Here is a 122426-nt window from a genome sequence, read left to right as displayed (position 1 = left end):
GCAGCTTAGGTGTGTTTTAAACTTCCTGTTTTTATTTCCTGTTTATGGGCTAACACGTCCTCTTAAAGGGTTAGTTCACCCAAAAATGTAAATTCTGTCATTTATTACTCACCCTCATGTCGTTCCACACCTGTAAGACCTTCGTTCATCTTCAGAACACAAATTAAGATATTTTTGATGAAATTCGATGGCCTGCATTGACAGCAAGATCATTAACACTTTCAGATGCCCAGAAAGCTACTAAAGACATATTTAAAACAGTTCATGTGACTACAGTGGTTCAACCTTAAAGTTACGAAGCAACGAGAATACTTTTTGTGCACCAAAAAAACAAAATAGCGACTTTATTCAACAATATCTAGTGATGGGCAATTTGAAAACACTGCTTCATGAAGCTTTACGAATCTTTTGTTTCGAATCAGTGGTTCAGAGCGTGTATCAAACTGCCAAAGTCATGTGATTTCAGTAAACTAGTCTTAGTTACATCATAAGTGTTTCGAAATTTCAATAGTTCATGTGACTTTGGCAGTGCTCCGAACCACTGATTCGAAACAAAAGATTCGTAAAGCTTCGAAGCTTCATGAAGCAGTGTTTTGAAATCGCCCATCACTAGATATTGTTGAATAAAGTCGTTTTTTTTTTTTTTCTTTTTTGGCACACAAAAAGTATTCTCGTCGCTTTATAATATTAAGATTAAACCACTGTAGTCACATGAACTGTTTTAAATATGTCTTTAGTAGCTTTCTGGGCGTTTGAAAGTCTGCTCTCAATGCTGGCCTCACTGAGCCATCGGATTTCCTCAAAAAATATCTTAATTTGTGTTCCGAAGATGAATGAAGGTCTTACGGGTGTGGAACGACATGAGTAATAAATGACAGAATTTTCATTTTTGGGTGAACTAACCCTTTAAAATATGACTAAGGTCACCAGTATTCCTTCCATGTTTTGGACAAAACTAGTTTAATGACACACCGCTGGTCTTCATCTACTATATACCTTTCAAAATATGAATATTCAGCTGCAAAACTTTACCAATTTAAGAGTAATTGCTTTTCTTTCTTTCTTTTTATCTCTTCCACTGTGTTCACAAGCTTATTCAATAAGAATGACATTTTGAAAAAGACAAAAGTGATAAATTAATGAATCCTTGATAAAACATCAGTGTTAAACAATATGATGCAGAAAGGAAATACAAGAAAAATATGCATTTTGTGTATGAATTTTATTGCACGTTTGATATGTTTTACCAATGCAGTTAAATGAATATATTGGCAGCCAGTGAGTGTTTTCAGATATGAAAGGTGGGTGGCAATGCAGCACAGCAATACAAAGACATGATCTGCGTTTTATAAAAGCTCCCGTAGTGAGCACAGGATACTCTCAGATTCCAAGCGCTGTCAGGGAACCTGAACTTCCGATCTTCTTAAACCTATTGGCTGCAGCAATGGCTATGTAGTTTTTCTGTACAAAGGAGAGAGGTGGAAAAGGAAGGAGAAATGGAGAGAGAAAGTATTTAGTACCTTAAAACAGTGGTAAAGTGGTAAATCATCATGTGTCCTCAGCATTTCACCTTCCACATTCTTCTGGCCATATACTTCTTGAGGAGAACCTGTGACTTGAGCACGATGTTGCTGCTCTTGGCTTTCTCACTGATGTTGTTGAGCCATGGGTGTTTGAGACACTGAGTAGCACTCATACGACCACTGTAAAAAAAAAAAAAAAAAAAAAAAAGGGGAGACGTCTTCAGAAGACTTGGAATATATAACACAAGTTGTCTTTTATTGTGTTTTTATTGGTTCTTTTGCATCCCTTTTGCAGCTTGACTGCCATTAGTCACTGTATGCTTTCATTGTATGGAAAAGAGTGGCTGTGACATTCTGTAAAGCATTCTGTAAGTCACACTGAACACAATTATATGTTTTTGGAGTAAGTTGACTTGTAAATGTATTTTCAATTTCACCTTCTTTCTCTGATAAGCAGGTTGGTGACGAAGTCCCGAGCCTCAGCAGACACATGCTCAAACGCATCCTCATCGAAGTACCTACACACATCCAAAAGGGGGCGTTGTTTTACAACAATTTGTATTTATTTTCATTTTTAAAAGGTCTTTAGAGCTGTTTGTTACGGTCGGAGGCCTACGGAGCTCTGCATATGACACGCGGATAAATATATATCGTGGACACGAATTAAGAATTCGTTCCCTCATTTTAGTTAAATCAAAGTCCCTTTAAGATAAGTCATTTCACTCGGCGGCCATCTTTGAAACGCCTCTCGGGCATCCAAGTGCAGCTCCTGTCTTTTTGAATGGGGAATCATCAAATTGTCCAAAGCTGTTTGCCAAGCTTTCGATTAAATTTCATATTTGTAATCAACAATGAATTCTGACAACAACTGTCTCATAATTTGTTTTCTAAACGCTCGAATCATGACAAAAAACGGTATTTTAGGCTGGATGAAGCTAATGCGCATGCGCAGACCTAAATGCGCGTCTCTTGCGCCTAATTTCGGAGGCGCGAGTCTGACTGTTTCTATAGAAACCGGAGCTGCAGTGACGCGATGACTTTACCAGTCGGCGATTGGCTCTTATTTAGAAGGCGGGACTTATTCCGCCATATTGCGCGTTGCACTTTCTTCCTTTCAAAACAATACGAGTGACACGTCTTCTGTTATTCTAGTCTTTGGTTAAATAGACCCTTTTCACAGACGCATTTTAACGGTCATCAATATAGTAAATCCTGCAAAGTTTTTTACATTTTTATTTTTTTTTTTTAAATGTACATTTATAACACTATACTTAGTATTATATTACCGTTGCATCAAATAACAGAAAACTAGTAAATGCTGCTGTGAGGGTGTTTCTAATACAGCTATGGAAGTGACGGTAAAAATGACATAGCATTTTCTTTAACTATTTGTGCAAATGGAAACACAAAAAGTATATTTAACGAAGAAGTCTCTCATTCTCCGCTATAAAAGTTCACCCAACTATGACGACTTCCGCTTCTGAGAAACCTGGATATGTGAAAAGGGTCTATTGTGGCCACAAATTAAGAATTCATTCCCACTACTTAAGTTGTTCACTCGTTTTAGTAAATCGTGGCCAGTTGTAGGCCTACTAATTCTTTTCCTCATTTTGATTTAACGTAAATGAGGAGTTAATTACAACGTGGCCACAATTTAGTAAAACGAAGTAACGAATTAGTAAGACATGCTGACATATTAGTACTGCAAGTCGTGGGAATGAATTCTTAATTCGTGGACACGATATACATATTTTTTCCCGCATATCATGTTCGGGGCTCCATAGTACGTAGACTTTATGATTTCAAAATATATTTTTCTGCATTTGTGATTAGCTCATGTTGTGTTTTGTATAGAATTAATATAATAGTGGCCTACCAGTTGCCCATAAGCACGTTGTTGAGGGTCTGGCCGTCATCATCACCCAGAAAAGGAGATAGGCCACTTAAGCTACAACAACATAAATTGATTGTGATTTTTATTGTTTCTCCAGTTCAACAGTTCAGCTAACATGAAGCTAACAGGGTTGCACAAGTTCCTCTTTCTGTTTTGGAGACTACCCATTATACACCATAACTCTGCTTATTGCTTTAATTAGACTAAGCAGTTGACTGAGTGACCCTTGATGCTATTTTACTGCCTTGTTTGATGTTTTTGGAATCACTCCCAGTCCCTTCAATGGACGTCACCACTGTTAGCCAATCTTTGTAATTAATGTTATTTAATCATTCCTTTTTAATGTGTTTGTAATAGCTTAATGTGATTTACAGCATGTATGTGACGACTCCCAATGTCCACATATCTGTAGGGAAGGAGACAAAATCGAAGTTCACCACCTCCGGAGCCAAAAATTCAGGCGTTCCGAATGAAACTTTGAGCTTCTCTCGTGGTTTATATCTGAAGAGGGACAAGGAGAAAAGAACCATAAAAGTAAGCCTTGGCTATAATATTTGAACTCTCAGAGGATCAACACATTCAGAAATACACAGTGGTCACTGGAAAAGTATGTAAGGCAAATGTCATGCCAGCCAAAATGGCTGATGACAACAGTAATCTTGATTTGAACATGGGTAAGCACAATACAATAGCAGTGTAGAAGTATAAATCTTACCTCCTGGCAAGTCCAAAGTCAATAATTTTCACCTGATGGCTAGAATGATTAACAAGAAGGATGTTCTCCGGCTGAAAAAAAGTGATAAACTGTTTTCAGGACGTCAAAGAAAATAAACTATCTATGAAAGTTGGCCTGTAAGTATGAGGCCAGTTGTCATGTGAAATATTTATACATCAGTTAAAAAAAAAAAAAAGAGCCATGAATCATTTTAATACATAAAAGCAAATAAAAGAGGCTGCAGTTTGATAATCCAAATAAAACAATAAAAAAACTTTATAAAAGAACTAAATAAAGGACTTTTAAAAAATGGGTATTATAAAAATGATGATAAAATTGAAAGTTATTTTAAATATGCCTTTTTAATTCTAATTTCACATTAATTCTAATTTATGTCTGTTATTTTAATTGTCATTTTATATTATATTTAAAAGTATGCATTGCATTGCTATATTATCAATATCCCAATTTATTACTTTCCAGGTGAACCAGGAGGCGGCACCCAATCTGCTGTCAATCAATGTTACAAAAGCTGTCATTGGTCATGGCAGTTTAAGTAACTTTATTGACTGTACCAATGATTAAATTGTTGTTTTACTTTTAATATATTTATTCAAACATTTCATAATTATGATGATAATGGTTTCTCAATTTATTGGTTTATTAAATTTATTAATTAAATTTAGTATCACAAATGTAGAAAATTGGTCAAAAATCCTGAAATTTCAATTAAATTAATTATTTTTGTAAACTTTTTTTAATTACAATTTTATTGTAATGCATTACAATTACTTCTTTTTATTACATGCCAAAGGGAATTAAAAAGTTTTAACAAAAATAACAACAAAAAGACCATAAGAGCAACAGTTGACTTCTCCGTGACGCAGAAAAGATGAGTCTCGTCTTAAATTTATCTGTGGTGCAGACAAGCGAAGTCTATTTATGACTCACATTTCCCTTTGACCTTCATCTCTACAATAGCAGTTACCATAAAGGCTTACGCTATAATCCCATTGGACGCTTTTAGAAAAAAACAAAACAACACGACTCCTTTTTGCTTCCTCTGTTACCTTAAGGTCCAGATGAAGTACATACATCTGGTGCATGTACTGGACTCCCTCACAGATCTGTTTCACAAACACCATGGCATCCACCTCAGTCAGCGGACAGCTCTCATCCACGATTCTCTCAAACAACTCACCTCCCTCCACACTGAATAAAAAAAGAGGCAGAACAATCTCTATGGTTTCATCCTCCATATGTTGCGCTTTAGCCTCTTGTATATTATCGCTTAATAAGTTGGGATCTGGGTCTACTTACTACTCCAAAATCAGCACAACTTGATTCTTGACCTCAAAGGCTTCATAAAGTTGGAGGATGTTGGGGTGACAGAGCTGGTTCATGACCTGCAACTCATTCAGTGCCATGTCCTGCAAAACAACAGAAACAACCTTTAGATATTTCCTATCAAGTTCTTTTCTAATTCCATGCTTTGTGAGCATTTCTATTCCTTATTATCTGTATTATCTATGTAGGCATCTAGTGTCAGGTAAATAAATCATAATTAATAATACAGATCCAGAATATTAACATTTCAAGACAGCAAGACTAGAAAATATATTTTCAAGCAACAGAATATGTTTGCTCATTTGGAATAGCTGAAAATATGTGCTTTTGCTGATCTAAACTCAGTGTATATAAATGGAAATCTGTTGATACATGTAGAGACAATACATTATGTACATTATACCACTCAAAAGTTTAAGGTCAGTATGATTTTTTTTTAAAGAATTTAATACTTTTATTCATCAAAGATGCATTAAATTGATCAAAATTGACAGTAAAGACTTTCTGAACTTTTAAACTTCACAAAAATATTAAGCAACTGTTTTCAACATTTATAATAATAATAAATGTTTCTTGAGCAGTAAATCAGCATATTAGAATGATTTCTGAAGGATCATGTGACACTGAAGACTGGAGTAATGATGCTGAAAACTCAGCTTTGTCAGCACAGGAATAAATTACATTTATAAAATACAACCTGAGTTCCAGAAATGTTGAGACATTTTTTAAATTTGAATAAAATGAAAACTAAAAGACTTTCAAATCACATGAGCCAATATTTTATTCACAATAGAACACAGATAACATAACAAATGTTTAAACAGAGAAATTTTACACTTTTATCCACTAAATGAGCTCATTTCAAATTTGATGCCTGCTACAGGTCTCAAAAAAGTTGGAACGGGGGCAACAAATGGCTGAAAAAGCAAGAAATTTTGAAAAGATTCAGCTGGGAGAACATCTAGCAACTAATTAAGTTAATTGATATCAGGTCTGTAACATGATTAGCTATAAAAGGGATGTCTTAGAGAGGCAGAGTAAAGATGGGCAGAGCTGTGAAAGAGTGTGTAAAAAGATTGTTTTGATGTTGATTCCTCAACGTCAAATTGCAAAGGCTTTGCAAATCTCATCATCTACAGTGCATAACAGCATCAAAAGATTCAGAGGAACTGGAGAAATCTCTGTGCGTAAGGGACAAGGCCGAAGACCTTTATTGGATGCCCGTGGTCTTCAGGCCCTCAGACGACACTGCGTCACTCATCAGCATGATTGTGTCAATGACATTACTAAATAGGCCCGGGAATACTTCCAGAAACCACTGTCGGTAAACACAATCCGCCGTGCCATCTGCAGATGCCAACTAAAGCTCTATCATGCAGAAAGGAAGCCATATGTGAACATGGTCAAGAAGCGTCGTCGTGTCCTGTGGGCCAAGGCTCATTTAAAATGGACTGTTTCAAAGTGGAAAAGTGTTCTATGGTCAGACGAGTCCAAATTTGACATTCTTGTTGGAAATCACGGACGCCGTGTCCTCCGGGCTAAAGAGGAGGGAGACCTTCCAGCGTGTCATCAGCGTTCATTTCAAAAGCCAGCATCTCTGATGGTATGGGGGTGCATAAGTGCATACGGTATGGGCAGCTTGCGTGTTTTGGAAGGCACTATGAATGCTGAAAGGTATATAAAGGTTTTGGAGCAACATATGCTCCCCTCCAGACGACTTTTATTTTTTGTATTTTTTGTTTATTATTTTTTTCTTTTTGTATTTCAGCAGGACGATGCAAAACCACATACTGCAGCTATTACAACAGCATGGCTTCGTCGTAGAAGAGTCCGGGTGCTGAATTGACCTGCCTGCAGTCCAGATCTTTCACCTATAGAGAAAAATGCGTCAAGGACGACCACGAACTCTTCAGCAGCTGGAAACCTATATCAGGCAAGAATGGGACCAAATTCCAACACCAAAACTCCAGAAACTCATAACCTCGATGCCCAGACGTCTTCAAACTGTTTTGAAAAGAAGAGGAGATGCTACACCATGGTAAACATGCCCCCATCCCCACTATTTTGAGACCTGTAGCAGGCAACAAATTTGAAATGAGCTCATTTTGTGCATAAAATTGTAAAATTTCTCAGTTTAAACATTTGTTATGTTATCTATGTTCTATTGTGAATAAAATATTGGCTCTGATTTGAAAGTCTTTTAGTTTTCATTTTATTCAAATTTAAAAACGTCCCAACTTTTCCAGAATTTGGGTTGTATATTGGAATAGAAACAGGTACTTTAAATTGCTATAATATTTCACAGTATTGCTGTATTTTTGTTAAAATGAATGCAGCCTTGGTGAGCATAAAAAATGTCTTTCAAAACACAAAAAAAATCTACCAACCACAAACTTTTGAATGTTAGTGTAACTATCAACATGCTTAAACTATAATTTCTGAAGGAAAAATGACACAGAGGCAAAGTAAGTGAATAATGATAGGAAAGAATTTTCCACTGTGTCCTATTGCATCTATAAAGTTCTGTTGCAGTTGTAAATCTCTAAGTCATTTTGTTTGTTCCTCAAATAACCTCTAATTTATTATAGTACTCTTATGTTGGTAAAAACTGAAATTTTGGTAGTGACTGACAAAATACTAATTTAAAAAAAAACTATTTTTAATGTACTAATAATGTGCAAATGCTGTCAAGTTATATTTGTGAAGCATTAAAAAAATACACACAGATCTGGTCTACTTACCCTTTCTCTGGCATTTCTTGTGTTGATGATTTTAGCAGCAAGCCTCATCCCTGTCTTAATCTCGGTACATTTGTGCACCTTGCCAAAACGACCACTGATGATTTGATATGATGATTAAAACATTTCAAAGATAAGGTTGACTGATTACTACGACATTTTGCTCATAAAATAAACGTAGAATAACCCAGAAGCAGTTACTGTAGCAGAAATGCTAGCTTTCAGCTCACCCTCCCAGCACTTCTCTGGAGTGGATACTGAAGGTATCACAGGGTGGAGGGTTAGACTTCAGCGACACAAACCGGTGAGCGAAAGGGGCAGGCTGAGGTGAAACATCATCTGAAAAGAGCCAGAAAGACACTATTATAAGTGTTTATTCAGACAACAATCTTTCAGTCTGTCTGCTTCATTGGGAATCTTGGGTCAGAGATCACTATGAGACGTTAATGGTGTTGATATCTGATCTATAATGCTCGTCATGTTGGGTTGCAGTAGGAACAGCTGCAGGAGAGTAGATGTGCCAGGGACAAAGGATTATCGTATTCTAGATACTTCAGATTTCTAAGGTCAGGCTATACTAGAGGACTTGCTGTCACCGCTTTAACCTTTGAAAACAAATTTACACAACTGGAAACTGTCATTCTGTGGTTGTTATTCTGTTCTCTTCTGAAAACCGCTAACTGACATTGTCAATTACAAATATCCTTTAACTTCAATTTCTCACAGAACAAATGTTAAAAACAGATATATAAACAAATGTTACCTACCTATAACTTTAAAACAAGTTTTATAAGGAATATTGCTCTTCATCTGTACTGGATTCTTGTCTGTAGCTGGACTTATTTTAATCTGGATTCCACCTGATACGTGGTTTGCTGCTCCGACTGCTTCAGTCGCTTTCTTAGCCAGTGGTGCCGTTACCACATGGACCAAATCTGCCTTTCCTCCAGTGTCCTGTAATCTGTATAAGAACAACTTTTAAAATAAATGGTTTTATGTCACTTTCTGCTCCGATCAGCTCAACAACTGCTGCAAAAGTGATAAATTGCACTTTTAATTGTTGGACAAGTAATGCATCCATTGCTCGTTTTACCTCTGTAAAGAGTTAGGGCAGCTGTGCACTTGTCTAAGGGAGGAAGCCTCTTTTGTTGCTGTGGTAACATTCAAACCCGCTGGTTTTGGTGGTTTGTGGCTTGGCGGAAACAATGTTGCATCTTGTGACGTTGTCATTTTTGTTGTAGGTGTATTTACTGATGATTTTCCAGAACTCTGCGCAGTTGCTGCAGGAAGAGCCAGACTTGTTTTGGGAAATTTTTGGGTTTGTGTTGAATCTGTAGGGACTTCTGTTAAAGTCAGCTTGGGAGGATTGTTGGGTACCAGTGAAGGAGGCATTGCTGGAGCAGCCAGTCCAGTTGTTTTTGGTATGGTATGATTTGGTAGGGTTACATTCACTGTTTCAGTATGCTTCGGCCCGATTGTGCTGGGCAAAACAGCCGTCGTCACAGGAACAGATGCTGATGTCATCTTTGGTGTTTTAGTTTTTGTCAGTGACACTTTCCTGTCATCTTGGGCTTCTGTTTTTGGTGGAGCAATACCAGAAATCCTCTGGGTCACCGTTGAAGCAGCGATGACGGGTATCAGGATATCACTCTGGTTCTTATTTTCAGGCTTATTCATTTTCTGTGCTTGCTCATGACGTTGAGATAGGTCAGAACTTGAGGTTACATTGGATGTGGATTCTCTTGCTCTTTTGATTTGCATTTGAGGTTCATGCTGAACTTTGACCTCTGTTGAATCTTTTTTAGCTTGATTATCCTCTCTTCTCGTCCCGTTGTTTTCAATGACTTCTAGCAAAGTACCTGCGCAAGCACACAGAATAAACAATATAAAGACACGTTCACACCAAGGACGATAACAATATATTGTATAGTATAAAAGATAGAAGAACTATAACAGCATACTATTACAATAACGATTTAGAGGATCTATATCATTGGAATCACTTTCAGAAAAAAAAAGAAAAAAAGAATTCACCTGATGAAAGATAAAAACATTTACAGCCAATCAGAATCCATCCTGCTTTAAAGAGACAACAAAACTGCAGCATGCACATATAATAAACAGAAAGTTATTGACTGCTGATGTGGATGCTAATATAGTTATTGTTATAGTTCTCTTTATAGTTATCATTCTTGGTGTGAAAAGTAAGGCCTAAAGTCAAACCCACTTTTTTTATTTATTTATTTTTTATTAAAAATATCCACAATAAATATATAAACAACATGTAATTCAAAGGAAATTATTTAAAATAGTAAATCTAACATTCAAAGCAAATATTTGACAATATTTTTACCTTATAACCCCATCGTCATTTTCTTTTTTGTATAACCTTTTAATTGGGATCATGCGCAACAAACTTCCATATTCTGTAAAACAGGTCGCACCGCTTCCGGTTCAGGTCTTCTGTATGTACCTCGTTAAATATCAAGCTATTTTACTCAAGTTACTGCCAAGTCCGCGGTTTTCCCGTGGAATTGGGCTACTTTTACACTGTTGCCGCGGGTGGTTCTTCATGTCCGCAGGTTGAATCGACCCAAAATAACGTGATATTTAGTCCCTGGAATGCAAATTTTACCCCCCGGAACGCGATTTCTACCGTGGGACCCCCTTGAAATGCGATTGGGCTAGTTTTGGGGAGCAATTGGGCTGGTTTTGTTGTGAAAACCTGGCAACCCGACGCTATAGTCAAAGAAGCGAGCAAAGATGAGCATAACCGACGTCTATCGCATATTGATATCTAAAAGTTTTTTCTTGTATTCTTCTTCTCAGTAACATTTAGCTATAATAAAATGGCAACAATAAAAAGAACTGGCTAGCTTAGCTGATTACCTTCAAATACGCCATCAGTTCATACCGCTCTTAACACTTTCTCTGACCAGTTTTCCCATTTGTTTACGTGACGTTCGGCATTAAGCCCATTACTGTTTGTTCTTTAGTCAGGTGATTTGTGGGTCTCCTTGTCATTCTGTAGTTCATAATAGTTAACATGCTAACAAGCCCGTCATTCAGATTTATGTCCATCTCATGGCCCCGCTTCACCTTTTCAAACAACTGCTGTCCAGCATATATAGTGTAATAACATAGTTTATTGTAGTACCTTTCTCTGAGGGTATATTAAAGGCATGGGGCACCATTTTGTGGTTTCTGTCTAAGCGAACATAGACTTCCTCCTGTCAAAAGAGAAATAAAAGGTTTACAAACAGACATAAAGTACATGGTAAATGTCATTTAGGCCATGTTGATTAATGCAAGAGTAAGAGTTAATGGAACAGTTTATAAGCAGTTCTGGCTCTTGTCCTTCTTTCCACTGACCGCAGAGGTTCGAACAGGCAGGGATTTCCGTCTCTGTAGAGCCACTAAAGGCACAGACACTCTCTCACACTGTCTGTCCTCCAGACCTTTCATATTTAAGGGACAGAACAGAAAACTGTTTTTTAAAAAAAGGTGTTTAAACACCTAAGATGCACTTATAAATCTGAATGTCATTGCATTCTGGTTCCCATACCACGTGCCAGGTCCTCCAGGGCTGTTCTCATCTCCAAGACTTTCCTTTCAAGAGAATCCAGGAGTCTGGTCTGAGCTGACAGCTGGCTGGTCACAGTCTCCTGCAGCTTGTGGTGCTGGACGCAGGTCGCACACATGGGGCAACTTCTCCCTGAGCTCAGGAGGAGCTGCTCCACTTTAGACCGCAGGTCATCAACCTTCGCCTCCAGGGTTGTGGGATTGGAAGGAGGCACAGGGCATTTCATAGAGCCCTTGACAGACATGGAATAAAGGTTGTGCTAGAGGGAGAGAAAAATATACAGGTATTAAAGACAAAAAGTTCTTTTGAGGTCAAAATTGCAATTAGGCCTGCATATTTTACTCCAAGATTTTAATAGAAACCCTGCTGAAATAGGTCCTCTTAAACCAGACTAATTTGGTCCTAGCTGGTCTCCCAGCTAGAGAGCACAACCCCTTTAAAAACAGCCAAGACCAGACTGAGGCTAAGAGACCAAGGCCCGGTTTCACAGACAGGGCTTAGCCTAAGCCAGAATTAGGCCGTAGTTCAATAAAGATATTTAAGAAACGTTTATAAACGTACACTAGAAAAAAAACAAAAAAACATTGCTGGTGTGGATCTTGAGGCAAAACAATGGCACTGACATTTTAAGATATGTCAGTACAAGTTGCTTACAGTTAAAACAGCTCAAACATGCATTTTAGTCTGGGACTAGCTTAAGCCTTGTCTGTGAAACCAGGGGTAGAAATATTCCATGTAGTTACAAAAATGATACAAAGATAAAAAAAAAAATTAAAAAAAACACTGCATAAAAAAGTATAGCTTTTCAACTGACTGAAATTACAATCATCATAACATCTTCACAATAATATCTTTTACACCCACCTGCTAAGATGTTTGTTCAGAATGAGAAGCCCAGCGTAAAGTATATGTGCTTTCCGCCAAAGGTTTGGACAGATTGATCTCTGGTGTGTACCAGCCTGTCAAGATTCCTTTTATCTCCACTCCATGGCCACCTCACCAGAAATAGGCAGACCAGAGAAGGGGGGCTTGCAAACAGTAAACTGATAATAGAGGCATGCAGAGTTGGCCCAGGGGAGGGGGCACAAAGTCTTTCCAAGACAAAGGGTACAGACAGCAATGCATGAGTTGAACTAATGTGAGGCATGTACCTCTAACATTCAACCATGCAATGCTGGCAGTCATGTAACTTTAATGCAATAAAAAGCTGTGCCCTTTATGAAATTAACATTTAAATTACATATCACAAGATTAAAACTTTGTATGAGAAGTAATTAGTAAAGTGACTCAACTATTCATGAATTAAAGGGTTAGTTCACCCAAAAATGAAAATAATGTCATTTATTACTCACCCTCATGTCCCGTAAGACCTTCGTTCATCTTCAGAACACAAATTAGGATATTTTTGATGAAATCAGATGGCTCAGTGAGGCCTCTGTTGAAAGCAAAGCCACCGAACCTCTCAAGATCCATAAAAGTACTAAAAACATATTTAAAACAGTTCATGTGACTACAGTGGTTCAACCTTAATGTTATAAAGCGACGAGAATACTTTTTGTGCACAAAAAAAAAACAAAATAAAGACTTTATTCAATATCTAGTGATGGCCGATTTCAAAACACTGCTTCGGAGCTTTATATTGCTCTCAATATAGGAGTCCTCACTGAGACATCAGATTTCATCTAAATTATCTTAATTTGTGTTCTGAAGATGAACGAAGGTCTTGGGGTGTAGAACGACATGAGGGTGAGTAATAAATGACATTTTCCATTTTTGGGTGAACTATCCCTTTAACCCCTTATGTATGCAATTTGTATTTTACCAAATTAAGTAAAATTTATCTAGAAGAATCGTATGTTCATTTACCTTCAGTTAGTTAGGACCAAGAACAGATTTACGATTGACTCTTGATAATCTGCTATTGAGCAGGTGACTTGAATTGAGCAAAGACTGCTTCTGTAGACATTTCCCCATCTGTGGCCATTTTCAAATGTCTACCATTTCATTGAATTCAGCTACTACAGTCATTGACGACACATTTGTACACTAAAGTCTCTTTATTGTGAGATAGAAGAAAACAGCTAAACAGGACAGGAAAAATGAATCTGCATATACAGGAAGGGTTAAGAAATTTAGCTGGGGCAAGCATCAATCCCAACTGTGAAATTGTTTTAATTGACCACAAAGGCTTAATGCATCAGCCACAGACAGATAAAAACTACTCTAAATATCCATAAAGACATCAAAGAGTGATATAAAACAAGAAATATCAAAACATATCAAGAGAAATATGTACAATTAAGTCAATGTAACGGTGTGTTACGCATTTACATGCGGAAACGATCCGAAAAGTTTGGAGACTGGGGCACCGTGAGGGACACGTCACTCTTTTTCAGCTCTACTGGCTTGTAGCGTCTGATTGGCTGAGCCTTTCGCACCTTTTGAGAAAAAAAAATAAATAAATAAATTTGCAGTGTCAAACAATAGAAACTGACCTACTCATTGTACATAAAGAAAACTAAGAGCAAATAATTTATATGACTTATCAACTTTCTTTAAAATCTTGTGTTCAACAGAAGAAAGAAATTCATACAGGTTTGGAACAACTTGAGGGTGAGTAAATGACAATTTAAATTTTGGGGTGAACCATCTCTTTAAGATTTGAATTTCCAGCTTCTGTTTTAGGACAATTCATTCTGAAATCTCTTACCTGTTCCTGCCGTAGCCTTGCAATCTCCTCCTTTTCCTGCTCCTCTCGTGCTCTAGCCTGCTCCTCCTCCATGCGAGCCCTCAGTGCCTCCTTCTCGCTCAACTCCTTTTCGAACTCTAGCCGTTCCTTGGCTCTCCTCTCCGTCGCCAACTGGAAGCCCTCCGGAACTGCAGAATTAGTAGTATTGGCTTGAGAAAGTGCCAAAGATGAACAAAGAGGACCAGGTGAAGTAGTCAGGTAGAGGTGAGAGCAGTGATGGCAGCGGTGAAAGTTGGAAGGAAGCAAGAGTTGTTTTTGGAGTTAGCAGTGCACTTCAACATCAAAAATCACACAGAGCCAACAAGCCCAAGGGAAGCTTAGACTGGAGACAGTACAACACTGAGTGGAAAGATCACAAAAACCATTCACTACATAACACACAGCATACCCAAGATGGAACGATTCTCTTTCTTCGGAACAAATGGCTCTTTGTGCGCTACACTGTTTGGCCGTGCCTTAAAACATGCTGCTTCAGCCTGACGTTTCAACTCCTCTTTCATCTGGGAAAACATTTTAAGTGGAATGAACCAGTTAAAATACACTATAAAACAATGTCACTTAAAAGCAGAGACAAATTTAAATGATCTTCCACTGGCTAACTAGTTGCAAATATGCAAACACAAATGCTAAGCCAACACATCGGATGTGTGTGGTCCAGTAGAACGTAACATTCAACCATGGAAGATGAAGAGAAATGGTTCAAAAGGAGATCTAACCATCTGTTCCCAGCGTTCTCCCTTTGCCGCTCCTCGTTCGTCAACCATCAGCTTGAAAGGAGCAGGTTTGGTGGGCTCTGCTACCTTTTTCTCCGGGAGGTGCACTTCATCGAATTTAGGAAGGGGTTGGGCCTTGAAATGTGGCACCTGAAAGATTTGGTGAGGCAGTGCATTTAGGCTCGATTCAAATTATGAAGGTCTTTGGTGTCAATAAGACACTTTTAGCTCCAGAAAGAAAATACCTCTTCATTTCTCAGTTCTTCCATTTTCTTCTCCTTCATGACCCTTCGTTCACGCTCACGTTCCTCAAATGAGAAAGGGCACATTTCTACCTGGCTCTTGACTGGTGGTTTGGGCTGGAAGGGCAGGAAGTGGGGCACTGCAAGTGCCTTAATAGGAGCAGGAGGCTTTTCCTGGAGGTGCAAAGAAATTAGTTGATGAGACTCAAATATCAATTTCATCATTTATAAAACACACTTAATTAAATTTTATTGATACTTGATTAAAATTTACCTCTTCTTTTTTCTTTTCAATTCTCACACGGTTTTTAAGAGCAAACGCAGGTGATTCTGGAACGGTTGGATTTAGAACTTTCTTCTCTGGGACACCCTTTAAGAATTAAAACAAACAGGAACAACGGAATTTTAAAAAACAATTTGGCAAATCATGCACAAATGAGTTTTGAAGGGATTGTTACCAACCACAACTTCCTCCAGAATTCGGGTTGGTAATGGTCTGGGATGGAATGTGTGATCCTCTTTTTCCTCAGGCTTCTTACAGGCCTGCCTCTCCTGAAGTCGCTTCTCAATCTCCAGCTGGAAGCCTTCAGGCTTGGTAACTTCTTTAGTAGCAGGCTTTTTTGGAACCAGAGCTCCTTCTAGAATCTTTCTGTTAAGTTCTAGAGCTTTGAACTTAAACCTGAAGTGACAGAAGTAAAATTTGAAAAGGTTTACTTATGCCACTTAAAAATTAAGCATTATTGAATAAAAGTTTGTGCAAAATATGAGCAAAGCTTACTGCTGCAGTTTTTCTGCTTCCTCAGCCTCAATCTCTGCAGTGCTTTTCACCATCGTGGGACGATGTCTCTGGCGAGTCAATAGCTGTGGTGTTTTGGGGTGTGTGATTTTTGGTTTGTCTGTCTTTACTGGTGATGGTCCTGCAAAGTAAACAGACAAAATTAGTCAAAAAAAAAAAAAAAAAATGATTTAGTGAACAAAATATAACAGTATAATAAAATGATGATAATTATGTATCTATTTCATGGCAGAAAGTCATAGGAGTTTGGAACCACATGAGGACAAACAATGGTTTAGCATCAAATCAGAATGCAATACTAAAAACATTCAAAGCCACCAGAAACAGAGTCTGAGAGCAGACACACCTCTCTCTTGGCTCTGCCGACTGCGCAGGTGATAGCGGGTGGGTGTGCGTTTCTGGAACTGCTCAATCTGCTGGGCCATTGGTACGTAGGCTCCTGCCTCATCATGCTTCCTCTTGCCTCTGGAGAGGTTGAAGGGTTTGGGAATGGTTGTTCCCTTTGGAGCCTTCAACTACAGAGTGACGACAGCATTCATCAAGCAGCATTAAAAAAAAAACAAAAAAACAAAACAACATCCAACATATCATTCAGACCCATCCTAGTGATGGAACTCACAGGGGAAGATGGGTGCTTGCGGAGCTGAGAGGTGAAGTTTATCTCCTTGTACAAGTGATCGTCTGCAGAGCCTACATCCGTGTGGCTCTTCATCCTGCTATCAGAGCGGAAGTTGAACTCTTTGGGAATGGTCGTGGACAGCACTTGCTTCTTAGGAAGATGACCTTTGAAAAGATACAAAATTATAAAAGGCAGTATTTCAATACATATAGTAGATCTATTAAGTTTTGCCAGTGACTCACTTCCTGCCAGTGCAGCCCTGTAGCTGGCCTCGTTCTTACGGCGCTGTTCTGCCACCTCTTTCTGCAGAGCCTCGATGCGCTCCAGCTCTTGCTGCTCTGTGCTTTTCTGTCTGAAGTTCAAAGGCAACATACACAGTTTAAGTATTTAATAAAAAAAATAAAATAAATAATAATAATAATAATAATAATAATAATATGTAAATAACTTAAGATTTTTAAAATCATCTGACAAGACAACTAAGGCGAGCTCCAGTTCCTAACCAATACAAAACAGTTGTGCTGCTTAATTTAAATTTTGTGGAAACCGCAATACTCTTTCTTCAGGATTTTTGATGAATAGAAAGTTGAAAAGAACAGCATTCATTTGAAATAGTAATCTTTTTTAAATGTCTTTCACTTTCGAACAATTTAATAAATCCTTGCTAAATAAAAGTATTCACTTCTTTGAAGAAAAAAAACCTTTTGAACTGTAATGTAGTTTGAATTTGCTAACTGTACACTAATAAGATTCCCACTCACTGTGTAGTGTTGGAGGCAGAAGCAGTATCTGAGGTCTTGGAGGTAATGGCTGGTTTGCTCCTCAGTCGGACACTGCTCCTTGCACCACTGCGTCGCACAGTTCTGGATGTTGAGCTTCTATAAAAGATGAAAACAAAACAACTGTAAAATGACATTATCATCACTTTCGAGTAACACCCCACATTCCCAGGCGATTCACCAGTGAAGTCTACTAAATCCCCACAGTAGGTGCCTTTCACATCTTAGCAAACATTTCTCAGTTTAGTTTTACCTTCGCCGCTGATCAAAAACTCTCCTTGCAGTGGCAGTTGGTACAACTCTATGCAGCGAGACAAAGCGACTAATTGAGCACTCTGTAAAATATTAAAACAGGATCCAAATATTAGGAACACGTACCTTCTTTTCTTAACGACAGGGGGTGTTGTTATAGCTGTAGGCTTTTCATTTCTTGGCACAGGCCGTTTGGACACTCTGCAGGAAGAAGGAAAGTCAACCAATAGTGTTAGAAGAAAAATTATTGCAGTGCAGTTCCTGCACAAGTCTGAAAGAGACATAATAAAAACGTCCAGGTGCAAAAAAACGTCCAGTTCTGATTTATGGCTGGTCAAATGATGCATCTCTTTACCTGCGTGGCTGAGCAGGGACAGACTTCTGGCCCTGGCCAGGAGCTGCTGTAGTTTTGCCATTCCCCCATGATGTGACTATGTTAGATGGGACCTCTGTAGGGGTGTTTTCTGTGACATCTGAAGCAGAGCGGATGTTAAGAATAGACAAGCAAAATGAACATTTTTTTTTTTTTTAAATGGTTTCTAAAGGCCTGTTCACACCAAGGACAATAACTATAAAGTATTAATGATGGTTCTAATTCTATGAAAGTAGGGAAGTGCACACCACAAATATAACAATAGATGGAATCACTTTCAGAATTATTTTTCCCAGCTGATAAACATGGACAGCCAATCAGAATCCACCTGATTTTAAAGAGCTTGAGCATTTAGGACAGGCAACAAAACTTCAGTTCACACTTATAAACAGAACACCATCATGCATTGGTGTGGATGATAATTTAATCATAGTTATTCTTGGAGTAAACAAACAGGCCTCAAGTATGTAAGCTTGATTCTGCCATGGAATAAAATAAATAAATAAATAAATGGGGGAATTGCTACTCTCACAATTCCAAGTTTTTTGAATTTCTTTCTTCAGTTGAACACAAAAAGATAACCAAACAGTTGATGGACCCCAATTGACTTCCATAGTATTTTCCCCACATACTATGGAAGTCAATGGAGCGACATTCAAAATATCTTCTTTTGTGTTCAGATGAAGAAAGAAATTCATACAGGTTTGGAACAATACAAGGGTGAGTAAATGACAGAATTTTGAGTTTTCTAAGTGAACAAAGCATTTTTTCCCCAACCTGAGCTTGTCGTCTCTACTTGTTTGACCATGGGTGATACCAAAGCTTTGGGCCTGTCAGTATCATGGGCTTCATCAAAAGGATTTGCAGTCCGTAAAGGGGTTGTGAGCTGTTCCACAGTGCCGCTTGTAGGAGCCGCCTTCAATTCTAAAATTAAAACACAAAGACAGTTTTACCAGTTTACTCAGCTTTTGATTTCATGAGGTCCTTCCAGTGGACCTGTGGTGTAACAAATTGATAAGTACAATATATTTCTGAGATGCCAAACCAGCATTCGCAATAATACAAAATATAATAATATAGTGAAAAATATTGCTGAATATGTTCAGCAGTTCGCACCACACGACATCAAGGTTTTTTTTGACAAATTTCTATGTTTCTGTATATCACAATTCATGATGGGAACAAGAAAATTATGTATGTTATATACATATAAAGAATGAAAAGCCTTACCAAACCACTGGTCAGCATTATCCTGAGGGTCCAGGGCAAAATCATCTATAGACTCTATAACATGAGAAGGGGCATCCCATGTGTATGCATCAGCAAAGCCCCCTTCCATATTCACACTGGGAATCTCCTGCAAAATCGTGTATTTACACAGTTAAACTGCATCTATAATAATATTGTGCGTAAAATAAAGCATAAAGGGCATGAAGAAGAACAGCGGAACGGCATTTCCTGCAGAGTGGCGCAAAATGGCAGTTAATGGCTAATCTCAGACCCAAGGCCCAGCACTCACTGTATCGAGCAGTTTTGAATATAATATGTATATACATTGTATGAATATTATAAGTCATCTTAAAATGACAGACTGGCACTTCACACTATAATCTGAGAATCCGTTCTTACGGAAGTTAAGTAATGAGAGATACAGACTTATAAGCACGAACAAAGGGTAAATGAAAACAAATACAGTCTAAATAATACTCACATATGTTAAGATCACAATAATCAACTGAATAGATAAAATTTGGATTAATTTGTTCTATTAAGTTACATCAAACATTTAAAAGCTTGGCTTTCTACGATTACGGCCCAATACAACCGCATCAACTTAATCTTCACAAACGCAGCAATCGTGTCAAAGAAAATATCATACTGTATAAAAACCTTTAAACACTTACAGTTCAAATGAGTGCCTCCTATCGCAACCTGAAAGGCTGAAAAAATATATAATAAAAAGTTTAAACAACAGACGACTCGTATCCTCCAGCCACAAACAACCCGACGCGAATGCTAGTTTGAATGTTGGTGCCGTTAGAACTGAGTTTACGAATCAGCCAATCAGAGTGCTTAACGCGGCGCGTCTCATTTTCTATTAGCTCCGCGTTTGTGACGTTTTACAACGTAATAACCACGTGACTAGCTGAGGCGCACTCTCACTAGAAAAAACAGCATAAAGGGACATTTAAAAACTGATTGAAGTGTTTTTACACCAGTAATTGTTTTTATATATAGATTATTAGTTATACACTAGCAGTTGTCTAGTAGCAAAGTCTTTTACTATTCTACAAAGCGATCTTTTTGTGATGATGTGCTATTAAACAACATCGGTAACACTTGCACGAACTAACAATATTTTTACACTATTTATTAACTTTTGTTAATGTTAGTCCACGTTGCATTATTAATGTTAACACATTTGACCTTTTAAATTTTAATTATGTTGAGATTAACATTAACTAAGATTAATAAATGCTGTGATTGTTCATTGTTAGCTCATATTAACTGTTATGTTACCAAATGAAACCTTACTGTAAAGTGTAACCCCAAAAAAACATCAAACAAAAAAATGATTTTTTCCTCACATTTAATCTTAATTCCCAATATTCATTCATTTCCAAAAACAAAGCACAAACACGTACAAGGATTCCAGCTTTAATGCTATCAGTGCAAATTAATCTTCAAAACAAAGTGAATGTGTAAAGAGAATAATGAGTGTCAAAAAACACTACCAAAATACAGTACAATAAGGCTTGACCATACATGCCAAAACACTTTTAATGCCAGTAGTTGTCAAGTTACTGCAAATAAAAAATAATCATAGTGTCATTAGCAATACAATGGACAAGGCAATAAAAAAATGACAAGGCAATAAAACAGATGCACGTGTTATGAGCAATACACTCCTTTGTAGTGAATCAAATCTTCTGGATCATCACCTGGAATTTACCTAAGAACAAACAAGGTGCAGAGGATGGATGGATGGATGGATAGAGGGAAACAAGAAAGAAACAATTAGTTGATGTTACAATTAATTAGAACTTATAATTTGATAAGTATGGAAGCCCGTTTCCACCACTAAATTAAAAAATAAAAACAGTAAATGCGACTTTTATCTCAGAATTCTGACTTTTTTTCTCACAATTGCGGAATTCTGAGATATAAACTTGCAATTGCGAGAAAAAAAGTTTGAATTGTCTCAGAATTCTGACTTTTCTTCTCGCAATTAACTGACGGACAGTTTTTCTGTCTGTAACAATTCCGGACATCCAACATTTCTGTTGCATCCAACGATAGCCGTGCTGCCGTCCTGATGTCTGAAGCTGTTGGTGTATAAAATGTGCCACTTCAGCTTCGTCTGTTTTATTGCGCCTCCACCACAGCTTATTCTTATTATTATTACTATTACTGTTATATTGTTATTATTGTGTAATCACAACACATTTGCTCAAAACTTGTCAAATTCATTAGTGTATCCATTCCGTTAAAAACAACTTTTATTCACCAAATACTTCCACTGTAATTTGCAGATCTGCATGATTCTACCCTTGAATGCCCCCTTTTATGGAGCCACCAGACTTGAGTTGCAAAGTTACAAAGTTGATGAAACATGATAGGTATTGGTGTTTTAGTATTAAGCCCACTAGATGGCAGTAAAAGCTGTTTTTTTTCTCCTTGAAATGCTGTACTCATGTACAAAGATAGTCTGTGGATGCATATTCAATCAGAAGGCTCTGGCTTATGAATTCTGCATAATGTTCTCTCTAATGTCCGGAGATTAATCTTTATGTTATGTGTCTCCTCCAGTAAAAATCAAAATTTCTTTATTGGTAAATCCGTGCTGAAAATAACCCTTTATGATGTCTTCCATTTTATGTAGAATAATAACGAAGCAGCAATTCTGATGGTCAGTCACAATGAAAGGACACGCAAGCAAAGTAAGAACTGCGAGAAATAAAGTTTCACACAATTGTGAGTTTATATCTCGCAATTCTGACTTTATATCACGCAATTGCGATTTTATGTCTCAGAATTGTGACTTTTTAACTCGCAATTGTGAGAAAAAAAGTCAGAATTCTGAGATAAAAAGTCGCAATTACTATTTTTTTATTTAGTGGCGGAAACAAGCTTCCATAGATAAGTACTTATTAGAACTTATTATAGAATATATAATTTGTTCCTTACAGGCAGGCATGACCGACACTTCCGCTGTGACTATACTTTTCACACCAAGGTTTGAAAGTGCTCCTCGGACGAGTCCACAGGTGAAAGCTAAAAACTGCAGACATAAAAGAATGAGAATCACCAAACACAGATTAGCCTATATATATATATATATTCTGTAGATATAATGATCTGAAATGTTAAAGATATGGATTCTGGAGTTTCGATTTAAAATATCAAGTCAGGTTATTAAGTTTATCGAGGTTGTTTATGTTTGTACCTTCGGCGCATGTTCCAGATACTGTTTGCCAGCAGACAGTTGTGTCAGCAGACGGAACTTGTTATCTTGTAACACATAAATACCCTACAAACAATTTTTCATGTCATGTTATTCAATAAATATATTCACGGAGCTTTATGAATCAACATAACAATGGTGTTTTGGTAACAAAAAACAGCTGGACTTCCATTATATTGTGCCCACCTGGTGGTTTGTTCTCAGGTTGTCAATCTGCTTCTTAAAAACACTGGTCCAAAAATCTTTGCAGATGAACTTCATGACATCAAGCTCATCTTTGAAACGTGGTGTGTCTTTGGTAAACCTGCAAACACAAATGATGTCTGTTTAAACAGTTTTCAAGAAAAAATGGCTATTTTATTCTACTACTAATTAATCTATTACATTTCTACGAACTGATTGAAAATAACCCATTTAGTTGTTCAGAGTTAAATTCTGGATATTCCACTGACAATCTGCGTTAGTAACTGCATAAACATAACATCAGATAGGATGTCATCAGATGATCTGCTTGACTTATGAATAGGATTTATGGATGTAAACATCTGTTATGATACCTCTCAATAAGTCCTTGTCCCACACGAAACCCCATGTTCTCAAGTTTAGAAACACATCGTCCATTCTCCTGTGCACAGAAGTACACTACATTAATTCAACATGCAACATTTCCATAATATTTGCTTTATTATTGTGCTTAATCATTTCTAATACGCTATTCTACTTTTCTGTGACAGTGTTTTCAGTATATCTCCAACTCTTACCGATTCTCCAGTTTCTGCACTGTTGACATACTGAATAATTTCACTGTGAAGGAACTGAAAGAGAGCCTCGTCTGCCATCTCAAGCCAGTTCAGCCAAAGCCAGACTGAAACTGACAAGCGACAAACAACAGCCGTACGACCCAAACTGACTACAGGTATAAATCAGCTGCTACTTTAGTAAACAGACGCCATTCATTGTGCGAATATATCAATTAAATTAAAATATTTCGCCAGTGTATTTGACTGCTCATTAGTAATAGTGTCCTTCTTCACATCTGTTCCACTTCCTGTTTGACTGAGACTTAGCTGCCCTTGTATTTGCCTGAATGTGAAAATGTTTCTCCCTCATTTTATTTATAAAAGCAGAAATTTAGTATGAAAAAGTGGTGCAGTGACGAACAACTGTTGTAATCAACACCTTGCTTGTTATTGCTAAATTGAGGGTTCACAACTATTGAACATTTGAGTATTGAACACAATGTAGTACCCGCGTTTTTTTCAGTAGCGTTACTTTTTTTTTTTATTATGCAAACAGACAATTACAATATTTACAGAAAAGAAATTAAATGCAAAATACAAATACAAAGACCAACAAAACATACATAACAGCCAGTATGATTTGGGTATGTGTGTGTGTCTGTGTGTGTGTGTGTGTATAACTAAGTGTAACTGGGTGTGGGAGTGGAAATATATGAATAAAGGAGCATATAGGAAAGTACAACAGACATAACCAGAGTTAAGAAAAATATATATCAAAGAGGAAATAAATAAATAAATAATAATTAAAAAAAAAAAAAAAAACATTGACAATAATAATGATGAAGATAATAATAGTATCACACGCAAAAAATGAGGAAGGTGATAATAATATAATACAATAATAAAATAATAATAATAACAACAATAATAATAATAATAATGATAAATCCAATTAATAAGAAATGACAAATAGTAATAATAGTATTAGCAGTAGTAGTAATGATAAACATTAACAAATATACTAATTTCATCCGGAATGAGGGGGAGGTTAAAGGATCAGGAAGAGGAAAAATAAAGAAAATAGTAATAGCAATAATAATATTAATAATGGTAATATTGATACAGCCATTAATAGTAATGATAATAGTAGTAGTTGCAATGGCAGTGATAATACTACTACTACTACTACTACTACTAATAGTATTAATAATGGTAATATTGATACAGCTATTAATAATAAGATATTATAAAGCTGCCTCTATTCCCCTCATGGCCATGGCATAGGATAGACCCCCGTCAGCGTCATGTTGCAACGGGCTATCAAGGTGCGGTGCTGCGGGGCCGAGGGTCCCAAAATCCATACCCATCCCCAGCCGTCCCACACATGCCACGCTTACCCTGTCTGTGTTGTTGTTTTTTTTTTAATAAATATGGCTGCTTTCATTGTTATACTCATGATATGTTTATGTCAACTAGTGTATAATGCATTAAAAAAGCATGGCGTGTAGCATGGAACCAGCCCAGTGCAAAGCCCAGGCTGCCACGCCCACGCCACACTTACCCTATGTGTGTGCATTTTTTTTTTTTTTTGCTTTAAACTTGTTTTATGCTCCAAATGAATGTGTGTGTGCACCTCATCTAATATGTGAAGCATTAAAACAGCGAGACAAGTGCTGAGCCAGCCAGAGACAAGAAATCCCAGGTGAAAGTACAAGATGGAGGGCGAAAGCCCAAGGCCCCCGGCCCCACATCACACCCACCCACAACTAATCAAAACCGCACATGGCAGGGACTAGCATGCCACAGCCAACCAGGGTCCAGAAGCAGCAAAAAAGAAAAAAAAAAAGAGAGGGAGAGAGAGAGAGATTTAAATATAATCTTATAAGTATTTTATTTATATTTGATATTAGTCGGTGTTGCTACCTCTTCCTGACCCCCCTCCCCCCAATCATGTGTGAATATTGATGGTGTACCATTGAGGATGGCTTCAGACAAAGAAGGTCAGTGGATTCATGACTGTTGGAAGTTAAAGAGAGATGACCAGTAGCGTTACTAATAGTATAAATGTTAATGGTGTTTATACGAATTTATAAAATGGTGGTTCAGTTATAAAAATAGAAATGATATATGTATAAAACTGTAAATGAATAACGTCTTCATTTACAATTACTGTCATCTAATTTTTGGTATTTATCTTTTATAAAATCATTAAGCATTTAAAACATTTCAGCCATGTACATTTTAAAGCCAACATGATAGTTAGTACTGCTTACATTTCTAATTAAAATTTCTTGTAATAGCCACCCAAGTATAACCTAAATCTAAATTAAGTTGTCATACAACTTTCAAATTTCAGTGGCCTTGCAAAAAATTAGTATTATTGTTTTACCAACAGTAAATAATGAGTCAAAACACACTAGAAACTCAAGTTCTACAAGATGCTTTATTTCTTAATTCATCCTTAACATTGTTTCTGCACGCACCTTCATCTCTCACTCATTCACTTTTGCTTTCAGAATGTTTAGGAAAACAGTCCTTGAAACACAAAAATGCCAATGCTTGGAATTTTAAAGATGTAAAACACCTGTTTACTCCAGCTAAACAGCCATTGAAACTTTACATTTCTCACTAAAGGTACAGTACAGCTGTGCACAGTGTGCATCTCACTGAGGTAGATCAGTCTAAACATCACAGTTGAGTTGAGGTCAATTCCATTTCAGTTCAGCCAAAGGAGGAAATGTCATGGGTATGATTTGTCAAGATGAGTTCTGAACACAATGGGAGGAACAGAAGGATCTCATAAAATGAATTCACCTCTTCAGGTGGCATAAACAAAATGGAGTTGACACAACATATACCAACACAGTTACCTTACAGGTCACTGGTGCATGTAACACTGAGCCTAAAAAATAGACAGTGAAGCAGTGCTAAAATGCCATTCAAATTTACACATTGTTTTTCTGACAGTGCTCCTGGTTTTGCATGGAGAGATACATGAAGTGCTTCAGCAATAACAGGGTATATCTTCTTATTCTGTCTGAAACTTCTGAATCCAGGCAAAACATTTGGGAAAACTTGTGAGAATCATTTGTGTAAAACAAGTACAACCAATTATTTGCCCTTTTTACAGCGATATGCAGGGCATATTTGATTACTTCTTCAAAACAAACAAACAAAAAAAAAAATTGTTCATATTTTAGTTTTATATTTTACTTAGTTCCCATATTGGGAATTTGTCAGGATAATCTTAAACAAATGTTCACTTATGATTATGATTTTCAATTCCAGAATAAACAATACTTTTCTCTCTTTTTTTGCATTTAACATACAAAAGACTCTGGAATGAACAGAGAGAGAGAGATTTACAGGAGACGAGTCTCCACTCATAAGTGTGATTCCTTTCATTAGCATTAAGGATGTGAACACAACAGCACCTAAAAACTTTCACCTAAAGTCTAAAACCAACACAAGCTAATTAATTAAATGCTATTTAATCACCTGACTCTAAAATTCATAACTAAAACCATTGAGCATTTTATTAAAAAAAAAAAAAAAAAAAATCAAATGAGATAATGTTCTTCACACAACTGGTGTGAGGATTTGCTTAATTTCTTGTCAAATGGTTGAATCCTTTTCATGACAAGAGTTCAGCTTAGAGAGGTAGGTTTTTTGTGTTGTGTGACCGTGAGCTGAGAGGTTCATCTAAGACCACAGTTCAACATGGTGCGGTCAAATTAGTGAACTTTCTGTGAAATTTCACAGGCGGAAAATTTAAGTCAATAGTGAAGATGCATGAAGCGCCAATTACACAGAAGAGTCGGTGTCACACTAAGCAGCTTTCTGTTGGTCAATGCGGCAAATTTGCATGGAAAAATCTTTCGCCCTCGTGAGAAATCTCCACATGGATTCCAATTGAAATGACAGTATTTCATCAGCGAAAATTCACAGAGCAATGAAAAATGTGACCGCACCTTTAGTCATAGAAGTGCCGTTGATAAAAAAAAAAAAAGTGCTTCATTTTACAACGGAGAACACTGTAATAATACCATTATTTTCCTTCTTGACAAAAATATTGAGGTATTTATTTTGCTAACTTTTCAGTTTTTTTTTTTTTTAAATTTCATAAATTTTATGAGTTCATTTAACACTACAAAACAGTTACTCAGAAGACCCTCTAGGAAAAACCACAAAGTTAAAACTATTCTAAAAGCAAAACTCCATCTATCCTAGTGATCATCTCATCTATTTCTACAGGATCCATTTGAAGACTTCGCACCCACCTAACATCTCCAGTTCATTACCTTTAAAGGGATAGTTCACCCAAAAATGAAAATTATCCCATGATTTACTCATCCTCAAGCCATCCTAGGTGTATATGAATATCTTTTTTCTGACGAACACAATCAAATATATACTTAAAAATATCCTGGCTCTTCCAAGATTTATAATGGTAGTAAATGGGGAGGCGCATTTTGAACAAAAAAAGAATCCATCCATAATAAAAATAATCCACACGGCTCCAGGGGGTTAATATAGGCCTTCTGAAGAGAAGCTATTGGTTTTTGTAAGAAAAATATTCATATTTAAAACTTAATTAACTATAATAACTAGCTTTCGGCAGACAGCCGTACGCATCGATTTGTGGCAGAAGAGTAACCTCTGACCCGACGTATGACGTAAGGAACGCGGAAGCGCAGAGGATAGAGCAAAACAAAACACCGGTCACGAATTAGAAGTCTAAAATGAGAAATTTTAAAGAGAAATGTCTGAGAATTTTGATATAAGAGAAGAGGAGCTTGAGTTTGTTGCACAGCTCTATTTGTTTAAACTGCAAGAGGCGTCTAAGCTTACGGCATAATAACAGCATAATATTTTAACACTCAGTCCTCTCACCGGCAGCATCAAAAACTTCTAAAGGTGGCATTCCAATCGCCCATTCGTGGCAGCAAACACTCTCAACCTCTGTTGGTATAACTTCACATATCCCACATGAGCACCACCACAGCGGCACATTATGGCTACGACGCGGCTACCAGTGCTGATCCGCGGCCACTCTAGTCAATGCTCGTGTTTACACCAGCCGCGCCACGGCACGTTTCAGAAGCGGTTCGCCGCGCTGCTTTGCTAAAGATAGGCAGCAAGTCTATTTTTCACAGGCGTCATGAGCTCTCCGTCTTCTCAGTTCTGTTGTTTGTGCTGCTGCTCCTGCAGCCTCCATTTCCCAGAGTTCCTGGTCGGTATTCCGGTTCAAACAAATACGGCTAGGCAAAAAACTCAGTCTCCTCTTGGCTTTTATCGAAATCCTCTGACATTTTTCTTTAAAAATCCTAGTTTTGTACTTTTAATTTGTGACCGGTATTTTGTTTTGCTTTGCTCTCTCCTCTGCGCTTCCTTGTTCATCACCGGAGCTCACACTGCGCCTGCGTCCTACATCATAAGCTGGGACGCCACTCTCTCGTGAATGCACGTATGACAGTTAGCGGAAGCTGGAGATTTATAAAGTTTTAAATATGGATATTTTTCTTACACAAACTCATTGCTTCGCTTCAGAAGGCCTTCATTAACCCCCTGGAGCCATGTGGACTTCTTTTATAATGGATGGGTGCATTTTTTTGGACTTTAAATTTTGGGGCACCATCCACTCCCATTATAAAGCATAGATTAGCCTGGACATTATTTAATATAACTCAGATTATATTTGTCTGAAAGAAGAACGTCATATACACCTAGGATGGCTTGATGGTGAGTAAATCATGGGATAATTTTCATTTTTGGGTGAACTATCCCTTTAACCCACTGGAGCTGTATGGATTACTTTTATTATGGATGGATGCATTTTTTTTTTTTTTTTTGCTTCAAAATGTGCCCCCCCCCCCATTCACAACCATTATAAAGCTTGGAGGAGCCAGGATATTTTCAAATATATCTCCTGTTGTGTTTGTCTGAAAGAAGATAGTCATATACACCTAGGATGGCTTGAAGGTGAGTAAATCATGGGATAATTTTCATTTTTGGGTGAACTAACCCTTTAAGCTACTTGGCAATGACACAACAGAATTGTTGCATTTGACTGGCAAGTCATAGTGGACACGGGCAACATCATTGCTGGAAGGCCTGATGGAATCGAGGTAGAGTTGGCGAAAAACCAGAGAGCTGGTTTAAGTGCCCTGAAGCCTGAGGCTCATGCAGTGACTGTGGCTGAAATGAGGTAAGCGGCCCAGAGAGCTGAGAGGTAGGGCTTGGGGACGCGGCGGTTGTGGTGGTGGAGTATCCCAGGTGAGTAGTGTAGGGAGGCAGGCCGAATGGCAGGAAGCCCAGCAGGTGCGAAAGGTCCATGTTGGCGGAGGTGGTAGGTGGCTCGGCGGAGGTGAATGCCGAGTTCCTGAGGGTGAAATGGGCACTCTGAGCTCCCAGACCGTCAGGAAGGAGGTCGCCCGGCCGAGAGACAGCAGTGGCCACAGCAGCCTGCGGCGGCATAGGCCCACACTGGAGTTCGGTCAGGAAGTTCTCCATCTCTGCTTTCAAATATGAGGTAGTGGAACTCGGCTGATATCTGGGAGCCTGCTGGTACTGCTGCGGCGGAGGCTTGTTTGGCTCGAGGTAGCAGCCCACACCCATGGGGTTGGACATGGGGCCAGACACCATCGTGTGATGATGATGATGATTGACCCCTGAGGTAGATGCACTCGGAAGGCCTTGCTGGTTGAACAAGGCCATGGAAAACGCCTCTGTGGCATCTTTTGGAGATCCGACGGAGCACATGGTGGGACTAGGCTCCTCCTTAATGGGCATTGGCGGCAGGGTCTCCAACTCTTGCGCGTGGCTTTTCTTCAGGTGTCGGGTGAGGTGGTCGCGACGGCCGAATCGCTGGGCGCAACGCGGGCACAGGAAGTCTCGCCGGCCGGTGTGCACCACTGCGTGGCGCCTCACATCTTTTCGAGTGAAGAAGCGCCGACCGCACCGCTCACACTGATGCTTCCTTTCCCGAACCACAGTCCCCGGGGGCGGCCGGCCGGTGTGCGTACTCAGGTGCTCGAGTAACGCAGGCATGCTCTCGAACACCTGACGACAGACCTTACAGGTGAGGTCACCGCCGGCAGAGGTGGCATGTGTGGCCACGTGGCGTCTAAGACCGAGGCGAGTGTTGTAACACTTTCCGCATTCCTCACACCGCAGTTCCTGCTTGTTGGGGTCGTGGTTTTGCAGGTGGCCGTTTAGCTGGTCTTTGCCATGGAACATTTTCTCATTTATATGTGTAGTTTTCAGGGCATATGTCACTCTGGGAAAAGTTAAAGAAGATCAGTGACCACAATAATTGAAGGTTAAAGAAATAAGAGTACAATCATACATACAAGTACCTGAGAAAAAGCTCCAACAGGTGATTTTTCTTGGGAGTGAAGGTTGTTTTTTTGCATGTTCAAAATTCTGCACACAAACACAAAGATGCAGCAGTTACCATAAGGTTCTATAATACATATGTGCATCTAAAAAAACAAAACAAAATGGCTTTTACATACTTTATTAAAGGGATAGTTCGTCAAAAAATGAAAATTCTGTCATCATTTACTCACCTTTATGTTGTTCCAAACCTGTATGAATTTCTTCTGTGGAACATAAAATAATACATTTTGAAAAAGAAAAAAAATTTCCCCACACAATAAGTTAATGGTAACCAAAAAAGTTAGATTACCAACATTCTTTAAAATAACTTTTGTGTTCCACAGAAGAACGATGAGCAAATGACAGAATTTTCATTTTATTTTTAACTTGCTTATAAATATTATATAGCTTATAGCATATATACATATTATATATATATATATATATATATATATATAGCCATAATGTTGTTAGATTATACAAACAAAAAACTATTTTAAGCCATATACAGAAAAAATGCAATATGATTGTAAAACATTTATATATGCTTCTATACCTTCCTGGAGCACATATATACATCAATTTCTATTGTCTCCTTTCGACACAGATTATTTGAATAACACACATAATACTTCTGAAAAGTAAAAAGATCCACTTGAGAATTTTTGATTTGGAATTTTTTAATTTGGTAAAAAAAAAAAAATACACCTATAAAATTAACCAAATCATGAAGATTTTTATTAGTATAATAACACTGTAATAAGCTGATTTGCTGAAAGGATTTGTAATTGATTAACTCAGTCCCTTTAATGTAAATTTAGAGATTTATATGAACAATAAAAGAACTTTATATTTATTTCTAAAATTCCATATTACAAATTAAACAAAATCTCAAAGTGCTTGATGGCAATGCAGTGCAGTTTTTGAACCTGCTTCTGAATGGTAACAGATTTCAACACAAGGAACTTAAAAACACCCTGAAGGGATGTCAATGATGATTGGTTAGTGACATTTATAAAAGGTTTGTTTACCTGTTTCAAGTCTCACAAAAGCACATTCATTATCTTAACAGACCTCCGGAAAATGCATGTCCACTATTACTCCCTCCCTTTTAGAGAATGGATGGACATCATTCAATCAATCATTTCAAGTATTTTTAATGTCCACTTAAATCCACACTATTCCATTTCAACATTAAGATTTTGTTTTAATGTTATAAATTTAGGTTTATAAGTTCAATTGTGCTTGATAGTTCAGTTGAGGCAAAATGTGCTTCCTTCTATGTATTAACTTTAAAACAAAAAAAATATGTTCAAGTATTCTTACCATATAACAATTAATAATAAAACAAATATGATTTTTGCTTCTTATCAGCTTTGATATGAACACTTTACAATAAGGTTTCATTAGTTAAAAATACTACAGCATTTATAAATCTTAATGTTAAGCATTTACTACTACATTTTTAAGATCAAAAGTTGTATCTGTTAACATTAATGCATTTTTATAAACTAACATTAACAAAGATTAATAAATTCTGTAAAAATATATTGCTCATTGTTAGTTCATAATGTATTAGCTAACTAATGATAACAAATGACACCTTATTGTAAAGTGTTACCAAAATCATAAATGGCTTACAAATCAAGTAGCTATGTTAATTACATATTAACAGAATTTTCATGCAAATATGATATATTTGTAAATGACATGTTTGTGGTAAATCTGATTAAATGAAAATAATATACCACAAACTGCACTAAAACTTGATATAGTTATATTTAAAGTTGTGTATTGTATTATAATAACGTTCTGCATAAAAACCCCTTTATGATTTAACTAGCATCTTCTAGTATATTTACTGCTGGCACGTTTCGGGGTCAGAAACCCGTGGCACGTTTCGCTCAGCAAAATCTGTAAAGAACCGCAGAACATTGTGATTAAATTGTAAAATCGAAAAGATCCTTAATAAAGAGCAACACAAATCAGACCATCCCGTCACGCTTTCCTTCATGTTAAACGCATTTTAAAAAAAATAAATACATTAAATACACCAACAGTGTCGCGTAGCTAATTATGTTTGCTCATGCACGCAACATTTAAACCTCTTATGTGGGTAAATGGCACGCATTTATCTTTTCAAAAGTCTAAAAATACTAGCAACGAAACTCTATGAGGGTTTCAGACATTTGAACATCAATGCAAACAGTCCACGCGGTCCTAAATTCACACTATAACATTTGCATAAAAACATCTTGCGCTCACCAGAAACTTTTGATCCCCACAAAAGTTGCATTTCACATGCATTCCTCCGTTCTACACCTCACATTGGTATAAACAGAAAATTCGTTTCTCAGCCATATCTCGATGAATTCTCAAGAACTGTTCGCAGTGGATAATTTGTTTTTTGTTCAATAATGTGTGTATTTTTCGGGCCTGCTGTTTCTTTCCCTCTAAACACTGCAGCGCTCGAGCTGATGGGCGCGTGCATTGTGGGAACGTGACGTCAGACCACTTTGGCCAGCTTTCAGGGTTGGGTTTCACTCTTATTTTTCACCTTTTAAAATATCCCAAACACTCACATGGCTTCACATTGAGTTCTATTAATAAACTAAAAAACAAATCTAAATATCGTCGGTTAGCAATTTTCGAAAACAATTAGCTCAACTTACTAGATAAAAAACAGTTACAGTTTTTTTGAAAGTTAACTTATATATGTACGAATTTTATCATTAATAATACTGTATTTGACAAGATATAATTAATATATCATCATTCGACTTGTTTACAACGTCCGGTTTGTTGTGCGAGTTGCCAGTGCAACCATTTCATGCGGGAACGAATATGACAAAGTACCACAACTTTTTCCTCCGTTTTGAGTTCATTATGCGTTGTTTTGAGGTAACGTTTAGCACAATTTCGTTTTTATTTCGAATATATGTAATGAGTAATGTTTTTTTCTAACATTGTTTACATTTCACAATGAGCGTTTTAGTTGCCAGCATGTAATAATTGCACGTGCGACAACTGCATCCGGGAAAAACTGAATGTAGTCACAACAAGTGGCATTATTTGTCTATGAAAGTTATTTAAATTGTTATATTATTATCGTCGGTAATTGCTCAGTGAGAAGTGTAATCAGTTTATTTAGCTATGAGAATTATGACAAGAGTCTAAAATAATATAGCCTATAAAATATATCCAAATACTACATTTTACAAAATTAGCCTACTGTATATTTATATTCTGAATGTGGATAATGAAAAAGAACACATTTAAAATAGATATAATCACATTTAGAATATTTGTAAAAACACACTTATAACATTATATTGTAGCATTTATTTTAAATTAACAAACTAAAACAAAGCTATCACTCTTGCAGTGCAAAAGACTGCAATTAAAAACAATATATTTCTTAATATTTTCAATTATTCTTACTTGAATAATGCAAGAGAATTTTTACAGTAATTGCATAATGCTGTCTTATAAAATCAAATATATATTTCACATCTAGTTTTCACACTGTTATAAATGTCTAACAACCATCTCAATATTGTGAGTAGAACTTAATGGCCCTTTAAAAGGAGAATATTAAAACAGAAATTTGTAATCTTTTGTTGGTTTGTTAATCTTTTTTCTTCTTCTTCAGCAAATAGTACTCTTGAGTCAATAATCAAACAAATAATAATAAAGCATGCAAGACTAAATCATACTAAATATTGTGCAGTAATATGTGCTGTTTGTTGGCACAGTGAACATTATATGGATAGACTACTTGCTAGCATAATAGACTATACTGCGTAGATCGTTGAGTTTTAGGCTACTTTTTGGTAAGGAATAGATTATGTCATTTTTCAGTCAGCAATACAGAAATAATATATCATTGTTGCCATGTTACACACTAGTTAAGAGTGCAGAACATACTGTGTCAAGGGCTAAAAATATTCGCATCCCTGCAAAGCAAATTGCAGTTAAATTCTGGTTAACAACATTGAACAATGTGCTAAACTTTGAATTGTACTTAAAGATCAGTAAGCAGGTTTCAAAAATAAGAGAACCTGACCAGAAACATGTACATCCCAATGACAAATTATTCCTAAAACAAAGATGGTTCTTTATTTGAAGAGAGCCGTCCACACCCCTCTTCAGTAAGTGTTTCTCTACACGAGCAACAGCTTTAGAGTTACAAAGATCGCAGAACTGTAACGTCCTATGAGAACAACAGCTGCTGATTTTTAAAAATCATTCAAATTCAGATCATTTCATTTTTATAAATTCTCAGATTTCATTGAAGAGTCAAATCAAGAGAATGATTCACTCCTAAATCATTTCTTGTGAGCAAATACACACACAAGGATGATATCCAGCTAAAAAAGTATTTTTGAGAACAGCATAACCAGAAAATATATTTGAATTACATAGATTGCCATGACTTTTTTTTATTCATTTATGTGACTTTACCAAGCCTGGAAAACAATTGTAACCCTGTTGACATCAGTTTTGTGTTTTCATAGAATAGCATTTTAAGAGATTTTCATTTGGTTTTTACTTTGAGAATTACATCAGTTTTATTTTTCTTTTTTCAAATAATGGTTTTTAATGCAATGAAGTTGCTGAAATAATCCACCCAGTGGAAATGAGCTTTAAACAGACTCTAAGATTTATCAAAAAGTCTTTATTCAGCTGCCACTTCATGGAAATAAACATCATAGATACAATATAGAAAATAACACAGTAAATCCACTGAGTGCTTAATTCATATTCTGCGGTTTCTGACACAATATAAATACACCTTGGTGCAAAAAGCCACCGTGGAGTCAAAAGAGCAAAAAACACTTGGTTCATACATTTTAATTGAGTCTAAGTCCTGAAAACATTTTTTTTCCTTATCTTTATTCATATTCTTCCTGACAGACACATACAGGATACATAATTCTGTGGAGAAAACCCTGACATAATGAAAATTCCTTTGATTCCCCCAATTTTTAAAGGGCAAAACAGACTTTTTCTAACACAGAATAATATGCCTTATTTCAGATTTGCTACCTAATGACATGAAATATTCATTAAGTAAAACACTGAAAGGCTGTACGAGAAATGACGTGAGCTGGTGTCTGTTTGGCAGGAATATAACCAACAGGAGAATCGAATCATAAACCCATCACAGAGGGAAACACGGCTGTACCTGCAGAGGGAAAAGAGCATCAGAAGTCCATCTAACAACATTTGTTAAACTTGTGCACACATAAAAATTACAAATATGACAAAAGAAAGATTTTTTTTTTAATGATAGGGCACATGATTTGTTATGTGGCTAAATGGAAACATTTCAGTTTTTTGCAGCGATAGACAAAAATATTGGCCAGGCTGATTAACTGGCCAATATTCGGTCATCTTGGTCAGTTTACAGAAGGGTTAGCTCCTCATTTTGTCAGTTATAAATAATACTGACTGTCTTGCTTATGGATAATACACTAATTCTACAATCAAGTTTTAAAGGAGACCTATTATGCCTATTTTCAAAGTCTTGATTTTGTTTTTGGGATCTACTAGAATAGGTTTTCATGATCCATTTTTCAAAAATCACATTATTTTTCACATATTTTACATAGTTGCAGCACCTCTCATCCCAGTCTTTCAGAAACGCTCTGTTTTGTTCTAGTCTCTATGAAGCCCCTCCTTCCAAGAAGAGCAATGCGCTCTGATTGGTCAGCTGGGACAGTGTGCTTCAGAAATGTCACGCCCCTTACCATAACCACTTCAGAAACAGTGCTTACTGATATAGAGAAAAACTCCCTATAGAGTGACTTCATGCTCAAACAGCATGAAGTAAATATTATATTAAATTACATTGAATTATGTATACAGTATATTAGAAAATTAGCTTACAAGATATCAGTATCAGCATTTGACAAACCCATACTGGTCAACTGTGAATGCATTGCAAAATATTTACTTCTAAACAGTTTACCACCCTCTCAAAGTATTATACTATCATGTATATAATAATTATTGGATATAGACATCAGCAATAATATATATTATGTCGAATAATCTCACTGCCATGTCAGCGATTCGTACTTTTTGGGCTACCTTGACCATCTGCAGAGTCAACATCTGGAACTTTCCAGTCTAGCTTGCGTCCTTTCTCATAGAGAGCCTTGAGAACCTTCCGGAACTCTTCTTGTCGTCCGTTATGACTCAGCTCCAGGTACTTCCTGTACAACTGTAGGGCAGTCCGTGCGTCTTCGATACTATCATGAGTTTCACTCTGGATGTTCAGATCTAAATAAACATTCAAAAAAGCCATAAAACACTGATTCACAGATAATGACATATAAGGTTAGGAGATAAGGAAAGTTCATGCGAGAAACCTACCGAGGAAGTACCATGCCAGGAAACGCAGAGATATCATACGTTTCCTAGGCATGTGGAAGAGGTAGACGGTGTCAATCACCTGGTCTTTTGGAACCTAAAAAATGTGAGGGGTTTAAAATTTGTTTTCATTTTAAACTTTTCCCACATACTTAATGACAAATGAATTTACAAAAATTCAACTCACCATTAAGTTAATAACCCGAAAATCCTTCTGCAACCCATGGCCGACGAAGCGAACACCAGTGTCGATAAGAAATCGCAATTTAAGATACGTAGATTTCAGAGTAGTCAAGTGTTTCGATGAAATCTTTGCGTCCAGATCTCCAGGTTTGATACCCGAGTACTGGGTCAGGTAGTCCACCACCTGTACGTGCAAAGAGGTTAAACTAGTAAGAAACAGAAAGTGTTTCCCCAACATTTTGAACATGATTTCATGATTTTGACAAAAATACCGAAAGCAAACTTGCAGTAATATGGAAATCACTAGTACAGTAATAGTTGTTTCCTTAGTGATTCACCTTACAATTTAATGATTCAAAAATAAATCACCGTTACGATGACGCTACCAGATTTCTCCTGATAAGGCACAAAACTGAGGTTCTCACTTTTATGAGATCATTAAAAAGCCCTTATCATTTCCAAAGGTAATTTCCCTAATATGTGACCTCAAATTCACCTTTTAGTCAGTCAGTCAGTTATCTTCATTTATATAGCGCTTTTCGCAATACATATTGTTTCAAAGCAGCTTCACAGTGACAATATGAGCTAAAGTTGGCTCGATAAGAATCTTCCTATTTTAGTGCTTAAACCTGTTCTGTACACACAAAGTTTATTAATTTACAGGAGTGACAACCGCATTTTACAACCAAATTAAGTCCCGAAAAATGCAGGTAGTGACAACCGCATTTACAAAAATTCTGTGCAGCGTGTATGAAACCGAACTGAACAACTAGTTGTTGTTAACGCCATATTTAAAAGCACACGTCACTCTTCTGTATGTGTGCGGTGCAAGAAAGTCACAGGGAAAGAGATACGACCCTTGACTTACTTGTGTTGCCAGATCTTGCTAGAAAAAACACTGAACAAGAACAAGTTCATAATAAACCGAAATAAATCCAAAGGCTTTATATTGAAAATAAGACCAAAATATCATGACCCACACCTTTCCACTTTAATAACTTCATAAACTTGATCGGTTTATAATCCAAGCTTAAACAACAAGCCTAGAAATGCGTATAATAAGTGGACATGGCAACCTCTGTCGGCTGTGGTTTAGATGACAACAATGTAAAAAATTGAAGTTTTTTTCTTTGTATAGATGAAAACGCTGTCAAAATGATCCACATTCACATGGATCCGAAAAACAACTAGAAACGCTGTATTATGCATGCCAGGTCAGTAGTTGGCGATGTCACTTTGTAAAGAAAGACTACGCGCCTGCACATATACGCATTCTTTTACAGAGCACTCTGCCTATAGACTAAACACGTAATATGCATGTGCATGCTGTCACTGTTTTCACAGATCCGCCTTTTTGTAGTTTACACGGAGACGATAACAGTATCATTTTCAAAAACTTTCACTTTTAAACCCGTTTTCAAAAGTTTGCGTTTTCAGGCACACAAAATGCCACTGTCGTGTAAATGAACGGCCAAAACGCATAAAAAGTTTTCAGTTTTTAAACGGTGTCGCGTAAACAACCCCTTAATTTCAATTGCACAACAGCTGCATCCGAAATTGCATACTACCCAACTATATAGTAGGAAAAAAAACTGTATGTGACAAAAGAAGTATGTCCGAATTCACAATGCTCATAAAAGAGTAGGCAAAGAAGTCCAACTACTGACCAACTACTTCCGCCGAGATTCTGAAGTGTACATACGATGGACACTTTACTATCCCATGAGGCCACAGGAGATTTGTGAATGGCAGTAATGCGATGTAACTGACGCTGGTAGGTCATGTGATAAAGGCAACATGGCAAATGTAGTACGTCATCCGGAATACATTCATACTACCCATATTCATACTATATAGAACATACTTTAGTGGTTGTGAAGTAATTATACAAAATAATTACCTACTCAAGAAAGCATGCAATTTCGGACGCAGCCAACGAGTCTTTTGTTTCTGTAATGTTATTACTTTGGTAAAAATAGCGGATACCAAACATGTGAGACGGCAGAATGTTGCTATGATTGTCACAATGTCAATCGTGACAGTTTCGGGAGCCAGCTGTGTTCTGTACACACACAGAATGATAATTTTAATGCGGTAGTCACTCCTGAAACTTTACAGTGTGTAAATGTCTTTTGAATGTTTTGACAGAGTCTTGACCTGTTCCTGTGTAGATATGTAGTCATCAATGAACGGCACTCCCTCATTGGGACCCTGGCCTCTCACACATGTGATACGAGCGACAGACATCTGGCTGGGCTTAATGGTGGACTTGGTCCCGTCACTGCGCAGTTCTGCTTCTTCCTGTTCAAGCACATGAAAGCATTAAATATGTCAAAACAATGTCAGTAATTACAGAGTATTAAAGCCAAAAAACATAAAGCTGAGTGTTTCCTACTGACCTGGTTGAGCGTGACAAACTCTGCGTCTAATCCAACAAGGTCTCCAGCCTGCGGCATCTCGCTCACCATTAGGGGTATGAAGGTGGCATGACTCTTCCTCTGTTTCCGTGCCAACGAGGCCTCCGTCAGCAGAACGCTGGCCTCAATAGGGTTCTTAACTATGGGGAAATGGAGAAAACGCAGGAATAATTAAAATGGCACAAAAACAAAACAGCTGCAAAACAAATTGCACAAAAGAAAATTATATACATGTGCAATATAAAGGTTTTTATAAAACGGTTAGATCCTGTCCTTGATTCTGATTGATCAATAGCTGTGTTTTATTCACGATAAATTGATATTGATATTGTTCATTGAAGCTTACTGTATTATGTAGAAGAGTACTGTGAGAAAAAGATCGAGTGAGCGAGTTTATTACCTGCATTCAGATTTAGCATTTTCCTTCAGGTCAGTCCTATGTTCATAATAAAAAATCTGTTTAAGTGTCTGATGTATTATCTTGTCCTTTTAACAGTTAAGGGGTTTTCCCGTGACTGACAGCGCTAGTCAAAGCATTTGTCAGTTGCGTCTTGTTCCGTGTTCACAACAATTCAGTCTTTTCAATGTAAAAGTCTTCGCTACTGACTGACACACTCATAAAGACGGTCTTTGTCGCCATCTAATGGCGTAATAATGTAACTTCTGTTGCTGTTCATGGTCAGGGACTATTTTTTCCGGCGGAAGGAAGGCTTTTAGTGAGAGTTTACTTCATGAAAGTTGCATTAATACATATTTTTGCCTTTAATATTTGTATTGTGTGGTAACCGTTTTATAAAAGCAATAAGGTACTCGAGGCTAGTGCTGTATCGTGAATAAGAGGACTTATTCACGATACAGCACTAGTATCATAATAAAATGAAAGCAAACTTCATAACCTTTTTGTACTAATATTAAAACATTTTTTTGAGAAGATTACACTATAGTACAGTTCAAAAGTTTGGGGTGAGAAAGATTTTTTAATGTTTTTGAAAGTGTCTTGTATTCACCAAGGCTGCATATTTGGTCAAAAATACAGTTGACATTTTAACAAATCAAAATAACTGTTTTTAAAATATTTTAAAATGACATTATTTCCTTTGATGGCAAAGCTGAATTTTCAGCATCATTACTCCAGTCTTCAGTGTCACATGATCCTTCAGAAATCATTCTAATATGCTAATTTGGTGCTCAAGAAACATTTCCTATTATTATCAATGTTGAAAACAGTTGTGCTGCTTAATATTTTTGTGTTTTGTGGAAACCGTGATTCTTTTATGAATAGAAAGTTCAAAAGAACAGCATTATATTTAAAACAGAAATCTTTTGTAACATTAAAGTCTTTACTGTCACTTTTGATTGATTTAATGCATCCTTGCTATGCATATTATACTATGTATATTGCTATGTATATAATAAATGTTTGTCTTCATAATAAAATGCAAGCACATTTTAAATGAGAGGACATATTTAAAGCGAGATAAAGCATCACATACTTCGCAAATCATACTTGGCGTGGTAGTTCCTCTTGATGTAGTAAAGTACAGCAGGAACCTTCCAGTTCGCATCAAACTGTGCTGATTCAGCCTAATGGAGATATATTTTGTGAAACAATTCAGTGTAATATTTGAAGCAATTGTGGATAATTTACTGAGCTAAAACATTACAGTGTATATGGGGTGTGTAAAGTGAAAATTTGTCTGATGTTTGGTATTTTTACCTTGTCAATTGGCTCAATCAGAAAATCATTGAACAGATACCACTGCTGGTGTGTTACTCCCTGAAAGCAAGACTCAATAAACTTCTGTTCATGTTCAACATATTATGTCAAATATCTAGCAAGTGCTTAAAAGACTTTGCTTACTTCTTTCCTCTGATGGTAGGTCTCGCCCACTTTGATATGTGCCACCAGGTTTCCTCCGGTCCGAGCATCTTGTATGTGAGACACAGTGACGACCAGGTCATAGATAGAAGCCCCTTCTGCTTCTTCACTTTCAGTCAGCTATGGGAAGAAACAGTTCACAATTTGGTTGAGCAGTTTTCTTTTAATAACCTCCAATGTCATCTGTCTGAGGTTTGGCCACTCTTGATGTGTTTAATGAAGTTTATCTGTTGGTAAGAGTGAAAAGGTGTTCCTCACCTCCTCTCCCTCAGACAGGCTGCTGACCTCCAGGCCCTGAGACTTACTAATGCACATCTTCAGACTAAGAGGGATCCACACGTGCCTCATGTCCTCCGCTTGAGAGTCAAATGTCAAGCCCTCCACGCTGCACAGCTCTTCCCTGTACAAAACACACACGCACGCACGCACACACAAACATATTTATAATTTAATTATGCTATATATATATATATATATATACAGTCAAACCAAAATTTGACTGGATCTTATAAAATATCATAATAAAATATGACAGGATCTTAGAGTTAAACTGTGTCAGAAAAAATTAATCTTAATTATGTCAGATAACACTTAAGCAAAACATGGTCAGGTCAAAGTGTCTGAATAATTTTTGGTTCCAAATGTTTATCAATTTTACTGGTAGTCCACTGTATGAAGAATTTTTGGGTATAATATGTCACAGTTTACTTTATTTTGCTATCCTCACGTACATAAATGAACTATAGTGTCCTGAACCCACTAGTAAAAATATATCAAAAATATATAAAAAGGTCTGAATAATAAGGGTCCTATTATTCAGACAAGGAATAAGGGTCTTATCTAGCGAAATGATCAGTCATTTTCTAAAATAATACAAATGTATATGCTTTATAAACACAAATGATCGCCTTGCACATGCTTCCGCTTTCCGTGTTCTTCAAAAAGCTTATGCTGCATGTCCTACGCCTTCCCTATTCAACTTACGGAACCTTCAACCGTTTGGAGAGACCATTGAAGTCCACTATATGGAGAATAATCCTGGAATGTTTTCATCAAAAACCTTAATTTCTTTTCGACCGAAGAAGGAAAGACATGAACATCTTGGATGACATGGGGGTGAGTAAATTATTAGGAAAATGTTATTTGAAAGTGAACTAATCCTTTAAACTACGCCAGAGCGCGTACATACCTCACACACCGGATGCCGTGTGCGCACTCAAGGCAGTTGGACATAGTGTTGTATTAGAGGTAAAAAATTATATAAATACTGTTCGGTTTCTCGCATAAACCGATCGTTTCGTGTCTTAGGACATCAATGTTTCGTCACGAGCCGCAGGGTTTAATTTGGATTTGTCTGTGCATGTTTTTTTTTACTCTTATAGATGGAGTTACCATTGACAAGCATTATACAACTGACAGACTGCAACGGTTGGAGTTAAAAATCATCATTTGTGTTCTACTGAAGAAACAAAGTCACCTACATCTTGGATGCCCTGGGGGTAAGCAGATAAACATCAAATTTTCATTTTTGGATGAACTATCCCTTTAATGAAATGTTGCATTGGCAATAAACTGAAAAGTTTAAGCTGAAGCACTAAAAATATTAACTGGAAATAAATAAAAGCTGAAATTAACTAAAACTGAAATAAAAATAAATGAAAACTAAATAATATTATTTATTTAAAAAAAAAACTAATAAAATAACATGCACATAATGAAATTATGCTAAAAATGAAACAAATTAAATACTAAAAATAAAAAATTAATAAAACTATAATAAACTAAAACACACACACACACACGCGCGTGTTTCTCCAGTCAGCGCACTTACTCTAAACACCATTCTGTCGGTAGAGGCTCTTTGGGTTTTTGAGGTTCAGCTGCCTCTTTCTTCAGAGCTTTGTTGAACGTATACTGTGAACAAAAACAGTATTCATGGCTGAATTAATGGAAAACTGAGACAAATCAATGTGCCTAGAGTTATTTTTACACAAATTACACACCAATCAGCTGAATGAACAGGCTGTTGCACTGCTGATGCACCACAAACATATCACTTAGTCACATATTATGAGAGAAAAACATCATGAGACAAAGGATGTTTCACTCATGACTTAAGCGGATGTGTAAAAAATTAGAGAACATTTAAGGGCAGATTTATGGTTGCATTCTGTAAATACATGACTGTATTCTGGAAACAGAAAGTGATACGGGTCTGACCTCAGTCTGTGCCTTCCAGAACTCTGCCTCTTTAGCGCTGTTCACCTCACAGTTGATCACCAGAACATCAGGCAGACAGCGAATATTCCTGGTCTGCACCTAAAAACAGATATTTAGTATTGTAACTTGGCACCATATACTGTATGAACTACCATTCAAACATTTGGGGTCGATAATATTATTTAATGTTTTTGAAATAAGTCTCTTATGCTCACACAAGGCTGCAATTATTTGATCAATAATGGAGTAAAACAGTAATATTGTGAAATTTTATTATGTTGGCTTGACATTTAAACTGATTATTATTCTTCTAAGCCAAAATTTGGACAGTATCTCCTCCTAAAGCTTTCAAGCTACATCCATCAAATTGGCGTCAGATCTTCAGACTGTTCTGACTCGGGTTGCTATATCTTTTCAAACTGACATACGATTTTCATTAAACGGATAATCAAAACTATGAAAAGTTCCATAGACTTTCGTTGAGGGGGTCAAGACTTTTGTAGTATAAGACTTAAAGAGTATTTACGTTATCACTAGCAAAGCTTAATGACTATCCTAGGACAACATTCTAAAACATGCTAACAACATGCTAATTCATGCCATCAATGTGCTAGCAACATTCTAATTCATGCTAACAAAGTGTTAAACATGCTAATTCATGCTAACAATGTGGTAAAAACATGCTAGCAACATGCTAATTAATGTTATCAATGTGCTTAAACATGTTAAATATTGCTAGAAGTGTTAAAACATGCTAGCAAAGTGCTAATTCATGCTAACAATGTGGTAAAACATGCTAGCAACATGCTAATTCATGTTAGCAATGTGTTAATTCATGCTAACAAAGTGCTAATTCATGCTAACAATGTGGTAAAACATGCTAGCAACATGCTAATTCATGTTAGCAATGTGTTAATTCATGCTAGCAAAGTGCTAATTCATGCTAACAATGTGGTAAAACATGCTAACAACATGCTAATTCATGTTAACAATGTGCTAAAACATGGTAGCAACATGTTAATTCATGCTACCAACGTGTTAAATCATGCTAGCAACATGTTAATACATATTAGCATCATGCTAATTCATGCTAATAATTTAACGACCTTCTAATTAATGCTAGTAACATGTTAAAACATGTTAACAACTTGTTCAATCTTGCTAGCAACATGCTAAATCATGCTAGTAACATTTTTATTTTACTTTCTCTGAGTAAAACCTTCAAACTTCAAGCTGTTCAAAATTATTTTAAACTTTCAGACCTGGCTTTGTCAAGCCAACATCAAAGTTTGTCATCAAACTTTACTCATCTAGTTACAATTTAAAATAAATGCTTTCTATTTTAATGTATTTTAAAATGTAATTTATTTCTGTCATGGCAAAACTGAATTTTAAGTAGCCATTACTCCAGTCTTCAGTGTCACATGATCCTTCAGAAATCATTCTAATCATTCATCAAATTTTGTAAATTACCTTACATATAAAAGAGAAGAAAGAGAAAGAGACAGAATGACTTACTGTTGGCTGGTATTTCTCACAGTTGTCACACCAGGCCTGTGTGCTCTGTTCCAGACAGATACTCTTCTTCAGGATGTCTGCGAAGTCACATTCCTCTATCTTCTTATCTGTCCGCATCCAATTAAAAAGCAATGCAATTAATTAATTAATTAATTCAGTTTCTAGGATGAGAAAAATCTAAATCAAACCAATCTCCACAAAAACATTAAAAACTCTAGCAAACATGTCTAATTCATGCCAATGTTGGTCTATATATTGATGTGTGAATAATGTGTGGTCTGGTGGTTCTGACCCAGAGAGCTCTGCTCAGGGTAGTGCATGGTAAACAGCAGGGTCAAAGAAGAGCGAACTGTCTCCTTTCCACAGCGACACGAACTGCTGTTCTCCACTTCACAGCCAAACAACCGGCCAATCACAGACTCCCCCGAGGAACCCAGCGCACTGCCATGGACACAAAACACAAATTGTTCATAACTCAGTTCTTGTGTAATCTAATGCAGTGAATTTAATTGGGCTTGTGTTTCTTGAATGATGCAGCTCCACTGTGGAGTCCACACCTGCTGCTCGCTCCTCTGTATGCCTGAGGTCCTTCCTGCTCCAGTGTTTCCTGATGCAGCTGTGCAAGAATGAAACGATTCCAGCTCTGGATGAGACGCCCTAAACGGGCTTTCCCTGTCTGTTCATCAGAGTCAGCCAGGATCAAACCCAACGCAGAGGCCTCTGGGATTGTCCGGAAAGCCCGGAGAAAATTACTGGCCTGTGAAGGAAACAAACAAATGCTCTGTGCAGGTGCATATGCTATGCATGACTGACAGCTCTGATGGCAAAGATCTGCAACTACAGCTGGTGATGAACTGCGATTGGATGAAAAGCTCTAGTGTACCTGGCAGGGGTCTCCTCTGCTCAAGTCTAGCATGTGAAAAAGGAAGCCCAGCTCACAAGCCAGACAGAACTCCTTCTGACACAAGTGATTCTGTACCAGGCACCTGATTGGCTCCAGGAAGTACAGCACCTGTCACAGCACACACAGGGTTAACCATTAATACAATTCCATAGGGTTAATACATCCAAAGTGAAAGTTGTGCATTCACAAAATTCCTTAGAACACAAAAATTCCCAAGGACTTTTTAGAGTAACCGGCATTGGCATTGATGTATTGGAATTTTTTTTTCCCCAGAATCATCTGACAAACATCAAACTGCATTTCAAGTAAAATATATAATTTATAAAATAAGTATGTACTTGTTAGTGCTGTCAAACGGTTAATCAAGATTAATCGCATCCAAAATAAAAGATTGTGTTTACATAATGTGTGTACTGTGTATATTTATTATGTACATATAAACACACAAACATACATGTATATATTTATTTATATATAAATATATATATAAATATTTCTTAAATATATACATGTATGTTTGTGTGTTTATATATACATAATAAATATATGTTTACATGTGTGTACTGTGTATATTTATTATGTATATATAAACATACAAACATACATGTATATATTTATTTATTTTTATATATATATATATATATATATTTCTTAAATATATACATGTATGTTTGTGTGTTTATATAGACAATAAATATACACAGTACACACAATCAATCAATTAATCAATTGACAGCACTAGTGCTTGTATATTGATTATTAGTTATATTTAATTAGAATTAAATATATTACATATAATAATAGCATATTGCAGTAAAAGAGTGTGTGTGTGTGTGTGTGTGTGTGTGTGTGTATTTTCACCTGGATCATGCAGTTACAGTAAGCATTGGGTATGTGAGGCTCCAAACCAGCAAACAGAGTCCGGTTATAGTGCTTAAAATCAAAGTCTTCCAGTCCCAGTTTGGAATATTTAATGGTCACCTGACATAAACATATGTCACATAATCAGAACAGTCTAATGCCAGTGTTTCAGGTATATTCAATAAACATGACAATCACCAGGGATCCCACAATAGGACGTTGTGATTAATTATTAATATTTTATCATTCAGCTGCAGCAAACCTTTCTATGACTTCAGTTCAGTTTTTGTTCAAAAAACAGTATTCGGTTGTTAAGTCTGACGTCACGCTGCAGCGCTTCCAGGTCCAAACACTCTATCTCATACCACAAGAAAACAACAAATGGTGATAATATACACACACGATGTGGTGTAATACTTCAGAAAAATTATAATCATAACCTTTATCTCCATACCAAAATCCCAGATGGCCAGACAGTGATTCATCTTTTATAAATCGTTAAAATATTAATGTCTGTGACGCTGTGAGCACGGGGACTGTTGTGTAGACTGTATGTATTTTAAATGTTTACCTCTAAAATGTTAAATGTTTAATATGAATAAATAGCGCTCATAAATGGCCGTGGAGATGCCATTCTCAAGTGAAACGAGTCGAGGCTTGGACCCAGAAACGGCGTTCCTTATGTCACGACTTAACAAGCGGATATACATAACATCCATCTCATCTAAGATGAAAAGAATTTGCTTGCAAACATGTGTAATGGACAAAATAGCTCAAGTATGTAATTACTTGAACAAAACATCACCAAGATCAATGGATTATGCACAATAATGGCTCATCACTACCTTCCTGTATTTCTTTGGAATCATGTAAAGATGCGGCTCCTCATCTCGGCCAATAGGAGACTCCGGGACCTGATTATAGCTGTCATACTCAAGTTCTACTTCTTTAATCTTATAGGGAACCTGGCAAAAACAGAGAAAAAGAAATTGTAAAGAAATTACCGGTTAGACAGCATTACTGCACTGAAATGATTGACGCATTGTCAAATAACATACCAAAGACACTGGATCAGCTACATTACTGTAAGATATGACTTCACTCTTATAACATAAGGGAAATTACTCAGTAATTGTTTAGTAACCATTTAGTAGCATTTAGATCATTCAAACATAAACTAGAATCAAGTTCAAAAAGAGCACATGCTTACCTGATTTCGGGGACGGGTTCTAGGATTGGGAGCATATCCGATAAAGCCCACAGTTTTCATAGTCCTAAGAATCTCTGGATCGACTGCAGGGGCTCGTCTGAAACAGTGAAATAACACATCAACATCAACAAACCACCACACAACATCTCATTTGTTGAGGGAATTGATATTCATAAACTGCATAAATAAAACTGGTGACAAAAAAAAAAAAAAAAGTGTGAGATACAAGATATATATTTTTGCTAAAATTGAACAACATCACAATGAATTTAGGTTTAGTAGGGTCATGACCTAGAATGAGACATACTACAGGGGGCAGTATTACTCAATAACACTCGGATACAGGGGATTTGTGCAAAATATCATACTACTGCAAAATATAGTATTCATATTGTGTACAGTATACAAACTGTATGTATGCACAGAATACCAAGATGAACTACTACATTCGCCAAAATATGCAGCATACAGAAGAACACAGTGTTTGAATACCGTATCACACAATGAAATATGTTCAACCTTCAATTTTCAATGAAATACCATCAGCAATTTTTATCTTAAACTTATAACTTGATTGAACTGGTAATGTTTCCACAAAATTGGATTAAAAATGTGACATAACAGTTTATATTTGATATAAACAAAATAAAAATAAATACATGTATAATAAAATAATAAATATATAAACAATACATATAAATTTGATATAAACAAAATAGCACCTTATTCTAATTTATCTTCAAGCACTACATCCTTTACGAAATATTTAAAAAATATTTATATATGCACTACCATTCAAAAGTTTGTGGTCAAAAAGAAATAAATACTTTTAATCGATAAGGATGCATTAAATTGATCAAAAAAAATTGATCAAAATTGAAATATTGAAATGACTGTTTTTAGTGTATTTTGATATATATATATATATATATATATATATATATATATATATATATATATAAATAAATAAATAAACACACACACACACACACACACACACACGCACGCATCAGAATGAGGCTCAGTCATACCTGGGGCTGGGTGTGATAAGGGAGGTGGGCCAATCAGAGAGCAGGGGCTCTGTACTGGTGAGGGGCATGGGCAGAAGGGACAGAGGCATCAGCTCATGGTTCCAATCCAGCTGGGGCAAGGAGTCCACCAGGCAGGGCAGGGCTAACTCCGTCTCCCTGGAGTAACTGTTAAAGGACACCTCTGGGGCGCTGGACCACAGGTGCACACAGCCACCAGAGTCCCCAAAGGAGAGCGCCTGTTTGCTGGAGGACACATCAAAGCTCATCAGCAGCTGCCCCACAGTGTTGACGTGGAAGATATCAGCCAGATTGGCCAGGCCGGTGGGCTCGCAGAACTGACACTGACCTACAGTGAAACACACCAGGATCTCAGTGACAAATAATAACCAATAACATTTTTGTATTATATTTGAATGGATTTTATTTTTTTTAGAATACCATTATAATTCACCAAAACTCTGTTGTAAACTGGTATCTGTAATCATACATTGTCATATGAAGAATTATTAAGTAATTAGACTAACAAATCACAGTAAAGGTTCCTGGTTCATGGTTAACCAATTGGATATAATGGGAAAATGGCTCACAGTCAACTGTAAACTCAGTAAAGACTCTGAATGATTCATTGATCAATCAGTGTCTCATGAATCTCACAAATCAGTGAGTCTGATTGGAACCTGATTCAAAACAAAAAACAAGAGGCTTTTTTTGTAAATATTTTTTAATGAGATTAAAAAGAACCGATTTGTAAGAGTCATTTGGCTACTGGTTAAGATCCAGCCCTATACAGCATAGAATAATCAACTTCTGAAGAAAAAAAAAAAAAAAAAAATTACACCATGAGGGCTGGGGGAACAGTTTTCGACAGCTGAATTGCTCGCCATCAGATTCTGTTCCTCCCATGTTTTTTATACAAAGAGGTTCTGTTTATTAAACTGATGATGGTTAAGATTCATCACATGATCTAAGCGTGTGTGAGAGAGTAAGTAAAAGAGTTATCAATTACTTTATTTTTGTACTTAAAATGTCTTTTTAAGACTGTTTTTATTTTTTATACAATCTTTTAGTCTTTAATTACAACATTTAATTTTGCTCTCAAGTACAGTATGTTTGATTGAATAAAAATATCTCCATATAGTTTATGCAGCAAACTCTAGCAAGGTATCATCTAACAAAACCACACATGGACGCACACAAAGTTTTCCGGACTTCTCCCAAATACATTTTAAATTATCATCCTGATTTTTTTTTTCTTGTGCACATTTGCGACCATTTTAGTTGCAGTCTGGAGCCCTGTAAAGGCAAGTAAGTTGTGATATATTTTCGTGTTTTTAACCTCTGTGCAACCGTCAAAATCTATTTAATATCTAGGCTTCTTTAACAACTTTTTGTTCCTTTTTTCTGATTTCAACCAAATCCCTAAGCATAAAATCAAACCTCAGCCAATACTTTGTTCTTTTTCTACTTGAAAATACAACACATTATGCTGTGTAAGAATGTCTTCAAGCCAAAGCATTGCAATGCATGTGTGGAACACTGATTTGTTCCGTCAGCAGGATTAGTTCATGTGACCCGCCGAATGAAAATCTATATGGACAACATGACAACCACCAAAGGGGAAATGAAAGCAAGGTGGGACTTTTGAATGCTGAAAAACGGCACCCAGTGGAGAGATAACGTCAGTAAGCTTCAGAAAAAAAGAACTAGATTTAACATGAAGCTGGGAACAACAACGATAGCCCAAAGAAGACCACTACAGGTAGATTAAATTCATTTGAAAGTTGCAAATAAAAATCCCCGAGCATTTCTTCAACAGATCAGGGACAGTTGGCAGTTGACTGGGGTGTGGCAACCACACCAATAGCATTACCATAACATTAATAATCACTTTTTTAGTGTTAATAGTTAGGTAAATACCAGTACTACCACTTCTGAGACATACACGCACATGCATCATACCTGTTTGTGAAATGATAGCCAGACGGGAGGTGTATGTGGGGATGAAGCGGAGAAAAAGGGGGTCCACGTGGACCTGCAGTGGGGTGATGGCCCTCATCATGCGTAGGTCGTACACCATGAGGAACCGGTCACATGACAGTCCGTTCAGGCCACGGCTCGAGAAGCCACACGCCGCTAACAGGTTACCGTGTACGTCGAAATCTGACAGGCTTCCAGAGAACGCATCAAACTCGTGCTCCATTTTAAATGTACGTAGATCACGCAGAGACACCTGTGACAAATAATTCAATAATGACAATCGGGAGATTAATTTAACATTGATTACTATATATATTTTTACTATAAACTTTAGAGATTAATTAAGGTTATGCACATTGATGAATGCATTCAACATTAATGGCTGGAGGAATCGTTCATTATTTATAAATCTACTCCAGAAACAAATGAAATTTATGCAAATAAATTTTAGTTAGTCACCTTTTAGGGATTTTTTTTTTGCTGTTGACTTAAACATGAAAATGCATAATTAAAAAAACGTATATACAACAAAAAAAGAAAAACATTGTTTAAAATACTTTACTTAAACAAATGTTGGAAAATGATATTAGCTGCAGATACTAATAAATATTTTCAATGAACTGCAATGTGATCATATAAACTCTTGTGGTGAGAAAGATCGATCCATGCACATTAAGCTCTTCCACTTAATTTTGTGGACAAGCTGAAAATTCCAACTACCAAATAGTCTGTGCTGATCTGCATGTGAGAAAATTAGGAATGCGTGAATGAACAAAAAGAAAAAAGCCCTATGAATTCTACCTGTGTTTACAGCTAAAGTGTAGGCAACACGTTCCCACATGAGCTAAGAGCAAAACTTTTCACACACCACATCCCTCTATTTCTGTGGGAAAAGCGAAAGGAGGAAACTATGGGTTCCACATCCATTTTCGTTTTACTCCTTTACTCACCTTGCCAGAGGTGTGACCGCAAAAAAAGAAGCGATTGGACTGTCTCATGATGGCGACTCCGGGCACTTCAACAGTAAACTACAATGACAGTGGAAATGAAATGAACGCATTAGAAAAGATCTCTGAAGCATGAGTCTTAAAAACATCCATAGATTTATTAATCTAAATTTTTTTTAAATGATGTACAAAATAATCTAAATTAAAAAGAACGGAATTAATGCCATTAAAAAGAAATGTAAATTAATAGATCCAAATAAATATATATACAGTCAAACCAAAATGTATTCAGACACCTTGAACATTTCATTCATTAATACAGTTTATTCGCTATAGTTTAAAAAAAAGGGTAATAAAATATGACAAGATCTCAAAGTTAAACTGTGTCAGAAAAAAATAATTATAATTATGTCAGATAACACTTAAGCAAACATGGTCAGGTCAAAGTGTCTGAATAATTTTTGGTCCCAAATTTACTGGTAGTCCACTGTATGAAAATTTTTTGGGTATAATATGTCACAGTTTACTTTATTTTGCTATCCTCACTTACATAAATGAACTATAGTGTCCTGCACCCACTAGTAAAAATATATCAAAAATGTCTGAATAATTTTTGGTTTGACTGTAAATATACAATATAAAAGATGAACTATAAAATGTAAATGTGTTTTTTTCTTTATTCTTTATTTTAAACAAAGTTATACACAAAGCTAAACTATAAATGTTATTAAATTAATTAGTATCTTTTTTATCTTTATTTTTTAAAAGAAATAAAGAAAAAGTGCTATCTAGAATTTTTATTTCTTTATCTTAAATTGTTTTTATAAAAAATGAAAAATAAAATAATTATAAATATACATTTTAAAAAGAAGAACTATAAAATGTAAATGTATTTTTTTTTTTTTTTTTTAAATGAATAAATGCTATTTAATAATAATTAGATCTAGGTATTACTGAAGTGGTATTGTATCGCCTTACTTTTTGTGTTTCCTGTACTGTGGTGAGGTCCAGTTCTGCCACATAGTTCTGCAGACCCCCCATTAACAATGTGTTATTATCGTTCAGAATCAAACTGTGCATATCTGCACCCTCCTCCATTCTGAAAACAAAATGAACGAATGAAAACCCACAAATATAGTAGGCATACGCAAGCAAATAAAACCTTTTATTACAGTATTCACAGTATACGCCTATGTTCTGTAGGGCATTAGGCTTTTGAGGGCTTAAACCAGTGCTTGTCTGAACATGGTACCTGCATTTACATCTTCACACTGTAAATGTAATATATGTGGGTGTGCAACTCACGGATAATCAAACATAATGAAACCTCCTCGCGTGAGGCATTTAAGGTTGTTTTTGGTCAGAAACAGCACCCCCGTGTCCATACTCTGGATGTGGCGAATGTCATCAGTCATGTGCACCTGGAAAGAGGAGTAGCGGCCCATTGTGGGACCAAAGAAGGAACTTGCATGTCCCTGTTATGAGAGAGAGACGAAAGAACAAACACACACACACACACACAAGTCAGCAATGCGGCTCAGGCTTGTGAATAAAGTGACATCATCTCAAAGTGGAAGTACATCAGAGATAATTTTTTGATCACTATCAAAACCACAGCTGAATTTTTGGAGTGAGATTAAACTTTAACCTTAAATATCCCAACTTCAGTAGAAACATTCATCCACTCATGCAAAATTTTTGTTGAAAACACTTTCTATGAATATAGTCTCAATTATATAAATGAAGTAATGATGTGTCACTTCACCCGGTGGTTCCCCATCCAAAGCAGCTCCTCCTGCAGGTCGAAATGTGTGGCTGTCACAGGGATCCCGACTTCGGCAGCCACACTGTGCAGTTCTGAGTACATCCCCTCCACTATGTGCACCGAGTCGGACACCGGCACGGCCAGCGCATCGGGGTCGAGCTCCACGCCCTGCAGCAGCGCCGGGTCGAGCCGTGGGTCCATGGAAGAGTCCAGACCGGGCTCCAGGCTGCCGTGCAGGCCGGGCGCGTATTCGCCCAAGCCCGGGTCCAGACCCTCGAAGTTCATCATGAGGATGGTGGTGCTGGGTTAGAGGGACAGCAAAATGGCGTCTTTGTGACCCTTATGAATATATATGACTCTTTTTTTTCTATGTTATTAAAGATATTGTTCTTAATACATCAACAAAAAATCTATTAACTTTTTATTTTACTTTCATCCTCCTTCTTAATAAAATGGCTTTAAAGATATTGTTCACCCAAAAATGAAAATTCTGTCATCATTTATTCACCCTCAAGTTGTTCCAAACCTGTATGATTTTCTTTCTTTTGTTGAACACAAACAAAGATATTTTGAAGAATGTGGGTAACCAGACAGTTGACCATAGTATTTTTTTTTTCCTACTATGGAAGTCTATGGCTACTGTCAACTGTTTGGTTACCCACATTCTTCAAAATATCTTCTTTTGTGTTCAACAAAAGAAAGAAAATATACAGGTTTGGAACAACTTGAGGGTGATGAAATGATGACAAAATTTTCATTTTGGGGTGAACTAACTCTTTAAGGCCTGTTTCCCAGCTCTGTGTTTCCAATTTCTCCTTAAAATCCAGAATATGGACATAAAAGCTAGTATTTTGTATTTATTCTCTTCCTCCATATTTTCAGATGAAGACTTGAATATGCGTCATGTAAAATGTTATCCTGTTAAAATCATAACTCCCCCGATAATTTTTTAATGATTTTATTTTTTTATTGCTAATATTAGCATTAAATGCGTTTGTAATGTGTCATGACATTAATAAAATAAAAATTTATATTATATATATATATATATATATATATATATATATATATATATATACTATATTGCCAAAAGTATTTGGACACCCCTCCAAATCATTGAATTCAGGTGTTCCAATCACTTCCATGGCCACAGGTGTATAAAATCAAGCACCTAGGCATGCAGACTGCTTCTACAAACATTTGTGAAAGAATGGGTCACTCTCAGGAGCTCAATGAATTCAGGCGTGGTACCGTGATAGGTTGCCACCTGTGCGATAAGTCCATTCATGAAATTTCCTCACTACTAAATATTCCACGGTCAACTGTTAGTGGTATCATAACAAAGTGGAAGCAATTGGGAACAACAGCAACTCAGCCATGAAGTGGTAGGCCACGTAAAATCACAGAGCGGGGTCAGAGCATGCTGAGGCGCACAGTGCGCAGAAGTCACCAACTTTCTGCAGAGTCAATAGCTACAGACCTCCAAACTTCGTGTGGCCTTCAGATTAGCTCAAGAACAGTGTGTAGAGAGCTTCATGGAATGGGTTTCCATGGCCGAGCAGCTGCATCCAAGCCTTACATCACCAAGTGCAATGCAAAGCGTCGGCTTCAGTGGTGTAAAGCATGCCGTGGTGTAAAGTTTGGTGAAGGGGGGATTATGGTGTGGGTTTTTTTTTTTTTTTTTTTTTTTTAGAGGTTGGGCTTGGCCCCTTAGTTCCAGTGAAAGGAACTCTTAATGCTTCAGCATACCAAGACATTTTGGACAATTTCATTCTCCCAACTTTGTGGGAACAGTTTGGGGATGGCCCCTTCCTGTTACCTCACAAATGCGCTTCTCAAGAATTGCCAAAAATTCCCATAAACACACTCCTAAACCTTGTGGAAAGCCTTCCCAGAAGAGTTTAAGCTGTTATAGCTGCAAAGGGTGGGCCAACTCCATATTAAACCCAACGGATTAAGAATGGGATGTCATTAATAATGTCATGTGCACATAAAGGCAGACGTCCCAAAACTTTTGGCAATATAGTGTAAACATACACACACACTACAACACAATCTGATAAGAAAATTACTTTTTAAAACGACCTTTTCAAAATGGAAATGCAGCCTTTTAGATAATGGACCCAGTTGTGGAGACTTGTGTGCTGCTTTTCAAAACTTAGTGAGCTTCCTACCTAGACAGCATTCTTGAGCAGCATGAATTCAATATTCCGACTGAAGCGTCTATGACAGCTCAGTAGGTTTTGAGACACAACAATATTGTTGGGATTCTTCGTAAATAAACATGATGCTATTTTATCGTGTGCGACAGTTTTCAGGTGTCCTACCGCAGTATAAACAAGAAAAATATTGCATGAAAATCTTTTTAAATTGCGCGTGCATGAATACATTTAAATAAAAGAGCAAAGTTATTTATTTTCTTTGCGTGGAACGTCTGACATTTACACTCACGATTTCAGATAGTTTTTGAAGTCATTTTAAAAACGTAACAGGAAGGGCCTTAAAATGTGTATTTCTTAAACACTTAACAGGATAAACATACCTTTAGACTACAGTTATCCTCGGATCCATATGCACACACTACTCCATTCAAAACAAAAACAAGCACGCACTTCCGGGTAAGATCGAACTGCATCCGGGATAATCATAGGCGCTTTAACGGTGTATGACATAAAGCTTCACTTGTTTGTGTGTGTTGACCCCAAGAAATTATTTCAGTATATTGTGTAGATATATTTCAAGGCTTTTGTTAATACAGTTTAATCTCAATTTGTCAAATAATAAACAGCATATAAATAAACAGGACATCTTTAAAATAAATAAATAAATAAAAAATACATGACATGTAAAATGAAAGAATTAGAATAAGATGTTCGTGAAAAGTCACAGACGTGAGGTAAGTGGTGAGTCGAGGAAGAACTGTTTCAGAACAAACATTACCAGAAAAGCTATAAAATGACACCACAAGCAGACTGCCACCTTCAGGACAGAAGGAATTCTGTGCACGCGATAGGCTTGGTTTGCGGACGTTGACTCACTTCCCCCGGTTATGAAAAAAAAAAACGCAAATGGGGAAACTATCTCATTCAGGATTCTAAGAACAGTGTGTGGTTATAGGTTTACAGATTTGGAAGTTCTATCATTTCGATTGTCTTAATGGGAGAATTGTTTTGCTCCATCATAATGTCAATGAATTGGCGAAACATTTGTGAATGGGAAGATCTACAGAAGAGATTTACCACCTCAAATTCTCATGAATGTCTTATGTGTTTAGCTGAGGTGGAAGAAAATTCCTGTAACTATGTAATAGCCTACTGACTTCTAGGTTAATAGCAATGTAATTTTGACTTTTATCAGCAATATGGAGGTGCACTCCAAAAATACCTTGGTGAAAATATTCATGTGAAATTCAGAAGCTACTGCCAAGTATGTTATATGTAAGTTACATTAGTATGCAATGGTTCAGCATTGGGTGCGTTTACAAATTATTACATCATTACACTTCCCGTATCGCTTTTGTTATGGCCCTCTTTTTAGTATATCACAAGTGTGCTTATCTACTGATAGTGGACATTCTTTTGCATTTCACATTAATAAGAAAGCTGTAGACTAAAAATATTTGTTACAATATCAATCAGAGGACAAGTTTTGAAGAAAATTCCACACATAGCATGAATACCATGGGAAAAAGATTCTGTTAGAAATATAAAAAACATAAAATAAAAAGAAATATAAAAAACACACAAATTATATATATATATAGTGTGTGTGTGTGTGTGTGAGAGTTTTTACATTTCTTATATTATGTAATATATAATAATATATTTCTTTTAATTGCTAAATTAATCAAAGCATTATACTAATTGTCGAAGTGTGCACATTATTCAGTGACATTTGGTGTGGGGAGTTTTATACAGAACAGTTTTTAATGTATTCCCATATGGCTAATTAATTTAATTTAATCTGAAGGCTTAAATTGCTTCCAGGTAGGAAGGCATCAAGGCACGTCTGAATCAATGTTAGCTTCCTGTCTCCTGAGATACCTTCATCTGCGCTGTCTGAAATAGAATACTTACTATACAGTATGCGAAAAAAGTACGCCAAAACAGTAGTATGTCGAAGTACAGTAGCCGAAAAGTAACTGGATGACCTACTATTTCCGGCGAGATTCTTAAGTGCATATTCGATGGACACTTTACTGTCCCATGAGGTCACGGGAGAGGATTTATGAATGATAGTGAAGCGACGCAACTGACGCTGGTAGGTCACGTGACAGTAACAACATGGCGGATGTAGTACGTCTGAATTTCATTCATACTTAAAGTAAATTAAAATTCAAATACCTACTCAGACAGTAGGCCTACGTGATTTTAAATGCAGCATATATGTATCCTTCACTGCCTTTGATATCCCACAACCCTGTGCTTTCCATTTTGTTACAGTTAAGCTATAAAATAAAGATGGCGGCTGGAAGTTGCGGTTTGTGGTCAGTTTGTGTGTAAATGTACATTTTTACCTACTCTTTCCACTTTTGATATCATTTCTGGCGAGAAATTACATCATAGTAATTAAATATTCACTTAGTTATCACCAAAGCTTTCTCTTTTTTGTTGTAGATGATTAAACCATTATACTGCCTCAGAAGTCTGTCTGAAATCAGTTTGGTGAGGTGCGCAAATGTTGCCTGCGAAGTCATTGCCTGATAGGGCAGCGAGGCAACAAGTCAGCTGCCTAAGCTTTCGGACGCAGGATATGTTACCTCCGCGGGCATGACTTTCTGTTTGTAAGCATCTATTTAGCACACTCTGATTAACTTGTAATGTTACGGAGCCCCCTATAGGGACATAGCCATGGTGATGGAAAGAATATGAGATGGGAGGAAAAATTATATTGTAATGCTTTCGAATTACCTCACAAATGTTTTGTGTTCCCTGAGAAACTTTGTATTTGCTAGCAAAAAAAAATGCGCTCTTTGTTAACTAACAAAGTTTCTTGAGAGAATGCAAAGGTTTTACTAGAGAGGGCAAAAAAATTGGGGGAACCGCTTTTTCGAGAGGATGCAAAAGCATTAAAATAAATTTTCCCCTCCCATTTCATGTTTTTTTTCCCATCACAATCATGCTTTGGTAAATCGTAATTTTGAAATGAAAAGTAAAAATTATAACAATTAATAATTATGACATACAATCTAAAAATGCTGGGTTAAAAACAACCCAAGTTGGGTTGAAAATGGACAAGCCCAGTGATTGGGTTGTTTTAACCCAGCGGTTGGGTTAAACGTTTGCCCAACCTGCTGGGTAGTTTTATTTAACTCAACTATTTTTAAAAAAAATACTGAATTGCTTTGCTTAAAATTAATCCAAAGTACGTTGGAAATGAACATGTATTAATATGTTTAATAAATGAACATGTATTAATAAGTTTAATGAATAATAATTAAACAATAAGGATTTATTAAATAGCTTATTAATAAATGTTCACCTTGTGATTATTATTGTTGCCTCTAGTGATTATGTGTCTGATTTTTAATTTCCAACCTATTTTGGGTTCATTTTAAGCCAGCCATAGTCATTTTTAATCAATAGTTGAGTTAAATAAAACTACCCAGCATGTTGGGAAACATTTAACCCAACCCAATTGTTTTTAACCAAGCATTTTTAGAGTGCATGTAGTTGAAATTATGACACAAAAAGTCATCATTTAACCTAGTAGGCTATGTCATAATTTGGACTTTTTATCTCACAATTAAAAAATGTATCTCATAGGCTAATTATCAAATGACTTAGTAGGCTATGCCATACATTTTTGACATGATTTCCACTTTTAAATCTCATAATTATGTCTAAGTATGAAACAATTATGACTCGATATGTCATAATTTAGAATTTTTAATCTCATAATTATGATTTAGTTGCCTATGCCGATTTACCAAATCATGATTTTTTTCTTATGTGGCGGAAATGGCTTTCCATAAGAAACCAGGCTATTAAGTAATTATTTAAGCTCATCAAGTTTTCTCGAGTATTATGCTGAGCATCTTGGAGACTGGTGTTTGAGGAACAATATTTTTAATGAAAGCGAAACTTGTAAGGTACTTAATTAGGTCCCTACCTGTCAGATCGCGGGGAAAATCCTGGTGACTCATCACTCTCACAAAATATATAAAGATGCGTCTAAAAGCTTAGGCTGCCACTACAGAAGGTTTGCCTTCCAACCACTCCAGAAGAGAGGATAAACTGTAACGGGACTGCATAACACATTTTGTTACTATGAATTCGTCATTATTATTGGTACTTTGCGTTGGGTTTTCAGCGCTGTTAGGCGCCCGTGGAGCTCCGGCGCCGTCAGCTGATGAGGTGAAATACACGAAGTGTAAAGCGTTGTCTATCAAACTCAATGAGATGGCCAGAGATTTATACAACAAGGTACGTACTTTAAGAATAAATATATTATTAATTTATCTTAATATTTTTTCATTTTCCATTGTTTCAGACACTTTCTCAGGTTGTAGATTATAATAAAGCCATTGTATGCTCTGTGCAGGTGGAGTCTCCAAAAATTGCAATTATCATTGATGAGCCTCCAGTGTCTATAAGACCAATTGACACATGTGACCCCTGGAGCCTTCAAAACAACAAAGAGGTAACAGAACATTTAAGATGCATTCTTACATTAATGATTCGACAGATATCATATAGATCATATACAAAAGTGTTGTCAAATGTTGACATCTGTCTTTTGCATTTCAGACTTGCCAATCAAGAATTATTCTGGCTCTGAAAAACTACACCAGAATTTTCCACAAGGATGGTGTGTTTAAGAATTCAGCTTGCAGTAACTGGACAAAGGAGGCTAACAATATCGCCAACGTTACTGGAGACCTCCTGCGGGTGCTTAAGGTATGTTTTATTCAAAATCTTTGCTATTGTTTCAATACTTCCTTTTGAAATAATGCACACAGTGCCACTTTTCATAGAACAAGAGGCAAAAAGTTATTCCCACATCCTCATCTGTTGTCCTCCTGGAAAGTTTCATATGGAAATGCGTTACTGTATCAACTGCTCTAGTAAACTTTTAATTTCATTACTGTCTTGTTTGATGATCAGGAACCGGTGGTGGACGCTCCTTTGACTGCAGTAGGCTGGCACGTCAACGCTCTGTGCCGGGACAGTGTGGAAAGGCTCTACTCCTTCTCTATCATATCTGCACGCGTCTTCTCTTTCCTGGCATCCCTAGTAGCTCCTACAGTTGAGATGAAACAGTGTTAGATTGAGAGGAAAGAGAGAGTTGTGTACATGTTAGTCGTGATCACGTTGGTCAAAATGTTCAAACAGCTTTTGCTGCTTCTACAAAGGTTCTCCTGTGTTATAATAACATGGATTAAATTCATTTTTACTCAAGAGTTAAATTAACATTAAGAATTCATGTGTGACATGAGGTGATATATTTATATAACTATTTATTGTGTTCTTATTTATTTCCGTATTTATTGTACACTAATTTTATGTAACTTCCAAGAAGGTGTGTAATTTATAACTAATAAATATATGAACAAGTATTTCAGAACTCTGTATTCAAGTTGTCTTCATTCTTGTGTATTGTTCTTACACAAAACAAAGAAATTAATTGACAAATTAAAAAAGTAACAAAGAAATTAATTGAAGAACTAACAGCAAATTACTTTTACTAGTACTAGTACTCTAATCAACAAGGAAATGAGTTAATGTGGTCAAATTTCCCAGTCTGAAGTCAACAGCTCTCTGTAAAAGGAGAGGGAAGATGTGATTTCCATAAACATTTATGCAACTCTTTACGGCGGCATGAAGCTTCCTGCAAAATATGTCCCAAACTCAGATGCTGTCACTGCTCTGTTCTCTCAGGAACGTGTGTATTGTCTCAGTAAGGATGATGTCATAACTAAAAGGGAACTCAGTTTACCAACAAACACAGCCAAAGACAGAGGTCACATTATTGACTTCTTCCAGCTAATACTGTTTTTTTGTTATTGTGACAGGAAAGACACAAGAAGCAAGAACAATAAATAAATAATAGCCTGTACTTGAATAATGATAATAAAAAAATAGAATGAAAGCATCATCATCAGACATTTTCTGATAGTATACTGTTAAATTATTTAACTATACTGTCATTTTTACTATTATGACAAACGTGTGAAGTTTTTCCTGTGGTCATGTTATATGCGAAGAGGAAGTAGGACTATTGCCAATACCAGAGAACCTAAAACTCTAGATATCTCTGATAACTTCTCTTACTCATCAAAATTTTTAATACAGCCTATTTATATTAAAAGTGTTAAAAGTTGAATTTGTCGAACATACTACAACAATATCAGTACTTGTTGAAATTAAATAAAATTTTATTATAAGCTATGCATTATGAAGATAAATATGTGATATAATACAAATGAAGCAATATAAACACAATAAGTTTCTAATCAGATTATCAAAATGTATTTTTAATTAGATTATTAAAATTTTAATTTAATTAATTTATAAAATAATAAAATAAAATACTTGAAAATAAAATAATTAATTACACATTCCCAACATGCTGGCTGAGACAAATCCAATAAAACCTAATAAAACATAAAATAAAAGTTTAAACATAATAAAATAAAATAAGTAAGTTTCTAATCAGATGATCAAAATGTACATTTAATTAGATTTTTTAAATTTTAATTCAATTAATTTATAGAATAATAAACTAAAATAGTTGAAAATAAAATAATTAATTAAACATTCCCAACAAGCTGGCTGAGACAAATCCAATAAAACTTAATAAAACATAATATAAAAGTTTAAAAATAATAAAATAAAATAAAATAAAATAAAATAAAATCCTCATTGTGCTAATGACACAGTGTCAGAGGGCGGAGAGAGGCTGTGTTTCAAAACCTACTGTGCTGTTTACCTAGACATCGTCATAAGCACGTGCCGCACACTCGCGCTCTTAAGATGCTGTCTAAGTAGGCGGCTCGCTAGGTTTTCAAACCTAGCCGCAGACGCTCTATTTCCTGGTTACTTCGCAAGGTGGGTGGCTGTTATATGACAACATTAGCTCTTTATTTACACCACTTTAATGTACTTTAACTTGTAATTTGTGGTGTGTTCATTGCTTGCTTAATTTTTACTTCAAACGTGACAATTTTTATGGCGCGCGCGTTTTCTTAAGCTTTTATCAGCAGCGGATGTACTACTATTGAATCCATTAGCTGGATAGCTAACATTGTCCAGATGTTAAAACAGTATGGATGTTGTATACGGTACGCATTAAAACCCCGCAAAGTACACGCTAGTCTCGGTCGGTGGTATAAACACCTAAATAAACCACAAACAGGTTATCGTGGGGGAAGTTAATGTATGTAATCGTGATAACGTATGTAACTCATTGTAAAGAGTGTAGTCCCTATTAAAGGGCATCCTAATTTGTTTTTTAATGGCATTGGGTATTTGCACGAAGCATATCACGGCTGTTGTTTTTGTTCAGGATGAATGTGGGCGTTGCTCACAGCGAGGTGAACCCAAACACGCGGGTGATGAACAGTCGGGGGATCTGGCTGGCCTACCTGCTGCTCACCACTGCCCTGCATGTAGTCTTACTCAGCATCCCTTTCCTCAGTGTGCCTGTGGTGTGGACGCTCACCAATGTCATACACAACCTGGTCTGTTTGGAAAAATTCTTAAATGTTTTTAAAAAGAAGACTCTTGTGCTCACCAAGGCTGCATTTACTTGATAAAAAAATAAAGTAAAAACAGTAATGTTGTGAAATATTATTATTTAAAATAACTTTTCTGTTTTATTATATTTTAAAATGTGAAATATCCTGTGATGGCAAAGCTGAATGTTCAACAGCCGTTACTCCAGTCTTCAGTGTCCTTCAGAATTTCACAATATTACGGTTTTTATTGTATTTTTGATCAAATAAATGCAGCCCTGGTGAGCATAAGAGACTTAAACAAAAATCAGTTAATTAATTAATAAAGCCACACCATGGGAAAAATGTAGAAGTCATATTCTTAGTTTTGTGGTCCATTGTTAACTCATTTCTCTCCTATTTAGGTGATGTATCTGTTTTTGCACACCGTCAAAGGCACACCGTTTGAGACGCCAGACCAAGGCAAAGCACGTTTGCTTACTCACTGGGAACAGATGGACTACGGCATCCAGTTCACAGCATCCAGGAAGTTCCTCACCATCTCACCTATTGTACTGTGAGTGATATTCATAATTCTCTTAAAACTGACAGAAAAAGAAATGGGTCCACATGCACTGGTAATCTTATTATTTTTATCACTTTTTCTTATTATTTGTTGAAATAAAAGCATATATTAACATTTTATTTATTATTGTGTGTCTATACACACACACACACACACACACACACATACATGCACTGCCTGGCCAAAAAGAAGTCACAGACTCTAATATTTAATTGGACCACCTTTTGCTTTGATTAAGGCATGCACTTGCCATGCCATCGTTTTGATAAGCTTGTGCAATATCACAACATTTATTTCTGTCCAGAGTTGCATTAATTTCTCACCAATATCTTGTATTGATGATGGGAGAGTTGGATCGCTGTGTAAGTCTTTTCCGGCACATCTCAAAGATCCTCAGTGGGGTTAAGGTCTAGACACTGTGGTGACCAGTCCATGTGTGAAAATGTTGTCTCATACTCCCTAACCACTTTTTCACAATATGAGCCCAATGAATCCTGGCATTGTCATTTTGGAATATGCCAGTTCCGTCAGGGAAGAAAAAATAAAATTGATGGAAAAACCTGGTCATTCAGTTTATTCAGGTAGTCAGCTGACCTCATTTTTTGGGCACGTGGCATTGCTGAACCTACACCTGACCAACCTTAGCAAATTGAAGCCCCCCCCAATTAGCCTTACTGATAAGTGGTTTTCTTAAGGCTAGACAGCTGTTTAGTCCCATTCCCTTGGGAATGAGTTCTCCTTGCATTGTGCATGTGGAAATGCTCATACTTTTACTATTAAACATAGCTGAGATTTTTTTTGTGATTTGATCTCTGATCATAATCACTCAGGATGTTTTTCTGACCACATTTCTTCTTTGAAGATGTTGGTTAACCACTATCCTTCCAGGTTTTAATAATGTGTTGGACATTTCTTAACCCAATTTTGGTAGTTTCAACAATCTCCTTTTTAGTTTTTTGTTTTGTTTTATTTTTTGCTTGATGCAGGGCAATAATTTGACCCTTCTAAAACAGAGTAACATCTTTTCCACATCCACAGGATATGTCTTCCGACATGATTGTTTAAAGCCCTATTCAGACAATAATTGTTTCTCATGGGGTTGTAAGGTATTTTTAACATTTACGGGGTCTAGTCGGTGATATTTATTGCTGTCCAAATCCAGAATGCCAGTGTTTTTGTCCCTCTCCACATGTAAAACTCTCTGGCTGAATTACCAAACATCTTGTGGTAATTTAATTGTCCTCCGAATCCACATTTCTGAGTTTACAAGAAGAGCTCAATTACAAATTCACTGTTTAAATCTCAAAACATATGAGGCCAAGGCACTCGAAAATTTAGAAAAAAATATATATAAAAAGCCTTTATTTATTTAATATAAATATTTTAATAATATTTTAAAAACAGTCACATGTCACTGTTTAAATCCTTTTTGACCACTGTACAATAACTGTTGAAATGCTGGAAAGTATTTACAAGAACATTATTTCATCACCTCTCCACCAACAAAAAGGAGAAAGTGAAGAAAAGCACATAAACATTTGAAATGTTTGTTTGTATGTATGTACCCAGAGCTCCTGAAAAAAACACAACAAATTCCTTGTGTGTTTGCGCACACTTGGCGAATAAAGCTCATTCTGATTCTGAAATGGGTGGTGACTTTTTTTTTTTGGCCAGGCAGTGCATATACAGGTGTTGTACAATGAAACTGAAACTCTGGCCAATATAGTGTTGGAGTTTTCATGATTCCATCAGTAGGAACAAGTAGGAGTAGGAGTCAATATTCATGATCAGGCTGCTATAGCCAAACCAAATGTCAGTTTCATTGGTGCCAACACAGTGCGAATCATGGGCTGTGGACAATGTGAAACATGTATTGTTCTCTGATGAGTCCACCTTTACTGTCTTTCATACATCCTTGGGATTAATGGTGTGGAGAAGCCAAAAGAGGCTTAACTCCCATACTATTGCTGCCCAGAGTGAAGCACAAGGGTGGATCAGGCTGGAATATCATGGCATTCCTTACTGTGCTTGATGTGTGCCTCACTGCCAAGGACTACTGAACCATTCTGGAGGACCATGTGCACTTGATGGTTCATATATTGTCCCCTAAAGGGGGTGTCGTGTATCAGCATGATAATTCACCAATACACACAGCAAGACATGTGACAGAATGGTTTGATGAACATGAAAGTGAAATTGAACATCTTCCATGGTCTGCATAGTCACAGTTATCATCTAAATATTTTTGTGTCACTTTGGGGTATTTTGGAGGAGCGAGTCATATGATGTTTTCCTCCACCAGCATCACATAGTGACCTGACCACTGTTCAGGAAGAGGAATGCCTCAAAATCCCTCGGATCACTGTGCAGGACTTGTATCTGTCATTCCCAAGATAAACTGATTAAATTTCATTGTCCAACCCCTGTACACACACACACACACACACACACACACACACACACACACACACATATATATTTTACTAGTGGGTTCAGAGACACTATAGTTCATGTATGTAAGTGAGGATAGCAAAATAAAGTAAACTGACATATCATACCCAAAAATTCTTCATACAGTGGACTACCAGTAAAACTGATAAAAATTTGGAACCAAAAATTATTCAGACACTTTGACCTGACCATGTTTTGCTTAAGTGTTATCTGACATAATTAAGATTAATTTTTTCTGACACAATTTAACTCTGAGATCTTGTCATATTTTATTACAGTTTTTTTTAAACTATAGTGAATAAACTATTAATGAATGAAGTGTTCAAGGTGTCTGAATACATTTTTGGTTTGACTGTGTGTGTGTGTGTGTGTGTGTGTGTATATATATATATATATATATATATATATATATATATATATATATATAATTAAGTTTTTATAATGTTATATTCTCAATTATATATATATATAGTTTTTAACAGTATAATCATTACATTTAATTATAATATTTACATAATTGTTGTTATGTTTTCATAGGTACATCTTGGCCAGCTTCTACACTAAATATGATACCACCCATTTCCTAGTCAACACAGGCTCGCTACTAAGTGTCCTCCTTCCCAAGTTGCCTCAGTTTCATGGAGTTCGTCTATTTGGTATAAATAAATACTGATATGACACTTCAGCCCACTCATGGAGGGGTCGTAGCATCATGGAGATAAGATGACTGAAGTTCCTTCATTCTCCATATGATGCTTCCTTGGTCCAAAGCCGTAGGGCCTTAAGGAACCAAAACTGCACTGGACTCAAGTACACTATTTAAAAAAAGGCCTTCCATGCTCAGGTTTACTCAATCTGTGGTGTTTCTTTTTTTTTTTTTTTTTTTTTTAAATCTGGGACTTATGTCTGTAATTTCTTTTTGTAATCATAATGTCTAGATTCATCAAGTTTAAGGATGTTTTGACTGCATTGCAACAGACAATTTGCCAATTATTATCCGCTGATATTAATTTTAATAAGGTTTGCTTTGCATAATCCCGTTTGCCACAACAAGCTGTCACTGTGGAGTCAAAACATGATAGTGCTGAATTATTATAAAGTTCAGATTGTTTTTTGTCAGTGTTCTAGTATATAACATGGGCAACTGCAGTAAATAAGATATGTTAGAAATAGAATCATTAGAAAAACACATCTGTTTTGAGTTCAATCTGAACTGTGTTGCTGCATTTTTCATTTCATTTGCTCCAAAAATGCAAAACAATGATCTGTGATAATGTGTGAATGTGATGTAGTATACAATCTGGTTTCTCTTGAAGTGTTTCACTTAAAGTTCATTACTTAGGTTTCCTGCAGAGCGCTGGTTATATTGGATTTCCTTGAATTCATGTATTTATTTATTTTATCATATCATGAAACATTCCAATTTGAAGTAAATGCCAAGGTAAACATACATTATTGTTATTATATTTAACGTACATGCCTGCATTGATCATGTTTGTTCACAATACGGAAGTGAGAGCATGCAGATTGAGGAACAAAAGTCTAAAACTATGGGATTCAAATTTTAATTTAAAGCTGGAAATAATCAGATTTTTTTTTTTTACAACTTACAACAAAAACAATGTAAAACGAATAATATTATATTCTACACTTTTTACATTTTTCCATGCCACAAATGGCATCAAATTTGTAAAACTGCACTGTAAAAAGTAATACGCTATATCTACTCCATAAAATTTTGGTAACAGATTACAAGCAATATCATTAATTAAATTGAACAAATAGAACTGAGTTAGAATTAATCAAATTAATTCCTTAAATGTGAAGATGTTTAAATCGAGTAAAATTTAAACAAAAATATCTGAATAACAGACAGACATCAAAGATGAGTTAACAACTCTTTATTTTTTATTGCCAACATTGAAGACACCTGATGATAACAAGAATCACTGAAGGAAAGAGAAACACAAGAATTAAGAGGTTTAGATGTTGATTTTATTGAAAATGTTTGGTCACCATTATGGTGATCAGTGTTTCATTTAGTTGGGCAGTTTGACTGTTTTTGTAATGGTGTTTGCTAATTTTACACAATTTAAATGGTTGATTTTTAAGGAATTAATTTGGTTAATTCAAACTCAGTTCTTATGTGTTGAATTTAATTAACGATATTGCTTGTAATTGTTGCCACAATTTTATTGAGTAGATAGAGCGCATTACTTTTTACAGATGCTCAGATGCTGACAATATGCTTTTTGGATCGTTCTCAAGTCATGATCATCAGCTTTCACACAAGCTTATGGAGTTCATGTAACTTGAGTACTGCTGTCATTGTGTTGCACTGGTATAATTAAAATGACTCTTGCACAAGATAACTTATCAGTCATAAATTCATTTGGACTAATATACAAAGTCAGGGGACTGTATATGTAGGTCACCACATACATCAATCTATACTCAAGGAAATGACATTTACAGTTTCATTTGTGGCAATATATGGCCCTCATTTCTTAGCCACTTTTGTTTATTCTACATATGATAAGCATGTAATGAGCACAACATTAAAGTATGTTGAAAATGGCGTGAAGTTGCATCATATTGCGAGGAAGCCTGTAAATCTTTTGAAGCAATCATAATACTACAGGATCAATCTAACCACATGCAGATTAACGTGGGAATCCTCTGTTGGATAACAACAAACCACACAGGTGAACAGGGAAGAGGCGTGCGCCTCAGCCACGAGGAAGCTCAACTAGTTCAACACAGACACGGTTCTGTGTAGATCCAAGGAATATAGACGTGCATTTGGTTGTGAAGGTGTACCGGGGGAAATCCGGGAGTTTTACATGTCACACACCTACACGCGGACGGGGCAAGCCCAGCGACTGCGATGAGCCGATAGTAGTACGGGAATCCCCACCTACAAGCTCAGGTGTCTCCCACCTGCTAACACACTGTATTTCAGGGAAGAAGGAGTAGGAGGGGAATAGTGTCCTCGGCCCACCTGTGCCACCGATTTGCCTAGCGTATGTAACGCATTCTGTCTGTTTACCACGAAAGCATATGCAAATAGGCTTCTGGCTCAGTGCGCTAGAATACTAAGGAATCCTGAATCAGGTGACACGAGGACCACCTCTGATGTCTCCGCTGGAATGCAAACAGCATTTGCATGAGCTGCAGAGGAAGAACAAGGAAGGTTGTAATATCTCAAATAATAATTCAAAGTCGGTCGGATCCAAAACCAAAAGCTGAGGCGGGATTCCTGGGAGAAGGAGACAATGCTTCTGCTGTTTTCGGCTTTCTTCGTGTTCCTGTTCTGAAGCCTGTTATAAGAAAGGCCTGCACTGACCGATGAAGGTCAGCCAAACCACAGAATTTGTATAAAGAAGACCAAGAGGTGATCAGCCGTAAAACAGTGGTAAAACAGCAGTCTGCTGAGTGCGGTGGAATGACTTTGCGTTACTATCATTTTGTTTACTGGAGGAGTGAGTAGGGAATTTAGAAGTGAGTCAGCAATAATACAAACAAGACAGAAGAAAAGTAGAAATGGTTTCGCTGAAAGGAAAGGGAAAATTATTCCGCTGGACATTATTTTAAAGAGGTTTCTCATTGCAGAGTTGAAAACACGCGATAGAATGTTTACGAAGCCCTTGAAGTGACATGGAGATGAAAAAACAATGAGAGAACAATGACAGGTTTTGCAAAAGCATTAAAACATTTGGTCCGTTTTTGATAATGTACCAACATTTAAATCAATAATTTGATACAATGCACTTATTGTGTACATACATGTTCTTGTACTCACTATACGGGTAAATAGGTAGCACTTTATTTTACAGTCCTGTTCCCCATGTACATACTATGCCCTTATTATAGTAATTACTGAGTAATAACTAAGTACTAACCCTGAACCTAACATTAACCCATGTAGTTACCTTATATTACCAGTACTTTCTTAGATAAGTGCATGTAAGTGCACGTACTGTAAAATAAATTGCAATGGTTAAATGTATTGCTTATTTGGCTATTTATACTATAATTTTATTCAATCTGTTTAATAGATTATTATAAAACAGTTAGTTCCTGTCCTTGATTCTGATTGGTCAATAGCTGTTTTATTCACGATAAAACACGGCTATGACCGCTTATGTGTATCATTACACAACACCCTTAGCAACCACTCTTAGCAACGTAAACTGAATTGAAGCTTACTGTATTATGTAGAAGAGTATTATGAGAAAGAGATCGAGTGAGCGAGTTTATTACCTGCAATCAGATTTAGCATTTTCCTTCAGGTCAGTCCTATGTTCATAATAAAAAATCTGTTTAAATGTCCGCTGCAATATCTTGTCCTTTTAACAGTTAAGGGGTTTTCCCATGACTGACAGCTCTAGTCAAAGCATTTGTCAGTTGTGTCGTGTTCCGTGTTCACAACAATTCAGTCTTTTCAATATAAAAGTCTTCGCTACTGCCTGACACACTCATAAAGACAGTTTTTGTCGCCATCTAATGGCGTAATAATGTAACTTCTGTTGCTGTTCATAGTCAGGGACTATTTTTTCTGGTGGAAGGAAGGCTTTAGTGAAAGTTTACTTCATGAAAGTTGCATTGATACATATTTTTGCCTTTAATATTTGTATTGTGTGGTAACTTTTATAAAAGCAATAAGGTACTCAAGGCTAGTGCTGTATCGTGAATAAGTCATGGCTGAAGGGGTTGCAGGCACGATGCGAAACGCCCTTCAGCCATGACTTATTCACGATACAGCAAGCCTGGAGTACCTTATTGCTTGCATAACTAATATTTAAATTTTGTTAATAATATATAGTATTTTAATCTTTTTTTTAATTTTAATCTAATTTATTTACTTTTTAAAATCTTTTTATTATTAAATTCATTATTAATATTATTTTTACAGTTTTTTTCTCTAGATTTTTCCAGACACTCCCATTACCCTGTTTGAAAACCCCTGCCTTAACCAAAACTATACCACAAAACCTGTCCCTATCCCACCTCAATAGCAGCAAAAGTGTTTTGCAATGCAACATGAACACATTAAATACACTCTCCCAAACATTTTTTTTTTTTAAAATGCAAGTAATAGTTAAAGACACCCAATACCAAGGGTGACCAAATATTTTTCTCCCATCTCACCATGTCTCTTTAGGGGCTCCACAGTACAGTAATGTTCAAGAGACTGAATATAAAAAAAAGCACCTGCTGATGATTGTTACGGTATGTGGTTTTTTGTTTTAGTTTTTTTTCTTGGTTGCCTTTGTGCTGTAGTCTTGTAGGTGGCAGGAGAGATAGGGGAACACCTGGTCCAAATAAAAATGTGGAGATATAAGTGTTCCTGTTACATGCTTATGGAGGTGTGGTGGGGGGCCACGGAGAAGTGACATTATCTCCGGGTGGCCTTTTTGTTACCTCGATGGAATGGGGATCTGTTGTCCTATTGGATTTTTTAAAATGGCCCCTTTCTGTTTAGTATATCCTGTGAAACCCCTAGAATTCTGTAATAAACTCCATTCATTTTAACAAATTTCATTTTGGATTTCCCTTTTTTTGTTGCAGCCATAAGCTGGCTGTAAAGTGATATATACATTTTCCAAAACAGATTAGGTTCTTTGGTTTAAAAAGTACGAAATAATTCCATGGTGCTGAATTTTAGCAATGTTAAATTATTGGAGAAAAAAAAATGGAAAAATGGGAATATTTTTTGCCTCATCTGTAGACGATAACAATGATAAGCAGTGTTGGGCAGTAACTAGTTACAGTAATAATATTACTTTTTGCAGTAACTAGTAGTATAACTAATTACTAATAAGATTTCAGTAATATTACATTTACCATCCATAAAACATCTCATTACCAGTGTTGGGGGTAATGCATCACAAGTAACTTGAGGTACGTAATCAGATTACTTTTTCAAATAACTAGTAAAGTGACACATTACTTTTGCAATTTACAACAAAATATCTAAGTTACTTTTTTTTTTAATTTACATTTATTGACCGACAGCTCTCCTGTCCCCATGTTGATAAAGTGTAGAGTTGTGTGTGCTGTGTGTGAACATGATATTGTAGTTCTAGACTAAATGTGAACATGCATTTACTCATCTCACTCGCACGAAAACATTCAGTATTCCTCAAAATGAAATAATAACCATGAATGCAATCTCAGAATTTTATGCAAACCTATAATAATCAACTATATTAAATTAAACAAATTTACTTTATGTATTTAATCTCACTTTATTAAACAGTGTCTTTGCTGCTGACCTTCAATGATCCAATTCAGCCATACTAATAAGCAAAAATTACTTTATATTAGATTTAGAAATAAGAGTGTTAAACTTCCTTCTCCTGTATCTATTCTTCTTTAATCCAGAATGGCAGCACATCTGAAAGGTTTGTTTGAGCTGCGCCATCTACTGTACAGGCGTAAATATGCATTTCCTTCAGCCTGAGGCTTATTCATTTCACTTTTGGTGTGAAAGGGCCTTAACATTTGACAAAAATAGAACATTTTTTGTTGTTATTAAAAAACTAAGAAACAGCCCAGCCCAGGTGAGAAAAAGTAATGCAAAAGTAATGTAACATTACTTTTTATAAAAAGTAACGCAATTAGTTACTTTTTTTAGGGAGTAACTCAATATTGTAATGCATTACTTTTAAAAGTAACTTTCCCCAACACTGCTCGTTACTTAGTTACTTCTGATGCCTCAACCTCTACTGATTTGAAATCCAACAATCCAATAATTCCTATATTTATTTTCATAATTTTCACGTCTCGCACAGGCACATGAAATCACCAGTGTAGCAGGCAATCTAGGAATATGGAAAAGCTTACATTCAGCCATTACATTGATTTTATCAGAAGACAAAATGATCTGAACATCGTTGTAGCATTACTTTACTCAGGCATTACATGGCTTGCCCACCTACATCCCTCTGATCCCGATATAAATTATATTAATATAATTGAAAATCTTTTTGGAAAACATTTTCTTATGAATGTATGTGATTTCTTTAGATAAAATACATCATGAAATATAATCGTATATGGGTAATTATAGCAATAATTAGCTTCAAGCTACACATAATGAGATTAATGCAACACTTTTACTTAAAAGTCACTATCAATCACCATTGAGTGTTTGTAATAACTTCTGACTGCGATCCAATGTGGATTTGTCAAATGATGAGGCAGAAATATGTTGTTAGTAACATTTTAGAAGAATTTTAAGGGGAAGATACACAATTACAACTTCTGTGGGGCATGAAGGAAAAGTAATATAACTAGTAGTGCAACTAATTACTGTTGCCAGAAAGTAATAAGTAATAATATTACTTTTGAAAAGAAGTAACTAGTAATAAATTACATTTTTTGAGTAACGAGCACAACACTGCAGATAAGTAATCAAAAAGTCATGTTAAAAGTTTCTTGTGAGCAGTGGTTAGAGATCTGTTACTGGATATGCTTCAACAATGACATCCATTAGCTCAAACAAAAGTGTTTTTACATCTATCTATCTATTTCAATGCTAAATTTCCTCTCTAAAAAGTGAATGGATACCCAGTACTTGATGAACAGCTTGCCATGTAAAGCCTCTACTGCAGTGGTTCCCAACCCTGGTCCTGGAGTACCCCAAACTGTACACATTTTGGATGTCTCTCTAATCTGACATGACCATTTCAGGTCTTTAAGTCTCTAGTAACAAGCTGATGAGTTGAATCAGGTGTTTGATCAGGGAGACATACAAAATGTGCAGATATAAATGTGACCTGGGATTTGAACCACAGCTCTATTGGTTTTATGCCTGCCACCAAGTGGTCACATTTAACAATTCGGATATTTGACCATATTCATTAGTCTACAAAGTAAAGCAATAAGACTATGTATTATTATGTTTTTATTATTCATAAAAAAATAATCCTTTGACCTGAAACAGACTTACGGCTCCAATCAATGGCCACAGAAAGCTGTATAACGTATGTGCCTTTTCTGTTCAAATGTTTTAGTATTTCTTTTTTATTGATATACACGTGCCTGGGACTTAATATAAACTTAAAAACAAAACAAATCATAAAATACAGTCCATGTAACAACACAGCATTCACAGTTCCCTCCTCACACAGGACGTCTCTGCAGAAGTTAAACCCAAAGATTTAAGACAAATAAAAATAGTTAGGAAAAAGAAATCAAACTGTTGGACTTTCTCACGAGCTACGAAAATAACATCCAGGGCATTTTCACCATTAATCATCCGTTACGAATGCATCAGAGACTGAAGTCATGTGCCTTCAGTCACGAGTGAAAACTTCCAACTGATACCTTCAGAAGAACAGTAAATGCTACACTTGAGCAGATCTCAGACCAGCTTAAATACTTTCCAACACTGTTCATCAGTCATTTCACCCGTGTGTTGTTCAGTCGTGGAGATACCGCCTCTGGCTTCACATCGTCGTCCGTTTCCCACCCCTCCTCCTCCTTCTCCTCCTCCTCCTGTTCTTCCTCATCAGTGGAGAACAGCTCATCTTCAAAAAAGGATCCGCCCAGCCCGTACTCCTGCGTGTGAACTGACACCTCATTGGACAGCAAATGTGGAGAGCCTTCGATGAAGTCTGCAAATCTGAGTGCAAGTGTGGTTTTTAGACAACATGAAATCAAAATGGACCTTTTTCCTTCTTTATATACTAATTTTTGGTCTTAAGCATAGTTCTTCGATATTCTGAAGCCATTAATCATCGGTCTTTTGTGATTGTTCAAACACATTTGACCACATGAGCGTTTACACTACAAAAGCGATCCGGTTTGAATGCGTTTTCGACAATCTCTGGAAGTGGACAAGCTCAAAACGTTTTAGACCTCTCTAAAATATTCTCTCATACCTCTTAGGAGACTGGAGCCTAGAGACCGTCTTCCAGGTGTTGAACTCAGGACTGCCGCAGTATTTCCTAAGTTCCTCCAGAGCTTTCTGAGTCTCCACCTCCGACTGTCTCTGATACTCCTCTTCTGTCAGCAGACGCCGTGGCTCGAGTTTCTTAGGCTTCAGCTTCCTTCAGAGCATTCATTCAGCAAGAAGACAATGACTACATTGCTCAAAATGTATTTGAACAACATTTATTAAAGTTATATGCTCACTGATAAAGCATGAAGGCCTTGGTAAAAGGGTACTCCAGGTTCTTGGAGCAGAATGCAGCTATCATGATGGCCAGAGCCACTTGCTGGACCTGAATTCCAGCGTACACCAGCAGAAGACCGAATATCTGCAGCGTCCACGACAGGATGTTGATACTTCGCTCCTCCACCAGAGGCCCATAGCGGTAACAGACCGCAAAACTGATGAACCCGACCACAATGGTATAACCTAAATATATGTAAAACAAAAAACAGTCAGCACTTCGTATACTTTAAAGACTACTTTAAATAAATATTAATCAAATATTGTGCAAAATAAAGTTTGTTTTCATAAATTAAATGATAAATACAAATATAATAGTAAATAAATTAACTAATAATTTTTATTTATTAATAAAAAAATAAAAATAAACTGTAGCTCACTTTTCACAATCTGGCATATAAAAGTCTTATTTACATTCATTATTTTTCACTGAATATTGTTTCAAACAGAAATATCCTTTTACAAAAATTAAATGTGTTCTATATTGGACTTTATAAAACAGTTCCTGTCCTTGATTCTGATTGGTCAATAGCTGTGTTTTATTCACGATAAAACATGGCTATGACCGCTTCACCCAACGGTTCTGTGTATCACTACACAACACCCTTAGCAACCACTCTTAGCAACGTAAATCTGTAGAAGTGTATTATGAGAAAGAGATCGAGTGAGCGAGTTTATTACCTGCATTCAGATTAAGCATTTTCCTTCAGGTCAGTCCTATGTTCATAATAAAAAATCTGTTTAAATGTCCAATGTATTATCTTGTCCTTTTAACAGTTAAGGGGTTTTCCCGTGACTGACAGCGCTAGTCAAAGCATTTGTCAGTTGCGTCTTTTTCCGTGTTCACAACAATTCAGTCTTTTCAATGTAAAAGTCTTCGCTACTGACTGACACACTCATAAAGACAGTCTTTGCCGCCATCTAATGGCGTAATAATGTAACTTCTGTTGCTGTTCACGGTCAGGGACTATTTTTTCTGGCGGAAGGAAGGCTTTTAGCGCTTCACGTCATGCCTAACAACGCCCTTCAGCCGTGACTTATTCACAATACATCACAGCCTCTTGTACCTTATTGCTTACTTATGCACATTAATACATTTTCAAGGTGCTCTCTTACCAATAGCCAGATGCCAGTGATCTTTAAGAATTACTTGTAGATTCCTAAACACCAGCTGGATGATGTAGAGAGAAAAGGACCAGCCGCCCATCAGCAGCACATAGAATGGGCTTTTCTACAGGCCAAGGAAACAAACATGTTGAAAGGTAATAATACCACTTAAAGGGACAGTTCTGTCATCATTTACTCACCCTTAAGAAAGAATTTCTTTCTTTTGCTGAACTCAAAAGCAGATATTTTGAAAAATGTTGGCAACCAAAGAGTTGATGAGCCCCATTGACTTCCATAGTATTTTTTTTTCTCCATACTATGGAAGTCAATGGGGTCCATCAACTGTTTGGTTACCCATATTCTTCCAAATATCTTCTTTTGTGTTCAGCAGAAGAAAGAAATTCATACAGGTTTGGAACAACATGAGGGTGAGTAAACGATGACAGAATTTTAATTTTTTTGGTGAACTATCCCTTTAATAAGAGTTCATAGTTAATTGCTAACCAATTAGTTTGACAGTAGAGAGAAGGACATTTAGTACATATTAAAGAATGTGAGGAATCCTACCTTGGGTAAAAAACGGCTGATGACGAAGATGAGGATGACGAGGGAGGCGATCATGCCAGTGCTCATGCCAGCAGAGTAGTAGAACACTTGACTCCTACAAGATGGATGAAACAGGCGTGAGCACAGAGAGTTATAAACACAAAAAGTAACAACCGAAATTGAAAAGAAAATTCATTTTAAATTTTTAATTATATTAATATCAACTACCTGCTTAGAATGTCTGCAAAAAAGAACAGCAACACTCCAGCCAGAAAAACCAAAAACATGTAGATGTCAAAATCTATAGGAGGAAAAACAATATCAATCTCCAAATCAATAACACAACACTTAATTACATGAAAGCATGAAGATTTCATCTAAGCAATATAATCTGAAGGACCAACAGGAATGAGTTTTCCCATCCATGCGGACTTTTGCCTTTCTAATATATTAATCGCAAGTCCTTTTCAACTCACGTCGGCTAGGTTGTACTGTATAGAGTGTATAGATGTCTGAAGGGTCCACTCTGAAACAGGTCTTGTTGCTAAAGAGACTGATGCTCACGGTGGTCTCGTTGGTCTGTTCATGAACAAAATACTGCACAAGTTTCCAGATGCTGAAATGCTCAAGCTCCCGCAGGTCCTGCTCATCATTAACCACCGTCACTTTCAGCTTGGTAGTGCTCCACACTCTCACCTGTCAAACAAACAACACGGAGGGGCTTTCAATCTTGATGCAAACGTTACTGATCACACTGATAAAAGTCATAGTCAAAAGTTTTACCTGTATTCTAGTCCATGTTTCCCTCCATCCAGGTATGATGGAGTTATGGTAGCAAAAATGTTGTGCAGCTTGTGTTTTGATTTCTTGTCCATCTTTCATTTCTATGATGGGTCGGGTGGCACCTACAAGAAAATGACAGAATAATAACTTTTGTGAATCATATATATAATATTATATGTAACAGTGAATATATATATATATATATATATATACACACACACACAACAATCAAACAATAATCTACTGTGAATTGATGGTTTCACTTAAACATTTGCTTGCGACAAAAAATGATAAACATTGATAAAGAAAGACAACAAACAACATTTTTATCACATAACGTTACTTTAAAAACATCTGTTTTCACAGCTGTAACTACTTACATCAACAAATACATATACTTAGTACGCTAACAACACGTAGCTTTCTTTATTGTCCTAAAAAGAATTACAAGCAATATATATCAAGATATAATATCTTAAACCTTGTCTAACTAATGCTTACCTGACGTTGAAGAAAAATGAAATAAAAACAACACAATAGCCAAGATAACTTTCAATTTGACAGTTTCGATTCTAAAGCCACTTTCGGATTTCATTAATCCCGCCATGATGTCTTCTCGCGTTTCTTCGATGGTGGGAGTGACGTTACCGACGAGCCTCAAGTGCTAAACAGCGTCACCTGCTGCACTGGAGGAAACACGCGCATCTGTTGCACCATCACACATGACAACTGCAAAGTAAAAAATGAACTTTTTTTGGCGTCTAAAAAGCGATCTATATTGCATAGTTATTAATTATATTTGGTAAAATATGAAAAACAGTTTTTCTTAATTTAATAAATAAATTGACAAAACAATGCAACTCTGATTTTTTTTTTTTAATCTTATTTTTTCAATAACATTTCTTGGAATTCATTTTAAGCAGGTGTTACAAGCATGACACTCAGTTTCACTAACCCTATTAAACAAGTCATGGCTCATCTGTTTCTCTGTCTGGTGCCAGATTGTCTTTTCCTGTTGTGGTTCCTCATAATCCCTTCCTTTGTCTCTAAAGCTCTTGCCCTAATTACAGTTTGAAAACACTTACTCTTACTTCCTTCTCTAAGAACATTCAATGCCCTCTCTGTCAAGCAAATCCTCTCTTTTTTTTGTCCATGAAATTAACAAAAACAAATAAAACATTTAATAGCAGAGCTCATTAAACTCCCTTTACAGAGCATGGACATGCCTTTTAAAGATAAATCACTTTCGCCTATGTTAAAATGACATCTATACAGTGAGTTGCAAATAAAATATTTGGAATGAAATCAGGTGACCATCTCTTGCAACTTCCAGCATATATGCATAAAATAATTACAGATTCAGTAAAAATGTTAGTTGCCTATTGTACTATCTATAAGAATATTTCATTACTTTGACACAGAAATTCACTTTCAATCATAGCGAAATATACACTACCAGTCAAAAGTTTGGAAACATTACTATTTTTAATGTTTTTTAACGAAGTCTCTTATGGTCATTAAGGCTGCATTTATAATAAATACAGAAAAAACAATAATATTGTGAAATATTATTACAATTTAAAATTATGTTTTTTTATTTTAATATATTTTAAAATATAATTTATTTTTGTGATGCAAAGCTGAATTGTCAGCATCATTACTCCAGTCTTCAGTGTCACATGATCCTTCAGAAATCATTGTAATATGCTGATTTATTATCAATGTTGGAAACAGTTGTGCTGCTTAATATTATTTTATAACCTGTGATACTTTTTCAGGATTCTTTGATGAATAAAAAGTTAAAAAATATCAGCATTTAATTGAAATAGAAATCTTTTGTAACAATATACACTACAGTTTAAAAGTTTGGGGTCAGTAATTTATTTTCTTTCTCTTTTTTTTGAAAGAAATTAATACTTTTATTCAGCACGGATGTGTTAAATTGATAATAGTGATAGTAAAGATTTATATTGTTAGAAAAGATTTATATTTTGAATAAATGCTGTTCTTTTTAAACTTTTATTCATCAATGAATCCTGAAAAAAGTATCACGGTTCCAAAAAAATATTAAGCAACACAACTGTTTCCAACATTGATAATAACTGAGCATCAAATCAGCATATTAGAATGATTTCTGAAGGATCATGTGACACTGAAGACTGGAATAATGATGCTGACAATTCAGCTTTGATCACAGAAATAAATTATATTTTAAAGTATATTAAAATAGAAAACCATAATTTTAAATTGTAATAATATTTCACAATATTATTGTTTTTTTCTGTATTTATTATGAAATAAATGCAGCCTTAATGAGCATAAGAGACTTCATTCAAAAGCATTAAAAACAGTAATGTTTCCAAACTTTTGACCGGTAGTGTACACAGACAGAACTGAGTATTAAAAAAAGATATACAGCATGTCTTCCCTATAGCTGTAGATCACAATAGCAATGTGTCAACCTCCACTTCATCACAAATCCAAAAATCAGATATTTACAACAATTTACAGCATGAGAGGTTGATCTGTCCAGGGCAGAAGAATGGTCCATTTGTTAATCAGCATCTGGATGTGCAGTATTATCTGCTCCATATAAGAAGATTTTGGGTCCTGACAGTAAAGTAGAAATGCTGGTCACAGATTCTCTCAACCCCAGGCTCCTCCCGGGTGGAAATCTGGAACAATTGTGGCAGCAGCAGAGAGAGGGGTGGAGTATCCCACAGTGAAGTTCTGCAGACCCAACATCAGACATTTCCAGCTGTAGCGAAGAGCTTTTCTTACATTCTGTAAGACAAACAGAGTGTTGAAAATAACACGCATAGTGAATTTGTAACTTCCAACATACTCCCAACTCCCAATCAACCAACATATTGTCTTAATATGTGTGTATTATATTAATAATAAATTACATAATCAAAGTAAATGGAATTAATACTAAAATTATTGAATGACAAAATGCAACACCTAAAGAAAAAATACCCTAAATTTTTATAAAAAGATCTGATCCACTTTTATTCACTTTTTTCAGAACTGTGATGATTAATTTTTTATTTTTCCAATTTTAATTTGTGTACAGAACCTGTCAAAAGTTCGGAAACGTTAATGTTTTTGTCTCTTCTGCTCACCAAGGCTGCATTTATTTCATTAAAAATACAGTAAAAACAGTAATATTGTGAAATATTATTACAATTTAAAATAATTGTTTTGTTATTTTAATAAATTTATAAATGTAATTTATCCATTTGATGCAAAGCTGAATTTTCAGCATCATTACTCCAGTCTTCAGTGTCACATGATCCTTCAGAATTCTGATTGGGTGCTCAAGAATTATCATTATTATTATTATTATCAATGTTGAAAACAGTTTTTGCTGCTTAACATTTTTGTGGAAACAATGATATTATTCAAACATTTGTGATATAAGATTAAAAAGAGAGAGATATTAATACTTTTATTCATCAAGGATGCATTAAATTGATCAAAAGTGACAGTGAGGACATTTATAATGTTACAACAGATTTCTATATTTACTAAATGCTTTAAAATATTTAATAAATAAATGTAATAATTTATTGAACTTTCTATTCATCAAAGAATCCTGAAAAAAGTATCACCATTTCCACAAAAATATTAAGCAGCACAAATAAGTTTTCAACATTATTTATAATAATAATAATAATAATAATACATTTTGAGGACTAAATCAGAACATTAGAATGATTTTTGAAGGATCATGTGACACTAAAGACTTGTTTAAAAAAAAAAAAAAAAAAAAAAATTTTAATGTTTCCAAACTTTTGACAGGTACTGTCATTTTTTTCTTTATTGTATGTAATTGTAAGTTTTGTTTTTGGATAAATAATTTACTTAAATTAAAATGAATATATATATATATATATATATATATATATATATATATATATTTATTTATTTTTTTTTTTACAAATGACAAAGGATTTTATTTTGTGAAATTCCAACTCAAAATGATTCGACTGTCAGGAACACAGTGCTCACAATACTTTGGCCTTTAGTAAATCTGAACAACAAATCAAAATCATTTAAGCGATTTGATTAAACCACAATCCAATTCCTTTGAAAATAACTATTTTCATTCACAGATCCAAAAGGTTTAGCCTGTGCCAGAAGCAATATAATACAATTAAGACTTTGAGTGGTTTAAATACCTAACAGAATTCCAAGTAGACAATTTAGCTGGATTAAACACTAGACTTTATCATTTTAAACTGTAAACAGCATGTAGTTTAGTGTCTTTACACTTGACTGTCTCTCTGTGTGACAACAGGTCCGAAACAGGATGCAATGCTTTATCCTGAGGGAGGAAACGCATGACAATGGATCACTGCATGTGATCTGAATGACCCATTCCTCCCAAAATAAATGTCTGACAATGTACTAGCCCTAGTTGTTTTCAGTTCCTCTAGACAGGCCTCCATTTGGGTAAAAACAGATGCTGTGTATTGAGTGGATGTGATGTTAAAGTATAATGCAAGTAAATTGTCTATCATCCTATGGGCCATTGCTGCAGCTTTAATTAAATATTACATTCATCACCATACATGTGTTTTACGTTTTGCAAACTTAAACATTTATTTTTTCTGTGATGAGTCTCATGCTAGAGCCGTCCATAATGATGCATTAAAAATATAAAATCTATCCTATTTGTGGTTGCGGTCAGTATGAACCTGAAATACTGGCTCAACTGGACCAGCAGCAGAAAATCTTTATTGATCTTTAAATCTTTATTGATGAGCCCTGCATTTCATTTTGTTGTTAGGAAAGTTGGCCATTATAGCACCAAATTTGTACAAGCTACTTTGGTGAAGGTGCTTTGGAAGAAAAACAGGGATGATATAGATTTTAAGTGGATTGCAGTGGGATGGCGTGTTTACTAAAGATACTCCACTCAGTCTCAGCAGTTTTAATTGGCTAAGTCTGATAAGGAAACAGTCTAAGACGCCAGACAGGTCATCCGTTGATCTTTGACCTAGTCTAACGCAGGGCCAGCAAATTCACTAGAAAAGTCATGTGCTTGTTTAAAAAATATAATCATTTATATGGTTATTATATTCAAAGCATTAACTGAAGTGGGAATTTTATCTGTGCATGATTTCATAATCAAAATTCCCTATATGGACAACAACATTTTGTTTTTGAAAGCATTTTTTTCCCCATTACTGAATAACACACGACAACTTTCTGTTGTATAATGTCACTCTTCTCACTTATGACCACAGCACTGGTCATTTAGAAATTCAATGGTAAAGTTCATGAGATTTTAAATCAGGATAACGCAGGGACAAAACCATTTTGAACACTTTCCTATATCATCATCCAAAGTGATCCAAAAAAAAAAAAAAAAAAAAAAAAAAAAAAATCAACAATTGGAAATAAAATTTGTCAGAATTGAATAGTTATCTAAACCACGAGAATACAATGACAAAAAAATTCAAATTTACCAGTTGGAATATTTACTAGTCACGACTGGAAAGCAATGATTAAGTACTATAACGAACACGTTGGCCTACTTGTCTGTATCCCAATAGAGAAAATAGTGAATAAACACAAATTAAAACTTGGTAGTAGCAGTTAGTAGTGAAATTAAAGATACCAGTCATTGCTAGATTACTTCCTAGTATTTTATTTATAGTAACAGTAATATAAAATGCACACTAGTTAGTCTTAAGGAATAAATGTATATGATTTTTTATATTTAGGGGCAGCCACAAGCTATAGGCAGAGTAGTAATGGATTACATGTAATCTGGATTACATAATCAGATTCCAAAAATCAAGTACTTGTAATTAGAGTAAATTACTTTTTAAAATACTCATAATCAAACTACAGTTACTTTTTTATGGATTACATGATTACATATTATTTACACAATGGCAGTAAGTTGTTCACAATTCATTGATTCTCCTAATTTTTCATTTTTTTTAACGTTTATATTTTTTTTCATAATAAACCTGCTGCTTATATGTTCGTGATTCTTTGAGTTTTTCCGGCGGTGAGGGGGAAATGATGAAATATAGATGAATATATATGAAATAATAATAATATATGAAATATAGATAAAATATTTGATGTGATATTGCTGTGAATTTCATGTTTTTCAATATTTGTTTTTGTAATGTTGCCATTTTCTAAATTTACTTAATTATATGTAAGTAAATATGTTTTAAAATCATAAGATGTGATTTTGTTTTATTCAGTGTTACTATCAGCAAACACTAACAGGTACATTAGTGTTAGTATTTTGAAGTATTAACTGTCTCTACATTGCACTTTAAAAAGAATCTGTTGAGGCTCTTGTTGGCGAATAGAATATATTTTTTGGAATATATATATATTTTTGTATCTGTCAAAATAGGACAATATTATCCTACAATATATGTGACATCAAATAAGAGTTAGCACAAAAGTAATCTAAATGTAATCCAAAAGTAGTCAGATTACGTTACCAAAAATGTGTAATCTAAGAGATTATATTACTGATTACAAATTTTGTCATGCAATTTGTAATCAGTAATCTACCCAGCTCTGGCTATAGGCTATCACTACTCAAAAGGTACTTTTTTTTTTTTTTAAAGATATTAATACTTCCATTAAGCAAGCACTCATTAAATTGCTATTCATCAAAGAGCTCTGAAACAAAATGTATCACAGACAATCTGAACCGTTTTCTACTGTGATTAAAAATGTTTCTTAAACCTGAAAAAGACTGGAGTAATGATGCCGAAAATTCAGTTTTATCACAGGAATAAATTTCATTTTAAGATATATTAAAATAGTAAACAGCTACTCAAAATTGTAATAATATTTCACAATGTTACTGTTTTTACTGTAAAACAAACAAATGCAGCCTAGGTGAGAAGCGTATTCCTTCAAAAACAAACAAAAGTGCTTTAAAAACCACACTTTTTATGTTTTCAAGTGAAATATTCAACCTTACCTTTTTGTATTTTTTATATTTTTCTTTCTTTTTTGCTTTCTTTTCCTCCTTTAGTTTGTGTTGGCTGTCATTTTCCACTAAGGGCTCGTATGGAGATCTCTCCTGCAGTACAGTGAAGGGCAGAGCTCTGGGCCTCTTCTCCTCCGGTTGATCGAGGCTCTGCTCCGGTGCACCGGTATCGACCTGCCGCCTGTATCTGCCAGTAACGTCCTCAAAGAGGCCAAGCCGCGGGACACAGAGAGACTTGGGCTTCATGGTATTCACCAGGAGCGTGTTGTTAGTGCACTCTGATAAAGCTCTCAGGACTACATACGCACATCCTCTTGGAGCAGCTCTGCAGTGTTTGGGTTTGGCTGGACTCCAGCTCTGATTGGAGTCCAACACCGTCGAGTTCACAGCGGGGGGCCGTCTGAAAGACTGGAGTACAAACTCTTGTTGACAGTCATAGATAAATAATTGGGTGTGGAATTTAAATCACTGTATTATGTGTCCGATTGATTTACACTATGCGGACACTTTCCACGAACAGAGTACAAAATAGGCCTGAAACTGGAAAAAAAAAATCTTTTACTTAACATGTTATTAAGTTTATTCAATTAAATTACATTTTTAGTATATGTATTTTTTTAAAATAATAATAATAATCATGGGACACAAGAGTTATAGTTGAATGTGTCTGCTGTTTTATTTTATTTTTTAAATTTTGTAATTTATATTTTTGAATCACTAACACAAGCAAATGCCTTTTTCTACACGACATTTAAAAATGGTTAAAAAAAAAATCTTGAAATAGTAATAAATTAAATTATGCATTATTTTTTTTTTTTTTTGCAAAAACTGAAATGACATTTTAGGCTACTGGAAAACGCTTTCATAGCCTATAAAGAAGTGACGAACATGTGCGACTTGAACCATATGATCTAAACAAGAATCCGCCCCTTTTTGACCACGTGATCATTGACTGACGAGTGAAATCACTGAAGCGAAAGTAGAATAAGCAGGTATTTGGACATACACTCGGCTTGTTTGTAAGTAAGTACACATTTAGTTTCCTAAAATACGTAAATTAGACTTAAACTTTTAAAATGTAGCCTATATTTCTATTTTACAATCGATGATGGTTTTTAATTCCTAATAGCCTACTTCTCTACTTTCATATAATTTTTTTTTAGCTTCTCTGTAATTAGATGACTTTGTTTAGTAGTAGTGTTTATAATCTACTGATATGTTCATTTTATCTGTCATTGCAAAGTCTCTTTTATAATTAGTCTATAGCTTATGTCTTTTACTTAATCCAGACACCATATCATGAGCATTACTGATGCAAAATAATAATAATAATAACTTATTAAAATAGCTTAGAATGCATGATATTAGTAGCTAAAAGACAGAAGTACTTTCATTAGATTAGACTTACTTTAGACTGACAATGACAACAGGAATGACAGTCAAGATGTTGATTTTGTTTTTTTACTTTAACTAGGGAGTGTCAGTGAGACTGACAATGACAACAGGAATGACAGTAAAAATGTTGATTTTGTTTTTACTTTAGGGTGTGTCAGTTTCATGATATGAGTTTACTGGTGTTGTCATCATTTTTAACTTTAATTACACAGTGGCATATTTCATAGCAAAACTCATACAAGGAAGCCAAAGAAAGCTGAGGGTAATTTGAGACCAACAGAACCATGTAACACCTACCACTTTTTGTTACAGTCATTCTATGAGTAGTTCAAAACGGATGTATGATGCAACAATGCTTTGTGATGATTTTTGTCCTCAAAATCACATGGTATCCAGTGTACATGGAGATATACTGTTTATTTGCTCATGTTTTTGAAATATCCTTAAAAAGAATTAAGGATAATACAATCTCAGCACTTATCACAGCCTCACTGTGTGTGTGTGTACAAGAATACAATTTAACCACAAAACAGTGTCTTTAAATCACTTTTTTTCAAACAAAAACCCACATGAATGTACAAAACTGGTTAACTTCTCCAACTGTACTTAGTGGTTCCTCATTCTTTTGCTGTATTTTGTAAATTGCAACATAAATGTTCACATTACACACCATTTATAGATTAAGAGAAAGTACATTTTCCAAGAAGAGAAAAAAAAAACATCTACAATATTTCATATTTTCTTTTGAACATACTTCGTACTTGGATGTGATCAGAATTTCTTAATAAAAGTTCAAATAGGTTATTATAATAAGTGGTATGGTACATAATGTACATGGAACATTCTGGGGTTTTTTTTTCTTATCTTTTTCCTTTTTCTTATCTTTGAAATTCTTGTTTGTAGTTCATGCCATGCGTTTGTTTACTCTCTTTTCCCTGATTGTGTCCGTGCATGTATTGTTTAATGATCTTGTGTATTTATAGTTCTCAAGATTTCATGAATGCCCTTTTATCTTATCTCTGAATAAACTTGTTTTCATCTTTGGTCCATTTTCCAAGAAGAGAAAATAAAATCATCATATTTTTGTGTTCAGGTGTAAGCGGTGAAAACCTTGGACGTGAAGTTTAACTGAAGAAAAAAATGTGGACGGGTGAACTGCGTTTTTAATGAATCTGCCGGATTTAATCATTCCATATTCTGGGACTCCATGGTGAGAAAAGTGTGGTAAAGTGTCATTTATATCACGTATGACATAAATGATTGAATAAACATATTTCTAAACATTTATCTCTTCTTCAAGGATGGTTTCACAGCCAAGCCATGTTTCTTTAAAAAGTGCCAGTTCTATGCTGGACCCAATTGATTTGAAAAGGGAACCTCTCTATTCAGTACAAAGGTATGTAACATCTGCTTAGTCCTTCAAAAATGCCACAATTTCCAATTTTTTTTGGAAACTGGACTTCTTTCAGGATCCTTTGATGGATATTGAACATCTTACCAACCTCATATGTTCGGACGGTAATGTTCTCTGAGAGTCCACTCATATATTTTCATTGTCGGTGTATTTTTCACAGGTTTCACAAGAACAATATTCCTGACTCAATAGTGGATCCCAATTCAGCCATGGAGTGCCAACAAGAATATAAATCAAGACTGAAAGCAAAATTTCAATTCATTCACAATGACTTGTCTAAACAATCAGATCACACGTTCCTGAATGACATCTTCACAGAGCTTTACATCACTGAAGGGGAAAGTGATAATGTCAACAAAGAACATGAAGTGAGACAGATTGAGATGGCGTTGAGGAGAAAAACCACAGAAGACATTCCAGTCAAATGCAATAACATTTTTAAACACTCTCCCGAAGAAAACAGACCCATCAAATGTGTGCTGACTAAGGGAGTTGCAGGCATAGGGAAAACAGTCTTGGTGCAGAAATTCATACTGGACTGGGCCGAGGGCATCGCTAATCAGGATATCGGGTTTGTGTACCCACTTCCGTTTCGAGAGTTGAACCTGATGAAAGGAAAACAGTTTAGCTTGATTGAGCTTCTCCAACACTTCAAAATGGAAACGGACTTAGGAGATGGTTACAAAAACCAAAAAGTTATTTTTATCTTTGACGGTCTAGATGAATGCCGCTTTCCTTTGGATTTCCAGAACAACGCAAAGTTGTGTAACCCAACTCTGCCAGCCTCTATTGACGTTTTGCTAACCAATCTCATCAATAACACACTGCTTCCTGATGCCCTCCTCTGGATAACATCTCGACCAGCAGCAGCCAATCAAATCCCTCTTGAGTATATTGACCTGGTGACTGAAGTTCGAGGGTTTACTGATCCACAAAAAGAAGAATACCTCAACAAGAGAATCAATGATAAACACCTCTCTGGCCATATCATCACACACTTAAAGTCATCAAGAAGTCTGTACATCATGTGTCATATACCAGTCTTCTGTTGGCTCTCTGTGACGGTCCTAGAAAGAATGTTCAATGCAGCGGAAGATGGAGAAATTCCCAAGACTCTTACTCAAATGTACACACACTTTCTTCTCTTGCAAACCAGAGCGAAAAACATGAGATACACTAAAGATTACAACCCAGGCCTGGAGGATGAAGACATGATTTTAAAGCTAGGTAAACTAGCCTTCCAACAGCTAAAAAGGGGCAATCTGATATTCTATGAGGAAGACCTGATGGCTTGTGGGATTGATGTGAAGGAGGCCGTGGTGTACTCAGGAGTTTGCTCACAGATCTTCAGAGAAGAGTCTGCAATGACCGAAAACAAAGTGTACTGTTTCATTCATCTGAGCATTCAGGAGTTTTTGGCAGCCATGTATGTGTATTTTATGTTTAAGGTCCACCACAACAATATTCTTGATCATGAAGAGCATCAAGAGACCACCTTGTTTGAGTTGCATAAGAGTGCCATTGACAAGGCCCTACAGAGCGAGAATGGACACCTGGATCTTTTCCTCCGCTTCCTTCTGGGCCTTTCATTGGAGTCCAATCAGACCCTTTTACAAGGCTTGCTTTCTCGATCTGGTAGCAGAGCCTGTCAGAGCATTGAAGAAACGGTTGAATACATCAAGAAGATGATAGAGGAGACGTCCTTGCCGGAAAAGTCCATAAATTTGTTCTACTGTCTCAATGAACTGAATGAACTCTCTCTGGTCAAGGAGATCCAGCGCTTCCTGAACTCAGGGCATTTTTCGAAACTCTCCCCTGCACAGTGGTCAGCCCTAGTTTTTGTGTTATTGACATCAGAAGAGAAACTGGATGTATTTGACTTGAAGAAGTACGTCAGATCAGATGAAGGCCTTACCAGATTGTTGCCGGTGGTCAAAGCTTCAGAAACTGCTCTGTGAGTACTTGTTTTGATGTTTCATATTTCACAGGTTCACCTAATAGTGTAATTGAGGTCACATGTAGTGTGTTTGGTTTTTATTGATTATATATCTACATTATATTCTAGACTGGATAATTGTGGACTTACTATGAGATGCTGCAGAGCTCTTGCCTCCACTGTTGGTTCCAGCTCTTCAAATGTACGAGTGCTAGATCTGTGCAATAACTCCATAGGAGACAAAGGACTGGAGCTTCTGACAGCCGGACTGGAAAACACACTGTGTAATTTAGAGGAACTGAGGTAAAGCTTGTGGTCACTTTCTTGTATATATATCATCATCACTCCAGTTTTCAGTGTCACATGATCCTTCAGAAATCATTCAAATACTGATTTGAAGCTCAAAAAACATTTCTAGTTATTATCAATGTTAGAAAAAGTTGCTCTGCTTAAAGGGTTAGTTCACCCAAAAATGAAAATAATGTCATTTATTACTCACCCTCATGTCGTTCCACACCCGTAAGACTTTCGTTAATCTTCGGAGCGCAAATTAAGATATTTTTTTTGAAATCCGATGGCTCAGTGAGGCCTGCATAGCCAGCAATGACATTTCCTCTCTCAAGGTCCATTAATGCACTAAAAACATATTTAAATCAGTTCATGTGAGTACAGTGGTTCAATATTAATATTATAAAGCGATGAGAATATTTTTGGTGCGCCAAAAAAACGATTTATATAGCGATGGCCGATTTCAAAACACTGCTTCAGGAAGCTTCGGAGCGTTATGAATCAGCGTGTCGAATCAGCGGTTCGGAGCGCCAAAGTCACGTGATTTCATTGGCGGTTTGACATGCGATCCGAATCATGATTTGACATTAAAAAACTTTTGTAACATTATAAATGTCTTTATAGGGGTCGATTTAATGTGTCCTTGCTGAATAAAAGTTAAATTTTTTTTTAAATTACATTCGATTTAAATGTGGCGTGAGAACATGAAACCTTAAAAGATGATGATTTTTGTTGTTGTTGTTATTACTATAATCGAGTAATTCGCATTTTACACAATATTGACAGTTACAACACGGTGGTGGTTCGTTCCTGAATGAAGCGTTTTTTAACTAATCGTTTGAACGAGTGATTCGGTGACTCTCTCAGAACGAATCGGTTGGAAGCTCTCTCATAATAACAGTCACATGTCGCCACCTACTGGCGTATTGATGTAATCTGCAGAAAGAGAGACTTAAAAATCCCCACCACTAATGTACAGAGCAGTCTGCCTGGAAATGTATTATTAAATATGTTGCTTATTAAATATTTTGGATGATATGATAATGTTTTCATCTGCTAATAAGAGTTTATTATCAGCTCCATTTTACACATATTTATAATCCATTCTGGATGAATTCCACAGTACCAAAATCGGTGCAGAAATTATTCTGGGTTCAATTTCACTAAGATGTTGCAACTAAAATGAAAAGACATTGTTTCCTTAAAATGCCCATTAGAATAATTTTAATGTCCTCAACACGATTTAATATTGTGTGAAATTTGAGTAACTACATTAGTAGTTGAAAGATTCATGTTATGTGTTATACTGTTTCCTCAGGCTCTCATACTGCAGAATCACCACACGTGGCTGCTCTGTTCTGGAATCAGGACTGCTCCCAAATCTTCCAAACCTTAGGGTGCTGGACCTGAGTGAAAACAGTCTGAGAGAAGCAGGAATTAAGATCTTGGCCAATTACCTGAGGCATCAGCACTGTAAACTTGAGATACTGAGGTAAACATCCTTCCTCACACCACTTCAGTTCATTAGAAGACATCAATACCAAATGTAGAATTAATTTGGTCCTCATAATCTCATGTCGTCATTGCATTATTCATAGACTCAAGGACTGCAGAGTTACACCTAATGGCATCTTTGCAATAGCCTCAGCTCTACAGTCCAACCCATCTCACTTAAGAGAGCTCGATCTGCACTGGAATAACCCAGGAGATAATGGAGTGGAGACACTTTCAGCTGTAATACAGCATCCTCTTTCCCGACTTGAAACACTTTGGTACACTTTTATTTATGAAATGTATTGTCATATATACCGTTTAAAAGTTTGAAGTCGGTAAGATGTAAAAAAAAGAAAGAAAAGAACGTGTAACCGGTCCTACTTGAACCGCTTCGAGCAGGACTCGAACCGCAGTCTCTGGCATGGGAGGCGGGTGCGCTAACAAGGATGCCAAAGGCCACAGCCTCTAGCATCACATTCCGTTACACATTAAATTGATCAAAAGTAACTGTAAAGATGTTTACACTGTTACAAAAAAATTAAATTTCAAAAATAGTTTTTTTTTTTTTTTTTTACTTTCTGTTCATCAAAGAATCCTGAAATATATTTAAAAAATGAAAAATATTAAGCATGTCTGTTTTCAACATGATAATAATAAGAAATGTTACTTAAGCATCAAATCGGCATATTAGAATGAATGGACTGAAGGATCATGTGACATGAGACTGGAGTAATGATGCTGAAAATTCAGCTTTGCCAGCACAGGAATAAATTACATTTTACAATATATTAAAATAGAAAATATTTAATTAAATTGAATTATATTTCACAATATTACTGTTTTACAGCCTTGGTGAGAATAAGAGACCTCTTTTAAAAACTTTAAAAGATTTAAAAAATCTTTCCGACCCCAAACTTTTGGTTGTTCAACCCTTATTATAAATGTGAATCTCTAATCAAAATGTCTATTTTTCCACCCGTAGGCTAAGTTACGGTTTGCTCACTGTGAAGTCCTGTCAGTCTTTGGCTTCAGCTATGAGGTCCAGCTTCTCAACTCTGAAAGCTTTAGACCTGAGCGGCAACGCAATATATGACGAAGCAGTGAAAATGTTCTCAAATGGACTTGGAAGCCCTCATTGTAAAATAGAGATTTTGAGGTAAGGGTTTGAAATCTCCATTTAAATCCTGCACACAGCGAACACTTGAAGCACATCCTGTCTTTTCAGGTTGGCACTGTGTGAGATCACAGAAGTGGGTGTTGCTGATTTGGCCTCAGCTCTTGTTTCTAACCCGGGTTCTCTGAGAGAGCTGGACTTGAGGCAGAACCACATAAAGGATTTTGGTGTATCAAGTCTGGCTGATGTGGTGAAGAACTCCAACTGTAGGCTGGAGACGTTACGGTGAGCAGAAGAACCGGAGCATTGAGACTTTCTTTATAGTGCTTGCAAGGAAGCTATGTAGATAATTTCAGCCTAAGGCAGTGTTGGGGTACGTTTTTACAAGTAATGAGCATTACGTAATCAGATTAATTTTTTTTGATGTAACAAGTAATGCATCACTTTATTAATTTACGCATTAATATTTAAGTTAGTTTTTTTAAGTAATGCACATTACTTTTCAGTTTAGTTCATTTGCCTAAACATTTTTTAAACTACTGAATTAAACTTAGACACGCACACCTTGTGTGTGCGGGAACAGACAAATTGTACAAAAGTAACAAAACATTACTTTCAAATTTAAAAAAAAAGGCTTGTACAGTAGGTAATATAATCCGTTAAAAGTAACGTAACACATTACTTTCCATAAAAGTAACATAATTAGTTACTTTTAAAATAAAACACGACTATGACCGGTTCAACGGTTCTGTGTATCACTACACAACACCCTTAGCAACCATTCTTAGCAACGTAAACTGTATGTTCTCAATTGATATTGTTCATTGAAGCTTATTTATTATGTAGAAGAGTACTGTGAGAAAGAGATCGAGTGAGCGAGTTTATTACCTGCATTCAGATTTAGCATTTTCCTTCAGGTCAGTCCTATGTTCATAATAAAAAATCTGCTTAAATGTTCGATGTATTATCTTGTCCTTTTAACAGTTAAGGGGTTTTCCCGTGACTGACAGAGCTAGTTAAAGTTGCGTCTTGTTTCGTGTTCACAACAATTCAGTCTTTTCAATGTAAAAGTCTTCCCTACTGACTGACACACTCATAAAGACAGTCTTTGCCGCCATCTAATGGCGTAATAATGTAACTTCTGTTGCTGTTCACGGTCAGGGACTATTTTTTTCTGGCGAAAGGAAGGCTTTTAGTGAAAGTTTACTTCTTGAAAGTTGCATTGTTACATATTCTTGGCTTTAATATTTGTATCGTGTGGTAACCATTTTATAAAAGCAATAAGGTACTCGAGGCTAGTGCTGTATCGTGAATAAGTCACGGCTGAAGGGGTTGCAGGCACTCCGCTTCGCGTCGATTGCTTACTTAAGATTAAAGTTTGAAGTACAACTGACAGTGATGTGATTATGAGGTCAATAACAGTTGGTCTTCTTTGTTGCATTTATTTAGATGCTGAATTATTCCCTACAGCAAATTTAAATCTAGTTTTAAATGTTTTAACAGTAAATCAAGAGCATTTTATGAACAAACGTCTTTCATAACAGTTTAGGAGACAGTGGAGTCACAAAGGAAGGTTGTACTGTCCTCGCTGCTGCTCTAAACTCAAACCCGTCTCATCTGAGAGAGCTGGACCTCAGCAATAATGAGCTCACAGACGCAGGGATGAGGCTCCTTTCTCCTGTCCTGAGGAATCACCACGGCAACATTGTGAAATTAGAGTAGGTTCTGTACAAATACTTTCAATAACATTCTAATATATCAGATAATTATTATGTATAATTATTAATGATTTTTTTTAAAAGAACTGAATGCTTTTATTCAACAAGGATGCATTAAATTGATCAAAAGTGACTTTTACATTACAAAACATTACATTACAAAAAAAATAAAATTAAAAATTCAAATAAATTACAATATATTTTAAATAAATGCTGTTTTTTTTTTAGAATGTTCTTTTGAACATTCTATTCATTCAAAAATCCCAAAACATTACGGTTTCAACAAAAATATTTCTATTTTCAAGACTGATAATAATAATAATCACCAAATCAACATATTAGAATGATTTCTGAAGGATCATGTGATTCGATCATGTCGATCGAATAATGCAGCCTTGTTGAGCTTAAGAGACTTCTTTTTAAAAAATCCCAAACCCCAACTTTTTAAATAGTAAGATATAATTTTTTTTTTAAATGATAAAAAAACGCCTCTCTACCATTGTTTTCCCTAGTTTGAGCCAGTGTGGTTTAACTGTGGACTGCTGTGATTCACTGGCTGCAACTTTTGTAGAAAAATCCTCAAGACTTAGAGAACTGAATTTGGGAGTAAATAATCTACAAGATCTGGGAATTACAATCCTCTGTGCTGGACTGGAAAATCCACATTGTCAGCTGGACACTTTGAGGTAATTCTATATCTGAAACTTTTAGTGTTGCTTTCATAGAAGTTAATCATGATTTTCCTCTAAAATCTACATTAAAGGGTTAGTTCACCCAAAAATGAAAATTCTGTCATTTATTACTCACCCTCATGTCGTTCCAAACCTGTAAGACCTTCGTTCATCTTCGGAACACAAATTAAGATATTTTTGATAAAATCCGAGAGCTTTCTGACCTCCGATAGACTGCAGCGTTATTACCACTTTCAAGGCAAAGAAAGGTAGTAAAGACATTGTTAAAATAGTCCATGTAACTACAGTGATTCAACCTTAATTGTATGAAGCGACATGGTATATTTACTACCTTTCTGGGTTATGAGTTTGGAACGACATGAGGGTAATAAATGACAGAAATTTCATTTTTTGGGTGAATTAACCCTTTAACATTTTACACTTTTCTTTGATTAATTATCTATGCCTATTATATTGTTTACACGTAACTAATATTTTCCTCTACAGGCTATCTAACTGTGGGATCACAGGAGAAGGTTGCACTGCTTTAGCCTCTGCACTGAAATCGAAACACTCACTTTTAAGACAGCTGGACCTGAGTGAAAACAATCTGACAGATTCAGCCGTGAGGCCGCTATCTGTTCTACTGGACCATCCAGACTGTAAACTAGAGAAACTCGTGTAAGTAGCTCCTGGTGAGGTAGGATATTTGCAGTAGTTATGAACTCATGAACACCTGAAACAGCATAATAGCTACAGTATGTCGTACAAAATACTCAAACTGGACCTTTGCATTTGTGTGATGTTGAATGTAATATAATTTTTCTTTTTTCTTTCCAGCTTGTATTAACTTCAGACCTGTGTGTCACAGCACACATCAACATTTGATGAAAGACGCAGAATGCTGCCATACCTCACTGATGATTGCACTTCTTATATGACGTTTTCAGATGTATTATTTTAAATCCGTTGTTATTTATATTGTTCTATTTATATTAAATGTGAATACTGAGCAGAAATTAACATTGTTTAATAAAACTATGTCTACAAACAGCACAGCAAGGAAGTTACAGGTTAATTTGCAATGCAACACTTTTTGCTGTTGCACATGTAATATATTGCATATTTTCTCAGCATGAACACAATCTTTGTAATAAGACTAATTCATTGAAGTATATGTACCAATAACAAATGTTACAAGTTGACTGATGTTTGAAAATATTTTTTATTTTTTCAAAAGAATGGTGAAGTTGTGCTCAACTCCTTGCTTTAAGGTCACTAACACACTATTTCAACGGTACAGTTATTTTAAACCTGTGTCATTACAGCTTTCATTGGTTATGTTTTTCAGTTATGTACTGTCATTTAATGTTATCATTTATTTTATAATGTATATAAATAAAAATTGTAATATTTATCCTGTAAAACTTCATGGCTGTATAAATAAACCTTATTACAAATAAATTAAAGACTGCATGTTATTTGGTGTGGGCATCTATATTCAATCACTTAAATTAAAAAAAAAAATCATCACAAAGATCAGCACAGACCTTTTCCTTCCAAACCTTTATTTTACACAAAACAGCATCAAACATGTATTTAATCTGTTTTTCAATTGTTTCCATTTTTAGATGAGAATTAAGATGCTTTTCCCCTTATAAAACACCAAAATGGAAATATTTACAAGAAATCAAGTGGAAAGAAAATACAGACAAACTTGACAGCAGAAACAGAAAATTTCTGATCCCTAAGAGGGATGAAAGACATGTTTTCATTAACATAATATAAAATGTACAACATGACCCCAACATCTACAGTTTTCAATACTGAGTTATGATGAGGCTGAGATCTCATACATCAGGTGGAAGCTGATGCTTTGTGTGAAAGGTTGCGCTCATGAACTGAACGACACCTTTTGTAGCTTGTAAAAGCACATCTGTCAGTTACTCGACCTTCCCTAGTGCTTTAGACTCTGACAGTGGTGTGAGTTGCTCTTCTAGGCCGATCTTCCTTAAAAACGTTGAGGTCCAAACTCAGACAGGAACAGCCTCTGAAACTCAAGCTTTACCAGTAGAAGGTTTTAGTGAGGAAACTGGCTGCTGTGTTCAGCCAGCTGCCACCGGTGTCCTGTTTAGCACCAGTACGGGACACTGCACGGTCAAGCTCTTTCTCTGGACTCTCGTCCTCTGGCAGGTAATCTGGCAGGTGGGAATTCTCTTCTACCTTTGAGCCAGAGGTGCTGAGCGGAAGGAGAACCTGTAACCACAGTACAGCCATGCAAATATGAGTCATAAAACTCTTAAAGCAGTGTATTTTATATTATATTATATATATATATATATATATATATATATATAAAATTTGACCTGACCGGATCATCATTCTCACAACAGCAACACTCACCTCTTCTCCATTTTCATTTTTCACCACCTGTTTAGCTGAAAGCACGTTTGTGGCAGCAATAGCAGTGGCCAGACTCTGAACAAAAGACATTTGCATTAGTTAGTGCATTAGTGCACTAAGACATTAGTTTTTCTTACACATAATGAGAACAAAGCTGCTTTTATTAGTTGACTCTCTCCTCACAGAAAGAAGAATATACTGCACATAAGGTTTATGTACCTCAGTGGACAGGTCGGCACGGATGCGTACGGTACATCTCTTCAGAGCCATCTGGAACGTGAAACTGATTACACCTTTGACCCTCAAAAGGGCCTCTTCACAGACACCTCTCTGATCCTGTCAACACAATACCACATGTGATTTTACCCAGTAATCTGCATGAATGTGAGAGAAACACTTTACGATCCAGGAACGATTAACAAAGAGCATGTGAGAAAGCTATGTATGGTACATACTGCCCCATCTAAGCCTTGTATGTGCAGGGTAACTGATTTGGCTTTCTTGTTGGAGCTGTTGATGAAGAACTGTGGTTTGTTCCTCCTCTTCTGCTGCTCTGGAGTCTGACAAGCCCGTCTCTGTGTTTGACCACTCAACACACAATACACCTCTTTCGCAAGGTCTGTAATATCAGTCGTCATGCCAGTCCTTCAATCAGTAGAGGGGGAGAGATATAAAACATCATGAAAACGAGCAATTTTTTTCTTTAAAATAAGGTGAATAGATGGATTGTGCAAAGTAATACACATGTATAAAGAAAGTAATTATGGTCAAATTTGATTTCATGGTAATTTCAATATATTAAAAATAGATCTTAGATCACTTAATCTACCAGTAAATAAGATAAAATAATAAAATCACCTCTCCATCAATGTCTCCAGGCTCACCATCATGCCAAGCTCATTTTTCATGGTGTTGATGTTGCGGGGCGATTCAGCCAGGTACCGCAAAGTCTGAGGAGACATAGCAGAAAAGGTTAGGACTTTTTAAAGAATCCATATTATACCCTCTTGATTTTGTTTTTAGGGTCTTACAGAATAAGTTTTTATGCTTGAATGTACAAAAAACACATTATTTTTCACATATTTTACATTGTTGCAGCAGCTCTTTTCCCAGTCTGTCAGGAAGCGCTTTTTTGTTCTGGTATCTATGAACGCCCTCCTTCCAAAAAGCACAGTGTGGCTCTGATTGGTTGGCTGGACCAGTGTGTTGTGATTAGTGAACCGCTTCAGTGTGTTTCAGAAATGTCACACCCCTTTCCATAAGTGCAAGTTTAAACACACAACTAATGCAACTCAACCCTGGTCGAGAATTATTTAAATGAGGGATATTGTGACGTGTACATCCCTGGAATAAAACTCAAGACTACAATCAGAGGGTTTCAGGGAGTTCAGAAACAGTGCTTGCTTACTGATATAGAGAATAACTCCCTTTAGAGTGGACTTTGTAGCAACATTAAACACTAAAGAAAGTTGAAAATGTAGAATAGGTCCTCTTTAATAAACAGAGAAAATTTTTGTGCACTGACAAATCAGGTCTGAGAGTACCTGAAGGGTGGCAAAAAGCACTTTAGAGTCCTTATGGTCTAGAAACAGCACTAGTCCTGGAAGGCAACCCTGGTCCTGAACAATCACCTCCCGATTCTGTGGTTCAGATGCCAAGTCCCGCAGCTGTGTGACTACTGATAATGCATCCATCATTTTTGTGGATACCTGAAACACCAAGGGATATGAAGACAAATTATTTGAAACATTGAATTACTTAGATCCCCTTTTAAAACATGAACCAATACTTTAATTTATTCAAAACGGATCTCTTTGCTTTCCCACTGGATTTTATGTATTGTGATCATAATTTATGAGACAGAGCAATTTTAAAAGCACATTAATAATAGACCCTTTAAATAGTATAATACTAAATATGGTAGCTGTGGGCGTATTATACCACGTTTTTATGTTTTATTCTATAGAGCTTTGACACAAACAACTTACAGAAAGGGCAACAGCTCTGGTCATGTGACCACTGACACAAGTCATGTAAAAATACCCACATTAAATCAAAACAGCCAGCATTTTCATTTCCATGTGTAAAATACATATTTTCAGTCCTTCTCAACAAGTACATTTTAGTCACAAGTGGAATTAAAAGAGCTAACAGGAAAATAGTTAATTATAGCACAAAAGCTGAAGACACTAAGAACCTCGAGACCATCAGTTCCTTGTTCAGTAGCCAGTTAGCATGATAGCTACGTAGTTTGAATTCAGATTCAAATTTTACGGTACTTTACATCTCTGTAATTGAAAGAGAATCTATTTTTATTCATTTTAACCTTTTTATACATCATTCTCAAAATACTTCCTGGAATATGTTCATTATCAAAAAATAAAATTACAGGGTACTCACCACTACCGTTACTTTTAACAGCGAACACACAAAATACAAAACTTCCCACTGCTTGTATTCAAACAAAATGATTGGTCGAAGGCTCTTGACGACGTTTCTAAATCGTTCAATCTGATTGGCTACAGGCTCCACCCCTCCTCTCCGGACCAATCACAAACGCTCTCAAGCAAAGAGCTTTATTTGAGTTTACCTGCACACGGAAAGCGTGATACAGGAAAGAGGTAAAGTGAATAATACGCTCGTCTTTGTGAACATAAACGCCATTTTATTAATAATACAATGCATAGGTGTATAAGTTAGATTAACGCGTATAGGTTTGAAATACGTGTATGTTCTCACGCGCTCATTGGTAGGATAGTGGCTGATGCTGATAAATAATTAGTGTTGTCCTTAATTACGTTTCTCTCACATATATGCCGTTAGTTTTTCCTCGGTATTTCATCGTTAAAGTTTTCAACGATAAACGTTTTAACGACGATTTTGTTAGAGAATTGAATGGAATGCAGCTGATTTGATCCCTCAGGTCACGTGGAGAAGTTTGCTGCAGTGTGTTGGTTCATCTGTCAGCAGAATCCAGCGTGGAAAACACAGGAATACTGTCAATGTCTCTGCTGGAGGACATCGTTGATCTCCTGAGATGTGTCCTGGAATACTTTGGAGTGCCACCTGACATGGTAAATATGATGATTAAATTAAATTAGTGTGACTATTTGGAAAAACAAATCAATAAACGTGATTTTACATGCTCTTTAAATGCAAGTTGATAACAACTTTTTAACAGTATATGTTTGTGAACACTGTTGTTGTTGCAGTTGATTCCAGTATGGGAGAGTACACAGTGTGGACAGTACCGCAGTATAGTCCGTATGATTGGAACAAACCTTCCTCTCTGTCCTCACCCACGGCTGCGATTTCAGGTGCTGTCTCTAAGAAAATGTGTGTTCTGTTAAGTATTTTTAAAGGATTAGTTAATTTCAGAATGAAAGTTTCCTGATAATTTACTTACCCCCATGTCATCCAAAATGTTCACGTCTTTCTTTCTTCAGTCGAAAACATTTTTGAGGAAAACATTCCAGGATTTTTCTCCATATAGTGGACTTCCCTGGGGTTCAACGGGTTGAAGGTCCAAATTACAGTTTCAGTGCAGCTTCAAAGGGCTCTACATTATCCCAGATGTGAAATAAGGGTTTTATCTAGTGAAACGATCTGCCACTTTCTAAAAAAAAAAAAAAATTTATATAATTTTTTAACCACAAATGCTCATCTTGCACTGCTCTGCGATGCGCCACGCATTACGTAATCATGTTACAAAGGTCATGCGTGACGTAGGCGGAAGTACTGATCTGGTGTCTACAAAGCAGACGTGCAAAGACTGAGTCAAACGGCCTTTACAAAAAAAAAGATAAAACAATGATATCGGACGATTTTGAAGTTGGAGGAAAAAATTAGATTACGTTTTTCACCCTACCGCGGTACTTCTGCCTTCCGCACTTGTGCTCCTAATGAAAAAAATTTAGGAGCAAAGTCAAAAAATTTAGGAGCACTTTCTGATCAATAACAGACATTAACTTTCCCATTACAGGGCGATATTTGCCCCTTTAAATTAATTTCCAGGGGCATTTTTACCATTATAAGAGCATTTTTTTCTAAACTCATTAAATGTATGCATCATATTTCATCAATTTCTTAAAATAGAAGATTTGTTTTTAAATGTTAAACAATAAATTCAGTTAGAACAATAACACCCAATGAGACTGTTACCTATCAAAAGAAATCATCAAAAAATCCATCTTTGCACTGCAGAAGTGACACAGAAGCTCCATCTGAAGTGGTATTATTTAGACATTTACATAGACCGCTTCATGCAGCTCATTGGTAAATATAATTATTTGAATTTAGAAATATGTAAAAAAAAAATAAAAAAAAATGAAACTTTAAAAGTTGGATATTTAAGAAAAAACAGTCTATGTAAAGTGTAAATATAAAAAAAAGAAAAAAAAACTCCAGTAGGTGGCAGTAAATCTTAATGTGCTTTGTTTGAAAGTATTTTCACGAAATAGAGCAAAAACAGACAGTATTCTGGCTAAAAGTCACTTAATATCAACTTGTTTATTGGACTTCAATAAGATCAGTAAGTACCACATTTGCAATCATGCCCAATACTCGAAGAAACAGCTGCGATAGACGGTGTTACTGGTGTTCAGCAGCTGCACAGGTTATATCACTTGCCCATTGTGACCGCGGCACCGCCCCCAACTTCGTTTTGATTTTTTTTATAGTAATAATACTATAATAGTAATAATAATCATTTAGTTCAGTTAGAGAATAGACACTACAGTTAAAACGGAACGCGCCGAACGAGAGTCAGCACAGATCAGCAGCAGGAGTCAGATTTCACCTCACTTCACCCATTTCGTCTCACTTTTCTGAATGACAAGACGATGGATGAACATTTGATTGCAAAGCGAAATGTAAACGCGCATATTTAAGCGAGTTTGTCATTGTACTGTTTTGTTGTTGTGTTTTTTATTAAGAATAATAACGAACCCACCCACCATTCAAGCAATTGCCGCTACTTCAAAAGTGAAAGTAATATGTGCACGGGCATTCATAACGGTGTGTTTTTTTTTTTTTTTTAATTAATTTTTGGAGGCATTTTTGCCTCAAGCCCCTGTTAATTTCCGACCTTGCTTATGATAATCCAAATGTAGTATTTCCAGTTAATTTGACTGAAACATCAGCAGCATGAGACGGTCTGGTAAGTGCGTCATACCTATTTCACCTTTGAAGTGTAGTCCATCGCGCACGTCTTTTGCACTCGCTCTGCTGTGCTGACTGAAGCAAAGTCTTTTAATGAAGGCATGAAAAGCAGCCGATTGCAGTATAAAACATAACTGTTGTTCAGTGTAGATGCATTTTGGGAGTTGTGCTTTTTATTCCGATTGTATTATAGATCTGTTCATGAGAATCGATCGGGTCACTCGCACCGGTGCGCCGAAATATTTTTTCACAGTCGCACGCAGTTATTTTTAGTCGCAAATGCGGCTGAAATTGTCGCACTATAGAGTCCTGTATGCGTGGCGCATCGCAGAGCAGTGCAAGATGAGCATTTGTGGTTAAAAAGTATATACATTTTTATTATTTAAAAAAAATGACCAATCATTTCGCTAGATAAGACCCTTATTCCACGTCTGGGATCATGTAGAGCCCTTTGAAGCTGCACTGAAACTGACATTTGGACCTTCAACCTGTTGTTCCCTGGTGAAGTCCACTATATGGAGAAAAATCCTGGAATGTTTTCCTCAAAAACCTTAATTTCTTTTCGACTGAAGAAAGAAAGATATGAACATCTTGGATGACATGGGGGTGAGTAAATTATCAGGAAATTTTTATTCAGAAGTGAACTAATCCTTTAAAGATCCTATCAGTAATTTATTTTTCTAATTTTGAGAACTTTTAGAAAATGTAATTAAATAATCTACACTCAACATCAGTTATTTTATTTATTTATTAATATTTTGTATTAGTTTTTATATTAATATTTTTAGTTTTCATCTTCAATTTAGTTTTAGTAACTTGCTGTGCTTTTGTCATTTTATTAATTTTTTTTCTTTTATTTCAGTTTTAGTATTTTTAGCACTTAAACTGCTTATTTATTTTAGTTATGTTTTGTTTTCATCTAATATTTATAATTTAATTACACTTTATTTCAATTTCTAAAACCTATCTTTAATAGCTTTATCAACAACATCATCGACTCAAACAAGATAAAGACTCAGTCTAATAGGAAAAAGCAGCTTTTTTACATGAACATTTGTTCACAAAATAATAAAACTGTTCATACAGCAAGTGTACACCTTTAACCAAGTATTTTCCTATTATTATATAATATAACAAAGTATAATTCTTTTATGACTAGCTCATTTTGGAACACATGCATAAGGGCAAATGTACAAGTCAGGATATTACATGCATGTGTTCACATGGTATAAATTGTTGATGAAGTCTCTTCGCATGCTAAAGGCTTTGAAAGACTTAAGTGCACCTTCACTAATGAGCTCTGACTCTTTGTTTCTAGATTCCTCTGCAGACATTCAATAGACAAGGGCATATTGATGTGTCAGTGGATACGCCAGCCATTCCTACATTGGCGGATGTACTTTGGCTGGTGGAGGATGAAGGAGACAGCCACACTAAATTCAGGTAGTCACACATAAGCAGCTGTATAAACACAAAAGTGTTTATTAATAGCTCACTGACGGTGTCTGTATGAGTGCTAAATATACTTCTGAACATAAGTTACGCCTGTTATGAGATTTCTTGTTGGATTCTGATCTTCACAGGAGAGTGTTTATGTAATTTATGCTAGTTTTGTTTTATGGAGAAAGTTCATAGTGTCATCATGTCTTACCATGTTTCTAACAGAACTGCCATCCCGCTGAGGAAACACTGTGTACAGCAAGGTTTTGAGATTCCTTCATTGGGGTGTGAACGTTCATTGTCCGTGTCTGTACCGGCTCAGAAGAGAGGCAGGGTGCTGGAGCCGGGAACCCAGCCAGAGGCCCTGCAGAAGATCTCAGCTCTGGAAGAGGAACTGCAGAGACTACGAGCACAGATCGCTATGATAGTCACAGCTCCAGCAGGTACTGTAGTCTGTTAATATGCCAATGCAAACTGACAGATTGTTAGAGATTCTGTAAATGCAAAGATCTCATATAATGAAAAGGCTGTCTGTGGTGGCTATTTTTAGCAACAAACCCAAATTCACATAGCTTGTACTTTTAAAGAAACAAACATGGTTTATTTTTATTTATAAAACGGATAGTTCCAGCCCTTGATTCCGATTGGTTGAGCCGCATTCGAAGCCATTGTAAAATTCCCGAAAACATACAGCTGACCGCATTACATAAGTATCGCTGCACCACTGAGTGTGTATGTTGCTGCGTCTGTCTTAGCAACTTAACTATAAGTTTGTTCTCAATTGATTTTGTTCATTGACGCTTACTGCATTATGTAGAAGAGTATTGTGAGAGATATCGAGTGACAAAGTGTATTACCTGCATTCAGATTTAGCATTTTCCTTCAGGTCAGTCCTATGTTCATAATAAAAAAAAAATCTGTTTGAATATCCGCTGCGATCTTGTCCTTTTAACATTTAATGGGTTTTCCCGTGCCCTGCTGACACTGACGGCACTAGTCAAAGCATTTGTCATTTGCGTCTTGTTCCGTGTTCACAACAAGTTGACTCACTCATAAAGACAATCTTTGCCGCCATCTAATGGCATAATAAATGTAACTTCTGTTGCTGTTCACGGTCAGGGACTATTTTTTCCAGTGGAAGGAAGGCTTTTAATGATTTTACTTCAGGAAAGTTGTATTGATACATATTTTTTGGCTTTAATATTTGTATTGTGTGGTAACTGTTTTATAAAAGCAATAAGCCCCGTGAAGCCGTGGTTTACAGTGAATTTATAACAGCTAAGGGCGTTTTAGGTACTCCGCTCCACATCGTGCCTAACAACGCCCCTTAGCTGTTATAAATTCACTGTGAACAAGGCTACACGGGGCTTATTGCTATATTAGAGAGCTTAAGGGAGTGAAATGTTGGAAATTCTGACTGTTCTGTTCTTAGCTGTGTATAGGTTCTCAACCTTTTTGATTTAAAGGCCCCCTGTTGTCCAACACAATATTCGAAGGACCCCTCAAAATAGATAGTTTTGGTATTTCTGCTGTAATTATAACAAAGCTGCTTGTTTTCAAACGTTTTTGTTAACAGAAACTAGAAATATTTATATGTAAAATTAATTAACCACAATTCATTTTGTGATTCCAAAAGAACTGTATGTTCATCAATAAAAACAATAGATAAGGAGGGGAAAAAAGATATGATTTCAGTTTAAATCTTGGTTTTTATGTGCTTTTTAGTATTTTAATTTAGAATGAAAGTTACATTGAAATATATTAATAATTATTTTTTAATTATAATTATTCTGTTTTTATAAATATAGTAATTATTTAAAAAAAGTAATAATTAATTTGATTATTAAAATAACTTGTCTTTAAGACTACTTGTTCAAAAACAAGTAATAAAATCATTTCAGTCTGGTCTTGATTTAGTGAATCTGTGACTGACAATGTCATTCAGGCATTACAAAAAAGTGACTGAAGGATGGAGCAGTTAAAACTATATTTAACCACACAGAAATCATGCATCCCATAGAAGTAGCATAGCACCATTGCTCATTTCACATATGAATGGGAAAAAAAAATAAATAAATAAAAATAAATAAATAAATAAATATATTTTAAGGGTCAGAGTCTAAATTGCCTGTTTTTGGAGCAAATAATAACTTGACTCGTGGAACGCTGAGGAAAAATAAAATGACTAAAAATGTATGATATAACCCCTTTAATGCATCACTCTGATACCTTGTAATAAAATAAAAATATTGTGTCTAATAATAATAATAATTATTATTACCATTATTGTTTAGTCAGATTGAATGGGGAAAATGTTTTCCTTTTTTTTTTTTTTTTTTTTTTTTTTGTCCATAGCTAATCACATGCCCGAATGAACTGATTAATATTCGTGGACCTCAGGGACAAGATAAAATGATGATATGACCCCTTTAATGTATCACTCTGATATCTTTTTATATCTCAGGCCGTGCCGTTCTTCCAGCTGATCCTGGCACTCCATGCTCTACTCTACCAATTCCTGTCCTTACTTCCACTCCTGTCTGTCCTCCTCCACCACCTCCACCCCCACTTCCTCCTCCGGCTATGGCCAGCTGCACAGAGGTGTCCGTTTCGGAAGTGATTCGACAAAGACAGGCAGCAAAAAGGGAAAAGCTTGCGCCGTGTGATCCGTCTCCAGGTACAGCGCCTGCTGCCCTGCCGTCCATGTTAGAGGTGCTGAGAGATCTGAATCAGGTCAAACTGCGTTCTGTCGAGAGGTATGGCTCTACCGGTTTCAAACTCGAAGCACGTCTAAGTTTTAAGCTCAGTACTGAACGTGGGTTTGTATTTGTAGATCTCCAGGTGGAACTCCAGTAAGGAGACGGAAGAGTAAAGGCGTAGCATGTTCATCTGACCCTGCAGCTCTCATCGCCGAAGCACTGAAAAAGAAGTTTGCACACAGACAGAGAGACGATTCGTTTGGTAAAGAGAACCGCTCAGCTGAACCCTCTCCTTTCAGCAGTCCAGACACTCCCAGGGTAGGTCTTCTTCCTCTTGTTCCACTAACATTTATTTCAGCTGACATTGGTACAACAGGAGTTGTACTCGATAAATAAAACAGCTGAGTATTTGGTGGTACAGGGTGATAATGAAATGAGATATTTGTCAGATGGCATCATTAGCTGTTATGTCATGTGGTACAGTTTTGTCAACATCACGCACTGTGTGTCAAGTTAACAATATGGACGGAATATAATCGCGTGCAAGCCAACCAATCAAACCGCAAGGTACCATCCAAAATGCCATTGTACCTATTGAGTGCATTAACATGCACAATCTTACACTGATTATGCTTAATAACTTGAGGTGTAAGTTCATGTAAATCCCTTAAACGCAGCAGATAAAAGTTAATAACAGTTTAAAGAAAAAATCAATCACCACACAAGAGCTGCACAATTAATTGAATCGCAATATGAGTTATCAAAATGCAAAGGCTGCAATTTAATTAAATATTTGGGGTGTGTTTCAGAGTAAAGCACAGCACCGTTTTCTTTTACACACACAAGCAGCTTATGATTCAATGTTTTCAGTGGCTCAAACCGACTTGGTTCACAGTAAATGCTAAACAACATGAGTTCATATCTGCATCTGCTCTGAATTTGGGTCACTTATTGTGTGTATTTGGGAATGCAAATGTGCCAACCATCTTCCCAAATTTGTAATAAGTGCTTAAAAGCCAGCTGTTGTCAACAAAAGTGAACAGTTTTCTGCCAAAATAGAAGCTTGATGAAATTAAAAACATAAATATTAGTATTGTGATTTTAGTTAACAGTAAAATTGTCAGTATTGTATTATTTATCTTAAACAATTTTAAAGTAAATATTACAATAGTGATATTTCTTTGTTAAATATTTTTAATTAGTAGTAATAATAATAATAATAATAATAGTTATATATTACAATAAAATATAATATTATAATTTATTTAAAGCCATATTGAGATAAATCACAATTTCTGGCCTAATTGTTCAGCCCCACAAACAACCACAGCAAACCTGGAACTTTTTGTTTTTAAATAGAATTTTTATCAGAACAATTGCAATTCATACAGCCCTACCCATTACCCTGATTTTGCACTGTATGTGAACTTCTGTATTGCCATTTTTTTTTTTTAATAGGCATTTGACTTGTTCTAATTTCAAAACCAGAGAAAAATACAATATTTTCAAATCTCATGTAAACATAGTTTTCTTCTGTTTTTTTAGAATATGCAAATGTTTATCCACTTATTTGTGTTGTTGTCGTCCATGCACTCATTGCTGCCGCTTTCGAGTAGTAATCTCCTCAGATTATAGATGTGTACTATTATTAAATTTTTTTTGACATGGATATCACAGTTTCATTGGACGAACCACATGCACTTGCTTAAGTGTTTTAGCACACATGCTAATTTTCTCCACCAGTCCTGTTCATTTAGAGGAGTTTCTGAGTGCCATAAAAACATATCACAACTAGGGAAATAGATGTTAAACTAGCTGCGAGCAGGGTTCATGTTGGATTTTTGAGCCTTTTGAGAGCAATAATAGCAGTGCATTTTTAATTTGAACCACTAGGGGAAGTGTGTATGTCCAGAAACTTAATTGTTACCTTTAGGCCAGCAGAGGGCAACTTTTCATCACAGTGCAGCAGCCACGTGAAATGCAAATTAGACACCTCAGCATTGACTGAACCCATTTGCTTGCCGAATTTAAACCGTTTATGGGAATTAAATATGAATTCCTATTAAAAGCAGTTATGAGTGCTAATGATTCATTTTAAAGCTCTTTTATGCTCAGATCTTTCTGAAACACTTTCCTACACCTGTGTTTATGTAGCACTATTGCACAAAACTTAGACAGAACCCTTGACGTTTTGCTGTAAAACTTAGTTGAGAATGCAGTTTAATGAGACTGCATTGTGTGCTGTTGTGACTTTAGTGTCGTATTGGTTTACAGATTCTCCATCACACCAGACGCAGCCAGGGACGCATTCACCTTTGACCCTTGACCTTAAAGTCTTCCAGAATCAAAATCGTCATGGACTTATGTGACGGACAGATTTCTTTTCAATGTTGGTCTCGTTTTCCTTTTCCACTTTCTCTCTGAATTTATCACATGGGCCTCCATCTGAAAACACTGTGCATGTTTTTGAGATTTTTTTTGTGTGGGCATTGTAATTTTTGTACATGCTGATTTTTATTTGTAAATATTATATACAGAGGACTTATTAATTGTGAATGATTAATACAAGTATTGATACAGGATGGCAGTAATTATGTCATAAGATGCTACAACTTTAAGCCACAAATGTGGATCTATGCAGTGCCTCTTTTTATACTGATTTTTTTTTTTTTTTTTTCATTTAAAACATAGTTGGACTAACAAAAGTTCTCTGAACAACTTATCAGTAATATTTTAAGTTTGGTACCAATTTTTGCTAATGATTCGTTCATCCATGTTTCTGCTGTATTTTCATCCTCTCCTACAAACTGTTAATGCAATATCACTATCAGAAGCAATAAACAAGTTAGAAGCCTTTCAAATGTGTCGTCTTCCACCCGTCAAGTGTGTACTATAACATAAACTAGTTTATGACCAAGGTCTCTGGAATATTTTATTCTGACTGGTGAATCGCACCATTCTGCCATCTGATATTTCCTAATATTCACCGTTATCCATGGCAATGCTGTATATATTAAAGGGTTAGTTCACCCAAATGAAAATTCAGTCATTAAGTACTCACCCTCATGTCGTTCCACACTCGTAAGACCTTCGTTTATCTTTGGAACACAAATTAAGATATTTTTGATAAAATCAGTGAGGCCTCCATTGACATCAAGATAATTAACACTTTCAATGCCCAGAAAGCTACTAAAGATATATTTAAAACAGTCCATGTGACTACAGTGGTTCAACCTTAATGTTATGAAGTGACGAAAATACTTTTTGTGCACCAAAAACACAAAAAAGCGACTATTCCACAATATCTAGTGATGGGCGATTTCAAAACACTGCTTCATGAAGCTTCGAAGCTTTACGAATCTTTTGTTTCAAATCTACGGAGCCCCGGACATGACATGCAAGAAAAAAATAGTAGGCTAAGTCGTGCGCACGATTTACTAATTTGTTCCCTCGATTTACAAATTTTTCCCTCGATTTACTAAAACGTGCGCACGATTTACTATTTCGTTCCCTCGATTTATAAATCACGCGCGTGATTTATAAATTAAGGGAACGAAATGGTAAATCGTGCGCACGTTTTAGTAAATTCAAGGAACGAATTAGTAAATCGTGCGCACGCTTTAGTAAATTGAGGGAACGAATTAGTAAATCGTTTGCACGCTTTAGTAAATCGAGGGAATGAAATAGTAAATCGTGCGCATGCTTTAGTAAATTGAGGGAACGAATTAGTAAATCGTGCCCATGCTTTAGTAAATTGAGGGAACGAATTAGTAAATCGTGCCCATGCTTTAGTAAATCGAGGGAACGAAATAGTAAATTGTGCACACGCTTTAGTAAATCGAGGGAACGAAATAGTAAATTGTGCACACGCTTTAGTAAATTGAGGGAACGAATTAGTAAATCGTGCGCACGCTTTAGTAAATTGAGGGAACGAAATGGTAAATCGTGCGCATGATTTTTTTTTTTTTTTTTTTGAATGTCATGTGCAGGGCTCCGTACAAATCAGTGGTTCGGAATGTGTATCAAACTGCCAAAGTCACGCCCCCCCCAGTGGTGAACCATTAAAATTTCGTAACACTTATGACGTGACTTTCATGCTCCGAACCACTGAAAGTGGGCATCTAAAAGTGTTAATTATCTTGCTGTCAATTGAAGCCTCACTGAGCCATCGGATTGTGTTGTGAAGATGAACGAAGGTCTTACAGGTGTGGAACGACATGAGGATGAGTAATAAATTACAGAATTTTCATTTTTGGGTGAACTAACCCTTTAAATACATGTACACTCACCCAGCTAACTAAAATTGCCACTGTTTTCACATCTCTTGTAAAAATAAAATTTATTTTAATTGCATACCTCATTTAGCTGAATGCTATTAAACAAAAAAAATTAATCTGCTATAGAAGTACTATGATTTTCAAGACAGCAGCATACTAGCACTGCTCTTACTTTTTCTGCCATATGCAGTGGCTATAGTGCACGTAAAAAGGGCTGATGGTCACATGCATATCACGTGTGTCTGTGTGTGGGGTTTTTTTTTTTTATTTTTTTTATAAATAAACATCTGTGTACCTTTGACCCTGACCTAACAACCTCCTCAAACCAGTATGTTTACACTATTGTTGTCAGGCCTTGTGTGTGTGGGTGGATGCTTGTTTGATGGAATAATTGCGACGTGTTGTGTCTGTAAACCACATCCTTCCAATCACTAAAGGTTATCATGGAGAGGATATGCTGGTCTACCGAGACAGGAAATGGTTACACGCTGAAAATCTGATTGATCCTTTGCTTCCGTCAGACATGTTGTGATGTTGGTCTGACAGGAGTGTGTTCAGAGTGGAATATTGTAGTGTAAAGTCTCACCCCCACTGCTATATCTTGCATATGCTTTCTATTTTTGTTTATCTTCAGAAATGCACCTGCTCTAATGAGAAACTTGTGGACTAAATTTAATGCCCCCACGTTTCCGTAACACATGTTTGTTTGTTGTTAAGGGTGAGAGAATTTGGCAGGAGGATGATGATGATAATGCCACCCCCAATGCCGCCTTTTTTGTTTTGTTAATACCACAAATAAAACGTGTCAATACTACCAGAAAGGAAATAAGTTTTGTGATTTTACATGCCAACCCTGATTGTGGCCTGCATCTGTTAGCTGATCATCTTGTAGGTGGCTCTTTGCTTTCCTCCTAAAGATTTGAACAATGTAAGATGGCTGAAGCATTTAGGGACATTTTTATTTTATTTCAAAATTTGAGTTTTGTCAAAAGATGCAAGCTTGAGTTGTTGCCTTTTAATCATGATTTTGAGGCCATAAATTAGCTAGTGTACTACTAAAACTTGACAAAATGAATATAGAGGTTTTTACACTTAAAAAAGTTGCAGTCTTTCTCTTCCAGTCACTCGTGGGCCGTTTTTTTTTTTTAGCAATAGCATGTAGCAAACTGACACATCTATTGTGTTAACTGAAGGCAACCCAAATCTTTTTTCACAATCAGGATTTTCCATTGGAATTGATATTGAGCATTTAATGGAACGTATTTTTTAGATGTTTTTTTTTTTTAATGGATCACGATTTTCCCTGTTTTTATTCATGTAAATACTCTGTGTAGTCAGTATATAGTCCGTAAATAGTAATTAATTTTTAATGTACAAATAAAATATATATTCTGTATTAATATGAGCATTTAACTGCATGAATAATAATAAAAAAAAGTAGGGTAAATGCAGATTCTGTTTCATGGAAGTTCTGTACTTGACAACCTTTATGAACAAAAATGATTTAAAGAACCACAAGAGGGCGCTTAAGGATTGGAGTCGTGCTATCAGAAACAATCCTGCAGAAACTGATATCTTACTGATGAGCAAGGCCAGTTTACAGAGAAAGAGAAACAAAACCTACAGTGCAGAGATGTGATAACAGTGGAAAAATAATAAAAAAAAAAAATAGGGCGAGGGTGAGGCCACGAAAGCTCATGAGTCTGTGTTATTTTGAATTTGCATACTTGTATGAACTCATTTGCAATGCAAAGTCAACTCAAAGATTTAAAGGAACACTGCAATGTGATTGGCTGCTTGTTTGGTCACCTGATGCACTCTTTGTTCACTATTTAGAACATTTACCTATTTACTTGGGAGAAGAATTCCTTGTGAAGGGTTTCTACACATCAGTTTGCAGATTTTGTTGTGTTTGTGTGTGTGTCTCCAGAGGTGTTTTCTGTGTTTGAAAAGCATGTAGAGGCTAAAAGAAGCTAAACAACCAAAGGTCAGGGGTCAAATTAAGGTATTTACAACACTGCAAGGCATTGGAACCTCAGACCTTGATGAAAACCTATTTAATGTTAATATTTTTATCACTGTATTAGTGGACCAACAGTAATTTTGTGGGTTTTGAGGTTAAATAAGTTTACTGTAAAAATGGTTGGGTTAAAAACAGCCCAACTGGCAACCTAGCACTAGGTAAATATCGGACAGAACACCTGCTGGGTTAAAGTAACCTAAGTTGAGTAATGCAAGTTGAGTTGCACAGTTTAACCCTATGTCAGCTCATTTTGACTAAAAGTGGAGGTAATTTTACCTCATAAATGGTTATTATTTCCATTTTTTTGCAGGAAAAGCTCATTCTAGAAACGGCTGGGTTAAAAACAACTCCGCACTGGGTAAATATTGGAAGAACACATGCTTGGTTAAAGAAACCCAGCAATTTGGTTTACACATTTTAACCCAAAAGGTTGAGTTGCAGTTTAACTCAATGTCAGCTCACTTTGATCAAAAAAGCTGAGGTAATTTTACCTCATAAATGGTAAAATGTAAATGGTATTTAGTGAATTTATATATATATATATATATATATATATATTTTTTTTTTTTTATTTTTTTTTTTAAGAAATAATTTATAAATAATTTCTATTTATTAAAACATTAGAAAGTGACAGGAGCAGATTCACTGCCCTTCTGGCATCTGTGGGAAGAAGAAAACACGGTATTAATTTTAGTTCAATGACAATATTAGCTTTTGCTAAGTTATGTTAAAGAAAAACGTTTTATGTCTCCTTTGTCGGACATTACAGTCTCACCTTCCGTCAAACACATGGCACGACCATCGCTCCCATTATAATCAATGGAGATGTTCACACTGTAAGTACAGTGTTATCCCTGGTCGTTTCGAAACGTGTCGCTGCCGCTGTCGCTACATTCGGGAGTTGATAATTCAATATGGCGGCGTCGCGTCTCTCGCTCGGTCTGACTCTGCAGTGCAAGCTAACCTAGGAAACGTGAAATAATGTTAGAGGAGCAAACAAAGGTAAATTTAATTAAAAAGTGCGAAACTACAGAAGATTTTTGTTTGTACAGCAATTATTTTATATACGAGTGAATTTCAAACCTTAAAGTTATTCACGAATATCACCTCAGGAAGTTTTCTCTCAGGACAGGAGACAAAATGACCGTTGACAAACCGAGTTTTACTTTGTAAACCAGCATTGAGTTATGACCCAGCAGGCTGGGTAGTTTGTGAGGAGGTGCATCATTTCTACTGTCAGTGAAATGTAACCCAGCAGTGGGTGACACAAAACTACCCAACCCAATAAAATGACCCAACATGCAGACAATTTTAGAGTGTTCATGTAGGCTAACTTGTTAAAGAGCTCAGACTGCATGTAAGTTTTAGCAGGAGGTGCAAATGACATGTTTAAAGTCATTGAACATAATCTGTTTTTATGTGTGCATGTTACACAAGCACTATTTACACCCAACACACAAAGCCCTATGAAGCCCATTGTGACTGGTATGACCACATTTGCACTTGCACCGTTCGTCAGACTACACTTGACTAATTCAATTTCTCTAGAATTAAATTCTTTTTAACGTTCACAACACATAAATGTACTGTATAAGTGTCATTTGCGTGTGTAACCTCCTTTCTGGCCTGTGCTTGGTACTTTCCCCTTGAGAGTCATTTGAGTTTTTAAATGAGTCAATGATTCTGGGAAGGAAAGGGTTAATTTTTTACTGCCCCCATCTCTTTTTCTCTCCTTTTCTCTTCCCTCTCTCTTTCTTTCTTTCTTCCTGTCACTCTGTCTCTTCCTGCTCTCCTTTTCTTTCTGTTTCGTTCCTCCACTCTGTACTTCATTTAGACTTTTAAGTCTACGCACATCTAGCCCTCTGACACACATACGCAAGTTTTATTTGTGGATAGTGGATGTGTGTGTATGCTTAAATACTACTTTGTGCTTTTCACAGTCTCATGTATTTTTTATTAGCCCCTATAAACAGAGGAAAACACACCTGTCTCTATCACCTGCTCTTATAGCAATCATAAACATAATAGTCATGTGTAAGAAGCGGCTTTTTGTGTGTTAGCAAGCCGCTAAGTGTCATGGGTCAGCTGTTATGTGTGTGATTTCCACACAAGAGAGATGATAAATAGAAAAAAGGTGTTTCAATAAGCTGAACCTGTAGGTTGAGTCGAGCTAGTTTATCTGCTTTTCAGCTGTCTGCTTTAATTATTTTTTGTTTTTTTTTGTTTAATTAGTCAAATATTAGGTCACAAACAATACAGTCTCCTTCTGTGAGTACACACTGACTCACCGTGACTTACTGTGATGACTAAAAATTTATGATTATGACCATGATTAGAAAACATTTCATGTTTCAGTACATTTGTTTCTCAGGGGTTCATGATGTGTGGCATTACGTTGAACTATAATGTTCAGATGACAACCTAAAGTGGGTGTATTTTTTTCAATGTTGAAGTAGTTAAACTATCCTAGTTTATTATTACAACTAAGCAAGACATTTGTTAGTTGGTTATCCTGGAAAGTGTACACGTTGTGTCAATGTGATGCCATCAAAACATTTTTTGTTTGAAAATTCCTACCTGCAACATGCTCAAATAGAGTGCAACTGTCCGTTTCTGGAAGTAAAAATCCCATTCATTTTCTCCATAGGGGAATTGATTTTTAATGATAACTTATAAACTATTAAAGACAGGCCTACTGTCTAAGTTAAAAGGTTGTTAATTAATGGTATATGCTTTTGTTGAAACCATCAGCCCACATTATGTGAACTTGTTTTTAAAATAATTAACAGTGGAAATCCTGGTGAGAAACTAACCACATTACCAAAGATTTTGCAAAGATATCATCAACCAATCAGAGAACAAAAACAAGCAAATCACACCAAAAGAACTCTTTAACGCCCACCAGTTCCCATGAAACAGCCAGTCTCTACACTCTCAAACTACTTTATATACGTGTGTGTGTGTATGTATATATTATACACACACCGATCAGGCATAACATTATGACCACTGACAGGTGATGTGAATAACACTGATTATTTCTTCATCATGGGACCGGTTAGTGGGTGGGATATATTAGGCAGCAAATCAACATTTTGTTCTCAAAGTTGATGTGTTAGAAGCAGGAAAAATGGGCAAAGCGTAAGGATTTGAGCGAGTTTGACAAATTGTGATGGCTAGACGACTGGGTCAGAGCATCTCCAAAATTGCAGCTCTTGTGGGGTGTTCCCGGTCTGCAGTGGTCAGTATCTATCAAAAGTGCTCCAAGGAAGGAACAATGGTGAAGCGGTGACAGAGTCATGGGCGGCCGAGGCTCATTGATGCACGTGGGGAGTGAAGGCTGGCCCGTGTGGTCTGATCCAACAGACGAGCTACTGTAGATCAAATTGCTCAAGAAGTTAATGCTGGTTCTGATAGAAAGGTGTCAGAATACACCGTCACAGTTTGTTGCGTATGGGGCTGCGTAGCCGCTGACCAGTCAGGGTGCCCATGCTGACCCCTGTCCACCGCCGAAAGTGCCAACAGTGGACATGTGAGCATCAGAACTGGACCACAGAGCAATGGAAGAAGGTGGCCTGGTCTGATGAATCACGTTTTCTTTTTACATCACGTTTTTCACCTTCACAAATATTGTTCGCATACGTCCTTCACTTAACCATAAAGATACTGAAACTGTTATTCATGCTTTCATAACCTCTAGATAGGACTACTGTAATTCATTGTTAAGTGTCCTTCCAGCTAAAGTCTGCACTGGATCTGGTACAAAACTGCTCGTGCCCTTACATTTAACAAAAAATCTGCTTGCATCACTCCGACCCTTCACCAACTACACTGACTCCCTATCGCATTTAGTTTAAACTACTTGTGTTAGTTAATAAGCCCTGTTATGGTTTAGCATCTTCATATCTGGCTGACTTAATTCAGCATTATGCTCCTGTCCGTTCTCTTAGATCTAGTTCAGACAACCTGCTTGTTTTACCCAAGTTCAAACTGTCTACTGTTAGTGGTAGGACATTCAGTATTATGGGCCCTAAGCTCTGGAATGAGCTGCCCCAAGAAACTCTGTGCAGTCTCATCACTACAGACCTTTAAGACAGAACTTACAACTCATTTATTCACATTGTTTTGCAACTGATTGGTTCTTCATTCTGTTATTTCAAGAGTTGTCCAGTTATTATCTGCCATGCTACCTATGTTTACTGTTTGAATGCTTGTCCTGATTGTTGTACTTTGCTTGTACTTCTGTATTTTCTGTATTATCTGTCCATTTTGTGAATTGTCCTTGGGTCCTTGAAAGGCGCTATATAAATAAAACATATTATTTGGTTTTCATTTTTACACAATCTTGTACCTTTTGACTTTTTGATCGATTTTAGAATATTTTTTTGCTTTATATCAAAGTTTGTAATGTTGTGGTTCATCTTGTAGCTGGTTTGTTTGGTTCTTATAACTCTTAAACAAAGGCTTTTTAAAAATGTCTATGGGAAAAATACATCCGGAACCAAGGCTGGTGAAAAAATTGGACGGGTACTGTTACATTCTATGATGTGAGGATGTGGCAGAACTATCTGTGTTTTTTTTTTTTTTTTTTTTTTTTTTAAACCATTGGCTAGTTGGAAATCTGTTTAAACAATAATTTTTACAAAATTTCTGTTTTACAGTTTGTGTGTCTGGAACTGTGAGTGCCAAGAACATTTTGCATGTGTATCAGGAATTTGTGAGACTGAAGGGTTTGGAATGGAAGGTGTGTGTGTTGGTGAAATAAACTTGGAGATGTCTAACCCTGGACTGACAGGGAATATACAATCTCATTTGACTTGCAAATCTATATGCAAATGAGGACCCTGAGTAAGGGTGTGTCAAGGAGGTGGTCATGTGTCTGCCAGTTGTGTGTGAGTGTGTGTGGCGGTCACACTGAGAGAGAGAGGTATGAGTATGCAAGTATGCATGCTTTGTGTAGGCCGAGACAGGGACACACATGTAGAATTACGTTGCCTCTGCCACACTATGAGTACAGCGGTCCACAGCATTCTTGCGACATTACGTTCTCAGTGCCTTCCCAAGAATTCTTATTCTTATTGCTTGGAAGAACATTTCTTCCTTCTTTCTTATGTTCTTTGCAAATCAAACACATACAGTGGTGCAACTATTCATTAGCTGTTGTTCAAACTTTCTTTAAATAATTCTTTTGAACTTTTTCTTGTTTTTCAATCTTTCTGTCTGGTTTGTTTTTTTCTATATTTTTATTCTACTTTGATCTTTCAAACTTTGTTTTGAACATTTTCAGAACTTTTTACTTTTTCTTTTTTTTTTTTTTAAACCTTCAGACATCTTGTTCCCTTGTTTTTTTTCACTTTGTAAACTTTCTTTTGAACTTCTCTAGAATTTTCTTTCTTTTTTAAAAATTTCCTTTTGAAGTTTTATTTAAAAACCATTTTCTTTCTTTCAATATTTATATTTATTTATTTATTTGTTTATTTATTTTGAACTTTCAAACTTTATTTTTAAAACTTCAACCTTTTGAGTTGAATTTTCTTTCATATGTGGTGGAGAACGCAGACTCTGGGCCCTATCATACACCCGGCACAATGCGACGCCAGACGTGACCCAAGTGTTTTTTGCTAGTTCCAGCCCGACGCAGTTATCAATTTCACGTCCAGCACCACGTTATTTAAATCGCAAATGCACTTGTGCCCATCTGTTCATCCATGGGCGTGCTGGTCTGAAAACGAGGTGTGTTCAGGTGCATTGTTGGCGCGTTGCTATTTCGAGGCAACTGAAAATGACTGCGCCACTGACCAACTAAAACCTGGTCTAAAGTCAATGGTGTAGTATTTATTTATTTTTGTTATTTAAAGTGCACGCCTATGTGCCTATAGGCAAGTGTGTAACGCGCGTACACTCCGCTTGTTACACACAGGGCACACAAACATTTTTAAATATTAAAAATAAAAGGATCCCTCTGTGGAGAAGTGTTCAGTCTTTCTGCTTGCAAATTCCCCATGTAAATAGCGAATCTGCCATTGGTGCAAGCGCAGCTATACCTTTGACAGGGAATGAGAGATAAGACTTTGATTGGTTTATTGCATGTTACGCTCAAAACACATCCATGACTCATTAAGAGACTAGGAACAACCCTTTTGGACCATGCGCCTGGCGCAACGACCATTTTTTCCATCGTTAAACTAGCAAAAGTGGATTCAGACATGCCCTAAGTGCACCTGCGCCGTGCGCTTCAGACCATGCACTCAAATCGTTAAAATAGGGCCCTAGGAGTTTAAACTATGTGATAATCTATCAAGAAATCTATCATATCATTCCTATCAAGAAAAACACAAACACACGTCCAATCGTGTCTGTTTGAAACAGCCGACTATTGTCAAATGGCCTAGTGTAGTTAATAATTTTTCATTAACTGGTGCGTAGTGTTTTCTGTAGATCCGGATGATAAAAATTGCAACATATTTTGCTTAGTAAACTTGATGTGTGTTTTTGTGCTTGGGGCTATGCTTTATGGGTAGTTTGAGATGTGTCTGGGAAGTTGAGGGGGAAGACAGAGTGTGTGGAAAACTGGCTGCTGAGACCCCTGGCCTGATATCAGGCAGAGAATTTAATTTGACTTGCAAATGTTATGCAAATAAGGAGACCCGTGACAAGGTGTGTCTAGAAGGCCATCAAGACATTGCCAGGTGTTTTTCAGAGTGGTAAAGAGAGAGTTACATCATAATAGGGTGCTGAGGCAAATTAGTGTTTCTGTTCTTAATTGTGCTTTAAATGTATTATTTTTATGAAGTTTTAAAGTCTTAAGTAGCAAACTTATGCACTAGAATAGTGGAGAATTACTTAAAATTAATATGAGTCACTTTACATAAAGTCATATTTGTTAACATTAGTTAATGCATTAGCTAACAACTAATGAACTAACAATGAGCAGCATATTTATACAGCATTTATTAAAGGGTTAGTTCACCCAGAAATGAAAATTCTGTCATTAATTACTCACCCTCATGTCATTCCACACCTGTAAGACCTTCATTCATCTTCGGAACACAAATTAAGATATTTTTGATAAAATCCGATTGGTCAGTGAGGCCTGCATTGCCATCAATAACACTCCCTTTTTCAATGCCCAGAAAGGTACTAAAGACATATTTAAAACAGTTCATGTGACTACAGTGGTTCTACCTTAATGTTATAAGCGACGAGAATACTTTTTGTGCGCCAAAAAAACCCCCCAAAATAACGACTTTATTCAACAATATTTAGTGATGGGCGATTTAGAAACACTGCTTCATGAAGCTTCGAAGCTTTATGAATCTTTTGTTTCGAATCAGTGGTTCAGGGTGCCAAAATCACGTGATTTCAGTAAACAAGGCTTCGTTACGTCATAATGTTTCAAAATATCAATAATTCACGTGACTTTGGCAGTTTCATACACGCTCTGAACCACTGATTTGAAACAAAAGATTCGTAAAGCTTCGAAGCTTCATGAAGCAGTGTATTAACTAATGTAGTTAAATAATGTTAACAAGTGAAACTTTACTGTAAAGTGTTACCACGGCATTCAAACTCCGTACAATTTTATGGGGAAGTTCATCACCTCGACTCATCAAGTTAATACTTACTAGTAAATATGATATATAAAAGTTGGATCTAACAACTAATTATACAGCTCAAATTTACAAAATACATGCAGAGAGGACCCAAGACACTAAAAAATGTATGAATGGCATTGCATTATATAACAAAAACAAGTGGAATTCATATTATATATTTATATTATAGTAGAATTGAGAACATAAGCAGCAAAACCTGTCCACGGCACACTAAACATTTTTTTGGGGAAATGACTTCATTCTTTTCAGGCGAAACCCTGCTTGCCAGGGCTTCAGGCAGGTGATTAACCTCCCACGTTATGATGGAGAATCCTCATCTCAGTCCTCTGGCAGAACTATACATCAGTCAGATCCGGTCTGTCCTGTTTGCCTCCACTTTCCTCTATCTCTGGAATTTATAGGAAAGAAGAAGTGGTGAAAGAGGTAGAGGGGAAGAGGTCAGGCTTATCCGCGTATATCAGGATTTATAGACCTGTGTTTTAGGAGTAGTTGACCCTTTGTGCTGCCCGTGGTTGATTCAGAAGTGTGACCCAATAAATGTAAATTGAATTCTGCTATATTAAAAGATTTTAATATTTATTCAGCTTCATAAAATTCCTCTAAGGCTTCCTAATTCCAGCACGTTAATGGGGGTAACAAGCAATTAGAAGAACAAGCAACCTTTTCTGACAAAAAAAAAAAGCCTAAATTAAGCCTAAATAAGCTCCCCACGTCAAATGGGTCACATTTTTCCCGTTCGGCAAGTCTTTACCAAGGCGGGTTTGGACATGCTGGGAACTCTGAGAATAGGGAGAAGGTGGAAACAGGCCTGACGGGATTCCAGGTCTGTGTCCCGACTGAGGGAGTATCGGTCCAGCATTTTCCCACGAGAACAGCCGTGAACGTCCAAGCGGCTCTGGGGGTCCCACTGGGATTTAAGGGAAGGCTCTGTAAATGAGGGTGTCTCTGTGTTATCAGATATTCATCCAGCACGTGTCTCTGTGACCTTGTTGAATCCCACGCTTTTTTTCTTTTATTTAAATGAGCTGAAAACATTCAAATGTAAAGTCGAAAAAGTTTTTGCAAGTTCAAATATTTGGCTGTACTGTGCCGTTTAGCCATTATAAATCATTAAATGCTATCAATCACTAACCAATGTCTAATTTGCAAGCAGTTTTGGCTAAAACAGATATTATCTGTACTGGTGTAAAACACCGAAGCTTAACAGTCCATAAACCATTTATCCAAGTGTCATGTTACTGTATTTTTTTGATACCGCAGTGATGGAAAAACCATTTATGGCCATT

The 122426-nt window shown here is 36.1% G+C and overlaps 12 protein-coding genes across 20 annotated transcripts; 4 read left to right on the top strand and 8 right to left on the bottom strand.

Annotated features, from left to right (window-relative positions):
• Nucleotides 1-1207: 1207 nt before the first annotated feature.
• On the bottom strand, nt 1208-12812 carry mylk2 (myosin light chain kinase 2). Its single transcript, XM_051881085.1, has 16 exons — nt 12665-12812; nt 11783-12059; nt 11590-11675; nt 11375-11447; nt 9311-10076; nt 8985-9178; nt 8448-8556; nt 8221-8314; nt 5453-5562; nt 5203-5344; nt 4133-4203; nt 3790-3918; nt 3400-3471; nt 1961-2041; nt 1571-1703; nt 1208-1461 (listed from the first exon to the last, which is right to left on the bottom strand). The coding sequence occupies exons 2-16, from the start codon at nt 12042-12044 to the stop codon at nt 1381-1383; spliced, it is 2403 nt and encodes an 800-aa protein (XP_051737045.1). The 5' UTR covers nt 12045-12059; nt 12665-12812; the 3' UTR covers nt 1208-1380.
• Nucleotides 12813-13838: 1026 nt separating this feature from the next.
• tpx2 (TPX2 microtubule nucleation factor) lies at nt 13839-20396 on the bottom strand. Of its 3 annotated transcripts, none has more exons than XM_051880610.1 (18): nt 20228-20396; nt 19554-19680; nt 19101-19247; nt 18306-18423; nt 18077-18151; nt 17952-17999; nt 17681-17797; nt 17162-17271; nt 16920-17083; nt 16647-16815; nt 16283-16421; nt 15967-16183; nt 15779-15874; nt 15508-15678; nt 15266-15412; nt 14938-15049; nt 14511-14698; nt 13839-14238 (listed from the first exon to the last, which is right to left on the bottom strand). In XM_051880610.1, exons 2-18 carry the CDS (start codon nt 19660-19662, stop codon nt 14128-14130), a joined length of 2238 nt encoding a protein of 745 aa, XP_051736570.1. In that variant the 5' UTR covers nt 19663-19680; nt 20228-20396; the 3' UTR covers nt 13839-14127. The 3 variants fall into 3 exon arrangements, with proteins under 3 accessions (XP_051736570.1, XP_051736571.1, XP_051736572.1); XM_051880611.1 differs by having other exon boundaries at nt 14511-14677; XM_051880612.1 differs by lacking the exon at nt 17952-17999.
• A 500-nt stretch (nt 20397-20896) lies between these two features.
• Nucleotides 20897-23856, bottom strand: trappc6b (trafficking protein particle complex subunit 6B). The gene is made up of 6 exons (XM_051881025.1): nt 23550-23856; nt 23346-23413; nt 22975-23092; nt 22771-22854; nt 22512-22605; nt 20897-21276 (listed from the first exon to the last, which is right to left on the bottom strand). Exons 1-6 carry the CDS (start codon nt 23625-23627, stop codon nt 21245-21247), a joined length of 474 nt encoding a protein of 157 aa, XP_051736985.1. The 5' UTR covers nt 23628-23856; the 3' UTR covers nt 20897-21244.
• A 2096-nt stretch (nt 23857-25952) lies between these two features.
• plagx (pleiomorphic adenoma gene X) lies at nt 25953-33381 on the bottom strand. 3 transcript variants are annotated; one of them, XM_051881068.1, is made up of 4 exons: nt 33174-33381; nt 31940-32016; nt 30887-30953; nt 25953-30807 (listed from the first exon to the last, which is right to left on the bottom strand). In XM_051881068.1, the coding sequence occupies exon 4, from the start codon at nt 30765-30767 to the stop codon at nt 29628-29630; it is 1140 nt and encodes a 379-aa protein (XP_051737028.1). In that variant the 5' UTR covers nt 30768-30807; nt 30887-30953; nt 31940-32016; nt 33174-33381; the 3' UTR covers nt 25953-29627. The 3 variants fall into 3 exon arrangements, with proteins under 3 accessions (XP_051737028.1, XP_051737027.1, XP_051737029.1); XM_051881067.1 differs by lacking the exon at nt 31940-32016; XM_051881069.1 differs by lacking the exons at nt 31940-32016; nt 33174-33381 and adding an exon at nt 31100-31520.
• Nucleotides 33382-35566: 2185 nt separating this feature from the next.
• pan2 (poly(A) specific ribonuclease subunit PAN2) lies at nt 35567-56892 on the bottom strand. Of its 2 annotated transcripts, none has more exons than XM_051879328.1 (26): nt 56741-56892; nt 54199-54499; nt 53739-53908; nt 53412-53532; nt 52437-52514; nt 51469-51739; nt 49510-49855; nt 48479-48575; nt 48114-48233; nt 47269-47388; nt 46387-46515; nt 46061-46260; nt 45796-45944; nt 45504-45610; nt 43986-44084; nt 43597-43679; nt 42024-42165; nt 41748-41885; nt 41604-41663; nt 41380-41470; nt 39869-40026; nt 39627-39770; nt 37474-37653; nt 37290-37383; nt 36993-37196; nt 35567-36096 (listed from the first exon to the last, which is right to left on the bottom strand). In XM_051879328.1, exons 2-26 carry the CDS (start codon nt 54484-54486, stop codon nt 36062-36064), a joined length of 3624 nt encoding a protein of 1207 aa, XP_051735288.1. In that variant the 5' UTR covers nt 54487-54499; nt 56741-56892; the 3' UTR covers nt 35567-36061. The 2 variants fall into 2 exon arrangements, with proteins under 2 accessions (XP_051735288.1, XP_051735289.1); XM_051879329.1 differs by having other exon boundaries at nt 37005-37196.
• A 3497-nt stretch (nt 56893-60389) lies between these two features.
• On the top strand, nt 60390-61771 carry LOC127504576 (uncharacterized). Its single transcript, XM_051879374.1, has 4 exons — nt 60390-60623; nt 60742-60840; nt 60948-61097; nt 61305-61771. The coding sequence occupies exons 1-4, from the start codon at nt 60468-60470 to the stop codon at nt 61464-61466; spliced, it is 567 nt and encodes a 188-aa protein (XP_051735334.1). The 5' UTR covers nt 60390-60467; the 3' UTR covers nt 61467-61771.
• Nucleotides 61772-63118: 1347 nt separating this feature from the next.
• Nucleotides 63119-69262, top strand: ormdl2 (ORMDL sphingolipid biosynthesis regulator 2). Of its 2 annotated transcripts, none has more exons than XM_051879379.1 (4): nt 63119-63248; nt 63706-63808; nt 64279-64430; nt 67428-69262. In XM_051879379.1, exons 2-4 carry the CDS (start codon nt 63707-63709, stop codon nt 67561-67563), a joined length of 390 nt encoding a protein of 129 aa, XP_051735339.1. In that variant the 5' UTR covers nt 63119-63248; nt 63706; the 3' UTR covers nt 67564-69262. The 2 variants fall into 2 exon arrangements, with proteins under 2 accessions (XP_051735339.1, XP_051735338.1); XM_051879378.1 differs by having other exon boundaries at nt 63153-63248; nt 63706-63880.
• Nucleotides 69263-74789: 5527 nt separating this feature from the next.
• Nucleotides 74790-79213, bottom strand: nemp1 (nuclear envelope integral membrane protein 1). The gene is made up of 9 exons (XM_051879371.1): nt 79012-79213; nt 78511-78632; nt 78204-78423; nt 77956-78028; nt 77749-77842; nt 77191-77305; nt 76035-76260; nt 75782-75949; nt 74790-75522 (listed from the first exon to the last, which is right to left on the bottom strand). The coding sequence occupies exons 1-9, from the start codon at nt 79115-79117 to the stop codon at nt 75300-75302; spliced, it is 1347 nt and encodes a 448-aa protein (XP_051735331.1). The 5' UTR covers nt 79118-79213; the 3' UTR covers nt 74790-75299.
• Nucleotides 79214-79371: 158 nt separating this feature from the next.
• Nucleotides 79372-85893, bottom strand: si:dkey-126g1.9 (uncharacterized protein C1orf115). The gene is made up of 2 exons (XM_051879381.1): nt 85484-85893; nt 79372-81294 (listed from the first exon to the last, which is right to left on the bottom strand). Exons 1-2 carry the CDS (start codon nt 85736-85738, stop codon nt 81157-81159), a joined length of 393 nt encoding a protein of 130 aa, XP_051735341.1. The 5' UTR covers nt 85739-85893; the 3' UTR covers nt 79372-81156.
• Nucleotides 85894-86392: 499 nt separating this feature from the next.
• nlrp12l (NLR family pyrin domain containing 12-like) lies at nt 86393-97003 on the top strand. Of its 3 annotated transcripts, none has more exons than XM_051879330.1 (13): nt 86393-86515; nt 87981-88097; nt 88188-88283; nt 88462-90255; nt 90367-90540; nt 91844-92017; nt 92124-92297; nt 93002-93175; nt 93245-93418; nt 94678-94851; nt 95364-95537; nt 96030-96203; nt 96363-97003. In XM_051879330.1, the coding sequence occupies exons 2-13, from the start codon at nt 88054-88056 to the stop codon at nt 96370-96372; spliced, it is 3336 nt and encodes a 1111-aa protein (XP_051735290.1). In that variant the 5' UTR covers nt 86393-86515; nt 87981-88053; the 3' UTR covers nt 96373-97003. The 3 variants fall into 3 exon arrangements, with proteins under 3 accessions (XP_051735290.1, XP_051735293.1, XP_051735292.1); XM_051879332.1 differs by having other exon boundaries at nt 86461-86511; XM_051879333.1 differs by lacking the exon at nt 92124-92297.
• Nucleotides 97004-97069: 66 nt separating this feature from the next.
• Nucleotides 97070-100445, bottom strand: armc1l (armadillo repeat containing 1, like). Its single transcript, XM_051879372.1, has 7 exons — nt 100326-100445; nt 99470-99634; nt 98784-98875; nt 98381-98570; nt 98145-98261; nt 97926-98000; nt 97070-97778 (listed from the first exon to the last, which is right to left on the bottom strand). The coding sequence occupies exons 2-7, from the start codon at nt 99620-99622 to the stop codon at nt 97587-97589; spliced, it is 819 nt and encodes a 272-aa protein (XP_051735332.1). The 5' UTR covers nt 99623-99634; nt 100326-100445; the 3' UTR covers nt 97070-97586.
• On the top strand, nt 100438-110085 carry mtfr2 (mitochondrial fission regulator 2). The gene is made up of 8 exons (XM_051879373.1): nt 100438-100546; nt 100849-100999; nt 101138-101242; nt 104404-104528; nt 104751-104968; nt 106990-107281; nt 107359-107542; nt 109499-110085. The coding sequence occupies exons 2-8, from the start codon at nt 100928-100930 to the stop codon at nt 109541-109543; spliced, it is 1041 nt and encodes a 346-aa protein (XP_051735333.1). The 5' UTR covers nt 100438-100546; nt 100849-100927; the 3' UTR covers nt 109544-110085.
• The last annotated feature ends 12341 nt before the right edge of the window (nt 110086-122426 follow it).

Source organism: Ctenopharyngodon idella, chromosome 22 (assembly GCF_019924925.1).
Source record: "Ctenopharyngodon idella isolate HZGC_01 chromosome 22, HZGC01, whole genome shotgun sequence".
NCBI classification, from domain to species: domain Eukaryota; kingdom Metazoa; phylum Chordata; class Actinopteri; order Cypriniformes; family Xenocyprididae; genus Ctenopharyngodon; species Ctenopharyngodon idella.
The sequence above is the reverse complement of the archived record's forward strand: the minus strand, read 5'-3'. Positions and strand labels throughout refer to the sequence as shown.

Excerpts from the sequence above, each read along its gene's own strand:
- mylk2 (XM_051881085.1), bottom strand. The coding sequence starts at position 12,044 with ATGTCTGTCAAGGGCTCTATGAAATGCCCTGTGCCTCCTTCCAATCCC. Across the intron at positions 9,179-9,310 it reads TGCCCTAACTCTTTACAGAG|ATTACAGGACACTGGAGGAA; the intron begins GTAAAACGAGCA and ends GTTCTTATACAG. Across the intron at positions 1,462-1,570 it reads TGGCCAGAAGAATGTGGAAG|AAAAACTACATAGCCATTGC; the intron begins GTGAAATGCTGA and ends TCCTTTGTACAG.
- tpx2 (XM_051880610.1), bottom strand. The coding sequence starts at position 19,662 with ATGGAAGGGGGCTTTGCTGATGCATACACATGGGATGCCCCTTCTCAT. Across the intron at positions 19,248-19,553 it reads TAATGCTGACCAGTGGTTTG|AATTGAAGGCGGCTCCTACA; the intron begins GTAAGGCTTTTC and ends TTTTAATTTTAG. Across the intron at positions 17,272-17,680 it reads TCTGCCTCCAACACTACACA|ACAGAAAAGCACAGAGCAGC; the intron begins GTGAGTGGGAAT and ends TTTGAACTTCAG.
- trappc6b (XM_051881025.1), bottom strand. The coding sequence starts at position 23,627 with ATGGCAGACGAGGCTCTCTTTCAGTTCCTTCACAGTGAAATTATTCAG. Across the intron at positions 22,606-22,770 it reads ATCTGGAACATGCGCCGAAG|TTTTTAGCTTTCACCTGTGG; the intron begins GTACAAACATAA and ends TTATGTCTGCAG. Across the intron at positions 21,277-22,511 it reads AGTGTCGGTCATGCCTGCCT|GTAAATTCCAGGTGATGATC; the intron begins GTAAGGAACAAA and ends GTTTGTTCTTAG.
- plagx (XM_051881068.1), bottom strand. The coding sequence starts at position 30,767 with ATGTTCCATGGCAAAGACCAGCTAAACGGCCACCTGCAAAACCACGAC.
- pan2 (XM_051879328.1), bottom strand. The coding sequence starts at position 54,486 with ATGATGAACTTCGAGGGTCTGGACCCGGGCTTGGGCGAATACGCGCCC. Across the intron at positions 44,085-45,503 it reads GTGAGAAATACCAGCCAACA|GTGCAGACCAGGAATATTCG; the intron begins GTAAGTCATTCT and ends ATCTGTTTTTAG. Across the intron at positions 41,886-42,023 it reads GCCTGTCTGAGGGAGAGGAG|CTGACTGAAAGTGAAGAAGC; the intron begins GTGAGGAACACC and ends TTCTTCCCATAG.
- LOC127504576 (XM_051879374.1), top strand. The coding sequence starts at position 60,468 with ATGAATTCGTCATTATTATTGGTACTTTGCGTTGGGTTTTCAGCGCTG. Across the intron at positions 60,841-60,947 it reads GCCTTCAAAACAACAAAGAG|ACTTGCCAATCAAGAATTAT; the intron begins GTAACAGAACAT and ends TTTGCATTTCAG. Across the intron at positions 61,098-61,304 it reads ACCTCCTGCGGGTGCTTAAG|GAACCGGTGGTGGACGCTCC; the intron begins GTATGTTTTATT and ends TTTGATGATCAG.
- ormdl2 (XM_051879378.1), top strand. The coding sequence starts at position 63,707 with ATGAATGTGGGCGTTGCTCACAGCGAGGTGAACCCAAACACGCGGGTG. Across the intron at positions 63,881-64,278 it reads CCAATGTCATACACAACCTG|GTGATGTATCTGTTTTTGCA; the intron begins GTCTGTTTGGAA and ends TCTCCTATTTAG. Across the intron at positions 64,431-67,427 it reads ACCATCTCACCTATTGTACT|GTACATCTTGGCCAGCTTCT; the intron begins GTGAGTGATATT and ends ATGTTTTCATAG.
- nemp1 (XM_051879371.1), bottom strand. The coding sequence starts at position 79,117 with ATGGCGGGATTAATGAAATCCGAAAGTGGCTTTAGAATCGAAACTGTC. Across the intron at positions 77,843-77,955 it reads TTTGCAGACATTCTAAGCAG|GAGTCAAGTGTTCTACTACT; the intron begins GTAGTTGATATT and ends TCCATCTTGTAG. Across the intron at positions 75,523-75,781 it reads AGGCTCCAGTCTCCTAAGAG|ATTTGCAGACTTCATCGAAG; the intron begins GTATGAGAGAAT and ends ACTTGCACTCAG.
- si:dkey-126g1.9 (XM_051879381.1), bottom strand. The coding sequence starts at position 85,738 with ATGAAGCCCAAGTCTCTCTGTGTCCCGCGGCTTGGCCTCTTTGAGGAC. Across the intron at positions 81,295-85,483 it reads AATATAAAAAATACAAAAAG|AATGTAAGAAAAGCTCTTCG; the intron begins GTAAGGTTGAAT and ends TTTGTCTTACAG.
- nlrp12l (XM_051879330.1), top strand. The coding sequence starts at position 88,054 with ATGAATCTGCCGGATTTAATCATTCCATATTCTGGGACTCCATG. Across the intron at positions 90,256-90,366 it reads AAAGCTTCAGAAACTGCTCT|ACTGGATAATTGTGGACTTA; the intron begins GTGAGTACTTGT and ends ATTATATTCTAG. Across the intron at positions 92,018-92,123 it reads TGTAAACTTGAGATACTGAG|ACTCAAGGACTGCAGAGTTA; the intron begins GTAAACATCCTT and ends CATTATTCATAG.
- armc1l (XM_051879372.1), bottom strand. The coding sequence starts at position 99,622 with ATGATGGATGCATTATCAGTAGTCACACAGCTGCGGGACTTGGCATCT. Across the intron at positions 98,262-98,380 it reads TACAAGGCTTAGATGGGGCA|GATCAGAGAGGTGTCTGTGA; the intron begins GTATGTACCATA and ends TTGTGTTGACAG. Across the intron at positions 97,779-97,925 it reads AAAATGAAAATGGAGAAGAG|GTTCTCCTTCCGCTCAGCAC; the intron begins GTGAGTGTTGCT and ends CTGTGGTTACAG.
- mtfr2 (XM_051879373.1), top strand. The coding sequence starts at position 100,928 with ATGTCTCTGCTGGAGGACATCGTTGATCTCCTGAGATGTGTCCTGGAA. Across the intron at positions 101,000-101,137 it reads TTGGAGTGCCACCTGACATG|TTGATTCCAGTATGGGAGAG; the intron begins GTAAATATGATG and ends TTGTTGTTGCAG. Across the intron at positions 107,282-107,358 it reads AAACTGCGTTCTGTCGAGAG|ATCTCCAGGTGGAACTCCAG; the intron begins GTATGGCTCTAC and ends TTGTATTTGTAG.